Source organism: Emydura macquarii, unplaced genomic scaffold (genome assembly GCF_026122565.2).
Source record: "Emydura macquarii macquarii isolate MOO-44397 ecotype Brisbane River unplaced genomic scaffold, CSIRO-AGI_Emac_v2 contig_1644, whole genome shotgun sequence".
Taxonomy (NCBI): domain Eukaryota; kingdom Metazoa; phylum Chordata; order Testudines; family Chelidae; genus Emydura; species Emydura macquarii.
Genome location: NW_027131781.1, coordinates 14,082,426 through 14,226,604, shown reverse-complemented (window position 1 = coordinate 14,226,604; position 144,179 = coordinate 14,082,426). Strand labels below are relative to the sequence as shown.

The window sequence follows — 144,179 nt, the reverse complement described above, 5'->3', positions numbered from 1 at the left end:
AAAAATATAGTTTTTCCTTGGTAGGGGTTTTTATTCCTTCCCCCACTCTGCTTCAAGTTGCAAACTCAATTGATGAGAGGAATTCACTTGTGTATTTCCTCTTCATAGGGTGTGGGGGGAAAGCAAGCAACGAAGTGTTTTTTCCTCTGATGTTCCACCATAGTTCATCTGGTGTTGATGGACCTTCTTTGTTGGGCAGGACATAACACCTGCTGGAGACTAGTATGTCGCACGAGGTAATGCGTCTCTCCTGTCTGGTGATTTACACAGTTACAGAGGCTTACAAGGCAAATGCTCAAATATTATTGTACACAATGGGATACAGCTGTAATAAGTGAGATTAATGTATGCAGTAACTTACAAGCCTTCAATAAAATCTATACACGAAGCACATTTTTACAATTCTAATCCCTGTTTTAACAGTAAACCAGACCAATTCCAGCTATGTATCCAAGTGAGGCATGGGGGCCGTGGCATAAGCTGCCAACTGGTTTGCCAGCGTCACAGAGTCTCAGACATGTGACTGCACACTAGACACTCTAACATGTCTGCCTAGTGCGTTCCCCACACTCATGTACCTAATTCTCTTTTCCTGGTTGTGTGAGGGGTGTGCTACAGGGCTTCTCAGTGCAGTGCTCCCCATACTACGTGCTTGGCCCGTGTGCTCACAGACAGTTTGGCTGCAACGTTTGCCATCTCTCTTAGATGGCTGCATTTCCAACAGCTTCCCGGTTCCATCCCATGCGCTGGGGTAGTGGTCATCTCTCTGAAGGTGTCCAGTCTTCTAAATGCCTCTGGAGGTCAGCACTGTACTTAATGCAGCGCTTGACCTATCATCAGCACCTATGGCAGGTGCCACTGGGTGTCTTTCTTCAGGTAGCATCCTATCTTGGACTAGTTCTTGGTCCCTGGATTCCCTCTCCACATATCAGCTCTTATCCCTCTGGCATGTGGATCCTTAGAAACTGGAGAGAACAGAGCTGAAAGGGAAGAAGAGAGAATGGATAAGAGTCACTGTAATGAGAGGTCTACCTCCTCAGCGGCTGTAATTTGCCTCAGAGAGTCCACTTTGGATGGGAATGCCATCAGGACATGTTCCCCTTTGGAGCTCTCTGTATGCACACCCTCCCATCCAACAACAGAGAGGCAAACGGTGAATAGCCTAGTGCACAATCCACGCCACTATTAAAGTTCAATGTTCTGGGCCAGCCCTTTGTGTCAGACCCACGACCTCTGCCAGCTCTAATGTCTGATTCCTTGCCCTGGCGCTGAGCCCACGTTTCTAAAAGGTTATTGCCCGTGGCCCCATCTCCATTAGCATGGCTCTATCAGCCTGCAAGGGGTGGCGTGCCTCCTTCTCCCACCGGAGCGGGATGATCACTGAGGTCCAGTCCTGGGTACCTAGGCCCTGCAGACAGGATTGTTGCCCGTGTTCCTCACTCGAGCATTTCTGCTGCAGGTGAAGAATGAATTCAAAGTGCCTGAATCACTGCCAGACTGAGCCAGGGAGCCCTTCTCTGCTGACTCCCTCTCTCCAATGGTAGCCCCGTTTTCTGTTGCCTCAACAGATCATGGCATGGAGGCCTTGTGGTCTATTAGAGCTGAGGTGCAGCAACATGAAAGGAAGGTCGTGGCATTCCTTGTTGTTAGCAGCATGCTGTCCCCTGTTCATTTTGTGGGTTTTTTGTTGTGTTATTTATTTATCCGTTGCATTAAGGAGAGGCTCAGAAAAGGGATACAGCAAGCTCTGCATATTGCATCACAAGCCTGTACATCAGGCGCATTAAAATTCCAAGACAGCTCCTGACAAAGTCTCTCTGCGCTGTGAAAGGTGGCTTGGAAATGCTGGGGAGCTGTGACAGGCAGGCGCACGGGCAGACAAAGAACTCACTGTGTCAGTCTCTGTCTGCTCCAGGAGAAAGAAAAAAAACACACACACTCCCCCACACTGATGCACATCCCACTAACCGTCATGCACACACACGCAGTCCTTTGTACGTGCGCACCCGCACAACATCCTGAAAAGAGTTTGCTAACACAGCCTGCAAATGTAAGGCCCGAGGAGAAATGGAGAACAGACCCACACGGCGGTATACATTGTCATGCAAGCATGTGTGCACACCCACACAAACACAAAACTTGGCGCCCGGCCTGCTTTCTTTTCATGGGAAAGAAATGCCAGTGACCATTGAAAAACAAATTCATTTCCAACCACATGTAGGAGAGCAGTGTCTGTGCTCTAAGAATGATCCTCTGTTTGACTTTACCACTGGGAGTAAGTCAAAGCCCGCTGCACCCCTGTGGGCTAGGTAGTGTAATCACCATTTTCCCAATGGGGAAACTGAGGCCCAGGGGCCCATCGAAGGTCGACTAGTGAGTCCACTGCAGAATCGGGAATGGAAGGAACCCCGGAGTCCTCGTGTTAATCGATGGACGTCCTTCCTCCTGAGCCATTGTCTGATTCAGAGTTAGGGTCTGCGTGCGTGTGTCCGGAGGGATCTAAGGCCGGGAATAGGCCATCAGGCTAATGCAAAACCAAACGCTGATCCATTCCTACAGAGCCTTTCATCCCAGTCACCTACATCAGCAGGTACCGTGCAGGGATCTCTTGCCCTACTGCTCTGCGGGAGAGGAAGCCGCTAAATTGCCCCAGTGAGCCACAGACGGGCAGAGCTTTTTAGGAGGGAAGGGGAAGTCTCCAATCCAGACTCTGAGGGACTTTGAGGGTGGGGGTAGGAAAAAAGAGAGCTCCCGAGAACAGGAACTGGATCATTTTTCCATAGTTTTGCTGAGCGGGCGGGGATCAGCATTTGCCTGTCTCATGGGGCTACCTACTGTGCCTGTCCCTATAACGGGGCTGCAGACTGCACCCTCTCAGGGCTCTGTAGTCCTCAAGGGCCTTAATTTCCCCCTTCTGAAGCCTCAAGAAGCTGCAGTTATGTATTTCGTCACTAGGTGCCGCTGTGGCAGAGCTGTAAAAAGCAGGCCAGGCCTGTTCTGACCTGTTTGGCTGCTGCTAACATTGCAGGTGTCTCTTGTACGTTTTATTTCTTTGTATTTTTCTGATGTTGTCTGAAATCCTCCCAAAACTGCGAAAGCTGGTCGGAATCGTAAACCGTTCTCCGAGACTATCCTGTGCGCGCAGCGGGGTTGGCCCGTCACCTGAGATCAAGTGGTGACTTGAGCCTGCGAAGATGTGGGGAGGGAGGGAGAGGGTGGTGTGGGTGAATAGCACATGCTTCCCACATCCCTGCCAGCCCCAGGGCTCAGAGAATCCAAACTGGCTTCTTTCTCCACCCCTGCCCAGCCCCCTAGCCCCAGAGCAAATGGATTAGAGCGCTCTAGACTGGGGTCCGTGCCCCTGCAATTGAAAGGCGGGTAGATGCCCTTCAGCAAATGCTTCCCCTACCAGAGATCCCAGCCATCCAGTCACTGGTCCTGCCCCGCAGGAAGGGGCAAGGAGGAGAGGCTAACATGCTGATGATGCTTAACCCTGGGTTAACCTTTCCTTCGGTGCTTGCGCTGTTTCCTTGCTCCCCTAATGTCTGGCACAGAGTGGGTGGGTCCTGGTGAAGGCCTGCAGGTTTAAATGCCATCGAGAGACGACGGAGGTGGTTGCTGATTGCCCTGGGGAAGCATTCTGAGGGCCTGGCAAAGTCTGTACCTGCTCCCTTGGTCGAGTGTGGCTGTGGTTCAGGATCTCACACACAGCTGTGATGGCTAGACATTCCCCCATCCCCTGCCAAGAGACCCTCCCTTCCTCTGAAGCAGGAGTTAGTCCTGTCACTCACCCCTTGTGCTGCAGAGTGCTCCCTGTCCCACTTGGAAGCTTTGTGAGCAGAGAAGACTGGTGTGAGCGAAGGATCAGGCCTACGCTAATGTGCATGGGACTATAAACACCTGCAAAGGCATTAGCTGGGCTCCATTCTCTGCTCTAGCTGCCCTTTCAGTGCTAGGTGAATTTCCATGGTGAGGAGCTGTGGCTGACAATGCCCTTAAGTAGAAGTGTCCCCTCTGCCTTGCCTGCTGCGTTTTGCTGTGTGTCTGCTCTGAGGATAGTGTTCGTGGAAGATGAGGCTGGAGCCAACAGACCCCCAATACAGCCCTCAGTACCTGTGGACGGGGCTGGTTTTAGGGGCGGGCGACCCAGACGACCGTCTGCGGTGCTAGGCTTGGGGGTGCCGGGCTCAGGACGCTGGTTTTGTTGTTAGCGACAAAAGGGGAAATCGAATGTGCAAAGTAAAATGTTTCCGGTATTCCAGATGTGGATTCATTTGTCACTAAGAAAATGTAAAAGTTTCTATAAGCTTAGAGGAAATGAAATTTTTTTTTATTTGCTTATATATGGCATGAATAAATACAGTTTTACAGATTCTAACGTGCACATTTATCGGCTTTGATGCTCGATTGGCATGCCTGATTTATCCCTGTCATATAAGCCGTGAAATGGGCTACAAATGCCATAAAAATAAGGTATTCAAAAGTTTAACAAATGGGGGGGAGGCGCTAAAGACGCTCCTCGCCTGTGGGGCCATTTGGTCTAGGGCTGGCTAGATAGGACTCTAGGGGATCTGCTAGGGGCCAGGGCCATCCACAAAGAAGCTAATGGCGCTGCAGAAGGCACCTGTCTCATGGAGCCTTGGTGGGGTCCAGGGTAGGGTGGGATTCTGCTGCAGAGGTGAGCAATTGCCCTATCCACTAGGTAACATGGAGAATTAACCCCTCCTTCCTACCCTCCCCCAAGGAGTGACTTCAGGATTTAGCTCAGATGGCATTTTGCTTTCCCAATTTGTAAACTGGATGTCACTCTAATTGTTTGTTGGGAGAAACTGGCGATTCCTGATAATCGCAGAGTAAAACTGACCCCTTCGGAGTCTGCCTGTGTCCTCGTTTAAATGCCACCGAGGAGAGACTGTGGTCTGAAGATTAATGCTGTGGCCAGCCCAGATTCCATGAGTCAGACACATCCTAAATCAGTCTGACCCATCTCCAGCACTCCCTGGGTTAGCCCCATCGCGAGCAAACGGCGGGCTCTCTCTCCAGGCTGGATCCTGCCTGCTGTATGGTGTGTGCCGTGGGGGTGACATGCTTGTTGCAAAGAGCAGAATCTCTCCCCGCTCTCTGTGTCACTTTGTCTCTACATGCTGCTGGAGGGAGGACGCCAGTTCAGCCCACTCTTGCGTCCCTGAGACATTTTTTTCCTTCCGTGTGTCTCGTCTTGTCCCCTCAATCTCCTATTTACTTGCCAGACCCAGAGCACAGCTCTTGGGGACAAACGCCGAGAGAGGCCATCAGCTTCTAAAACAGCCCTTAGCCAAATCCTTGGAGCCTGGGCTCTCCAGCCCAGTAAGTTTGCACTTCTGCTCCCACTGCTGCCTTCTGCTCAGGGCCACACCAGGCAAGAGCGATCCTGCCTGGCTGAAGGGAAACCACCACATTTCCTCTCTTAGGCATGTCCCGGAGGCTGTTGCCCCCTACGGCAAACTGACGGACAGTCACACCACACCCAAATCATCCCCCCCACTTCACCTCTTCTGCAAAACCCAGGCCACTGGAAGCCCCATTCCAGAGAGGTGCTAGTTACGCCCCACGCCCAAGGCATTTGTCAGGTAGTACATGCAGTTGCACTCCCATGCCTCTGAGAGATGGTCTGACCTCCGGGTGTGGTTTGCACGGCAACTTAAGGGCCTGGTTCTGCACCCACAGCATGTGACATTACTCGTGTGAGTAGCCCTATTAAATTCAGATGAGGAAAACTACACATGCTTGAAAGATCAGGCCCTAAATCTGGGATCCTTTGGGAGATCCTTTGTAGGGGAATGGGATTATTTTAATTATTTTATTTTAAAACCCCTCAATTCTTGGAGGGCTGAGAAAGAGAAGGAAGAGTATCTCCTTCCCTTGTTAATAAAGTCTGGCTGGAATGACACGGTATAATCAGTGTTTACCTGGGAGTTTACATACAATTTATTGTAATTATAGTTTCAATTCCTGCTTTTGCTTTTGCTTTTTTTTTTTTTTTAAACATCTATTTTTCAATCAGTAAAAGTAAATACTATTTTCAGCCCAATGTAATTCTTCCACTCCCGTGGCCACACACACAGCAAGGAGAGAGATTCCATTTGTGCGCTGTGCAATTGAGCATACACAGGAGCCTGATGACTGGAGGGTGTTAGCAAAGTGAAAGCAGCCTCCGAAAGCTGAGGGCCTGATTCTCCCCTCGCTCACTCAGATGTAAATCAGGAGGGACTGCGTTGCAAACAGTGAGGCGATCGATGTAAGTGAAATCAGGAGCAGGCCCAGAAACTGCTTTCCCATCATGCCTGCTTCTTTTAAAAAACATTGGGCTTTTTAATCAGAGACATCGGGGAAGGGAGAAAAGCCTTTGACGTCTCACATAGACTATTTCCTGGATGGCAAAGGATTGTTTCTTACTGTATATTAACTTGGGATCAAAAAACAGGTTTGTGGTTCGAAAGACTGAATTTTGCCTTCTCCTAATGATGTATTTTATTTGAAATAAAAGGGTTTTGGCCTGCCATCCCTTCTCCCCACTGGAGCTCTGGTTCACACACATTTTGATTAAACCGTTACCTTCCTAAATGGAGTTACATACTCCATCAATCATTTTTATAGGACAGATTTTGAAAAACTATGCCAATTGACCCAGATGCCTACCCAAAATGTTGGGGTCACTTTTAAGCCAAACGTGGCTTCCAAACTGGCATGCTGAACTTCCTGTTTTATATCATATTATTAGTGCATTGATCCTTACAAGCGGGATGGGAACTCTGACCTGGGAATGAAACAGATCGGCATGCTATAGAGAGGTATAAAACACCTTACTGCCTGAAATGCTGCTATGGAGAGGCTCCGGTGAGCTGTCTAACTTTTACACAAACCAGTATGTTTTACAGTAGATATGAATATATCCAGCTAGTTCCCCACAAATAGGTGCAGTTTGAACTTGGTAGCACTAGTGTCTTGATGTGCAGGGGGAAACAATGTGTTCAACAGAAACACAAAGAATAACATTTGGAGGTTTTGTGTGTAGCCCAGGGCAAAGACGTTAGGTACAAAAAGCAAACATTTCTTCCTTCTGGGCCTTCCTCCACCTCCCAGAAATATTATCTATCTCAGGGATTTCTATACTGTTCATTACCCTAGTATCTCAGCACTAAGTGTTAACTACCCAGGCAAAGATTCAAGAAAACCTTCCCCATCCTCTGCTATATCTTGCCTGTTTCGGGTCCCATCTCCCAAACTTTGCTTCTGCGAGTTGGTCTTATATGCATGAGTAATCTGATTGACTTCAACGAGGCGACTCGTCCAAAACAGGGTTTGCAGAATCTGTCTGTAGGACGTACTGTAAGTTGTTCTCATACCTTTGATTGCTCACGGTCAGTGCTATAGAAATCATAAATCTATGGTTTTACCTCACCATTTTTGGCTGTTTTTCACTACACCAGAAGGAAAGCAACTTTCCCAGCAGATGAAAATTTTGCCAGAGAGAAAAATGTCTGAGAAATGAGATGATTTATTCCGAGTTTAAAAAAAATAATTCAAAAAACCCCAACCCCTGCCACTAAAAACGATGTGTGTGAGGGAGGAAAAAATTATATATCCATTGCCCAAACTTGCAAATTCTTGTGACAAATCTTAGAGCAAAACCAGCTTAGGCTGTTTTCAGTTTTAACCGGTGATGTCGTATCTCTCCAATGTCCCTCCTTTCAAAGGGCAGTGATTGTTTTAGTGCCAGGGTTTCCTGTGTTCCACACAGATTTGATGCCCCTGATTCTTATTGTTGAAAATGTATTCACATCAGAAATAAAGAGTCATGAAGTGAAGTGCATAGAGGGGAGTAACTAGCCCTAAAGGCTCTCCGAGCTTTTTAAGTTTGATGCATGAATAATGTTTTGTGTGTGCATCCCTTATGTGGGTCTTTTTCACGCATTGTGTCCCATATTTGGGCTTTTGCCAGGCTCAAAGGTATGGACAATATAGTCCTGTGATTTTCAGTACAGTAGAAAACCGGAATAGGCTATCAATGATAGATGGTCCTTTTCACAATGTCTTCTGACTCTGTACAGATTTCTGCCTATACCAAGGAAGAAGAAAACTGCAGCTCCTCTCTTTAAGCATTTTAAAAATATGCTATTTCCCCTTTTTTTCCCTTGGACAACAAATCTCTTCTTTTTGTCCTTGTGTAGCTATATTTCCTTACTTAACAGACTATCTCAAAAGAGCCTATTCAGCTCAGCTTTCCCCTCCTTTTTAAGAATTAGATGTTTTAAAACAACCACACACAATATTTATCATTTGGAACAAAGATATTAGATTTTCTTTTTCAGTTTGGTTTAAATTCTCTTTTCCAGGCTTTTATCTTTTCACTCCAAATTTCAGTGACAATAATCAGATTTTGATTGACATTAAAATTATTTATTGTCACGCTGTAGCTGTTTAATAAATCATGTCTGCTTTTTAGTTGTATAAATGCTCCATCTTTAGCTACCTTGTTGCTTATTTCAAGGAAATGAGTAATTTCTGAAGGCCAACTTCAGCATGCACAAAAGACAGTCCTGTCTTTTGATTTAGACAAATTGAAGAGATCTGGTTTGGTTTAAATGTTACCCTACCTTATTTGATGGCATGGAAAGTACTTGTGAGCTGCCTAAAAGACCAAGAGGATTAGCCTCTATGCAAACATCCAAGAGCAGCTTGCTTGCCAGAATTAGTATTTTATTTTTTAAATTAAGAAAGCAGTTTGGGCTAACGTTGTGATCCACATACGAGGCATTCTGGGGGAACCCTGCCCCACTCAAGGACTGGGTTTTGCCTGAATGATTAAACAAAGACTGGAGAGGTTAATTTGAGGGATTTTTTAAAAAATTTTGCTTGCATTATAAATGTCTCCCTATTTATCCCAGACTCCTGGGAAATGAAAGGAATATTGACCCATTTTACTGAGCTTTAAAAAACACCTTCCCCCTCAAAATACATGTTAACAAGCTGGCCAGAGCAGAGTTCCAAATCTTTTACAGCAGTGTGTGTGTAGGTGCTACGCATTTTCTGATTGGAATCAGGTTTCCCGGGGACCCTGGCTCCTCTGCGTGGCTTTGGAAGCCGTGCATCATTTGCAACATGGGGCTGTGGCCAAAATTCTGAAGAGCTCAGCACCCTCAACCAGGCCCAGATTTTCCGAAGCGCTCTGCTCCGATTTAGGCACCAAAATAACTGGCATGTTCTGAGTGGGTGCTGAGCCCTGTTGAAAAATGTGTCTCAATGGGACCTGCTGGGTGCTGAGCTTGTTTGAAAATATAGTGCATGGTGTCTCATTGCGGGCCTGAGCCAAAGCCTTTTCAAGTCAATAGACAGACTCCAATTGACCTCAGTGGACTTTCCATCAGGCCCCGTGAGCAAGAGTAGAAAGAATCCATGCAGAACCCAGAGCTGAGGCTGCTCCACTCATGGCACTGGGCGGTACACAGTCGCAGGCGGGCAGTGCTACTCATGCCAATCAAAGAAGGGCTGATCTTGCTCCCGTTGAAGACGATGGTTTAAGTGAGAGCAGAATTTGGCCTGTGCTGCTCTAACTAGGGGAAGAGGGATTTCCTTTGGGGAATCTGAATCCTCCAAATAATGTTCCGTTTCTTTCTCTGGCCTGTTTTGCTTGTGTTACAAATGCTAATGCCATAACCGTAGCTCTGGCATATTGACCCTAGAGAGCAAAACCCTCCACAGCATGGCTCTGCTGTCGCTTCACCTGGGCAGTGCTGAAGGGGATTGTATGCCACAGTTGGGAGTGGGATTTGATCCCTCAACTCCGCAATGCGCATGAGGTGTCTGGCACACACCGCGAGAGTGGAATAGTGGAGTGGATAATGGAGCTAGACAGCACAATGGGCCCTCTGTGAAGCCTGCCCTTTCTCTTCCTTCGAACAGAAAGGATGGAGGAAAGGACAAAAAGTAAAATAAAAACAACATACTGTACCTGCTCCGTGTTCTCTGAGGCAGGTAATTTAAGCTACCTCCCCTACTCTTACATCACAAGATCAGTCACGATTTTGTCTGGAAAGGTGGAATTTCACTATATTGGAGGCAAAGAAAATGCACTCACCCAGGGAAGAAATAAATTTACAAACCTACATTGGACTCGTGACTATTTGGTCTAATACTCATCAAGAGTTTGCTCTGCTCAAAATCTGCCATCAGTAGATCTCCAGATATGAGCTCTCTGTGCCAACACACCACTCCCAGCCTAGTCCTAGGTATAGGCATTTGGGCCAGGGCAAGAAAGCATCTTTGCCCCTCCCATAAGGTAGCTGTCTGATTCCCATGGTCTGGCTCTGATGCTCAATCCAAAGCGACAACTGACTTAGGGTGGACAGTATCCACTGGAGCTTAGATCACTATGTGCAGTAAATCATTTGTCTGAATTTAGCTCTTTTTTTTTTTTATTTACAAACTACCTGCAAACAGATGTCTTTGACTATCATTATATGTCCTCATTCAGCCTTGTTTCAGACCATGGGTTGTTCACAAGCTACTTGCTTGGTCCACCTGCTGCTATCTGATGCTTGTTATCTGGGGCATCAGATATTGTTTCATCTCCTGAACTGGAGATCTGGAACTTTATACGTTGGGCAAGCACTTCCAGCATGAAGAACCCACACTGTTCCCTTTGTTCGTGTTGCACAGACAGCAGCTGTTCCCCCACATTTGTGTGAACACAGATTAGTTTGCACGGATGTTCAGAGGAAAAAGTGCAAGATGCATGTGAAGGTGGATGAGATGGAAAAGCGACAGAGTTGATGCAATGTCTTTGAATAATTTCCCCTGCTATTCACCCAGCTCTAGTACCCCCCACCAGAGCTTCCTGTGCTAGAAATACCTACAATTCGCTCCTTGGAAAATCCATCCCTCGCCATCCTAGCTAACTTTATCTGCTGCTTCTCCGAGTGTCGGGCAGCAGCAAAGGCTCCGGCAGCAGGATTTGTTTACAGGCAGCACTTGTATTAAAATGGTTCATTATTTTCCTGACTGGCAGGTTTTCAGAGTCCATGCTGGTTAATAATTGCAGCCAATTAAAAGTTCCCAAAATATGCATCAGGAGGGGGGAAAATCAGAACCCTGTTAAAGAATTTCTTACAAGGCATCAACAGACTTGAGTCAGGTAGCTAATGACTCTGGGCCAAATCCTAACCTGGCTTATGCTGGGTCAGGGAAGAAGGAGCGGAAGCGGAGGGAGGGGTTCTGCCTCCTGCTTGAAGCCCTAGATGCCGTTCTGGCAGGGTATGCTATAGGAGGTGTAAACAGCCAGCAAGGGGCTGGGGGAGAATGCTCCCGAAGCAGGCCCTATATTGCCCCTCTCTCACACACCATGGCAAACGCTGGTGTCGAGTGCGTGCAGGAGATGGGGAGGGGTGGTACAATAGCACACACCATCGTGTGCATTCTGGCTTGTCCCTCAATTCATAGGCAGCACTAGGGATGCTGCTATAATCTCCCCAGGGCCTAAATTACAGCAGGGCCATTTCAGCCCTTGCAGCAATCCACAACTGGGAGACTGCGAAGGTGGCTTAAAGCGGCCTTAGCCCTGCGTAGCACCGAGGCTTGGGGCTTGTCTCTACTGGGGGCGTTTGCAGGGGGTAGCTTCCCTAGTGTGAACCCCTAGCGATATGCTGCACTGGTGTGAAAAGAATGACTTGCACTCCGGTGATTTACCCCGATCTCAAACCCCAGTGGGGGAAATCAGAGGCAGTAAGTACTGTGCTGAGCAGAGGGGCAGAAAGGCAGCTATGTGCTCTGGGTTTACCCTTTGAAAATAAGGGCCTATTGTATAAGTGGGTGGAGTCCTACGGGAATTCAGATCTGCAAGACTGACCCATTTGAAAGCGGTGGATAAATATTGGGGGGGGGAAAGCAGTAAGTAATCTTAACTCTTTCTTTCTGCTCCACTGAGATCTCCTCGGAAAATAATGGAGGCAAAGATGATGAGCAGTGATTTTTAGGAGTAAATTTTTGCTGACTAGCATTTTTATTCACTGTAGCATGGCTTGCCCTACAATACTCCAGGCCCGCGCAGCCCACACACAGCGCTAGCCAGCACCCCAAACCCAACCTGCAGCTGCCCTGCAATTCCAGTCCTGGGTTCTAACCAGAGTAGAAAACACTTCATTGTGCCCAAATTGAATCCGACGGCGTGCTGGGTCAATTCTTTATTTTTATGTTGTTTTATTTTTGGTAACGTGGACAAACATCCATTAGGCTGACATTCCTACCCCCGTCCCCAGGCTCATGTGGCCTCAGGTACTTTTTTCGGCCCTAAGTGCCATTTTATTTAAAATATATTGAAACCCAGCCAAAGGAAATGTGAACTAAATAATGATTCTTTGTTCATTTGTACAGTTCTTTGAAGATGTAAAGCTCCATCAGTGTGTTAATGCTTAGGAGTTGGCGACTGGAGAGGTTTCTTTTAGATATATGATGAAATCCCTGTAAGAAGAGAGGGTGTGTGGTGGGAGGATGGGGGTATCTTCCTCTGCTGCTGGGGAAATGCTGCCTTTTGGAAAGGCAAATAAGCGCAGTCTAGGTTAGGTCTTCTGTCGAGAGAATAATTGTGCTTCTAAAGGGCCTGATATTCAGAGCGGTGCTGCTTTGAAATAGAAATAAATACATAAATAAATCAGGGATCTTGCACTGATGAAGGCGAGTGCTTCCCCTGCTTTCTCATTCCCTGTTGGGTCCTGGTTCCCAAAGCCCATTACATATTTAAAAAGTTTCTCTCTGAAAAGGACTCCAACTCTCAAATAAAGTTTCTTTGTGGTTGCCTAATGAACTGTGAGGGCTGGGGCAATTTACAGCTTGCTAACTGGTTTTAAATTGTGCCGGCTCCCGCTCGTAACATCTTTATGGAGTGACCACAGTGACAGTGACCTCGCAGCCACTGAGCGTGGGTCGCAGCGTGACTGGGTGGCGGCTGGCCAACAGCTGCATTGTGTGAGGGCTGAGCTCCCTTCTTGTCTGCCCCTCCTAGTCCTGCCTGGCTGGTCAGCGCCTGAAAGAGACCCCTGCTGCTTTGTCAAACTGCTGCTAAGTGGACTCTCGTTCGGGCTGAGTCAGAGCCCTAACCCTAGAGTGTGTCTCCGTGAAGGGCCGAGAATTTCGCCAGGGAGGAAAGCACCCAGGAGAGAGAAGTGACCTTTTCCATCTTTCCCCACTCCTCCCCCCCCCCACACACAACCTCCAACCTGGGGCGAAGCTGAAGGAATTCTTAGCTCTCTTGCTGCTCTGTGGTGATGTTCATTGAGTCTCGGGCTACCTGCTTCTTGGGGGTCCAACTCCTTGTGAGTGAGAATCCTCCAGGCTGCAGGAGGTCTGGGCCACCACCCATGCTGCTCTCTTCCCACTGGGCTCACTGTCAAACGCCTCCCTGTGCACTGCTCCTAACCCTGACCTGGCTGTTGCAACTTCAGCATCGGGAAAACTGAGAGCTGCTACATCCAAGGCCCTGTCCGCACCACAGGCACAACCGTATGTTTGTAACTAGTGTGGGACACTCACCTGATCCACTGACAACACACACACAGCAGCTTCCCGCAGAACACAGCTGTGTTTTGTGTGTCTCTGCCGAGGGGTTCTGCCTGCCTGTGTGTGTCAGTGCAATCTGGGCAGCTCTCCCACATTTATAGAGTGGCACTGTACACACAAATAAAGGACACCACACCCTGCTCTAAAGACCTTATAACGGAAAGGTCTGATCAGGCAAGCAATGCCATCAAAATCAATGGGCAGCTCCAGCAAAAGAAATATTTGTTTGAGTAAAACATTGCAAGATCAGACCCAAAAGGTAGGACGTGTCTGGATCGATGACAGATAAACACAGGACAAAGAGTAACAATAATTAGAAGCCATGCTATCTTTAACTGATGGTGCCTGAATCAGAGCTATTCAGAGTATTTTTTCCCTTAAATAACCACAACATTTTACCACATTGATGTCTTACTGACAGATTTCCAAATGGAACTCACAACAAAGGAAAAAGGGTTCAGATGTAGAAGGCCATACTAGTAACTTAATGGTTAGAAAAACAGGCAGACATATCCTACACACGCATCATATCCACATTTATTTCATGTCCCCTCTCCAATAATCCAAAAATTTGAATTATTAACAATGCAAATTGTTTTGATTGGGTTTTGGGTGCAGGGAGAAATGGATGATTGTTGATGTTTATCAATTAAAATTGGATCCTTCCAAGCCCAAGACTCTTCTTAAGTTTAAAGAATGTGTAATCTATAGATGCGCACACAACATGGTAACAAGAGGAAAATAAGCAAGTAAACCTATATCCCAGGGCTAAATCTAAAGCTTATGGAAAACTAGAAATTGATGTCCAATCCACAGAAGACGCAAGCCATTATACGCGCCAATAAAATTTCAATCTCTGTTTCTATAACAAAGTGGAATGTTAAGAATTGTGCAGTCTGGATTAATGTTTACTGACTTCTACTTGCCTATATATAAATATGTCCAGAGGGATGAGTGCGCATGTGTTTATTTAGATATACATATAGATACACACACAGATCCAGTGTCAAACCTAATGTATTATTTTAAAAATCATATTAGTTTTACAGCTGGCTAATAACACAAATAATTTATTTGATGAAGGTTTGCTGTTTTTCATCTAATAAATTATTTGTGAAATTGTCATTGTTATTTGACCATCTCTACTGGTGTTACAGAGTACTAGGGAACAACAAAGGGAACAATCCTGCCCTGCCAGGAAGATGCACTTTATGTCCTAATGGGATCTTTCTCATCTATGAATATTTCAGTAGATTTTATATTTTATCCCAAATATCTGTACAACACAAAAACAAAGTAAAAATCTATAGGAAATTGAGGTGATTTGGCAGAGCTGTGTGGAGATCAAGGGCTGAAAAAGAGAGAGGTTGTGGGTTAGGATCGAGGGCCATTGGCAGAGCTCTGTTTGGCAAACCCGGTACTATAACAGCAGAGGATTCTGTGGTTTAGGACTGATGTGCATTGGCAGAGCTATAGGTGTGTGGGCGGGGTGGTGGTGCGATGGGACTCAGGACTGAAATAGCAGAGGTTTCTGCAGACCCAGACTGGAGTGCATTGCTATAGGAGAAGCTGCACATGCTCTGCTCTAGCCAGTACTATCAGTCTATCATTTTCTTGAGCACTAAAATTCCCCACAGGGGAAACAGCAGGAGTCCATGGACTGGAGCTAAACTCAGCAATGAGAGCTTTGACCCTCAGGGCTCTTCTGACCATGGCTTTGTTTTCTCATTGGAAACACAACTCAGGCATTGGATGGGGTTACAGATAGAGCTTAGAAGATTTCAGCCCTGCTTTCCACCCTCTGGGAATTGCCTGGCCTTTCTGTTACTACAGGAGTCTGGGTGGGATGGACACATGGGACTTCTGTTGTCCTGTGTGCCTCAAACTTCTCTATGTCTCTTAGCCCTGGGCACCTTAACTTCCTAGTTAAGTAAACCAGTGTGACAGCTCTGTGCCCCTGGGGAATAAAACTTCTCTGGGGGGCTGGAATAATTAACTCTGAGCCCCAGCATGCCTGCAGGATCCTTCCGGATATGGCTGGTAACTTCTGGGCAACATCGCCTCCCCATTACAGTGATGGTTCCACCATGAATTGATCAATCCCTGGATGACAACGTAGTAGAAAATACAGCTGCTCTGCCCAGCCTGGTGTTAGCAGGCCACGACGTTAGAATTTCTGGATAAAACAAAGAAAGAGCCGCCACTGTTGGGCTAAAATGGTGCCCTGCCTACCTACAGCCCCGCCTCAGAGCTCAGGGGCATAAGTGCCAAGTGCTGGAAAGGGATGAGCCCAGGCTGTAGTGGGCTTTTCTGGCGTGACGGCCTGAGGTAAATGCTGCCAGCGCACAGCCGCTGTAAGGGTGAGATGAGAGCCAAAGGGGCAGGGCTGATCCTCAGTGCTCACAGACGGGGGCCTGAGAGGAATGGAGCTACTTTTTCACTGCTAATTTGGGGTCTGTCCAATCTAGGAAGCCAAATTTGAGACAACTGAACAGAGCCTGGTTTTCAGAAAGTGCTGAGCACCTGCCCGCTGGAAATCAAGCCCGTTTATGGACTTTCAAGTTGGGCACAACAAAAAATGGTGGGACCCAGAGTCAGTAGTCACGTGTGCAGGGGCTTTGCTCAGCCACTCCATTCACTCAGTGCAGGGGGTTTGCATGCTCCCATGGGCATGCATTCACATGTGCACATGCATGCACACACACACACCTGTGCATGTTGCGCAAAGGCAGTTGCACATGCACACCAAATATCCACGTGTGCACTCCCGGAGATACTCGGGTGCATTCTTGTGGTCAAAGAAAGCATTTTCTAGTCATTAAGGCCCAGACTCTTGACTCGTCAGCCATATGTTCTACTAAGTCCAACTCTGCTATGAATGCATTGTGTGACCTCGAGCAAGTCCCTCTCCCTTTAGATGTCCCACGTGCCCCATTAGTACAATAGGGATAATGCTGACCTACCCTACAGGATTAATGCACGGGTGTTTGTAAAGGCTGGGAGCTCCTCAGGTGGAAAGGGCTAGATAAGGGCAAAGAGTGATGTTATTCATGACAGAGAACAGCTCTCCCCTGCGTATGCTCACTCATGTTGACAGATGATCCAGCACATCTGCTCCCAGCCAAACAGATATGTTCAGATGCTCTGGCTCACAGAAGCCATGACATGCTTTCCTACCTGCCCAAGTGGAGCCTCATCCTGCTCCCACTAGGAAGAAAATACACCAGGGATGAATTTGATCCTGAAAGAGCAGCAACCTGCCCCAGTCCGGTGGAAGTCAGGGATTCTGATGCCCATCCCCTAGCTCTGCCATACCACAAAGCTAAAAGGGAGCCTTGCCCCCGCCTCAGTGGAGCCGCTCAGAGATGTTGCTAAAATCTCAGCAGCAAATTACTCTCATGCCTCCCTATTGCAGCAATCTGCGTGGATCCAGAGGGAAACAAACCCCAGATTCAGGGGGGAGGTGGTGAGACACCATTTACTCCTATCACCGCACTGTGGGTTCCCAAGGGATCAGTGCTCTTCACTATGGGAGGCTGGCTGGCCCTCAGATACTAATGCTTGGCTTCCAAGGGGCAGCACAGAAGCACCAGGGGCAAAATCCTGTTTTCAGATCCGCATGGCAGATTTTCTGCTTTCCATACAAAAGGGGAAGGAAAGCATGGACCACTCCTTAATAGAGAGCTCATCTTCCGGACGTCTTCCCTCCCATTGACAGTCTCATAGCCACTCTGTGGCAGCTGCAGCAATTGCTCACTTGGGAAGGTATTTGTCCAGTTTTAGCTTCTTTAATGTGAGACGTGTTTTGTCCTATTGGAGGGGAGTGGGGGAGTGAATCCCACTGTCTGCTTTGCCTCTTCATGTCCTCTCCTCCCCCATTGGCTTTGTTTCTCATAACTGGAAACGGAGAGGGTGGTAAATCTCTAACCTTTGGGCTGCCCTGGTTAAGCAGGCTATAGCCTGCACCTTGCTGCTTCTCCGATGTTTGAGAATGTTGCTTCTGCATTGTCATGCCCTAGGAAAAGTACATGCTTCCCTGCCATGCATCCCATTCACAAGAGCCACTGTGCAGCAGCCTCAATGGCCCAGGCCCAGCCTGACGGACCCCAACCAAACCTGGCCTGAGCTGGATGGACCTGAAGAATGTTCTTTCCTTTCATTTCCACTTTCCCTCTTTCTATCAACATCCCCATGAAATGCTGGGATTTCAGGCTGGTGTGTTAACCATGGGGTGAAAACCCAGCTGAGGGGGAAAAAGAGAGAGAGGTTTAAAAAATGTGCCAGGAATTGTCTTGATTTAAAAAAAAAAAAAAAAATGTTTTTTGTTAACACTATTCCTAATGAGGCGTCCTTCTGATCCTTAAGCGTTGCCAAGGCGATGACCCCAGCCAGCCATCTTTAATTAACACAAAATAGAGCTCCTGAAATGAGTTCCTCTGCTAAATTGCTCCCCAAGCCTTCCGGGCACGAAGCAGTGTTTGCCAAGGCTACTCAGTCCAGCATTCGCTCACTGTTATTTTAAAAGGTGACCGGAGCTGGCTGGCTACCTCCCCTCCATCTTCTCCATCCTCTGTGCTCTCGCTGGTGCGCAGACCTTAGGCTTCTGGCCTGGGAAGTTGGTGAGCTTTGTGCAGTGATCTCCCTAGTGCAGCAGCACCTGAAAAATAGGCCATTTTTTGCTTTTCTTGTGGAGAGAGGATCAGGATAATTGGGGGGAGGGGGAAATGAGTGATAATCAAACATTCAAAGCCCTAGAGAAGACTGCGGGGATCAATCCTGCGTTAGCCCCAGGGAATGTGACCTAATAGGGCTTCCCCATCTCCACCTTCCATGTTTCACTTGAAGCATCTGTTTCATTGAATCATAGAAGATTAGGGTTGGAAGGGACCTCAGGAGGTCATCTAGTCAACCTCCTGCTCAAAGCAGGACTAACCCCAACTAAACCATCCTAACCAGGGTTTTGGCATGCCAGGCCTTAAAAACATCTAAGGATGGAGATTCCATCATCTCCCTAGGCAACCCATATCAGTGCTTCACCACCCTGCTAGTGAAAACGTTTTTCCGAATATCCAACCTAGACCTCCCCTACTGCAGCTTGAGACCATTGCTCCTTGTTCTGTCATCTGCCACCACTGAGAACAGCCTAGCTCCATCCTCCCTGGAACCCCTCCTTCAGGTAGTTGAAGGCTGCTATCAAATCTCCCCTCACTCTTCTCTTCTGCAGAATAAATAAGCCCAGTTCCCTCAGCATCTCCTGATAAGTCATGTGCCCCAGTCCCCTAATCTGTTTGTCCATAGTGGGGAAGGCTGGTTTTGCAGGAAGGTCCATTCTGGGTCCATTCTGCTCTGATGCGTGCACAGTGTAGCGTGAGGGTGACACCAGCCGATGTGGTAAGAGGCGCTCCACAGCTGGGCTATTCTCCAAATAAGCAGGGAGAAAATCACATTTCCTGTTTGATAGATAATGCCGGTCAAGAGAATGCCAGGACAATTCCTGAAAATGCCGTAATTGTCTTAATCTGATCGTGGATAAAAGACAAAGACGCTAACAATATTTAAACGTAATTATAGTTTCCTGCTGCTATTGGTCTCTCTGAATGCTCTCCATTCAAATGGCTTTGTTTATGAGAAGCCTCAATAATTCAGGGTGATCTGCGGCTGGTGCGTTTTGTATCTTTATTACAATTTCCACCTGCATCTTCAAATCAATAGGGATGTAAGCTCAGCAGTGAGGCCCTGTCCCCACAGGTTGGGGAATGCCAATGCTAATACCAGACAGGTAAACACTTTGATGCCTGAGATGGTACCTTTATGTTTTTTTGTTAAGATGAATGACCATGTGGTGCACTGCTCCCCTCCAGCGTTCCCACTTTTGGATTGCCTGATTTTTGCATTCTCCTTCTTGCAATTTGGTGCATGCTTTGAGAAACTTGCTGAGAATGCAAAGCTGAGGAGAGGAGAATAAAACTAATCCTGATTTGTATTGTTGTAACACCAAGACAGCAGGACTTCATTTCCCTAGGCACTGTACAAGCACATAGTCAGAGACAGTCCCTGCCATGAGGAGCTTACAGTCTAGGTAGAGAAGACAAGGGATAAGGAAAAAAGGATTATTATCCTCACTTTGCAGAGGCACAGAAAGATTAAGTGACTTGCCCAAGATCATATAGTTGGGCAGAGGCAGGAATAGACTTTACAGTCTCCTGAGTCCTAATCCAGTCCCCAAGGGCATGCTGCCTTCTCTAATAGAAGAGAAATGACTACTCAAGATGAGGACAGCTGCATGTATCCATAGAGGAATGAAGAAAAGACAGGAGGCAAGGGAGGAACTGGTCCATATGAGCAAGCTGTAAATATTGGGCTCAGTCTCCAGATATAAAGTCCTTACTCGGATGTCTGAATCCACAGCTGGAAGCTTGGGTCAGCCCTTCAGAACATACTGTGGTCCTATGTTGGACCAAATTCTCATGTTTAAACCACTGCCATAATATTCGTGTCAGTGAAGTAGCCTGGGTGCAAGTGAGGATAGGTTTTGAGTGGGTGGGTTATGCTTTTGGTCAGTGGACACTTACTCAGTAGATATCTTAAGTCTTACTGGCCTGGGCTATCTTGCAGGGTGGTTATATGCACATTGATAAATGGCTCTTGTACCATTTCGCCAATGACTTAGGCCCAAGCAGGAGAGTTTTTGCATCATCCCCAATCAGATCTTGTCTTCCCATTTTCTTACCCTCGTATACTCAGTTGCATATGATCTATGTGCAGTACCTCAGGGTGATAACATGGCCAGAAGATAATGCTATGTTTCCATCCCTTTGCGGCTTCACAGCTAAAGAAGAACTACTAGTAATTATTGATCTTCCTGACTAGTTTGGTACCTAGACCCATGGAATTTTCCATACTCCCTGACTGTATAGCAGGAATTGGGGCACGGTGGGCTCCGGTCACACTGAAATGGGGAATTCCAGTGTAATGGTAAGGATTAGCTGTTTGACCATAGAATTGGACAGTAGGCAACTCACTCCTCCGAGAGCCATTTGCCTGATATTCTGTCACAACCACAGCCTCCCTGCAGGTATTGCGCACTAGTGACCAGGGCGTAGGAGGGTGAAGCTGAGCCTTGTTCACACATCCCGTTGAGTAAACAGTAAGGAAGGATTTCAGGATTTTTGGCCCAGTCATAGAACAGGAGCAGGAAACACGCACACTTCCAGTGTGGCATCCCCTGATGCTGCCATTTCTAATAGCCCTTCATCCTCCCCCAAAAAATAACCCTCTACTCCCAATGCTGCTGCCCATGAATAGATGAGGCCAGGGTACCCCTCATGCCACAGATACCGAAGCCTGTAAGTGCTGCTCAGGGGAGGTGGCAGCTGAGCAGCCCAAGAAATGAAGTCCCTTTATTTATCAGTTGAGCAGGGGATGCAAACTCTGTCCCTTGTGGCTCCACCACCAGGGCCTAACCCCTAACATCCTAGAGGTGAGAGGGTTGAATCCATGGCCTTGATCCACTCTGCTTCTGCCTCAAACCCTTGCTCAGAGTGAATCCCTGCCTGCAGCTCCCACCTCCGTAGCTAGGAATGACAGGCTCACCCCCATCACCAGCACACCATGCCCCAGGATCAATGGGGAACGTGGTGACCTCCACTGAATTCCCTAGAGCCGTTCCTCCAGCTGGCCCTCCCCAGGGTCCATCACTCCCATTCTTCCGGGTGCCTCCTGCCAACCCACCTCCTGGCACTTCTATCCCCTGCAGGAGAAAGCATCAGCATGGTGCTAGCTCTGCCGGCCGAGATACCTGAGCACGTACAATGCTACTGGCCCTTCTCTAGGCCCTCCCAGCCGAAGATGGCAAAGTGCCCTGGGGACATTCAGACCAGGAGCCCCCCCCTGCCCCCACGGGACTGGAGAGTGTCACTCCGAAGTCGATGGACTGAGTGTTTGTAGAACAGAAAATAGTCCAAAGCCAACAAGAGAATGTCTTGCCTTCAGAGAAGGAAAGAAGGGGCAGCTCAGCCTTCTTCCATGCAGGACACACAGCTCAGGCTCTCGGGATGAAATTCAGAATCAGATCAAACGCGTGATGCCCACCAGAAGGTTGGTCGAGAGCTCAGGGGCGAGGCTATATTAGCAAATGTAGCCAGTGACACAACTGTCCTGGGGGCAAAATGATCTGTCTTCAACAAGGATAGGGTGTCAGGGTGAGTGTGTGTGTGTGTGGGGGGAGGGGGGACTGGGGGGAGACTCTCTCCTTGCACCACACCTAGTTAGTTTGCCACCGGGCTAATCACTAAAGCTGGAGGAGTCACAATGTTTCTCCTCTTCTATTTCCTGGTGGGCTATTTGAGCCTTTACACCCTGTCTGCTTTGCAGGACAAGCCCATGCTCCTTGTGCCCAGAGAGCTGACCAGATTCACACTCAGAGGGTCCTAGAACACATGGTTGTGGTGCCATCACTCCCTTTCCATTCAAAGTAAATCACACTTTAACCAGCTCGAGTGAGGCTTTAACCAAAGGCTCAGGTCTTTCCCTCGTTATCCAAAGCACAGCTGGACTATCCCTGGCTTTCCCCAGTGCAAACAGCTGCTCCAGCTCCTATATCTTCTTTCCGAGTCAGAGGTGTGCTAAACACGCGGGTACAAAGCAAGACCGGCATTGCTCTATTGCACCAGTTCGGTAGATCCGGCTGAGCCCCTTAGTTCTCCAGGGTTTTCTACCAAAGAGGTTAAAATGGAAACAAACCAAACCAAACAAAAAAGGCAGCGGCGCAGCCAGGTATTAAGAGGATCCTTAAGAGAAGCGAACAAGAATAAAGCATCTGCTCAGGTTCTTTCAATCTCTTTAAATGCCGAGAAAGTCTAGCCTTTCTCCCAACATACGGCTCAGATATTTCACCCGGCTTCCTCCCACCCGGAGTGCTGCTGACCAAGTTTTGAGCATATGAAATGAGGGTCTGGCAATTGACCTTACTTTTCTCATGGCCGGAGGAAAGAAATTCTCCTCTCCCGCATTTGGGTGCTGGTGTTTGGTTGCATTTCAGCACCGGATTTTAGGACAGCGACCTTCTCACCTGCAGGGGTGAGAACTAAAGTCACTGCGACGGACTTCCTAGCCAGTAAAAGCGTCGGTCGGGTGGGGTGGGGGGCTTCATTTTCTAACGTGTTTCCAAGGTAGATCGACGAACACATTCATATCGTATGTTTCTCAACAGACCTAGCTGACTGTACAGATATCCTGTGATTACCGTATGTAACACCCTGTCTTCCTAATCCCAAACCATTTACGGTACTTTTTAACAGCGGTAACATTTTTCTCTTAATCTGGGAGAATGTTTCAGTTCGTTTTGAACGAGTTATATTGTCCCGGTGCTACACGCAAGATTTAGTGACCATTCGATTTAATTTTAAACGCTCTTTCTGTGTGTTTGTTTGATTAAAAAAGCGTTAAAAGAATTCTTTTTGGTTAGTATATTTGATTTATTTTTAATTGAACGCCTGCATTTTTTTTAAAAAAAGACTATTTTTTCTGTGAATCGAAATCTCTGCCTTGCACATTAGTTAATTCCTTATGTTCCTTTTCTGGTTACTAAGTTATACTATCTCTTTTCAAACTATTTATTATGGCTGTGCTAATTTTCCGTTTGAAAGAAAGCAATCCGGTTATATTTGATGAGCTATTATTTTCCTGAATGTTCAGGACCGAATTCAAAACTTTTACAAATATTCCTCCCGCACTAGTTCATTGTTTTTTCTCACTTAGGAGTAGCTGTTTGAAACCCAATGTTGAAACACAAACGGAGGATGCGATTTGGTGCCCAATATAAAACGACTCGGGTGGTTAGAGACAATTGGAGCCGTCTCTTCTGCTACCCGTTTTCTTAGCCTGGCCGAGGAACTTTTGATGCGGATTTGGTTAAAATTCATCCGCCTTTGAAAAATATACTCCAGTCCCGATTAAACGGTCTCATTTTAGGGTTATAGAAATAACTCCACGGACTGGCCTGAAGATCTTTTTTCTCGGAGGAATGTGGCGATAATGAAGCGAGGATCACACGAAATAAATTAAAGTACAGCCCAGAAGTGTGCGTCCAGCTTTTAATTTGCAACAAATATGGAGACTCCTTTCGGTTCTTTTTGGAGTCAGGGTGTCCGGTTTTTATTTTTTATTTTATTTTTTTATTTTTTTGCAAAGGAATTAAACCGAGGCAAATGAACTGCTTTCAGGAAGCGACGTTTCGGAGTCTGGCATCCAGCTCTGTAGCCTAATTTCCCCCTGGAACGAATTTAACACCTTCTAGGAGACGGGGGAGTCGCGAACCTCTGTGCTGGGACGTGACAACCGAACCACGTCGCCTTCTGTGGGTTCTGCCCACAGCCGAGGAAGTGCTCGACTCTGGGGACAGTGCGTTGGTGTCACAAGAATAGTTCTGTAATACGGGTGCGTGCACGGCGCTGTCAGTAGGTAATGATATCTTTTGAAAAGGCTGACAGGTTCCCACTGGCGTTATTTATTGTGGCGTCTTTGCTACAGATCAGTCCAGCTGACCTCTGATAGCTTTTCTAACCCCGAAGAAAAGATATTGTGAAGCTCTTAAGAATGAATATTCTCTAGCTCTGATTTCTCCTTCCTCACTCCATATGATGCTCCCCAGTGCTTGTAGCTCACAGTCTCCCAGCTTCTCATAGGAAAGATGCGCTAGGGAGGAACAGCGGCGGAGACAGGCACAGTAAAACTAGCTCCAGGAGTCCCTTCTCCCATGCAAAGTCCTTTGCTACCCTTCGGTAGCTGGAAAGAAGAAAGAGCGAGGGGGGGAAGTGGAGGAGGAAGAAAGTGGTTCGTGAACTCTTTGGGTTTAGCTTTTCTCCGTCACTGGTGCCTCCCGCTTGTGACTAGCATCTGTGTGGCATACCTGGTACAGTGCAGCGTATCTGAATATCTTGCACGGGCTCTAGAATTGTGACTGGATAATTACGGTATTCATAGCGCCCTAAGCAATGCAATTCGCAACGGGCATTTTATTCCTGCGGCGTAAGTCTGCACCTTTCTAAAGAGGAAGGAGGCAGAAAATGCCAAAGCCGGCCCGAAGCACCCTTAGTTCAGCCCCCTCGTGTAGCGGGGAATGCCCTTCACTTCGGATCAGGAATCAGAACTCCCACCGATGTTCCACCTGGGCGAGGGGCGGCTGGTTCTTCCCCCAGTCTTTTGTGCAACCTTTAAAATTGCAGCACCGTGGGATAGAGAAGGCAGAAAGGGGCAGAAAAGACTCGCTGTGGCGCTGTGCGGTGACGGATTTGCACAGCTCAGCTGCTGGCTATCGCTGCATTGCATCTCCCCTCCGAAGTTTAAAGTGCACCACTCTGCAGAGGTGGCGGAGACTAAACCGGGTAATAATCCCCCTGTCGGGCGGGCAGGAAGGGGACTGATAACACCTGCTCGGAACGGTTTACTGGGGTGACGTTTTAAGGATGCCATTACTTAGGTCCCCCCCGCAACAAAGTGCTAGGGCCAATTCCTCCTCCAGAGGCAGCTCGGTTTGGCCCTGTTCGAGCCGCATACATTGGAGTGATCTGTGCCTCCGAGCGCCTTCCCTGGGTTTTCCTGCCTGTCTAACACAGTGAAATGAACTAGAAATTGAAGGGAATTTGCCGACACGGCCCGAAAGTGCACGTTCGGGGCCGGGGCCGAGCATGGAAAGTCTGGGCGCAAAGCAGGTGCAGGGTTGTGGGGGGAGTTCAAGAAGTTGATACCGGGGATGGAACTGAGGCAGCAGCTGTCATTTCTTTGGCGCTGCACGTTGCCATCCATCTGCGAAGCGTCCCTGGGCGCACGGCTGCATTAGCAGGACTCCTCTCCCTCTTGCTTTCTGTTGAAGTGCAGCTAGTCCCCACACTGCACCTCTTCCCCTCTTCAGGGAGATGCTGGCTGGGGTTGTCTGTGGACCCTCTACTTTTCTGGCATTTCCTGGGATCCTGCCGGCCAGTGTTCCTTGGAACAGCGTTTTGCACACACTGTGCCTCTCTCAGACTTCAAAGCGCCTTCCTCGCCCTGCCAGCTCCGATCTGCGCTACAGAGGCAGAGCCAGAGCGGAGGGAAGCATTTTCATACAGTGGGAGACTTACCAGCCCCTAAGAGATGGCGAAACGGGAGCTCCGGAGATCCCATGTCGTGCATTAGAGAGTGTGGAATAAGACGATGATGATTGTTTCTAAAACTATAGCAAGAGGCAGTCCCTGCAGCAAAGATCTAACAGCTAAGACCCGACCTTGCAAAGATTTACGCACGTGCTTAATTCTGACTGAATCTCTCCGCCCCCCCCCACCCCCCACACACACACACTCCGGGCACTGGACGGAACTACGCGTGGTAGTAAAATTGAGCACGTCTTTGCAGGATCGGGACCTCCGAGAAGGATTGCAGGCGCGGGAAATAAGGAATCGTTTACTTGTAGTCAGCATCTCCCTTCCTTGCCCTCGTCCCTGTTCCGAGCGATGGGTTGCAGGCATCAGGCTCGGAGCTGGGTCTGGGGGAGGGAGGAAGGACATGGAGGCAGGAGAAGCCAGAAGCCTCTGGCCAGGCGGAGGGATGATACTGTGGGCCCTGCTGATTACAGAGTGGCCGGGAACCAGAAAGAGGGGAGACATTGTTCATCATTAGGAGGCGCAAACTTTGTATGTGGCTCTGGCTGCGCTTAAAGCACGACCCCCTGCTGCGTGTCTCCCCGGGCCTGTAATTAGCCCGGGTCCTCGCTGGGAACAGGCCCCGGTTGCAGGGTGCCCAAGCGGCGCACCGGGCGGCCGTGGGAGCGCAGGTGCGGAACCAGGGCCTCCTTGCTTCCCCCGCCCCCCGCGCAGCACAGCGCAAAAGGCTCTTCGCTATTTTGAGAGCTCAAAAAGGGGGGGAAGGGCAGGGGCGGGGGTGCGAGCAGAGCAGGGGCAAGGCATGAACAAGGCAAACCCAAAACCCCTTGACCCGGGGAACACAGGGCAGGGGCGACTGGGAACGTGAGTCTCTCTCCAGCCCGGCCGCAGAGCTGCGCATTCCCGGAGCTGCCTGGGTGACCGGGATGGGCTCTGCTTCCCGGGGAGTCTGTGCAGAGCCGGCGGCCTGCAGTGCTGCCGAGCGCTGCAGTAAAGCGGAGCCGGGCCGGGCCGAGCCCAGGCAGGGGAAGGTCCTGACGCTTGAATCGGAGTCACTGGACGCCATCGAGCAGGCCCCGCGCCCCAGCAGGGTGATACACGGCTCGCGGATTTTGGCCTTCACACCGCGCAAGGGGGAGTCTCTGGAAGGCGGGCGGGCGGGATCGGCGTTAGCTTCTCCGCCTTGTAAACCCGGCTCCTTTGTGCCTCTTCCCCAGCCTCCCCGGGCCCTGCCCTCCCCGCATGCAGCTGCTCCTGTAGCTCACGCAGGGACACAGTCACTCCCCGGCGTGCCTGCCCCCTCCCACCCCAGCCTGCACGTGTAGACATCACACAGACGCACAGCGTCTGCACGCCCACGCCCGTCTGCACGCACACACTCGTGCACCAGGCGCACACCTGCAGGGACGAGCCATCGGACACTTCGGCGGGGCGAGCTTCCAGCTGCGCTCCTCCAGCCGTCTCTCGTAGGCCAACCTCTGCCGCCTCTTCCACGCAGGACTGGAGCCAGCGCGCCCTGCAGCGGGCCACCCGCGGGCCACCCACGGCCTCTCCCCGAGTGCGCTAGTCGCAGCTAAGCACTGGGGGGCTGGGGCGCGCTGCCCTTTGACGGGCGCCGCGGGGCTCTTTGCCCAGCTCCGAGGGGCAGTCTCTTTCGAGAGGGAAGGCGAGGAGATCCCTGGCTGCCGCTGGCTGTGTGTGTCTGGCCCGGTCTCTGTAGCCGGCTGGCGCTGGTGTTTTGGCACCGGCTTCTCGGCTCGCCCAGTGACCGGGCTGCTCTGTCCGCAGGGTTGCAGAGGATGGCGGAGTCTGTGTGCTCAGCTCAGAGCCTGAACCCCTCCTGCGCTGCTTTGATCCGTTTTAAAGCTCCCTCCCCCACACACCTGGCTTTCCACGTGGCCATTTACACTGACCCTGCGCAGCACCCAGGTCCTCTCACACCCCTTCGACCTTCCTGTCGAAGTAGCATTGCACCGTCAAGCCAAACCCGGCTCTCTGCAGAGCCCCCCCGGGCCTCTCTCAAAGGGGGACCTCTGCCGCAGGACTCCTGGCTCATTTCCCGGGATGAAACGGTGCTTTTCCCATCGACGCGCCGCGTGTGGCCACCAGCGCGTCCCAGCACCGCCCCGGCTCAGGGCCGGAGACTTCGCGGCCGGCCAGAACAGCAAAGCTGCCCGGCTGCCGTGTATACCGAGGCCATACGTTGTAAATAACCGCCCCGACCCCCAGAGAAGCGCCAGTCCATACGAAGCGCAATGACATATATAAACAAAATGCTAATTTCCATAAAGGCAGGGCGGCCCATCCATGCAGAAAATTAAAACTGACATGGAGTTTAATTAAACAAAACAACCAGCCTGAGAGCTGAGTCGGGAACCTTACAGCGGTTGGGAAAGCAGAATCAGCAACGCCGTGGATAGCATCGGCTGATAAACCTTCGGTGCCGATTCCCTTCACACCAGGAACCGAAAGCTGGAGCGGTGAAGCCTCTTGCCCAGCCTTTCCCTCTGTAGCAATCGCCACTGGCAACCAAGGGGTTCAGATCGCCTCAGTGCCTGTATGGCGACGTGGTTATGGGCACTCCAAACAGCAGCATCCTCTGACTACATCAAACACGAACGTGGGTGCGCAATGAACGCCCAGCAATCCCCCTGTCCCCAGTCCGCCTCTCCGGTCAGCAGTGCGCTAAGCACAACCAGATGCCCATGTCCACTCTCCCGCATCCGGTCGGGGGAGAGAATGGGGGCTGGGGCTCTGTGTCTACATAGAAGGCTGGTGAGGTGCGTCTGGCAAGGCATTCGGATTACAGGGAACAGGTGAATTACATGTGTTTGCATGCTGGGTTACAGAGAATTTACCCCAGTCACCGAGGGGGAAGTAAGCCACACATCTGTATGTGTTGGTGTTTGTGTGTACACTGTCATGCACGCGGACACATGCACGTGTGTGCGTCTGTGTATATTTTTGCATGATATGTTAACAAATAATTCGACTGAATATCTCATGGAAATAAAACTATAGATATCAGTATTTGCTATGGCGTTGTGTGTGTGTGTGTGTGTGTGTGTGTACACCGTTATATACGTATATATGATCGTGTACACGGACACACAACGCCCTCGCACATACACAATTGTGTGGCTCACTTCCCAAGGCATATACAGGTGAATTATTTTGAAGATATAATGCAAAAAAGGACACACACGCACACAAACATTGTACATCTCTCACACAAGCATTAACGAATAAAAAACCCCGGCCATTTCCATTCCAGATTCGGCTGAATTCTTTAAAATCTATCACGCAAAATAGATCTCTGCACTTATCCAGATTGTAAGACCATATTTTGCATGATAGATTTAAAAGAATCCAACTCGCCTGCATTTCCTGGGTACACCCACAAATGATGTCCGCACTGGAGCGATGGTGGAGAAGAAAATCTCATCCTTTCCCCTCTCTCTTTCCCTGTACACAAAGCGCTAAGGAACAAACAAACTATGGTGAAGAACCCGGCATTTCTCGACTATCTCTCTTCGCTGTGTATAAGGGAGGGTGACGGGTAGGGAGAGAGCAGCATAGGTTTTTCGCCTTGCTGGCTTATCAATAGTGGTGTGCGTTTTTCCCTCTCCTATTTTTGCTCGCAGAGCTGCGATCGCTAGGCAAACCTTTCAGCGTCACACCCCTCTAACACGAGGCAGCGGTTTTCTCACTACAGCTATTTTGTTATGCTATTTTTCAACGCTCTGCCCTCTTAGAAGGCCTGTAAAGGGAACCAGAGATCAAATCCGGCCGTAACAGCCGCCCTTTGGATTTCGTCCACCCTTCCTCAGAGAGAGATGGGGCAATCAACAGGCTCGGCTTGCGCTCTCCAAATGCCCCAGTGAATCCCAGGTGCAAGCTCTGACTCACTAGCAGAGCAACCTCACTGGCTGGAAGTGGGGCAGGTGAAATTAACAGGAGCCCCACCTGAGTTCAGTAGGAGCTTTGCCTGATGAAAGGAGGGCAGGGCTGAGTCCTTTAACCTGCAGGCACTTCCCAGCAGCGGCGATTTGCGTTTTAATGGGAACTTTTCCAAGGTGAGCCTCGAGTTTCCCTTCATTTTACCCCCTTTGGAAACTCCTCCGGGGCTGCCAAATTGCCCCGGTTGCGTATAAAGCGAATTCTGGGCATAGTCAGATTTCTAGGAGGTGTTTACGTACAGAGTGTGCTGTCTGTGCTCCAGTGTCGTCTACTTTACTGCACACAGTCAGACCCGTCTGCGGCACTGGAGGGTAAAATGCCTTTGGAGCATACAGCTCCCAAGTTCAGAAAGAAGGTGCAAACCCGCCCAGGAGGAAATGCCCCTTTTTTCTCAGTGTTCTCGCTCGCATGTGTTAGAGCGCGCCGCGCAGAGGGACGGTCGGCTGGATTGTTTGGCGTAGTTCAGTACAAGTGCCTCCCAGTTACCCCTTCAGAGCAACTCGATCGCTCCAACTGTCCTGAAAGAGCGATCCGGACTCACTCCCAATGCTCCTGTACTTTGGGTCAGATGTTAGTAGCCCCGGGATGCGGTTCCTGCCCGGAAAATCGGGGGAATTTCCACCCAATAGTTTAAACCAGCCGTCGAATACAATATTCACTATGCGGCTGCCAAAACAAAACTCTAAGATGATTTCCTGCCAACTTTTAAGGCTGTTGGGAACAAAATTCCCAGGAGACCCTAAAACAATAGGAATTCCATTCTAAAAAATCAAGTGCCAGGGATGTCCAGCTTCATGGTTTTATCCCAGCCATTTAAATAACCGAATCCTCAAGGTCTCATCAGCAGTGGGGTAGTTGAAGTTTCACTCCGGTCTGCACTTGGATGAAAATTAACATTTGGGTGGAAGTCACTGACTGAGGCATCCCAAAGCTACAGTCGCTCGGCGCTGCGAGCCCCTTCTCATCCCCTCCCAGTTCCTTTCTCGAAGGAATCAATAACCAGGAGTTGCCAAAATGTGCTGAAGTCAAAGCAGAGTCCCCCACACCCAGGACCTGGAATCCATAAGGGAAAATGGATTGGAGCGAGTATTTTCAGCTCCAATATAAGATGCCCCTTTCCCTCCAGGCAGTGGGAGCTAATCTCTTATTTTACCTGCTAAAGATTTGTTATATAGAAATGGATATAGCATCTGCCGAGAGGCTGCAATTTCTGAATCGGGAGTTTTACCCACCAGTTCGATTAACGTGTACTGATTGCTGTGTGTTTATTTTAGTGGTTAGGTCTTGTCAAACTTCTGGACGCGCCCTCTAAATATTATTCCTCGATATTCCACAAAAGCAGCATTATCACTCCCTGCTTTGAGATCAGAGAACAACTCTCCTAGAATGACGCAAAAACAATACCTCGCCAAAACCAAAAATAAACTAAAAACAGAGGAAAAACCAAATCAACACAAGAAGGTGTGAGAATGGCGAACGGGAGAGATTTTTGTCCAGTGACTTCAATGATTTGTCAAATGTCGGTAGACGGGGAAAAATCCTTACAAATATATTTTTTAAAGGAAGTATTATTCTGACCCTGCCATCCTCACTTGTATGAAGTAATCCTTGATTAGCCACATCGATGGAAAGCGAAATATTAGTGTGCGTAAAGACTGCACACACAAAAGATGCAAGTTCAAGTCTTAAATGGTTAACATGATGGCATTTGAATAGAGATTTGGGGCATAAAAGAGTATATTTCTGCATTGATCTGGCTTGAGTCCCCTGCACAAAGTTTTTGTGTGTGTGTGTGTGTTCATGTATTCTGCACCGCAGGTGTTCTATCTTATTATTTTAGAAAGTACAGATATATATATACACTTTTCTAAAATGATAACATGCATCAAGCTGTGAGAGATGAAATTCTTGAGATGATAAGAGTGCTTCCATTTGTACACTTTTGGGGCACACAGCATATTAGAATAGGATAAACTCAATGGTGACAATATTAGTACAAAAAAGATATTGACATGGCAGCCAAAAAAAATAATCCAAACTGTACCTTATTTCATGTTAAATCTTGGCTCACATTCATTTACCTTCCCCTCCCCGCAACGGCAGATCGCAAATAGGGACGTGGGTTTTTTTCTTCTTCTGAGTGTTTTAAAACATATATTAAGTGGCACTGAGATCTGACATGGCAGAGAATGCTTCTCACCCGGTTTTATCCCACTGCAACGGGCTATATTGCCTGTACGTCTCCGTGGGCCTGAGAATGGGAGAGGAAATGCTAACAGAACGGGGTTTCCCCCTTCGTGCTTTTCACTCGTTTGATTTCGGGCGCTGTCTTTTTGCTCAGCAGTCCGTGGAGGTGTGACTCCATCTTTCCCCACTGGCAGATAGCTAGGGTGTCGGCTGACTGGGGGGTGGCTTTTTTAAAACTAGGGAGAGGCAAGTGAGACGGTGAGCTCATTAAATGTCGTCTTTGAAGGATATTTGTAATAACATAACCAGCAAAATGAATGTCATATTTTTGCTCCAATGAATTGGATTTCCTGAAATATTGTCTCGGTAATGATGCCTCTAGGCTCCTCTGGATTAGATAGCTCTCCAACCACATCAAGAAGGCTAATTATCCCAAAACCACTTTCCCCACATTTTCGCATCTTTTTATTTTATTCATCTGAAATCTTTGCCCAGCGCGCTCGCTCTCTCTCTCCGTCCCCCACCCTCCCTTTTAGGTGATTTCCCTGCTTTTCACACTGTTTTTAGCAGCAGGTTCCCGCTGTTCTTTAAACCACAAGTGGCAGGTGTGAGGGTGCAGCAGGGAGATTGGGCTCCTGGCACCGGTCTCTAGGAGAACAGCTGAAGTGTTGGGACCGATGGATCGCAGAGAAAGGGGGTGCTACTGCCGTGCTGACAAGGGAGAAGTGGACGCCCGGGGATAATGATGACAATGGCTATGTTGTATAATGGCAGGGGTCACTCGCACAGAGCGTTGCACCTTGGGGCTTGTCCGATGTGGGTATCTGACGTGGGCTCCTTCTCAGCCTTCAGCCCCTCTGATCTGTGCTGAGGGGGAAAACCAGCAGATTGCCTTGGTGCTACGGCCAGAGATGCCCTGAACTCGCTGGCTAGCTGAGGTCACTCATCACCATGGGATCTGCGAGCCATCCCTACAACTGGACAGAACCCGGCTGGCAGAAACCCGAGCTGTCTCCGTCTGGTGGGCAGGAAGGAGAGCCAGGCAGTTACTCCGCAGTCCCGGAGCGTTCCCCCAGTTCGCGGAGAGCTGTTGGCTCAGGGATCTCCCTGCAGTTCTCCTGGTGTGAAAGGGTCTGGGAGAGGGGGGGCCTTCGCCGGAGACCTGGCATTGCCCCCCTGTTACTGGCAGCAGACTTGGGCTGCAGCTCCAGGCCTCTACCACCTTGCTAGCTCTGGGCTAGCTTTCAGGACAAGCATTGATGACTATTGAAGGATGAAGCGCTGAGTTCGGGGAGGAGCTACTGAACTCCAGGCCCAAGGGGATTTGGGGGACAACAAATGGAAAACAGGAGCAGGAGTGAGGTCACAGGGCCAGAAGCAGGGATCCAGAAGAGAACACCAAGCAGAGACTCGGGGACCGCGCCCACTGCTCCTCAGAGGTGTCTAGGGAGCCAGCAGACCTGGCCCACAGGAACTCTGCCCAGACCCTGAAGGGAGGAAAGGAAGTAGGCCCCACACTGGCAGAGCATCTCCCCGACCAATCTAGTGCTGGGGAAAGGAGGAAGGAGAGTCCTGGAGCCCCCAGTTCAGAGCAGGTGTTGTATGAGCTGTGGCCCCGCAAGCTCCCCCCACCGCTACCAATGTGCTACACTGCGCATTTGGGCCCCATCCTGCAAGCGCTGGTGCGGGTGCTTGGCTTTATTCTCACGAATAGTCCGTTTGACTTCAGTGGGAGTCTGGGACTGAACACGTCGGTAAGTGTTTGCAGGACTGGGACCTAGAACTGACCCCCTTCTAGGGCTCAGCGGAGTGGTCAGTTTCCATGGCCCACCCTTAACCCCTGGCTCCCAGGGGGCTGCCACTTGCGGGCTTGGTTTTGTAACATGAACACCTCTCTGGTTTATATCCCATGTTCCAGGCCGTCTGTGATGAACCTTCGGGTCTGTGGGTTACGCCTCAGACAGACAGCTCCTGTCCTAACGGTGGGGCTACTCCGACTATAAAGCTATTGCATTAGTGCCTTCCAAAGAGCCCTACAAATACATAATGCAACTCATGTAAGATCATTTCCCCTGGTAACCCACCCGTGGTTATTCACATCTCCCGGAAGCGCCTGTAAGAAACATCTTTTCCAAGCCTGGAAGAGTCTGAACTGCGAAGTAAGGGATAAGGAAGGTACAGACAGCCCTGTATGCGATCCTCCGCACAGAGGGAACAGTAGAGGATTGCATGGACTCCTGAAAGAGTGTAACTGTGCAGGCTAATACAAGGGATTCAGCCCTCGATGCCCTTCTTTGCAAACTACAGCCCCGCAAACCACCGATGAATCTGATGGCTGAGTTTGGCTCCCCGGCTGTGTTCTTTTGCCTGCTCGTTACCGCGCGTATGGGGCCGCCCTAGGGAACTATTTCACTGCCGTGAGGGGGGAATCTTCAGCTGGCGTCTGTGCTTTTGCCTTCGCCATCCCTCCAGCTACAACCTCCCACGACAGGAGGCCATGGAGGGGGCCCGGTCGGAGCCCTGGCTACGAACACTGCAGTGAGCCGCCCAGACAGAGGGTGCTAAGGTGGGCGCCTGGCTTCTCTCCAGTTGCATGGCGTGGTTTGGGTTTTGCTAGCCCGGGAGGTTCCTGCTGTGTAACCCCCGCTCCCTGGGCCTGGCATGCGCACGCCCGCCATCCCATGCTCCATAAAGCGGAGGGGCTGGAGCACCTGGGCCCTTGCAAATCGCACGCTGCCGGCCGCAGCTTTCTTGTAGGGCTGGGGCGGGCGGGCGCGGCTCTCTGGACGGGGATGTAAAGGGATCCTGGACGGGCGCTGCTTTCCCAGAATCAGGGCCTGGAGCCGGAGCCAAGTGGCCGGCGCAGCTCTCCTGCCGGGCTCCCAGCTGCGGCTTCCCCCGGCCCGTGGGACTCCCTGGGACGCAGCCATTCGGCTCCGCAACGCCACCGCAGCTCACCCGGCCGAGCGGCTCCAGGGCGGGCGCGCAGGGTCCCTCCTCCTGCCGGGCTTCTCTGGGCGGGCTAGCGCCAGCGCCCGGGTCGGCCCTGGGCTCGCTCTCGGCCGTGCGCTGGGCCCTGCAAGGCGGCCTGGACTCTGCAGGGCCCGCGCTGGGTGTGGGCGAAGGAGGCCCGCTCGCCCTCCCGGGTCAGCTCCCTTCGGGCCTCTAGAGGGCGACGTGTGGACAGCTATGGAGAAACACCGGCTTTTACGCCACCTCCCCCGGCAGCCCCCCCCCTGCCCCGGCAGAGCTCGGTCCTGCTGCTGCCTCCGAGCCCTGACAGCGCCCCCAGAGCGGAGCCACCTCCCGCTGGGGGGCTGAGTGCCCGGGCGAGGGGGGGGGGGCCGTGCAGGGACGTGGGGAGGGAGCTGCTCGGGCAGAGGTGCTGAGAGACCACGTGGCGTCTGAGCCAGCCTGTCCTCCGCCCCCTCGCCGGCCGGGCCTCCTCCGCTGCCCAGCGTGCTCTGAGCTCGGGGGGTTTGTCTTACCTTGGCGGGCGGGCAGGAACCCTGGCACGCTCCTTCAGTCATGAGATCCCCTCCCTCCTGCCCCAGAGCCCCTAGCAGGTTAGGAGAGGGTGGGGTGGATGGAGGGAGGGAATCTCCTTCTACCTAACTCCACGGAGGGGCAGGGCAACTTCCCAGCCACGGTGCGGCGGACGCAAGGCCCTGCATTGCTCCCCAGGCGATTTGAGTGGCACCGGCATTGCCCTGGAGCGGGAATGATTCTGTCCTCCTGGTGGTCAGGGCATAGCCCGGGGAGGAGGGAGGCCCAGGTGCAGTCCCCCGCCTCCCACCACTTTGTCGTTATTTAGCCCCAGCGGAAGGGCTTCACTAGGAGAGTGTGAGGGAGCCCCACATCCACAGGGGCTGGCACTAGGGGTGCTGTGTGCGCTGACACACCCCCTGGCTTGAAGTGGTTTCCATTTGATGCAGGGTTTACAAAGTGGTTCAATGGCTCTCAGCACCCCCACTATAAAAATTGTCCTAGTCCCCCGGTCACATCAGCACATCCCATCACTCCGGCCTTAGAGAACTCTCCTCAGGGGTGGGGGAACCCCCGTCAAATCCGCTCTTCCCCGCTGGCTGAAGGGGGAATTGAATCACCCTATCCTACATCACCTGGGCTGAGCAGGCTCCTGCTGCTGCTCCCTTGTGTGGAGTAAGGCAGCCCCCTTCCTAATCCCCTCAGGAAACGCCTTAGCCTCCTAAACTGCCTGACTTCAGGGAGCAGGCTGGGGTTGGAGACCGCCAGCAGGGATAGGTGCCTCCCCGCAGCTTGGCTTCAGGCGTTATCTCTGAGCGGGGTGGGGCTTAGCACACACCCCTCTACTCCACGTGCCCCATTGGCTAGCTTCGGTGGCGGCTGGACCACATTCTTAAGCACCTCTCTCCCCTTCCTTTGGCCAGAGATCCTAGGTGCTTAGCTCCCCGTGGATCGATCGCAGGGTTGCTCCTGGGATTTTTCCAGCTGCCAGAATGTTAGGCCTTGTGACTCTCAGCATTGCAATGCCTATGTGACTTCAGGGATCCCACCCAAGGGCTTGTGTCTTTCCGCTCCTGCGAGCCCCACACCTATAAAGTAAAGGAAGTAAAGGAGCATTGCCTTCTGAGAGACTGTGCGGCCTAATAGGCAGGGCACTAGACTAGGGCTGAGTTCCCCACCCCCAACACTGACCTGCTTCCTGACCTTGGACGAGTCCCTTCACCTCTGGATCACTACCCCCCTATAAGAAATGGGGACGCTTACCAGACGCTGTAAGGAGCTGCGAGATCTACTGGGGATAACAGCAATGGATTATTGTTGCCTGAGCAACTCCTGAAGGTGCTGAGCTCTCTCGACTTGAATGGGAACTAGGGTGCTCAGCACTGCTTAAAACATATGGTGGGGGTGGAAGACCTTTGGTACCTTTCTCCCTTATGCGTTGTACAGAACCAATGCATCTTTCTGACGGATTTGCAAGGCTTTATCTGCCGCGGGGGCCAGAGCCATTAGCATGTTGCTTATACAACCCAGAAGGACGAGGAGAGACCTTTCAGCTGAGGCTGGTTTTGTGACGGGGGCACAGGATCTCTCTTGGGAGGTAACCAAGCAGGGCGGCATCAGCGCGCCAGTCAACTGGCAGGGCAGGGAATCCGGATGTCTCCCGCCAGGGTCTGCTCCGAACCGGCAGCTGCTGCCCTGCTGCCAGCTGGAGACCAGAGAGACCCGCACCGTCCTGCAAAGGGGTGCCCGACAATCTGTGTAAGCCGAGGTGTGAACGGGAATCTTCCCAGCCGCCCTCAGCCCTTGCTGCTGTTCTACCTCCGCTGCCATCTTCCTAGGTGCCATGCCTGGGCAATCCAGGGGCCGAGCCAAACCTCATTGAAGTCAACGGGAGGCTTCCCTTTGCCTTCAGCGAACAGGCCCTTAGAAAAGGATGCAAGACGAGCCACTCACCGTGGCAGCCAGCCACGTCATTCACGGCGTCACAAATGGCTTCGGGGAGTGTTTTTAAAATGCTCTGGGCGTCGATCTTTGTATTTCGCCTGTCTCGAGAGAGGCTCTTCTTGTCCACATTGCAAACGTCGTGTGAGGCATGAGAACGCCGCTCGCTTTGTCTGCGGCTGGGCTTTGTGGATCTGGGGCGGCCTGCGCTCTTCTGTTTCCCTTTTGCAGGCTGCCGTGAAAGGTCCCTTTATGCAAATGCATTAAAAAGCAAAAAAGAGGGAAGAATCCGTCTCGGCCTGTCCTCGGGGATGCACGGCGCATACTAGTTCGCTGGCCAGTGGCTTTCACGTCCCAGCAGAACATAAATCACAGGATCCAAGCCGCTGCACCTGGCAACAGCATCCTTCCCCCGGCGAGTTTCAGCGGCAGCTTCCCACGTGCAAGGAAACTCCCCCTCCTCCTGCCCCCCACGGGGGCTCTATTAAACTCACAAAGTGAACGCCCTGCTTGGGGGTGCACATGGGGCTGAGGGGTGGGGAGTGCGCAGCCCAGTCTGCTCCCACAGTGTAAGTAATAATAGGGGAGCCCAAGGAAAGGGTCTGAGAATTCCCACATTATCCATCAGTCTCCGCGTGTAAACCTGAGGACCGTGCGGGATAACTGGAAGGACAGAGTCGAATGGGAAACTCTCCCTTTACGCTCTCTGTCGGCATCCCTGTTCCTACAGCCGCTGTACTAACGAGCGGGACGGTGGCGGGGTAGGGGCCAGGCTCTATTGCTGGAGCACAGTGTTGAAAGACAGTTCTCAGCTCTTATGCTATTGCTTGTGATTAATCAAATAGGACCGACTCCTCAGTGCTGCAGAGACAGTAACCGAGACACTCTCTGCTCCTCGGAGACACTTTCACTCCGTAGAACCTATCTCCGGGTAGCCAGTTCCTCCTTTCCCACGGACACTCAAGACCACTAACCCTCTTCTTTTCCTAAGAACATTAGAGGAACCGCAGTTCATTGGCTCTCTGGGCAGGGACTGTTTTATATTATGTCTGTACCGAGATTCGCAGGCAGGCCCCATTTTAGCTAAGCTATTTAGAACTCACTGTCATAGAAATTCGTATTGATAATAACAAATGAATAGTAACTAGCAAGAGTGTTTGTAGAAGACAGATTTTAAAAGGGTACAGCCAAGGGTGCTGTCATCCTCCTCCAACCCGGAGACTTACATCAATGTCCTCGGTGGGATCTAAGCAGCACAGCTCTAATCTGGAACACTGGAGTAAAAACATTGAAAAGTCATTTATCAAATAAACTCGAATAAGAATAAATCCAAGGGAACTGCTTCCTGGGAGCTGATATTTCATAAAGAGAATAGAGGAGACCTTAACTGAATCCGTCGTTTGCTGGGAATTATTCACTCAGCTATGCAAGCAACCAGATTTGGGGGGACACTTTATTTGGGCCTGTCCATGTAAACTAAACAGGAGGGGCAAAAGTCTGCCCTCGGCTGTGACTTTAATGGGGATGTAACTGGGGGCAGAATATGGTCTTAGAAATGATTAATGGAACTGAAAGTTTCCGTCCTAACCCTGCATGTTCTTCACAGAACAGAAATGTCCATTTGCTCTTTTAAAGATCATATTAAAGACGATAATCTTTGCATTAAGGTTAATAGAGACATATAAATATTAATGTTACTAATATATATCATATAAATCATGTGTGTATGTATACATGCATCCACGGACTCGCTTACTATTCATAAACGCTCTGACAGACAACATATAGACTCACCCGCACCTATACATATTTACACTTATATCCCATACACACACTGCCCTTCGTGCTCAAACACACACTGTCTGCCTTGTTGTGCTGTATGTACTTAGATTTTTGCAAACTCCATCTATCTAATCTATCTATCTAATCTATCAAATATATTTAACACTAGAGGTATAGAGAGAGATGGGAATGCACCTGTTAAATGCTAGTCTGCCAGTACACGTTTTAATTTTGTTCAGAGACTGCTGCCAGGTTTACAAATAGAGCTGAACAAATACTGGTGGCGGTGAAATCTGTGAATATTCGTTTGAACTCGAAAACAAGAATTTGAATCCAATAGTATTTATGATCGTTCTGCGTTCGCTTTCTGGAAATATCGGAGTGGTGGAGTTCAGTAGCAGGATTTCTCAAGGAAAGCAGGTTTTAAATTTGAATGTTCACATGATTGCAGAAGGCGAATTTTTAATTGTATATTCGATTGTAATATTTGAAATTCACACTCTGCTGGTTAATTACATGGTTCACCCAATCCCCGAACAGATTCAATACATTTGACATATGTAATTGACTAACACAGCCCCAATTTCAAAATCTGATTGCTGAATATACTCAGTGAATAAACTATTAATGCACTATTCACAGTGGAAAGCCTTTTATAGAAAGCGATGAATAAATCTGAGACTTTCACTGACATTTTGAAAACAGAAAAATAAAGAAAAGTCTACAAATTAATTATTTGCTCAGTTCTAGTTAAACTCATTACTCATCCCTCAGTGATTCTGTTAATTGGGACAGGATATTTTAGGGTGTTATTTTGGATTTTTTTGTCTCTGTCATAAATCCTTATATTCCTGGTCTAGTCAGTGCGGGAATTTGAAATCTCCACATGGTATGTTTTTCCAGCAAATGGCAATTCTCTCAGCAGTTTGGATTTCTAAACGAATAGGACGCCACTTACAAACAGAGAGGTAAAGAAAAGGGGATCTGGAAAAAAGAGGGGGAAAAAAACCACAGGTCGGAACAAACGGGCTAAGAGCTGGAGCAGACATGATAAGATAAAAGTGACTCAGAGCTAATTGCAAATCAGACAGAGTCCATTTCTTTACAGTATTTATACCTGGCTGGGTTTGTGCGTGTGTCTACTCCACTTTTAACAAATAGGAGCACAGCCCTGATTCAGCCACCAAATCTGTCTCTAACACACAGCGATGAGCAATATAGCCATGGAACCTTAAATCATATTACTACACAGCAGGAGAATGGTATAAATCAGAGGCAATGAAGGGGCTGCTAGAGACGGGTCCGTGTGCCTGGTTCAGCTGTTTCTGCCTATCTAATCTGCCTGTCAGAACTAAGACAGTCCTGCTGGATCACCCACTCCCTTGCAAATACTACGGGCGTATTCCCCGAAGCACGTTTCTTCTCCAGTCCCACAGCACCCGAGCGCTGCTTAGTCAACGTGAGAAGTGTGTACCACGTCCTTCGGCCATATAGAATTTACCTTCTTCGGTGTCTGCGCCTTTTTGTTGTTGTTTTGTTACGTGATTTTCTCTCTATTTTAAAAAATAAATTCCCTGCGATGGTGTGTGTGTGTGGGGGGAGGAATGTGTGCGCTTCACAAACAAAAAACAACCCCCCCCCCAAACCCAAACCAAAGCAAACCGGGCCGCTCAGAACTCCATCTCCGCAGGAGCGGGTGGAGGTGCTCACTTGATCGATGTAATTGTCCCATCTCCCAACTAGAACCATCTCCAGGGCCGCGCAAGCTCTTCATCGCAGTGTACATAGACGAGGGTCATTTGTAGTTTTTCAGTGTGTGTGTGTTGAATGGATGGACCTATAACGCTTTTAATCCGAATTAAGCAATCTGCCTTCTAAAATAGCCTCCTTCCTCCTTTTAGTCAAATATCGACGAGTATTTTTTTAAATGCGATACGATTCCCCGTCCTCGTCAAGATACAGCTTCGGGACGGGTTAGGTTTGAATGATAATCGTCTTTTTTTTCCCTCATAAACAATAGCACATATGTCTGGGATGGGACGTGTTCACGACAAAATAAACAACAATAAATCAAGTGTCCAAGGAATTATGGGAAGGCAGGAAAATGGGGGAAGTCACAGCTTTACTAGAGGTTAATGTGGTGGAGTTTTTAAAAAACACGTCTTGGAAGGATGCCTGTTAAACCCCCAGATCCCCGGGGGGAGGGGGAACCTCCCTTTCTTACCCGGGGTAGGGAGGCTCTTGCGGTCAGATACAGACTGAGCCGCGCGGGTAAGGGGCTTTACAGACCCTCGTTACAAGCTGGGGGCTGTGCAGTTACTGCATCGCCCCCTCAGGTGTGTGGCGAGAAGAAGAGGCCCGCCTGGGCCCTGTAACACGGACCTCGCCTAGCCTGCCTTGGAGACTCCAGATTCCTGGCTCCGCTCCACACCTTGTCAGGCGTGTGTCTCTTCTCGTGCCCGCCTGCATCTCCCTCTTTACCCAGCCCCCCTCTGTCTAGCCCAGAACAGGGCTCTCCTGAACCCGGGGCTGGCGCTTTAACGCAGCCCCTTCAAGCGGGGCTGGTGGCTCGCTCCGATCGAGCACGGCTGGCAGCAAACGACCCTTGCCAGCTCGGCGTCTTCGCGTAGCTAAGCGGGGAGGCGAGGAAGCGGGCGGCTGGCCTGGCCTGGCTTTTCTCACTCCGCCCCATTGACGCCTTCGAAAATAGGGCGCGCGCGGTGCGCAACTTTCCCCTCATTTGTAAAGCGCACGTGGAAGGCAGATTCTCTGAAGACGCGGCACCTGCTCAGTGCCTCCTAAGGGGAAATCGCTGATCGGTGGGGTACGGGCTCGGAGACCCGCTTCTCGACTGTGGGACGGGCTTAATGGCGTGCTGCCTACATGTCCTCCTTAGCTGCGAAGCCTCCTTCCCGCTGGGGCACCAGCCAGTGCGACAGGCCCAGGGTTTGCTGTACTCACCAGACTGCCGCCTCTCCCTGCCTCATCACAGCTGCAAACCCAGCTCTCTACTGCCAGCTTAGGCCGAGGTAAGCGGGGCCCAGTCCAGAGGCCAGGCCAGGGGCTGGGAAGTACTTTACCATTGGGATACTTGTGTGTGCTTGTAAATACAGTGCTAGGCCTTGGGGTGAAATGTTCCTTCCCTGTGAAAACAAACAAAGTACCCCACGCTCCACCGCCATCTATACCTTGCAAAAATTCCCCCCCGTGGTCTCTTCTCAGCATTAGGTATTTCAGCTAAAAACAATATTGGAATCTGCATCGTCCTGTTTCCCAATATTCCTCTGCTGTCTCGTTAGCAGCCATGTAACTCTCCCGCAATGTGTGAGTTATGTCCCCCTGTAATCCACTCAGGGCACTGGTCCATAGGGGGTAGCAGCCTACTAGGTTATTAATTATGCTTTCAGCTCACGTGGTAGAGGTCAGAGCTGTGGATCTAAAGGTCCCGCAGTCCATTGTATGTGTGTGTGCTCCAGTGTGTAAATGGATAGACCTATAATGCTGATCTCTGGGGTTAGAGGTCAATATGGTTGCACATGATGGAATTTAGTTTTTTTTTCTGTTTTCTTTTTAAAAATCCCAGGAAGTGACAACAAAAGAAAGTAAAAGTTGCAAAGTCATGCACTCAAAAGATAGGAAAGCAGGTCCATGACCGTAACTTTGTGCATATTTGCATCAAGATATGAATCTTTACATGATCATACACTATTTGTTCTACAGGACCCTGCTTCACTCAGTGCACGGGATGGCCTGTGCCTGAGGTAGAGCCCTGTAAGAAGAAAAAGGATGGTCTCTTGTGGCTAAAGCACTGGGATAGGACCTGGAAGGGAGGGGGGGTTTATTCCTGGTTTTGTCACAGTCTTTGTACATGATGTTGGTCAAAACTATATCCTAATGCTTCCAATCAAAGAGGATTAATTAAGGTTGCATGGACAACTTTAAGCCTGGCATTTCCTAACCTTTGTGCTTGATTTAGCAATGATTGTGTTCTTTTAAGGTAGTGTATTGGCTTTAATTATATTTAGTTTGAGAAAATGTGAGTTGCAGATTATCACAACTGTTATAAGGATAGGAGAAACTTAAAGAGACTCTATTGACCACATATAAGGCCATGGAGAGGGCACTCAGATACTAAGGAGGGCATTAACATATAGGTGACATCTCCTGCTTCTGCAGAATTGGTTGAACTCTGCTAAATATGAAAACGTTTCTGGTTTCTGTTTGATATGCACTAACTCATCCCCATAGGCACTCAGGGAAAACATACTAAGCAGTTGTTCCTATGTTTGTGTTTTATAGACAGATCCAAATGCTCACTAATTCTCACACATACACACTCGACTGTATGGGCCCTACTCTGACACACATAGCACTGTAGAGGCCTTGCACACAGCTAAAACTCTTGTCCAGGCTCTCATTATCTCACATCTTAATTACTAAAATATCTTTTTCTCTGGACTTGACAAATATAATCTTGTGTTTTTCATATCCATTCAGAATGCTGATGCAAAGACATTTTCCTAGCCCATTGCATTAACCATATCATCCATCTCTTTGCATCCCTGCACTGGCTCCCCCTTCTCTGTCATATCAAATACAAGCTACATGTTTTCACTTTCAAGGGACATTATGACTTATCCTCTCCCTTCCTATCATTTCTTATTCACTATCAAGAGGTCAGCTCCTGCCTCTGATTGCCGCTTGATGTCAGGCTCCATCATCCAGTTGTTAAATTTTCAGACAAGCATGTTTGTGCTTTCCCCAATCCTTCCTCTCAAGCTTGGGAGGCACTCGCTGTAAGCATCCACATGTCAACTGCCTCTTACTCCTCCAAATCCCTCCCTAAAACTCTCCTTTTCCATGATGCCTACAAAAATATATGACAGTGGTTAAGCTGCTGGTGTTCAGAAACCACGGCCTGTAATGCTGACAATATCATCTCGTTGTTTCCTTTACTCCCCTTTGGCCTGTCTATCTGCATCCATCTGTTGTCTCTTGTTTTATACTTTAAATTGTAAATTCTATGAGACAGCAACTGTCATTTTGTTCTGTTTGTACAGCACCGAGCACAATGGGGCCTGGTCCAAAACTAGGGCTCCTAGTGCTATAGTAATACCAATAATGAATGTAATAATGGTCAAGCTGTCCTGCAGTGACTCAAGAGTAGGAGTACCCACTTCAAAGCACACTGTTAAGAAGCAGGGTACAAATCCAAAATTGGTTGTGAGGTCTATCCTTAGATTTCACCAACCAATTATTAAATGTAAACTCCTCAGGCAGTATAACAGCTTAAGCATGGAATCACAGACACTCCCTTTAAGTACTCCAGTATGTCTTGCTACCCACATAAGTCTACCTTTGTGATAAACTGTCCCTTACATGACAAATCACAGCAAAGTTCAGGTAACCAGTAACTTACCCTAGGTCAATTGCACCTGATATCTCACACCAAAGACAATACTTGAAGCCAATCCTATAATAAACTACATACAGATTTATTAATAGGGAAAGGAAATATGAGTTATTTGCAAGGCTAAAGCAGGTACACATATATACACACAAATGAGTTCCAATTTTAAGTTTCAAAACTAACTGACATTTCTCTAATAGGCAAGCTCTATATGCCTTTTAAAGCTAACCCAGGCTAAGCATTGGGGATCTTTTGCTTATGCCTAGTAATCCTTGCCCCTCAGAGTCCAACAATGTAAAGATACCGTTCCTCCTTATTAGGGGTTTTTATTCCCTTCCCCCACTCTGCGTGGCACTGCAGACTCAGTTGATTGGAGCATTCACTTGCAAGATTTCTCTTCATGGTGGGGGGAGAGTAAACAACAAAATCTTTTGTCCTCTTTATTTTTCCACTCTAATCCATTTGGTGTCAATGGGCCTTCCTTGTTGGCCAGGACGTGACACCTTCTGTTGCAGAGCAGCACTTTATACTAGCTAATGTCCCTTTCCCGTCTGGTGATTTACACAGTTACAGAAGCTTATAATGCAAACACTTGTATATTACCTTATAAGGTGGGATACAGATGTTATAAGTGAGATTAATTTAAGCCAGCAACTTACAAGCCTTCCGTGAAGTCTAAACATTAAACGCATTCTTATCATTTCTAATACCTATTTTAACAACACTAACACACAGGAGAGCCAGTCTGATTGCAGCTGTGTCTTTGTCAGAGTCCCACTGAGGCCTGGGGACCGTCGCATGAGCTGGCACCTGGCATGCCAGTGTCACAATAATTGGACAAAGGACTATACAGTGGTTTCAATGACTGTTGTACATGGGGGCTTGCAGGATTGGCCCTCAATGTAAAGTCATTAGGAAATATGCTATTTTACCACTTCTACCCACTCTCATATAACCGTCATGTGGATGGGTTGCAAAATGAATGTGATTGAAGTGACTTCTGTTATCCAGAGGAAATAACTGGACTTCAGGTGCATTGGGGTGGGGTTAAAAGAGGGAGTGCTGCTTTGTATTACACCTATCTGTTCACTGATTTTCCTGGTAGACCCCCCTTTCACCCTCCTTTGGCTTAGTTTTTTCCTTCACTTCTACCCCATAGTCTAGGGATACACTGATGAACTTCAGAGGGACTTTAGTTATCCTGGAGGGGGAAATAGGGTTATTATTAACACATAAACTGCACTCATTGGGCCATATCTTAGTGCCATTAAAATCTATTGTGGTTTAATATTCCCACCACAGGATACCAATACCTCCATGAGAGTTCAATGGGAGTTATTCCCCCTCCGTAGGATAAAAACAGGGTCCTAGCCATTTTGCTTTTGACTTTAATAGCACAAATCTGACTGGCACACACCACCAGATCACTGCAAGATAGGAACATAGGAACTGCCAGATTGGATGAGACCCAAGGCCCACCTCATCCAGTACCCTGTCTTTGACAGTGGCTAGCACCAGATGCTGCATAGGAAGGTGTAAGAGCCCTGAAAGAAGCAGAAGTGGGAAAATCTGCCCCTCTCATCCTGGTGTCTAATAGTTAGACTTTGACTTTAGCCTGAAGCATGAGGTTTAACAGCCCTTCCAAATTTTCTGTCATCATTCATTATGACAAACTCTGGCTAGGCTTGACATCCATATAAATATCCAATTCCTTTTTGAATCTTGTTAAGTTATTGGCCTCAACAACTTCCTGTGGCAACGAGTTACACAGTTTAATCACATGTTGTTTAAAAAAGCATTTCTTTTCCTTTGATGGTTCTGAATTTCCCACCATTAGGTTCACTGATTGTCCCATTGTACTTGTGTTATGAGACAGGGAGAATGGAAGTTTTGATCAACCTTCTCTATACCAGTCATTATTTTATATATTTTTATCATGTTCCCTCTTATTCATTGGCTTTCTAAGTAAACAATCCCAATCTTTGCAATCTCTCTTCATATCAGAATTTTTCTAGGCCCTTGATCATTCTCATTGGCCTTATCTGAATCTCCTCTAGTCCTTCAATATGTTTGTGAGGTGTGGTGACCACTAGTGCACCAGTGTTCCAGAGAAGGCCGCACCATTGATTTATATAAAGGCATTATAATATTCTTTGTATTATTCACCATTCCATTCTTTATGCATGCAAGTTACTCTGCTACTGCTTACACCATTTCTTGACTAACTTACACTCATCCTACCACTTACATTGACACTGCTGCTGAATTTCTCCTGGAGAACTGCCATGAGGAGTTGCACCTGCTTTCTCCAGGCCTTGAGTCTGGGAGCTCTGCACATGCAGGGAGAGCCTGGGAGTACAAGGCTGATCTCTGTGTGCAGAAGAGCAGGTATAATTCAGAAGGTCCCTGTTTTTGCTGATTTGAGCCGAGCCAGTCCATTAGAATGAATACAGAGTTATAAAATGCAATATCTCTTCCCCCTGCTCCCCCCCAGTAATGTTTAGAGTGGAAAGAGGAAAACAAATCAAGATTTTTTTTAAAATGCAAAATGCCCGTTACTAACTCCAGTACATAAGGCCCATAGAAAAGGTCTCCTGGGTCATCTTATATCGTGCAGGACATTTCCTTAAATTCATCCCTTTAGTGATTTATCTGATCTCTTCTTCAACATCCTTATAGTGTTGGTACCTTGACTTCTTTCCTTGGGACCCTGTTCCAAGGCCTAATTGCTCTGGCTGTTAAGAAATATCCTTACTGTCTAGTCGGAACAGTTCCATTTTTAGCTTCAGGCCAATACCCTGTGTATTGTGATTGCCACACCACATGAACAATCCCCTTCCCTTCCTGAAAAGAATTCAAATGGTGCAGTGCTACCCTCTTCCAACCAGCCCCCTCGTCCCCATCTCCTTTATTTCAAACTCCTCTCTTCCTGCCTGCCCATTGGAGGACACCTATCTAATCATGCAGAAAAGGGTGGAGAGCAGGGGCTGCATAGACAGGGAATGTGGCATGTTCCCCTCCCCCTGTCTGTCTGCCTTGCCTGGTGCCCTCTGACTGCAAGCTCTTTGCTGCAGGGGCCTGCTATCTGGCACTGATCTGTCACTGTACAACACAGGGTACACTGAGTGCTATATACATCATTAATCAATATTCTCCTTTGCCCCATCTTCCATTGAAAGGGTCCCAGGGTGCAGCTGCAGCCAAGGAACCTACGCTAGCACTGCCGGAGTACACTGTGCTGCAGTGGTGGAAGGAGGTGAGTGCAGTGCAGTGTATTCCAGCCATTGCTGCTTTTTTAGCCATGGGCCTAGACCCTACACTGCAGCGGTGCCATGAAACAGGCCTGGAGGGGGAGAATACAGCCCACAGAGGCCTCTCTGATTAATTAGTCTTTCTTCCTGTTTGACACAGAGGGAGGGGTCATAGAGTCCCATATAATCAGGGCCCTATCTGACCAATCTCTGTAGTTATTGAGTGAGCCTTGGGTGGTTGGAGGGCAACTTTTTAGCTGGCATCTGCCATGTTGCCAGAATTCTCCTTCACCCTCCCTTGTTTTTTATGAGCTTGGGGCAGGTGCTTTTAAAGAAGTATATAAATGGAGAGCAAGGAAATAAATATGAATAATTAAAGGCAAAATCCCAGGAAACGGGAAATCTTTTGTTAGTGTACAAAATCCTGAGGGTCCCTGGGACTTAGAGACAGGGAGAGCACCTGCAGCCCTGTGAGAGGAGCTACTGAGATAGACCTGTCCATACTTTCACTCCCTGAAGTCGGTGGCGTTTAATGTCTATTCTGTACATTGCCTATAATGGACAGGTGGTTGTTGTTATAATGTATTAATCTGTTGAGCCCAGTGTGCTTGGCGCTGCACAGAACAAGGAGAAAGCTCTGGAATTTAAGCAGCACCTAACACTACGAGTCCCTGATCCTGACTGGGGCCTGTAGGCGCTGGTAGCGTCATAGGAACAATCAGAAAGACAAGGAGGGGCTGGTGCTTCTTTTTTGGCTGAGATTCGGGACCGGCGCTTGTACATGTCCTGGAAGAATTGTTTTGTCAGACGGCATTGGAAGGAGGCGAGGGGGGAGAGGCCGGACATCAGGCCAGGAAGGGAGCTGGAGGCAGAGGGGGCCAGGTACAGAGCCCGCAGCCAATGAACTTCGCCAGCCCCTGCTGTGAGGAGGGAACGCCGGCTCCCGGGCCCATCCATCGATGCTTGGCCACCTCCGGCCCTTCCGCACGTGTCGGGAGGGGCCTGGTCGGCGGGGCGGGGCGGGGCTCGGCTCTGCCGGGCACCGCTTTGGGGGCAGCTGCTCTGCGCGCCGCGCTGCGCCACCCTCGCCGCCAGGGGCGCGCTGCATGTTCGTGCAAAGGAGCTAAGTCCTGGTTAGAGGTGAATCATCATCGCCCGCTTTAAAAGGAGGGCGCGGAGGCTGCCCCTGACACAGATCAACCCGGCTAGGTCCGGCCCGGGGGAGCGCTCACAGTCTGCAGAAAGCAACGAATTCGGGAGCGGTCCAGGGTGGGCGGCCCCGCCTCCTCCAGGCAGGTATTACACGTGGGGTTAGCTGGGAGACACGGAGCCCTTTCAGGCTGCTAGCTCGAACCGGAGCCGCTCCGGAGCGAGATGTCGTGCGAAGGGCTGGGGTGCGGGGCCGGTGTGACCGCGATGTGTTGGGGGTGCGTGGGCAGGCGAGAGGAGAGGCAGCAAACGCACGCACACTCCCACGCCCTTCCGAGCCCTCACGTGCCCGTGTGACACGGAGAGTTGTTCAGACCTGTCCTCCAGCCTTCGGCCGTTCTCTGCACCGCAGACACGGGCTCCACGGGAGGCAGCCGGCGAAAGAGCTGACAGACTGGTGCGATGTGCCGTGCTTCACCCAGGAGGTGCTCGGCTCCTTATTTTAATGGTCGTTCATAGTCAAGTTATTCGACCCCCATTTTTGATCTCTCTTAAAAAGCTGTTATGGTCTAATGGAAAGAGCTCTCGGCTCTGAACCCCTGCATTCTGTCAGAACTGAGTTGCTAATATACCCCTCCTGGGATCTAGCAACAAGAAATAGAATAACTAAATATGCCAGAAGGTTTTGCCGGACCTACAAAAATGCAATGTTTTGTGCGCCCCCTGCTGGATGTTCGGCAGAAGCGCACGCCCAGACCCCATTTTCAAAGCCGCCGAGATGAAACCTCGCTGAAGCGGGCGGACAAACACACTGGCCGTGACAGGACAAGACCCATTGTAAAGTGAAGTTGTCTGACAAAGAATCCTTGTCATTTATGAGCAAGGGAGAGAAAAGGGCAGAACTTGCAAGGAAATAAATGGGATTCTCCAGCTTCCATTAAGTGTCACAAACAATAGATAGAGAGTGTGTTAGAGAGAGAGAAAGCGAGCTTGGTTGTGTATTGTGTGTGTATAATCCTTGAGCGCGGAGAGCTTGTGTGTGTTTATGTCTCAGTGTGTGTGGGTCTGCGTGTGTGTAATTTATGCGACTGTGTCAGAGGAGAAATCTGTGTGTGTGTGTGTGTGTGTGTGTGTGTGTGTGGAATATGTCTCTGATGTGTGAGTCTCTCCCACTCGCTTTGTATATTTTAAACAAGTCCAGTGCAAAGCCAGCTCCTTTTTAGCCCCTCAGTCTGGGTTTTGCAGCTTGCTAGCCCAGCGATGCCGAGGCGTCCTTTAAACTCCACGCTATTTGCTTTGGCCGTGGAGTTTATAGTGCGGGATTATTTCATCCCCTGCAAGTGTTTTGTTAGGCGGCGCTGAAAGACCTCAATGGCTGGGAATACCATTCTAATGACAGGGAAGCACAGCTTATTTAGAAGATAAAAAGAGACTTGTAGTCTCATAGCAGTTCCTTACATCCGTCAAATAAGGAGCTCTAATGATGGGGTGAGAGCCAGTGAATGCCTAAAACAAACGAGAAAAGGAGCGAAAATAAAGCAGCTAGGGGCTTAAAATATATTAAATTACCCTGGTTAGGAATGTAGGCATGGCTGAAGTCTGCTGGAGAAGCTGTGTGTGTGTGGGGGGGGGGACGACGGAAAGTACTGCATTCATTTCTGGGGAGAAGGGTCAGTAGGTCGGAGGAGTTCACAGGGCCTGGCTCTATTCTTATGCTAACAGAGGAGGCAAGCGCTGGCCTGGAAAATAGAAATGAATTTGCAATAATCCTAGCCCCTCTGTTTGCAAGGCGAGCGGCTCTATGGCTAATTGCCGTCCTGCCTCCCTACTCCTCAATAAGGGCATTATAACGATGCCTGGGAGATTAGAGCCGAAGTGTTCACCCCCCCCCCCTCCCAGCCCAGTGAAGTATCCTGAGTCAGACGCTGCTGTTTGGGTTGAGTTGCAGAGATCAGGCCAGCCACCTTCTTGAACTTTTCCAAAGTTAGCAGTGCTGCTCTGACACTTTTTGAGGCCCCCACTTGGCATGTCATTGCACGCAGGCCTCCACCCGACACAGACAGCAATACCATGCACCCAGAGGGGTGCACACACTGCACCAGTACACAGCAGAGCGCGTGTCCACCTCCAGCCCCCCCCCAGCCCAGGGAGGGCACACGCACACCTCAGAGAGCAGGCACAGCACGGAGACAGTGCACGCAGACAACAGCGGCCACAGCGACCCATGCACCAGCACACGCCACACATACAGCGCACACACCCAGCGAGCGAGCACACATGCACAGACAGCCCCGCCCCGTGTCTTGCTCTCGGCCTATTCTCAGCTGCGCCTCGGAGCTGGAATTAAGAAGCGGCCTAATGAGCGCGGCCCATTCACACTTCCGCAGGGCTGCACAAAGCTGCCCCTCCGCACGGAGCTCTTATCAAATACACCATCCGTTGACAGATATCTCCTGACACAGCTCCCTCCCCCACGCGACTCGATCTCAGCAATGACTGTTGTTGTTTTTTCTGGTGTGTGTGTGTGTGTGGGGGGGGGGATATGACTTCTCCCACACATCCCCTGTCATTTTCAAAACAAAACCGAGTCTCTCTGCCCCCCAGTCCCAGTGCTGCAAAGGGGGGCAGGATTCCCTCGAGATGAAGTCACACCTTGCTGAGAAAGCAGTTTTGCTGAGGCCTGTGGCGGGGGGGAGTGTGGGAGGGGGAGTGTTGCAGACACACAACAGCCTCTCTGTCCCTAGATGCTTGCCTGGAACAAGACGATGTTGTCTGGGGGCTCTGCAGAGCCGGGGCCGCCCTTCATGGGCCGCTGACAAGCAGCAAATCCGGGCAGAATACGCGAATTGAAACAAGTCATCAACTCGGCTCACGTGACCCTGCACCTGCAATCCGGGGCCGGCAGCCGCCTGTTTACACTGACTCCTCAAGGCCCCAAGTCCATCGCATCCCTGCGAACAAGGCAGGAAGGGCCGAGCTGCTGCCATGACCCAGTTCATGCTTTGCACCCTCTGTTGCAAACCGAGGGGCTGATCGGCTTGTCCAGCGATTCACTCGGACAGCGGGACGTTGGGGTGGAGGAGGGGGTGTTTGTAAACAGCCCTTTGACGCGTGTGCGGTTGTAGATTCGAGCTGGTCTGTTCTGGGAGGAGAGAAGGCCGCGGATTTTTCACCCCTATTCAGCGGCTTAGGTATCGATCTGACCTATGATATAATGCTCTGGGGTGGTTTCCCGCTCTGAGCATGCAACGGAGCTCTTATAACCGAGTTCTCCAGGCTATCCCGGGATAACACACAGTGTGATCTTTAAATGTCTGCCCTGCCGAGGGTTACAGACCCACACCCCATTCCCTTACGCTAGGACCCTGCAAAACACGCTTACGTCCCGTTGCAGGTCAGGGTAATCATCTCCCTTTCTCTCCAGTTACATGGTGTTTTCAGAGGAGCTTTGGGGCCGAAAGGATCCTGCTGCTCCCCTCTTTCTAAACATGCCAGTTGGGATGGACTGCGAGAAGCATCTCGTGCAGTTGAAGGGGGTGGGTTGGTTGGTTGAAGTGCAGGCCGACACAAAACCAGCACTAGCAGAAGAACGTGTGAAAGGCAGATACAGGTGAGGTTGGAAGGTCAGCCACTGAGCCTCCCGTGTACATAAAATAACGTGCAGTCTACGAGACTTAGCGACGGAGGCCGAAGGCGCAATATCTCCAGTGATGTTGTCTGTGTTGGGAAGCATGCGGGCACTTCTACATATCACGATCCCTAGCTTCTTACCCCATGTATTGCCTGAACTCTCAGTTCATTCATTACTTCTTTCTGCATGTGAGTCACCCCAGTCAGCAGAACTCGGGGCGTATGATTAAACATAGAAGGGTCACATTGTACGTGCTTGTGAATGCACGCTGTTGTGTCTCATAGGCCGGTCGTCCTCTTTTAAAATTCTTCCTACAGGCTCCATTTGGCGGAAAGATGAATGCTGACGTCCTGTTCTCTCAGCTAATTTTTGAGGGAATATTTGGTGCCCTTTTTGTAGTTGGAGGGTGAGGGAACGCGAGGTCTGTGCAGGGATCTGAAGGGCTCTGGCGCCTGTCTAAAGATTACAATTACAATTAGCTTTCCCACTTAGTAAGAACCCTGATCGATTGGAAATCGTGCAGATATATTTTGAAGCCATTTGAATGATCATGTTAATTTAGTGTGGATATACAGATTTGAGAATGATCTCTAATCCAGCAAGTCAGTCAGCAGATCCTGCGAATGCTTTGGACTATGCATTCAAGGACAATAAGGGGAAGAAAGGAAGAAAAAGATTCGCAGGGGTGGCCCTGATATCCAATAAACTCCTGTATAGTTGGTTTGCTCCTGAAACTTACAAGAGCAACATTTGAGTGTAACCTTGGTGCTGTTGGACTATGTGTCCATCTGCCCCTTACATCAGTGCTAGTCTGACATAGATAGGAAGCGATGGGACACAGGGGCTCGGGACAATCCTGGGATTTTCCCTGTTGCCCGTTGAAACGCTCTTTCCCCTTGTTTCGTCTCTGCTGGCGATGGTCCCGCTCACCCTTCGGTTTTGGAGAAGACACACACAATGTACACGGTGCCCCGTTCCCAGCAGTAATTCTACCTGCCCAAGAAGCCCCCACCTCAAACCTGCTCTCCCCCAGACCGCTGAAATACCCTGACGGTGCATCGCTTTTTTGGAAAACTGCCGCTCAGGTAACGCACCCAGAGGGTGTAGTCCTCTTGTTATCCGGGAAGGTGTGAAAGCAACTGGTTTATTGCAAGCAGGCTGCTGCAGAGCAGGGGGGGTGAGCCCCACCCCAGGAAATTGAGCTCTCTCCCCTGCCCTTAGCAGCTCGGTTATTCAGCACCTGCGCGTCACCTCGCCAAGCTGACCAGCCCTCCCGCGAAATCTAATACTGAATTCACCGGCAATCACATTTCTACATACAAATCGGTTTAAAAAACGCTGCCCGAACTGGGATCTCCTCTGCCGGCGGGCAGCCTCCCCACATTCCTGTGCACATCACAGCCATCAGCATCGCCAATAGTTTGGACTTCAGCAACTACAGTCTTTAAAACAAAAGCTACCCAACAGAGCCAGGCCCCGCTTCCCCGGGCCGTGGGAAGACAGGAAAGAGCTTTTATAAAGAAGCTCGAAGAAGGATTTTTTGGTGACGTTCCGGTGTCACTGCGAGTTGGTACCAGGCTGGCCTGGCAGGTCTTCATTAAATCAATATTCTTCTTGTACAGCCTTGTCACTCTGTTGTCTCCTTTCTGAAGGAGCAGGGGTGAATTCGGTGTCTCCAGGACACTGGACAAGGCCCCGAGCCGGCAGAGGGACATTTCGTGTGTGTGTGGGAGAAAGCCCTATAAACCAGTTTGCTGTTTCAGCACCCTGGACAGGAAGGGAAGAACCTTCTTCCTTTCCCCGGGGTTAGGCGGGGATCCGCTCCCCACGTCCCCTCGCTTTGCACCACACAGTGAGGGGGAAGAGCGGGGCTCGGATGGACTCATCTTCTACCCCGCTCCGGGGTATCACCCCCGCCCCGCGAGGGAAACGTGTCTTCCCAGCCGCGCGGTGAAGACGCTTGCGGCTGGTGGAGATTCAATGCAAAGATGCCGCCCGGGGTCTGTGCAGGGGCTGGTGCCGCTGCCCGGGAAAGGGGCGGGGGGGGCAGGTGTATCACACCCTCCTGTCGCCCCTCCAGACTTGTGTTCCTCAGCCGCAGAGAAGACAAAGAATCCCGGCCTCTGCGGGGATCTGCGGCCCCCGGGGCTGACGGTTCGGCGCAGTTGGTGTGGGTTTGGGACGGGAGTCTGGCGGGGCCCCGATATTGCCCCGTCCCCAGGACCCGTGGGCGGAGGGAGCTGGTGTCCAGGAGGGCAGAGAACACGTGGAGCAGCACGGAAACCGGAAGGCAAAGGCTGGAGCTTGGCCAGGCCGAGCTAAGTGTCTGGCAGCATTTCCCCGCACCCAGCCACGGGCCCGCGAGAGTCCGGCAAGGGAAAGAGCTGGTGGTACCCAGAGCTGGGGGGAGGCGGTGCTGTGGGGGCTGCCCGGGCAGCAAGGGGCAGGGGTCTGAGCTGAAGCGCCTAGCACCGCTCTCCTGGGGAGGTGTTTGTCCTTAGAAACACGCAGTTCGGACCATCAATTGTTTGTCTCTGTTCACTTCTCATACCTCGTAGCCTGGTCCTGAGCTCTCAGATACAGACTGACCTCCTTCCTCCCTTTCGTTCTTTCTTGTCTGTCTGTCTGTCTTTTTTCTGTCTTTCTTTCTTAACTCCTTGCAGTTTATCCTGCAACTCTCCTGCCCTGCTGTTTTCTTCTAGGTTACAAATGCTAAAACCTACCCTCGCCTTGCGTGCGGAGATCCTAGCCCTTCAACTACAAGCACACCCCAGCCCAGCGCGGTTGGCAGCCCATCCGCTTCCATCACACGCCTCCATTTTTTCTCTCTACCTACGGGGACTTGTAGAAGAGACAAAAACGTCCCAGCCTTGCAAATGACACGAGCAGCTGTTTTAATGGGCTATTTGGGAGACTCTCTGTCTTTGTCTTCATTACTTTCCCCCGCTACAAAACTCTCTGCTGATGAGCAAATCAAAATATTGTGTGTTGGCGAGGGGGGGAAGGGAAGAAAAGGCGCTTGTATTCGGCTCGGCTGAATGGCAGAGGCACGATGTGCTGTGTATCCCGGAGGAGGGGATCGCAAAGCGTATCCGCTCCTCACCTCCTCCATTTAGCAGACGAAGATAGGTAGCGGTTTTTTCCCTTTCAGCACGGCCAGGTACTCAGGCAGATGGCATAGGGAGGGGAATCATGTTCTGCCTTTACAACAGGTGGGAGGAACCTGATCTCTGGCCATTTAGCGCGGCGTAGTCTAGAGCAAGCTAAACCCACAGACTTTGAGAGAGAGAGACGTTATGTTTTCCAGCATTTTCAGTGGTCTGGAAGTCAAATACCTGTCTAGCATAAAGATTTGCAGAGACACGATTTTTTTTACTAGAGCCCTAAGGGAAGGAAGGAAGGAAGGAAGGAAAGAAAGAAAGAAAAAGAAAAAGAAACTTTTTAATTACATCTCAATCAGACTATATATTTCTGCGTCCCATTTGAGCCGGATCTGGTTGAGAAATAGTTACTAGTGCTGCGGCAATCTTCCTACCTGCCCTTTAGTCTGTAAGCTAAGGCAGGAACAAAACGTCAGTGTTTTACTGCCAAAGCATTTCGCTAGCCAATAGCTCCGGCAAGTTCCGACGGGTTATCTCCCTAAGACCTTTTTCGTTAAAATCCTAGGAGAGGCTTTTCGGACCAGATGTCCTTAGCAATGGCTCGAGAGATGTACTTCGGCGATTTCTGCAAGAGCACTTTCATTTTGCAGTTTCATGCAGTTAGATGGCCAGTGTGTATGGAAATAGGATGTCTGCAGGCATGCTATTTACTGGTAATAAAGGCAAACATCTTAAAACGCAGGTAGTAGGCAGTCAGTCCGAAGGAATTTTTCTCTATAAAAATCCGCCCACGCGTTATTTTAAGGGTGCATTTATAAATATTCTATAAAGGGTTAACAGGTTATTAGTAGATATTTTAATAAATGGTTAACAGCTTGCTGGAGAGTCCACTCGATCGGTTTAAACCCTCTATAACACAGTCCGTCTACCAAGCTGCATATAACCATCTGTAACACGTCTGTAACCTGCTCCTAACGTCTATTACTAGTGCATTCATGTAATTTGATCAGCTATTTGTAGATGTCCCCTTACTGTACCGTGGTACTAACCCCCAATATTCTACATAATGATGCGATTATATTTTATCAATCAGAGCTGGATTTTTTGGAAAGCCGGGTTGCTGCAGATAATCCAGAACAAACTGTTGTTCTATATCTTTTAGAGGGGAAAAAATCCCTGATTCATGTGAACTCTCAGCCATGGCAAAGTAGTAATATCCTGGGTCTGGGGAAATTGAAGCATCTTGGGAAGGGTCTGAGACGCTGTGAATTTGAATCTTCAAAGATATCCTGCTTTTCTTTCTCATCACTCTCTACTGTGTCCTGTCCCGAGCCGCCTACTAGAGAACTGTGTAATCACTGTGTCTTTATTGTTAACCTGATAAGAAAGTTTAGTGGGCGACAGGAACACTCTGCTGGGTTACAAAGACAAAGCGACCTGCTTTAGCAGACACCTTAGTGAAGACGGAGCTAAACAACCCTTACATCAATCTTTCATTTCAGTTAATAAAGAGTATTGCTTTATTAATCCTGCCGCGATGGTTTATCTGAACCTCACAATATTAGAAGGAAAACGCTTCAGATGGGAACTGGTGGTGGGAACGATGGAAAATCGATAGCACCGGATTGTGGGATCAGAATGGAACCAAAATCCCAAATAAACAGCTCTTTGAAAGAGACCGGGCACCAGCTTAATGAACCGAGTCTCCTGCCTATGAGTATACACCCCCTTCCCCGCCGCCTTCCCCCTACACCCTTCTTTGTCATATTTTACTAACAATTGTTTGAGAACTTTAAAATGTAGGTCCCCCTCCCAAATCCAGGGATGTTTTCCCTGTAGGTACTGGTCCCTGTCCTGATTTCATTGCCCCTGAATCAGTCAAATGCGGAAATCAATGGGAGTTTTGCATGAGGAAGGCGAGCAGTATTTGCCTTCTTGTGTGTCTGGAGGAAGGCTGCGCCTGTGCACACGTGTGTGTCTTTGCCGTGTGTTGTGTGTCTAACTCTCTACCCGTGTGTTACTGTGGACCTGTCTTCAGGTCGATGTGTCTAGATCCGTTTTGCTGCCTGTCTGGTATTTACCGAATTTTCTCGCAAGATTGAATTAAAAAAAAATCTTATTCCCATAAACCTGCATATCACTGAACGTTTTCATACTAAAACTCTGCATTGTTCTTTACTGAATGCTTCACCTGGAGGTTTAACCTAACATTTTGTCTGTTAAAAATACAGAAGCCCTAGCTATTACCCAGTTTGCTGTTCTGAAGGCTTTCTGGTCTTACGAAAATTATATTTCAAGTACATTTTAAAATGCACGTTTCTAATTTCCAGTTGTATATTGATTTGCTTAGAAGGAGGTAGTAGTATTAATAATAATAATAATAATAATTAATTAATTAATTAATCTATTCACTCTTTCTGGAAAGTATTTTCAGTAGGAAGAATTCATTATGGAAGTTGGTTGGTGGATTTCAGACACCTGGATAAAATATGTGAAAGGATATGGACAAAGCGATGGTTGGTTTTTTAAAATTTGCTTTTAAAAACAAATACATTGCCTATGGAATCCTCTCTTTTCTGGCATACACAGAAGGGCTTGTACAATCCTATTTATTAGTGGCAGACAAGACAGCTTGTATTTTCAGAGGAAATATGACACCAAACCTAAATGTATTTCTAAAGGAAAGCTGCAAAAGTCTAGGGAAAAGAAATGCAAGTGTAAATATATTTTCTGTATATTTACCGTATATTGTTTACACCTAATGTACTATATCTCCTGCTCACCTTACTCATGAGAGTAGATCCACTGATTACGTGAGTGTGTGTGTGTGTGTGTGTGTGTATATATATATATATACCGATATATATATACACCGTCCATAATATTCTATATATAATAACATAATATTGCAGCAGTCTTGCCATTTACATGGAGTGTGTAGTTGTCAATTGCAAATCCATCCTCATCAAAGTATAAAGTCCCCGATGTATAGTGACTGTCCCGCCAACCTCTACATCCGATGGTGCCTGGTTTAGAACGCCTGCTGTTCTGGCTGGATGGTACACTTTCACCCCACGGGACTCGTGTTAAAGCCCACTCTTTCGTGCAGAAAGCGATAGAAGTTGGGCATTAAAGGCTTCCTCTCTTTTTCAAAACAAAAGCCTCGGTGATTCAGAAACAGAAGCTGAGGCTGAAGGGGGCAGCCGAATTACGACTAGCGAGCGAGGCTGCCCAGTGTAACTGGGTCCGGTTAGCAGGACTGGCCCACTTGGTGTGGGGAGCCGTCGCTGCGAAGTTTTCAGTGCCACCAGCTAAAACGGCGGGTGAGTGTACTCGGCGTGTGTGTGCACGCACACGTGCTTCCGCAAGCCGGCGAGCAGGGACAGGTAGACGGGTGTGTAGGAAGGGACGCAGACGGGCAGGCAGTGAAAAGAGGAAGATCTTTTTGTTTGAGACCTTGTTCCATGCGGCGGCTGCTTTTCTCACATTCCGATAAATCCCCAGCGACTCCCGAACTCTGCCCTTGATCGCCCTCCCATCACAGCGGTGAAAGAAGTCACTTAAACGAAGAAAAGCGGGTTTATTTTACAACAAGCGTCTAGCAGTGTGTGTGTGTGTGTGTACACGAAGACCGGCTGCTTTTTTATATCTAACACGGGAATATTGTGGATTGGTTCGGAGGGACGTTGAGAAAAGGGCCGATTTCCCAGCACAATGAGCGCTAAGTACCGTCTAAATGGGGGCTAGTGTTTATTCATGAGCAGGTACTTCGGAGCGGGCTATTAAAATAGCCTGTGTACTCTGCCTGCGAAGGTACTTAAGCCCGAGCAGGTGCAGCGGCGAGGGAGCACAAAGAATGCAGCCGTGTAGAAGGGAGAGTGTTAATGGGAGGTTAGCGCCGGGAACACACATCTACATCAGCTCTTTGTTCTTCAGGAGAGGCCAATTCCACTTAACTGGAGGTCTTACACCAGCAAAGCGGGCCTGTTAATTGGGAAGAAATTCGAAACGCCCCACTCCCAATCTGCACCTATTCACAACGCTGCGGGGAAAGACCCGATTGGGCACCGGCGTTAAAGACTCTTGTCTGCGTTTTAGAGGAGAACTGGGATTGGGGAAGTTGACTCAAAACAAAACAAAACGCGGAGAAAGAAGAGTAGAGTAGATTTCCAGTGGGATGAGATGGATTTTCAGTGGGCTTTTGTCTCCGGACCCTTTAAAGAACTTTCTCTTGCCGCCCCCGGCCCGGTGTTCCGTTGTGGATGTGTGTGTGTGTGTCGGGAGGGGTCCCCCATTTAAGTAACATTTGAGGGGAATCCTCGAACCGCCCCAGCCCACTGCACTGGCATCCTCAGAGGAAAGAGTTCGTGCTATAAGGACTTGAGGAAAGGGACGCTTTCCCCTCCAGGTAGAAGTGTGTTTTCTCAGCTAGCTCCCCGCCTACTTGCGGGTTCCTCTGCACCGTGTCGTGCGGGCACCCGTCATTTCGCGGCTGCCGCGCTTGTGCCGCGATGAGGCAGTGTTTGTGTGTCTGTGCACAGGCTGTGAGGAGGGTTGGTGCCCTGGGATGGAGTGCTCTTGGGGTAGAACGCCTGGGTGTGTTTGTGTACTACTGACCGGGCGCTCGGGTTGTGTGTACAGCCTGGCAACGCGTGTGTACCTCCTGCCCGCCAACCCGGACTGAACGCTGCCCGGCGGGCTTCCAAGAAGAGTTTTCCCTCAATTGTTACTCGTGCCTCTGAACCAGACGGTGACTTTTAAACCCTCGGCAATGCTCTTTTCCTATCCGATTAGCAGGGCTGCTCGTCCTCCTGCTCCACACTGCCGCTTTCCCACCTTTCAATCCCTTTGACCTCCATGTCTGCGGTTATTGTCACCCCCAGAAGAGCCTGAACTCGGGGGTTTATAGGCGGACAAGCGAGATTACCAGTCGTGGAGAATGCTTCTCTCGGATAATTCACCGGCAAGGAGTTGTCAATTAGAAGCTTTCTCCCCCGTGATTGACATCAGAGCCACGGTTTTCAATGGCCTATCAAGCTAAATCTTTAGCTGTGCAATTAATGCACATTATGGCTTATTACTGAAAGACGCAGCACTTCAATCAATAACACAAATAAGGGTGAGAATGAAAGGAAACCCCCCGTTACGTTTCCCGAGGGCAGCTAGGTTCCTCCCAGAGCGCCCTGCCTGGGGAGAGCTACATCGACCCGTCAAAGGAAAAACAGGGCCACGCTCGGGGTCATGCTGGGTCAGAGCAATGGTGCATCTAGCCCAGTGTCCCGTCTTCCCACCGTGGCCAATGGCAGGTGCTTCAGAGGGAATGAACAGGACAATCCTCCAGTGAGCCACGCCCTGTCCTCCACTCCCAGCTCCTGGCCCGCTTTAAAAACCAGTGCCTGGCTAGCGGGTCTTTTGGAAGGCGCAGACCTCAGGGTGCTGTTGAATGCGGTGGCCTGGAGGTGTGGGGAGGGGCGAGTGGCTCAGTGAGAGGCGCCGGGCAATGAGCCCGCGTGCTCATGGCTCCTTAGGGAGGATTTAATCCTCTGCAGAGCCAGCTGCACGTGCGCGTGTGGCTGGACGATGATTTGAGCCGGTTTCTCCAGCCTGGCATTTCCCAGCCCGGGGCTCTCGCCTTCCCTGCTTGGCGCAGGACCTGCCGGCTAGGCTTCGGCGGTAATGTCATTCCAGTCACGTTTGCCGCCAACTAAGCTAGGAAAGGAAGGGATTCTCTTCTTTTGGTGCGGAGAGATGTATATACATACAGAGGGAAATAGGAGAGCGGAGCAGGACATTGCAGGCGCCGCTTGCAGCCTCCTGTAGCAATGGCTGGGGTTTGTGTTTTGCATTAACACATGCTGCACTGCGCACACGGGCAAGCCCCTCCCCCCTCCTCCGAATCTGCCTCTATGTTAATAGCATGCAAATCACCTCATTTGCATGTTTATCTCTGTCAGTGGGAAAGAGAAGCGGGCTAGGTAATATATTTCCCAACGTGGCACAGAAAGGCCCCCTCCCCCCCTCCCACTGTAAACGATGGTGAAGGAGGCAGGGCTGCAACGGCTGGAGGTGGGGGAGGAGGACAGAGCTGCATTGTGCATCTTCTGATTCGGCAGCCCCTCCTGAGCATCCCTTTGCCTGGCACGGCAGCAGGCACCTGCTACAAAATGGCTGCCTTGGAGGGGAAAGGGCTCTGCTCGCCCCTGTACAGGATGCGGTGAGGGGAGCATCAGGCAGCTGAAGGAGATGGGGGAAGCGTGCATCTCCCCACAGCAAGGGAGCATCCCATAGCCGAGCCTCTGCCTTCATCTTCTTAAGAGAAATCCCTGCTCTGACTGGAAGGAGCTGGTGGGTGCAGCTCCCTCCCACTCAAACCCAGCACGGGATTTTGTATTAAAGCAGCCAATCAGGATTTCCACCCCCCCAATCCTTGCCAGAGAAGGGATGAGTCCATGAGCAGGATGATTTGTGGTTTCTACTGGAGTCAGGAAAACCCTGGTTCTTCCTCCAAAGGAGCTCAGAGCTCTCCCATCCCCGCCCACCATTGTGCATGGGGGAGAGAGGGTAGCGCTGAGAACGGAGGAATTCGTGACCAGTGTGGGTCTTGTCCATTCTTTTATCCTTTTGCATCGTGGTCTCAATGTAGCATCAATAGTTTATTTTAGAAATAGGTTATTTTAACTGTTGGGCGACTCGAGCCTCTGTATTTTGATTATTGTTTTAAATGCATGTGTGCTAAGGAAATAAATACACTTGGCAATCTTCTAGCTCCTTTCTCCTGCGATGTTACCATGGAAAAGACCTGCGATCCCATAAATAAAATGACAGAGAAGTCGTTAACATCCCTGCATAAATAGGGCAGAAGTTTGGGAAAGCTTCTACCGGCGATGTTTGTTTTTAAACAGCAAAATAGATGTTGAACTTTTAGAAGGAAAGCCTTCGAAAATAGCCCAGTCACTTTGATCATTCAATACGTAAAAGGGTGTTTGAGGGGAAAGTAAAGAGCTCAGAAATGCCATGGATTTTGTTTTTCAGAATGAGGGTTTTATAAGCATAAATAACTGGGGAGGGGGGGAAGAGATTTCAAATGCTCTTTGCTGTGTTTAAGAAGCATGAACATTACATTGCCTTTCTGGTGAGATTTCAATCCTTAGTCACAGCTCAGAGTACAACAAAAGACGACTGCCGTTGGAATTTATAGAACACAACAGAAATGCATATGGGAATTACCGCGGCACAGATCTAGCTATCTATCCATGGGAAGGGCTAATCAGCTCCGTGGGTTCTAAACGGCATCTTGTCTAATCGATCGGGATGAGCCACTATCCTGAATCCCTGTCCCTCCAGTCCAGTGACCAGTCCGGATAGAAATGAACATGCTAAAGGACTTTTCAGGTGGAGAGGGGGAATATCCCAGGTTTTGGGACCTGGAGGATGGCTGCCTTGCTTACCTACCTGTGCCCCGCTAATTCATCGCTTTGGGAAATATGTTCTATTCCATAGCCTTTAGTTCAAAAGGAACGTTGTTAATAAGCTAAAATCTCCGTTAAAGACGAACGTGCCGACACGTGCCAAACTCCAGAAGTGTGGGAATACCGTACAGGATAATCCACACACCAGAAATGTGGGAATACCGTACAGGATAATCCACACACCAGAAGTGTGGGAATACCGTACAGGATAATCCACACACCAGAAGTGTGGGAATACCGTACAGGATAATCCACACACCAGAAATGTGGGAATACCGTACAGGATAATCCATACACCAGAAGTGTGGGAATACCGTACAGGATAATCCACACACCAGAAGTGTGGGAATACCGTACAGGATAATCCACACACCAGAAGTGTGGGAATACCGTACAGGATAATCCATACACCAGAAATGTGGGAATACCGTACAGGATAATCCATACACCAGAAGTGTGGGAATACCGTACAGGATAATCCACACACCAGAAGTGTGGGAATACCGTACAGGATAATCCACACACCAGAAGTGTGGGAATACCGTACAGGATAATCCCTACACCAGAAATGTGGCAAATCTGCATTTAGAAATCCCCAGAAATGTGGCTAGATGGCACGGAATAATCCACTCCAGAAATATGGGACTACTATATATACAACCGCCCAGAAATGTGGGACTATTATACAAGATAATCCCCCGAAATATGAATTTACTGTGCAGATGAATTCGCCCTGTACATTTCGCTATTACTCTATTTTTATCGCAGAAAGGTGGGTATATATGAAATATGGGAACACTGTTATATAATCCCACTAGAAATGTGGGCAAATTGTACAATATAATCCCGCAGATATGTGACTGTACTGTCCAGTACAATGCCTCCCATGAAATGTATCTATACCTTATGTATATTCCACCTAAAAAGGGGGCATATACTGTACACATAATGCCTTCGGAAATATGCAGATATCCGTTTAATCCTCCTAGAACTGGAGTTAAACTTGTATTAACAACATCCTGCACACCCAAATATTTCTAGGAAGACGGCCAGCGGCCATCTATACACCCCTGATGAGTGACTATGGTCATGTAAAGCTGTATCTCCTCTGGAAATGTGGCTGTAACCTCCTTCCATAGGTGTGGGTATATCTCCGGAAGGGTGAAATTACCCCACTTTTCTTACATTGTAAGGTTTGCTGTCACCGAATGCATGAAAATTACAACTTTTTCTTTTGCTAAAAGTTTAAATAAATATACCCATTTTAAAACAGATTACGATCGGTTTTTATTCCCAATCTGAAGTCATTTTGGAGTCTGTAATTCTCTTGAAGCCAGTAATTCAAATCTTGCCACTTCCCCAGGGTCTCTCTCCTCTTCCTCTGCTCCACAGAGTTCTTTTTTTCTTTATCTGCTAACATCTGGTCCTATTTACTGGTTCAACTTCATTTGCAGGGTTTTCGTGTCTTCCTTTACTGTTCTCTATTTGATGGCTGGGGCTCTGAGGAAGGACGATACACTTGCCTGGCCCTTTCCTTGAAGCTTCTCTATTTTGTTAAACTCCTAGAATATCAGGGAGGTGAATGGGAAACTCCAGCTGTATTGATCATTCTATAGGCTTTTCACGGATCAGGTTGTTTTAATGCTGACCAGCCATCATTTGTGCCAGCCAATCAAATGCCACCTCTCCTAAAACCCACCTTAGATTGTTTTTGCATTGAAGTGGCTCACGGGGATTTTAAAAACAAATACACGATATGAAGGAAGGGAACTAGAGACAAAATAGAAATCCAGAACCCAGGAATAAGGTTCGCGAGCTGTTGCAGAGGTAACCAGGCATTACAAAAGGCTGAGATCCAGTCTAATAGCTTTAGCCACCCACCAGCACCCCACCTTGTCTGTTAGCCCGGCCTGTTTGCTATTTCCTATGATATAAAGTGAGAATTAGTCGGTTTGGTATGCACCTGTTCTGTCCCCCATTCCATGTACCTTCCCGCCCCCGCCACCAAATCCATTTTAGTAGCAAATATTCTCCTCTCGACAGATAAACTCTTGGTTAGTGCAGACGAGTCTCTGCAAATCTGTGAGGCAGGGTTCGTCCATTGTACCCTAATAGCTGGAAAAGTGTCAGCTCTCGCTCTGTTTCAGTGTGTTGGTGTGAGCGTGTGTCTGGGTCTATGGAAGGGCAGTTGTGAGCCTGCATTTGTCTGGGAAGGTGTCCCTGAGGGAACGTGTTTGTGTCTATCTGTTTATGTATTCCCCGCACAGTTAATAGGGCCAGCCCATAATGCAGGGCGATCTTTATGTCAGCCCTGCCTTGCTGTGCCACCCAAGCCCCAACATCACCAACGCCACTGCCAGGTCCCGGTTTACTCTCCACTGGTCACTAGCCCGCTGATCTCACGTGCATCTCCCACAAGCACCAATGCAGAGCGAGCCAGGCCCAGGCGTTTCTTCTTGGCAGCAGGAAGGGCGGGGGAGGGAGGGAAGATATAAATATCGGGCTGATCAAGGGCCCCCCTCTGCTCCCCAGTTTTTGCAGGTGACAGTCACATGGCTACCGCGCACCCCTCACTGCGCTAGGCACAGCCGAGCTCCTGGTGCCCTGAGCCCCCTTTAGGTCAGAACTTCTGTCCGAGGCTGGTACCCGCTAAGCCAGCAGCGGACACCGCAACACCTTGCACGGAATCTCAGCAGCCCTGGCCTGTCAACGCCCTCCAGGACCGGGAGCAGCCCCTCTCACTTCAGTGGGACTGGCCGGAGGGAAGGGAGGGGGAGAGGGCGGGGAAAAGAGCTGCAGCCCAGCCGGGGGGTGGCCAAAAAGAGAAATCCTGCCTTTAGCTTCCAGTATTCGGCCTTGTGTCGGTCTGTTTAGGGTGTGCTGCGCGTGGTGTGCGGGGCAATGGTTTCATTGCAAGGATCTCGCCACGTTCAGCGTGCAAACCGTTTGCATTGCATGCACATCGGTGTAACATCCCGCCAGCTGTCTACCCTCAATCGCCACCTTCTCTCGCTCTGTCACCATGTCTGTCTGTCTGTCCATCCGGCCAAACAATTCTGTGCACATGTTTAAACTAACCAAGCAACCTCGGGCTGCAGAGACGCCGGTTTCATTCCCGATCACAGAAAATGCAAGTGCGCCTGGAAAGCAAGTGCGGCGCAGCGACCCCCCCCCCTCCACTCCGGCCCCCGCTGTCCGTCCTCGTTCGGGGTTCGGGGGGGGGGGGTCCCTGCTCCGCTGCAGTTGAAAGTTCAGCTCCGCTTATTTCGCGTCTCTGACTTTGACAAGGGTCTCCAAACCCAGCCGCTTGTCTGCGGTGGAGAAGGGGGACACCCAGAACCGCCTCAAATCGCCTCATTCCGGCTCCCCTTCCCCCCTCCGGTTTGTGTCGCCCAGCTGTGCCATGCCGGGGTCTGGCTAAGCAAAGGTGCTTTAGAAAATGTCACTCGCTAACCCGTCCGCCCCGGGGGAGGGGGCAACGGCGCTTGCCCAAGGCAGCGGGCGCGTCGTGGCTGCGCTCCGCTCCTTCCGACCGGCCCCGGGCTGTGCCGAAAGCAGCTACACGCTCCCGTTAGCCTCGCGCTGGCTGCGGGAATCTGTCCCAAGTCCAGTTCTGCTAGCCGCGGCTGGGCACCTCCTAACCAGGCGGCGTCGGATGGGGAGGCAGAAAGAGCCCAAAGGCTGTGTTTACTTTAACAGCTCGCAGGGGCAGAGAGCCAGCGAGCCCCCAGCGCGCTGAGACCCTAGATTCGCCTGCCACGTGGGCTTAGGAGTGCGCCCTCCGAATTGCAGCTCACCACAACCAGCCCCAGGGCGCCAGAGGCTCCCTAGCGTGTGTCCTGCCTGCTCGCTCCCTTCCCCCTCCAAGCAGGCAGACGACCTGGCGAGCTGCCCCCGGACCCATCAGCCTTGGCGTGGTGACACCAGCCTCTTGTAAGGTTACTGGGCTGAGCCCGCGGGGTGAGAACGTCTGTGGGGCAGCGGCCATGGGGGCACAAAGACACTTCATTATTAGCGCATCAGCTCGCGAGCCCGGCTCCGTCAGTTTGTCCCCGGGTCAAAGTGTGACACTGCCCCACAGAGCAACCGCCAGTGACTTTTGATTTATGCAAAATGGGTGGCTTGCCTGCAGCTACGGGGGGAGAGGGGGAAACCCGGCCCCCCTCCCCCCGAAATAGCCCCTGAGAGAGTCAAATGCAGACCTGTCCTCGCCGCTCAGAAAGTGTGGCAGCAACAAAAAGCCAAGGAAATGCAAAGTTCTTCTTACCTGGGTGCAGTCCCGGGTCTGCCTCGGCCCCGGAGAGAAGAGCGGCTGAAGCTGTCGTGTGTATTCTCGCCTCCTGCTAGCACAGTGTCTTAGAGACTTTAGCAGCAAGTTGGCGTTAGGTGCTTTGGAAGCGGAACTTGGAGAGCAAGCCCCTGAGTTGCCGTGGGAAGGGCCCCTGTGTCATGCACTGGGGACTCGAGCCATTGCAGCTGGGAGTGGGGGAGAGACGCGCACTAGCAGGGCAATACATATATGTAGAAAGAAGGGTAATTTGAGTGCTTATACCAAGAACCAGGGTTGTTAAGTTTGCAGTCAGGCTGCTGAAGGGTGCCAAGTACAGAAGGGAGGGCGGGCGGGGGGATAAAGAGCAATTGTCAGAGGCGAACAAAAGGCGGGGATGGAAAGGAGCGGAGGATCCCATGGCAAAGCCCGTCAGCGTGGACTTGAACTTGGAGTTGGGACTTTGTCTGAGACCCCGGGGAAGCGCTGTGAGCCTGAGACGCTCCCTGGGACCCGGGCACCTTGGGGCTGCTCTGTCTGCCTGGGCGGGGGATGGGAGGGGAGGGGAGGGGAGGGGGTGCCACGCTGGCTCACATCCCTGTAGCAGCGTGTAAACGCCACAGCAACGAGAAACACGCACCCCAAAGTCAGGTGCGGGGCACACTATCCCTTCCCCCCAAAACAGCTTCTATGGGGGGGGGGGGCCCGCCACCCACCCCGGGCCATTTCCACCCCGCCCTCCATCCCCGCTGATTCAGGGTCTCTGTCTGAGGTGCAACGTGGGGCTGAGCTCTGCTCTGCGCAGCGAGACCTATTGCCTCTTTCCAAGGCGCCACCCCTGGGGTGGGGGTGGGGTGCCCTGGAAACCCCTGCCACCCCCCCTCAGCTTGTTTGCCTGTTGGGGGGTGCCGCCTTTTGAACCTGGGCAGCAGAGCTTGTGTGGAGGTTTGTCCCCTGAGTACCAGGGCCCAGAATTGAGCCCTGAGGTTTGCTAAGGCAGCTAGGCACATGAGTGGCCTCCACGGGGCGAGGGGAAGGAAGCGGGTGGGGGGGGCTAAGGCCAGACGGGACTTGGTGCTGGGGCGGAGCTGAGGCCTGGAAGAAGCTGCCGGGGGCTGAGCCGGCCTCTGGTTCTCACAGTCTGCGCCCCCGGCTGGATTCTCTTCACGTCCCAGTCTGTCCCCCCAGTGCCGCTATTCAGCACTTAATTGAACGTTAATGGCAGCTGCGGATGAGGTCATTGGAGCCGGCTTTTCTCACACATTTTTCATGCAAATCCGCTAAACTCTAAACAAATTTGAATGAAACCCTCTTTGTGCTGGGCCTGTATGGCCGCGCCGCGTGTTTTTCCAGGGGCCAGGCCGCCTGGCTCAACACAGCGCGGCAAACTTTATTTGGGGGGCCGCAGAATGCAGCCGCGGGTTGTTGCGTCTCATCTTTTTTTCCCCCAGGAGAAAAGGAGTGTCTGGCGCGGGCTGGAAACCGCACCCGAGGCGGAGCCGCACAAAGGGGGGGGGGGGAACTGGGCCGCTTTGGCTATAAATAGCGGGACAGGCTTGAATGCGCTGCGCTGGGACGCGCTAGACTCCTTGCGAGGAAACCGGGCACTGAACAGGAAACACTCTTTGCAACAGCGGCGGTGTGTGTGTGTGTGTGTGTGTGTGTGTGTGGGCGGGCAGGCTCGGGGTTGTTGGGCAGGGTTTGCTTTGTTGTGTCGTTTGATGCACCATAGTCTAACGTGCCCCAGGGAAAAGCCAGCCAGGCCTCCTCCGCAAACCTTCAGCGCAGAAGCAGAAATATTAGCTAATAAATAAAGCCAACGCGGGCCAGATATTGCCCCCCCCCCCCCCCCGGCCACCCTGGCCGGCTCCACACTCATCTGCAGGCCTGCAATCTTGGAGACTATGTGCCACATCGGGCACTGGCTTTCCCGGCCCCCTGGCCTGCCCCCCCCACCCCGCCCTTGGGGGGACACACCGGCTCCCTGCTGACCCTGGCGCGCGCATTGAAACCCCCTTGGGGACCTGCTCCTGCAGCCACGCCTTTGATGGGGGTTTTGCCCCGGCATCCCTAGGCCCAGCAGGCCTGGGGCAGGGGGCGCGGCCCTGCTGTGGTTGGAGGCCGCCCGCCACAGCCCTGCCCGGGGACGCGGGCCCTAGTGGGAGCTGGCAGCGGGCACTGGGAGGTGAGGGCCGTTCCTCACGTTGCCAGGGCACGGGAGCAGGGGGACGCCGGAGCAGGGGGACGCCGGCGGTGAGAGGCTCCGTTCTGCCGAGCTTGGTTTTTCCATCCCCCCAGCGCTGGCCCCAGCAGCCGCTCCCCCGCCCCCCGTTGCACGTTGCGCGGGGCTGTCAGATTGGGGGTACGAAAGCGAATCCCAGACAAACTGACCCGGTGACACCTCTGGGCTGCTCCGGCCGGCCTGGGGAAAGGCCCGGTAAAGAGCAAGCCAAATCCAGCCGTGGGTCAGGTACAAAGGCGGGGGAGTCCCGCCCTTAGCCGGACCCCCTTGAACAGCTCCAGTGGGGCCGCATCATCTCCCTGAGCGCTGGCGGGGGGGCTCTGCACGGCTCGATCTCTAGGGCCTTGCAACCTAGGCTTTCGGTGTGGGGCAGTCACTGAAGGCAGATGGGGGGCAGGGTAGCAAGCCCGAAACCTCCCTCCTCCACACTTGGCTTGTTCTTTCGCTTTAACAGCCGAATTGAGCTTGTCCGGCCCCCAACCCCGGCTCGCCCCGGTGCATGTCTGCGGGGCACACCCTGGCGAAGGCCAGGCCGGATCCCCGAGTTGTTAACAAACACAGAGGAAGCTCGTTCGCTAGCGATCGACTGCTTTTTGTAAACGGGGATGGGGGAGGGAAAGCAGCCCCCTGGACGCAGGTCATCAGCCCCTCTTCCTCCCCACTGATCCCCTTCCAGGTACGGTTAGAGAAACACCGCGGAGGTGCCGGGCAATAGGTTGATGGGGTATAATCGCACGCCTGGTTTCCAGGCTTGGCGCTTTCGGCTGGCCCCAGCACAACAGAGATCAGCAGCTCTTCACAGACATCGCCCCCTCTCTCCCTGCCATCCTGGAACTTGGCCTGGCTGGGCTCTGCTCCCCTTTCATGTGCTGGCGGGTTACAAGGCGGGTTCTGGGCCCCGTGGTTTGGTTTAGGGCTTTATCTGGGAAATCAATCACCTCCCACCCGATGAAGAGACCCTCCAGGAGAAAGCCGCCTAGGTAGGCAGCAGGGCCGCCCGTCATTTTGAAGAGGTATGCATTATAGTCTTTGCTGGGGACTGTTCGCACTGGCTTTAACAGCTACGTCCCAGCCCACGGGCACGGGTTCAGCCCACCAAAGATCACTGCGCAGCGAGGGCTTTGCTCGGTTCTTGGGGCCAGAGTCACTTTCCTGTCTGGAATCGTGCAGAGCATCGGGGGGCGCTCTCGGCTCTTCGTCCGTGCACTGCGCGTCTGTGGCTAGATTTATTTGGGCCGCGGGGGGGGGAGCCCCAGTTATATTCATCCCATTGCTAGATTGACGAAAAGACACGAATCGTTTTGACCACTCAATTGTTTATTTTAACCATTGCTGTGTTTAAATAAGGGGGGGGGACGCGTCTGTTAGGAGAATAGCGACATCTGAAATGAACATCAGCCGGGATCGAGCCCGCCATGGGGCAGGTCTGTTTGCGCTGAAGACTAAATATCTAGTCCAACCAAACGCACACACCAGGCGGGCAGGCGCCCCCCAGCCCCTAGCGAGGATCCAGCGCTGCAGGTGCCTACACGGACTGCCCCGTTTATTTGTGAGGACAGGGGGTCCTGCCACTCGGGACAAACTTTGAAAACGATACAGAAGGTACCAGCGTCCCGGGCATTAACGTGCAGCACGGTGCCGTTCTCAGGCTAACAACGCAAAATACATCAGCCCGAACTGGTCCACATTGAGGCCCGGGGTGTGTTTTCTCAGCACCCCACAAACACCCACTAGCTCTTCCCAGTCGAGGCATTTACTTTCCGGTCTCTCTCCCTCGCTGGCGAAGCAGGGCCGGTGTAACCGGAGCGCGGGGAGGATTTTGACACGTCCTTGCGCGAGGCAGAGCAGCGACGCTGGGCACACAGTGGGCACCAGGGATGCAGTGTGCAATTTACACAAAAGCACAGTTTCCTCCTGCGCCGCACACCTCACCCACTTCAACTGTAATCCTGACACCGCGCGAGGGCCCGTGGCCAAAGCAGTCTCCGGTAAAGCCGGCTGGTAACTCGATTGCTGCGGAGCGCTGGGTGGAGGAAAATGTCCCCAGCCGTTTTCCTCTGTGGTGAAGTTTAAAGGGACCGACGCCGTCTAAGATCTTGCCGTTCTCCAGGCACAGGAATCTACAAAAAAGCAAACAACCCCCCCAGTCATTAGTCTCCACACCGATACAATAATCACACCTCGACTCACACCGGAAACCAAGTAACGCGCTGAGCCTGGAACAGCTCACGCCATGGATGGAGCCCAACGCCGGAGCGCAGGGGATGTTTCAACGACCCACGCCCCTAGTCCAAGGAACCCCTTTTACAACCAGCACACCCACGCTCCAGCAATGCTTGGCATGGCCAGAGTTTAAACTTTCAGCCCAGGTCAGCTGCTTCGTGCCTTTTGCTTTAGCGATAATCCCGCTGTGACTGACACGGCTCCTGTGCTATGGACATACTGGGATTCCCTCGCTCGCTATGGTGATCTCTTTCTCCCTTTTAGCACTTTCCTGGTAAATCTCCCCACCTCTCTGTGTGAGGAGCTGAGATCTGAGATCAGAGGTCCTGCTTGTGGCCAGTCAGTGGGAGGGGTCACTGTATGTCCTTCCTCCCAAGGCTTTGGGGCATGGGATTACTCTGCATGTCAGAGCCTCTAAAGAAACAGCCTTCTGATGTTTTAATCTGCATGTTAACTTTCCCTGGTCTCAAAGCCCTTGTCTGTGGCAGGCCCTTCTGTAGAAATGATATAGAACTATTTAGGCTGGATCAAAAGCCTTCATGGGCAGGAAAAGGGTAATTGGGTCTATTTTTTTCCTGTTCTGTCTTATTCTTTTCAGTACTTCTGTTCCCTTGTTTTCTCCTCGGTTGTTGTTATTTTCCTCCAGTGACAAGCCCCTATTTACTGGGTGCAAATCCAGGCCTTTTCCTTTGTTGCCCATTTCTCTTGTTAGGCCACATCCACTGTTGATGGTTGTAAACTCTAGGTTAGGAGAAGAGCTGGGTCACTAATTCATAAAGAACCATCATTAGTTTCATCTCATTTATTCACCAGGTCCCAATTTCCTAAAACATGTTCCTTATTCAGAATTACTCACAAACTCATTTTCCTGAATAATTCTTGCTATGTGTCTCTTTTGTGAATTGCCTCAGCCAATTCAATGTTTGATTGGACACCTAGTTCACGTGGTTACATTTTTGTTCCTTAATTAGATGAGTGAGTGTAACTGTTGGAATCATGTGAATACCCAACCCTTATGAATCCAAAGTCTGATTTCCAGGGACCTTCACTTAAAAATCTTTTCTCCAGGAATATCCCTCCTCCTAAACTCCTTTGCTAACCTATTCCTTAAGAACCCTATCGAAAGCCCACTGAAGTCAATGGACAGATTCCCCTTCAGTGTAATGGGCTTTGCATCAGGCCCCTGAAACAAAGAGGCAAGGGATAAATTTGGCTCTAGGTGAAGTCATTCTAAATTCAAACCTGAAGGCCTCCCTATTGGTGGAAAGTCTTCTTCATTGGCTTAGCTCTGCTCAGAGGTAGGTAGAGTGGTCATAAAACAGGTGTGAGCAATGCAGTGTAATGTGTAACCCAGACCCATCTGGCATGCAGACCCCCTTGAAGTCGCTGGGGAATACCCGCTTACTTTAATCTGCATTGGGCCCACTGTCTCTCACTATCAAGTGGTCCAAATAGGGGTTTGATTTTAAGCCTATTAAATCAATGGGAGCCTTTCTACTGACTACAAAGAACTATGGATGAGATCCTAGGTGTTCAGTTCAGCTGGTGTCCCCTGATCACCTTCCCTGATGCTCCCATGTTTGTGGGCATGTTTTCATACTGATTTAAGTTTGGATTGTGCTCCATTTCCCATCGAGTTACTTGCCTGGCATGCACCAGGTTGGAGCCCCTGTTCTGGCTCTTCCGGAACCTTCTTCTGAGGTTCTGGCTGCACTTCTCCCCACACCTGCTATTGTATGCACACCCTGTCCATGGCCCCATAAACTCACGGGACCTCCTCCTAGCATTAGCCAAGGTGACCCTTTACAAGACTAGGGAGAGGACGTTGGCTGAGGAGATGCTCTGCGACTGCGGGGCCTATTTCCGTTCCTCTGTCTGATCACGCATCTGGGCAGCGTTCCTCTGGGCCGTGTCCGCTGACTCCTTAGACACCTTTGAGGAGCAGTGGATGCTGTCTGGGGTTCTCTGCTCAGTGGCCCCTTCAGGTCCCCTCCGTTTAACTCTTTGACCTTCATGCCTGTTCCTGTTTTCTCATTTGTTGTCCTCCAAATTCAGTTGAGTCCTGGGCTCAGTAACTCCTCCCCTTAGGCTGGGGGAGGGGCTTTTAGCCATGGCTGGGCACAAGCCCGCTCACGTCCCGGTACCCAATAGGCTAGTTACTTGAAGCTCTTCCTAAGCAGAGAGAGCAGCTTCATTTACTGTCTCACCTGTTTAAAATGTCATGCTTGCAGCGCACCCAGGGCAGCTGGGGATTTGCACTGAAACTGAATAACTGACTAAAGAGGTCACTTTCAAAAGAAAAAGGGGAGGTGACGTCTGCACCTTAGTGGCCCGCCAAGAAGAATCCTCTAGGCAGGCTAGCTTGAAGATTGCACTCTCCGTCCCGGGGGGAGGCACCTCTCTGTTCCCCCTGCCATCGAAACAGGAGTGAGCAAACACAGGACTGCACTCTTGCCTCTCCGCACTGGCAGTCTGACTCAGGCTGCTGCAGCCTGAGGAGGGGCTCATATATTGTGCAAACAGAGGAGGCACTAACTGGTCGGAGATACAAGCCCACTCCTGAAAGCAGCAATGCCATCTGCTGCTATCCGCCAGCCCGAGAAGTTTGCATCTTTGTGCAGCTAATAAATATGTCGGTGGGTTGGTGGGGTGGCTGGACAGACTCCTCTGATTTCAAAACCTATCTCTTCCAAGGGGCTTTCAAAAAGCCAAGATCTATTGCAAAACCTGTCCCTGCACATTGCTCAGTGCCATGTGCCTTTGTCTGTCTGTATAAAGAAAACACACGGGAAAGAAACTCCATGATATATTTCCTGCACAGACTGGGAAGCCTCACTAACCAGTGTGGGGAAACACAAAAGCTCACTAGGGACCTGATCCCAAGCCAGTAAGAGTTTCCACTTGCTTCAGTGGGCCTTGGATCAGGCCCTAGGTGGGATTGAAAAATAGCTTTGTTTTTTCCCTCCCTTTTTTAAAATTGGGTATAAATAATTGCAATTAATGTTCCACTCGCTGCCTGAGCCTGTAGGAAAGAGCCAGGGAGCTTCTCCCTTTACTTTCCATTGTTGCTATAAAGTCAGCTGAATGCTCTGCTAAGGTTTGTGGTTCTTTAAAAAAGCACTTTCTCCATGGATGAGGCCCCTGCAGAAGCAGCACTGCTGGTAACATGGTTGTGGGCGGTGGGGGGGAGAACAGGGACACAAAACCAATAGCAAATAAAATGTAGGGCTTACCTGCCTAATCAGATTCTTTTCCTTTGCCAATTTCCTATTCATGCCCTTTGGAAGGACGGACTCTGCCCCTCCCCCTCGCCTCACCCCATCGACCATTTCATAGACTCATAGGGAGAAACTTTCTGGACAATTTAATCTCGCCGGGGTGTTACTTAGCAAAACCCTTTTCACTGTCAATTTTTTCCCCCTCCTCCCCCTTCCTCTTATTTTCCTTCCAGCCTCGATTGAATTTTGAAAGCCCCTGATATCTTTCTTTTTGTACAGACACATGCTGCTTATGCAAATAAGAATCTTTCATACTGGCTCCCTGGCTCAAGACCTCCAACTTGAATGTGACCAAAAGCTGTGTTCTCCCCTGCTAACTCCTTAGCACAATTACACCTCCATTCTGCTCCAGGGGCCTGGGGAGGGAGAAACCATTTTAAACTAATAACACGTGCTGTTTGCCTTGGATAATTACAAGGGAGCTTCAGCTTCTAAGAGCTATGAAATATTCCATTCAATGGGGGTGAGAAGGGAGGCTGGGAGTGTTATGCCTACACAGCTTGTTTCATCTTCTGCACTAGAGACGTGTGTGTGTGTGATTTATACACACTCACATATATAAAGACGTTCCCTGGCTTGCTCACTTGTCCTGTGTTCATGCATCTAAGCAATCATTTACATTTTAGAAGAAGGAACTTTTCTGTACTTTGGGCTGGTTGAGCCAGAGAAATGCAGCTACATTTTCTTCTCTCAAATTACAGTTTCCTGCAAATATCAAGATAATAAGAACATCAGTGATCTGAAATCAAGTCAAATGGGAGCAGAGTCTCTCGCTCTCTCACGCACACCCAGCAAGAGGAAGAAACCCAGGGAACAGAGTCTAGAAATGTTGGGGCGGAAGGACCCAGCAAGGGACCCAGACTGTGAACACCAAGTGATCCAGCCTGTCTGACTGGGCCTCTTGTTTGAATAGCCGTCCTGCAGTCATTGTTCCTCTCCCTGCCTTGTCTCCTGGGGAAGTTTATGCAGAGGGGTTTTGCAGAGGCGAGGAGGAGGAGGGGAGCTTTCACCAAAGGCACCCAGGAATGTGTCAAAAGAGGGATAGAAAAAAGCAGCAGAAGAAGGGAGACAGAGAGTGGGAACGTCAAGGACCCCTGACTAATGAATAGCAAGTTTGCCCTTGAACCTCACTGGGCTTTGCCATTCCCAGGCTCCAAACAAGGGCTGAGGCATGCCTGAGCCCAGCTGCAGGGGGACTGGGCTATGGTTCATCTCAGACACTTTGACAGGCCAGGCCTTTTCCCTGCATAGCTCAGACTTGCCTAACTGCTCCCCTGGCAACAGTTCAGTGCAGGAACCTAGGCTGAGGCCCTGTTTGCTGCATACAGAAGCAAAGAGGAGGAGGGGAGCTGGCTTGCAGAAATTAGCTGGAGACTGCGTTAACCCATCACCTGCTGGGCACCCTTCATCATCAACCAAAGCATCCTCCCTCTCACTAGGAGAGTGTGTTTATTTCCACCACATGAGGCTTAGTGGCTGAACTTTATTGGAATGGTGGCTGCGTTTTATTGGAATCAGGGCTGCCAGTTCATTAGGGTACTATGAAAGGACGGAGCTGGGCCAGATGATGCTCGGAGACCACGGCATTAACCTAGACCTGGAAGGAGAAGGATTGCCCCTGCCCCTTAATGGCTTGGTGCTAGCTGAAGGCTCATTATGTATCTGGGTGTCGAGTGGATGAGTCTAAAGTTGAATTTCCTCATACAGTTGCAGCCAGAGTTTTACAAAGCAGCTAGTGGCCACTCTCCCCTTAACTATGGATGTATGGACTGCAGCAATAGTAGATGCCACCACATGATGCTCCAACAGCCGGACCACTTAAGTCAAAATGGCACATGGCAACCTGAGTCTGGTCAGCTGGGCAGGCCACCCCTTCATATTAGAGACAGGAGCAGCTCAGGATTGCTTCCTGCTGTGCAGATGAGATGCAGCCCTCAGATATCTGGCCAAGCTCTGGCTTGGACAAAGTTTGCGTGCCTGTCCCTGTCTTACCCTAATTCAGATGCACAGCAGTTACTCGGCTGCGGCATCTGCCATGTGGCACTGAAGGAGGGAATGCTTTCACCCATGTAAAGGAAGAGTCAATCTGGCTAAGAGACATTTTGACTTGCCAAGGCCATAAATTCAGGAAATGAGAGAAGGACCTAGATCAAAGAAAGGGAAAGTGGGAGTTTCGGCCTTAGGGATCCTAACTAAAGCTCAATGCATTGGTGGCGAGAGCAGGCATTGCAAACAGTGGCAAATGTCCAAAGACTCTAAAATAGAACCTCAATGACCACCCTAGTAATGATCCCATTTAGGCCACTGGTAAGTCAATGGGCGGGGGGGGAAAGGCTCGATAATGTCCTGTATTTTATAGAATGTCTTTCCTACCCAGCTCCAGAGAGAAGAGCTTTGCAGAGTTAGTTACAGAGACTGATACAGGCAGAAAGGGAGAAGCACCGTGTGGGGAGGAGAAAAGGGGAAGAGAATGCTGAAAATGGAAAATTATGCAAATAAGCATCAAGCAGCATAGTTCCAGCAAGTGGGATGGGAGGAGACAGCAAGGGGGTGGGGGAGGGATAGGAAAAGGCAGTGATGGAAAGGTGAGCGTGGGCGTGTGTCACAGAGAGGAGGGATGCAAGGCGGCCTAGCACAATGGGATTGCAGTCTCAGCTGCGGCCTCTAGCACTACTCTGATATAAACAGCAAAGGAACAGGAAGGGTTTAAGATGAGAGGATTCAAACTTTAGCATCCAGGTGAATTAGATCCCTGGCTTCTCCCCTCAGTGACTCTCATTACTGCTTCTTCAGTTTTGTTAGGCAGGATCTCCCTTTCCTGCATCCACGTGAAGTTCTCCAGCTTTGCAGGCCTGCTTAGCGTTTCCTAAATAACCCCATTGCTAGAGCCGTGTTTGCCTCTGGCTACCAAAGGATGCGCCCTTTCCTCCCTGCTTAGCTCCTGCCCCAGTTGCTCCATTTTAGAAAGAATTGCAAGACACTGCTATTTGTCCAGGGTTTTTGTTAACTGCTATAGAATCTGCAGCAGCCAGCGTGTTGACAATGTTTCCTCCAGTTCAGTGGTGTATTTGAAAAGAAGGATGGTCTTGGGGGTAAGATGCTGGAGTGGGATTCAGGAGATGCATGTCATTTGTGTGGTCTCTGTGCCTGAGTCTCATTTCTGTGAAATGGGGACAATAGCACTTTCCTGCTTCACAGGGAACTCAGATGCTGTGGTGATACGGGTCAGACAAACAGGCATGTTTTTGGTTTTAATCAATGAAAAATGGACTCTCATGCTGTGGAGAAGGAGGGGGCCTTATAATAAATATCTGTAATAACAACTAGTCTCCTGAATGGTCTCTAAGTCCCTTCAGTATGAATGGTATATTGGCCTCCCTCTAGTCCATCAGTGCGGCTTCGGTCCACAGCCGTTTTACCTTGGGCTTGCCCCTCAAACTGAGCAGAATCAGCACTTGACTACCAGAGCAAAACTCAGGGTGCTGCAGGAAAGGGCAGTGGTGGTCCTGCTGAGGCAGGGCTGACCTGATGCCCGAGTACAGTGGGGGACGCTATGCTGGCTTTTGGCTATGGATCGTGAAGTCACTTGTGGTGATTCAGAGGGTGTTAATCCCAGTGCCCTGGCCACATTCCAGTTTGGAAGATTACTTTCTCCCTACTTAAACTCCACCCTGTCCTTTCAACTGCAGGAGCCCGTTCTCACTTCTCCTTCTGAAAAGCTGCTCTGTTAGGCTGCTGGTGGAGAATGGCTGCTGCTACCACGTCAGAGCTGGCTGCATTTCAGCACTGGGTGAGTCATCCCTGCACACCGAAATGTGTTGAACCCTGTATCCCTACACAGGCAGAGTTATTTTCCAAGAGGTTTTGAATACATCTTGTATAGGCTCTTCATATCTTTGCCTCTCCCTTCATAATCTTGGATAGACCTTAGCTGGACCTGCAGAGGATCTAATTTCCTGCTCTTTGCTTCTGCTGTGATCCTGGTGCCTTCATGATGACTTCTTCATCCCCTGAAAATATTGCATCAGTTCCTGACCTGTGGACTCTACTCACCTTTTGAAACTGAGCTAACCATTTCATTGATTTAGGCATTGCCTTTCCCCGCCATCTCTGAAAATCTTCCTCCCTTAATCATCTCTAGGAAGACAGCCACCAATTTCTTCCTTATGTATCAATAATACACATTGTTTATCTTCCTTGCTCATTCACCTTTCCTTTTCAGATCCCTTCTCTGTCTGATGGATTGGACCTCATATATAACTATCTATGCCCTGGAACCTTACTGGAGAGACATTTGTTCATCTCTGGATGTTTCCCATTTTCCCTCTCTATCCTCTCACTCAGTTGTTTTAACCAACTTGATTTCACCCAACCTTCTCTGCATTCTTCAAGAATACCCTTGACTGAAATGCAGCATCTTTATTTCATCTTTATTGGAAGTCATCCAAGTCCCAAGAACAAACATTATTCTGGTTGCCATCCCTGAGCAACTCCCCCGTTTTGGTGCTTTTGGTGAACATGTGTTCTTGGCACTCTTCAAGCTTAAGCGGCAAAGTCACCTTTCTAGCTCCCTCTTCCGTATGTCATGTCAAGAAACCATCTTCTACCAGGTCGCCAAACGGATCATTCACTTAATCCCTTCCCCTCTGTTTTCCTATCTTTACAATAGCCCAGGAAGGTGATAAAAAGCTTTCAATAAAGTTAGATTCTCATAGTCATTGCTTCACATGCTCATTCTGAGCGGGCAGGGCACAGTAAACAACCATCTACACACTGACTTTTAGTGATAATTTCAAACCATGAGCCTCTGTCTCTCCATTAACTCCACCAGTCTCCTTCCTCAGGTCAGGAGGACAATAAAATCCGTGGCACTGATGTAATGACTTTGATCAGAGGAGTTTAAGGCACTTTACAAAGGGCAGGTGTATTGTATACTTGGAGAAACTGCTACAAGGGATTTACCCAAGGTCACAGAGTGGGGCAAATGGGCCCAGTGCTAGTCACCTTAACAGAGTTGCAGCCACTTATATTGGGGCTAAATTTGGCCTGGTGAATCAGTGGAAGGGGTGAGACTAGAGCCTCTAACTCCTAGTCCCCTGCTCTAACCATGAGGATTTACTGACTTCCTCTTCATTTTAACTGGCCACACTAACTCCTGCTACATGCCCTGAAATTAATAGGAACAACCTGGAGGGAGAAGCTTTCATTTTTCTGTTGCAGCTCAAACTTTAATACTTTCTCTAGGAGCTCACATCAGTTTTAATAGATTCCTAAGAACAGACAATGACCTCCCCTATCTTCAAACCCCCCCCCCAATGTTCATACACAGATTCAGACATCCATACAAATGCATGAACACACACACTGATGTGTAATTATAGAGGCAAATACACTTACATGACCGGGCACATACAGGCAGATACACATGCACAAATACGCACATGGCTATGTCTGCATTCTCATGGCTGGATCTGGGACTACATAGGGTCTCCAAAGAAACAGGTCATTGTTCCCTGCTGCATTTTGTGGCGCAGTTCCTTCAGAACACGTAACATGGCTAGATCAGCCTTACTTGTAGATGACTAGTAGAGTTTAATGTTTTGCCAGGCACTTGCTAGGGTTCAAGGATATTCACAAATCTTTGCTCCAGACTTGGCTCAGGCAATCTAAATGAGGGAGGGATAGAAGCTTGGTTTAGCAATTTGGCTGACCTGGCAGCTAAAGAGCAGGTAGCATTTCATAGAAGAGGGATCACCAACAAATTTGAAAAGATTTGGTTGAACTTTTTAGTAACCGTTGATTCACTCTTCGTGGATGTAAATAGAGATGTTACTCTCCGCTCCGCTCTTTGCCCCCTTTCCTTCCTTCCCTTCACTGTTCTTTACTTTTTTGTTCTTTTGTCTTTTTTCTGTTCTCCCCTTTTGTTAACAAAAAATAATATCAATTATGATCATATTTAGACGCTCTTTATATATACAGAACATGCAACCTGGCAGCTGCACTGAATCTAGAACGTTTGTCCAGTATTTCAGAGAGACTAGGAGAAAACGTGCTTCTGTGTCCACCTCATTGTTTCCTCATGAATTGTCATACACAGGAGCAAGGCTGCACCTCACAGCCACATCCTCCCCAAAGCACTGTAGAGTGCTGTAGGCATTAAAGGGAGGGTTCAGGCAAGCATTTACCAATAAGGCTAGAAAGATAGAAGCACCTTGGGGTGCAATGGGGAAGACAGGTCTTTCATCCATATAAGGACTGGTTGCATGACACTCCATAAACATGCAAAGGTAGTGTGGGTAATAATTAAGAGCTGGCTTTTCAGAATTATGCATATGCAATTGCTTATCTAATTTGCATGCTTCATCACCTGGATTGTATACACCAACTGGATTCTTGTCCATGCAAATAATGTATGTGCCCAAACATGGTAGTTGCATGCAAAAATCAGGCATACAGTTGCACACACAAACATGCACATACAGTTGCAAGCGCACACAGTTTGAAAACAGTTCCTAGGAGTCTCTACTGGTGGGAGTCAGTTGAGCTGTCCCGACAGATTATGGGGCAAAACCCTTATGGGGGAGCCACATTCTAATTCTCCCACCTTTTCCCTGATAAATGATAAATGACATCTGATAAATGAATTGCCTCAGCTGTACAGTAGGTTGATTTAAGGATGTACAACAGCCTTGGAAGCCACACACCAACCTGCAGTGTTTCTGCAGTGCAGAAGGAAGGAAATGTCACAGGATCATCATCTTGGGAAACCAATGCAGCTCTACACGCCCAGCTGAGTTTTCACTGCAAATTCCCATCAGATAAAACTAGAGATAAGCCAAAAGAAGATCCTTGAAACCAACCTTCTTTGAATTTTGGCTGGGTTCAGGTTCAACTTCTCTGACTGGAAACTGCCCCAACAATTTTCATTCCAGGTTAAGTACAAAACTGAGAAAGGTTATTTCCCATTTCCAATGAGGATAAAAGTCAAAATTTCATGAGAACTGCTAACAAGATGGCAGCCATCAAAGCTGACCTCTAGTCCTGATCTGACTTGAACCCAAACTCCAGTCCCTGTCCTGAACCTAGTCCTGATCCAGATCCTTTCACCTTCTCCTTGGCCCATCTCTCTTAAAAGCCCTTTACTGTAAACACAAACAAAAGCAAAGGAATCCCCATCCTAGAGATAAACTTTTCAACTAGCGGCCCCTCTGTGTGTCAGGCTGACTTCGTGGGAGAGGATTTTCTATGACCACCCCCACATATTTAATGCAAATGCCTGGTTCCCCATCTACATAAGACACCAATATGATATTGGATTACCCATATTATATCAATGCTAAGTGTTACTACATTTCTTCCATGACTGCCTATTCCCACTTGCCCCACTTCCAGGAACCCATCCTCTGGACAGGGATGAATGGATGCGACTCCTTTTGAAGCCAGTCAGAGCTGCCCTGAGCATTAGAGAGTGATGTGCTTCCTTTCTCATAGGAGCTGCATGTGCTGCTCCTACAGTGCTTGCCCAGGGAGCAAGCTTGCAACTTGAACTTGTGTCACAAGAGTGCCTAGAACATTTTATTTATAATTGGTTCCACAGAGGCCAGCCATGTAATAGTCCCACCATCATGAACCATGGGAGGGGGAGTACAGAACAGGTCCAGAAAGCCCAGAAATGGAAATATACAACCTCAGTTTAATAGCTAAATGATCCTATTTTTAATGCAGCACCAGCACTAACTATAGTGCACAAGATGCCATCATTCTGGCCCCACCCGGAGTATGTTTGATAGCTCAGCAGCTCCCGGGGTCACCTTAACATGCAGCCTGTTTGACTCCTAAGAATGCCACGTGACTGGGTGTAGCCCAGGCTGGATAATTATTAAACTGAATCCACCTAGCCTCATCACTGATCAGAGGAGAGGATTAGAGATTTCAGGTCCTGATCTGGAGTGAGTGACTAGTGCTGGGGCAGAGAGAGGTGCTCAGTGGCATCGGCTGACAAAGAAAAATCTTTTTTAAATTTATATTTCACAGCCCCAGCCCTCTGAGACTTTAGTTCAGTCCTGGACTCTTCAAATTAAACCACATTCCCACTGGAGTTACCAGAGACTAGCATGAACTTGGCCTATTTTAACCAAATATTTCCCATGTGGGTGGGAGAGCTGGGATAAGATGGATAATTCTTTAGCTGCTCTTGAGAAGTCAGGCACAGAGAGCACCTAGTGCTGTGTCTGCAGCCCTTTATCATCATTACAATGTGCTAGAAGCTGTGCAAACATGAATGAAGGCCTGGCCCTGGCCTCTCCTGGCCCTTTTCCTTGCTCAGTGATCTGTACATCTCATCCACAATCATCGATCGAGTGAGACCTGGGTAGGCAGTACCACCATGAGAGGGGCAGGCAGGAAATGAATGAGTAAATTACAACAACTCAAGAGCTCTGCTTGAGATCTTGAGCCTCCGGGAGGGATTTGTTTGTTTCATACCCCAACACCCAGCCTGTACCGAGGCAGTAGGATATAAAAGCCTTCTCTATTGATACACAGCCACTCCCCTACTCCATCACATAGAGTTCCTTCCTCAAGTCTTCAGCTCCCACCCAACAACCACACCGCTTCCCTTACCCTGGCACTACACTGCAGCAGATAGCATTGTTTTATATTGGAAGTCCTCAGATCGACAGGCCACAAATACATCATAACACCTAGCTCATACATAGCACTTTTCATCAGTAGATCTCAAAGTGCTCCTCAAAGGGGCGGTCAGTATCATTACCCCCATTTTACAGCTGGGGAAACTGAAGCACTATGTGGGAAAGTGACTTGTCCAAGGCCACCCAGCAGGCCAGGACCAGGAATAGGCCTCCTGCCTCCAAGTCCAGTATTCTATTCACTACATTACATTGCTCTCCAATCTGGTGCATGGGAACCACGCCCACTGCACCAGCACTACCAATGCCAGGCAGGAGAAGTCAATTTAAATCCAGCAGGCACCATTTATAGCTGCCAGACTCTATCAAGGGCAGAATTTGGTGTGTAAATCAGTGCAAAAATGCTCCAGTGAAACAATATTACGTTCCCCAGTATTGTTGCAATACTCCATCTGTGCTCGGCTCCACATCAAACCACGGGAGCTAATCTGAGCAAATGGGTCCAAGTCACAAAGACCAGGCCCTTCAACTAAATTAATGTAAATAACATGCAAGTTGGGTGACGTTCCTGGCAGGTGTCAGATTGCCAGAGAGGAAGGGGCTGGGGTTATTATGAACTTGTGGGGAGCTTGAGATGGTTCGTGGAGGCCTTTGGTTTAAATTCTATCCTGTCCCAAGTCTGTCCTGTAAAGAACTGGTCAAAATGGGGTCACGTTTTTGCAATAGTTTTCGAGAAAATTTCTTCTCCCTCCCCCATTTTTGTCTTTGAAATGCCAGGAAAAAATGACAGCGAAATTGTGAATTTTGAAAATGTTCAGCCAGCCGTCAGGGAGACACATGGTACCCCATACACCTTGTGGGAGAACTGGCGCCTTGCTTAAAACACCTGTGTGCTATACCAGTGCTCAAACTGAAGAGAGGAGTGAAGAGGGTGGGGAGATGAGGACCACCCCATTTCGGGATGCTGCCCAATCAGGATGGCCACTGCCCAGACACCATGGTTAAAGTGCACACTCTGGACAGAGCCATCTCTGCCAGGGATGAAATCGACTTCCAGGGAACAGAACGATATTCCCGAAGAGCACTATTTTGGCTTTGTAATGGACCAGATGGCAGCAAAGGGTAGGTGCTTTCCAATTATTTTATTGGAGGAGTGGAACTTTGGCATTGGCCCATCAGCTCTTTGCTCAGCCACGCACTATGCTGCCCGAGCAATACACGCAGAATGAAATGCGGGCCTCACTGAAGCCAACAGCAAAACTCCCATTGACTTCAGTGGGACCGGCACGTCGCCCTCAAGCTTCTCATTCATGGACAAAGTACAAACATTTCCAGTGGGAGCGCTTCAGAGAAGTGTGTTGGTTCAGTGGTGTCACCGGCTTGCGTGGCTATGGGTATGGGAAAGGAGTGTTCTTTAAAAAGGGAAACAAGTGCCTAGCTTCCCCAGCTGCTCCCGGTTTCTCTCTCCAGCACCCCTGTCACAAGCACACTTCCTTGACCCCTGGGACACAGGGTTTAGGGGACACATTTTTTGTGGGAGCCTTTGGTGAAATTACTGGCATCGCTTCACTGCTTCCCCTCCCCCATCCAAAGACACCCTCCATTCCACCCCATCAAACCAGAAAACCAAGCTCACACGAAATGGACATAGAAGATCTGAGCCTTCACTCCATGTAGGCTCTGGTCTTTCAACAGGGGAGCAGCTATCATTTGATGGCCAGATCCTGCAGCCTCAGTGATGTCATTGCAACATCAGGCCTAAAAGGCAGCACTGGGATTATATGCCAATTCTCACAGAGGGGGAGCAGTGGGGCATTCAGGCTGACTGCATAAGTCCCAGAAGTGCAAGGAAAAGCCCCATTATCACCTGTGAAGACAGATCAAATGACCAGGAAGTGGGTCTCCATTTTAGCAACTGAAATCCCTTGAAACGCTGTCTGGATTAGGGTGACCATTTCTAATATCATTGATATCAATATTGCAAAATTACAATAATTCATACGAGATATGCCATGTCAGGTGCCAGTGGAAAGGTTACAGTTTGCTATATATGATAATATTGTGTGTGTGTTTGTGATGTAAGTTATGGATATGTTTGGTACACATCTGTATCCAAACTCTTGTGCTGTGGGACTGGGTTACACCCCGCAGGTAGATGAGTGTCAGAATTGATGACTCATCAAGGGCCATTACCTTTACAATGAGCTCAGGGAGAGAAGCCAGGTCAGCACCTATGAGTCACCATGAGTCAGGACATGTAGGGACATGCTTGTGATCGGGGGACTGCGACGGCCTTTCCCTGCCCATGTGCTGTGGGCTTGTGTTTGAAACAAGCCACATGGCAGACTGGAGACTATAAAATGCAGGTTCACTATCTCCATCTTGTCTTCCTTCCTGCTTCCTACCTCTGGATCAACTCATCTACAACTGAAGCTGTGAAACAAAGGACTGAGACCCATCCAGGTACTGGATGTACACCAGAGGAATTGTACAAGCCTGCAAACTCTCATTGCTGCCAGTGAAGAATGCTGGCTTCACCACCCTAGAGGCTGAAGGGCACTTTCCACAGAAGTAGGCCATGGGCAGCAGCAGTGCAAGCGTCCTGAACATACCACCCTCCTTCACTGTGCCACAGTCCCACACTGGCCGCAGACTGGCCTCTCTATTGAGTCTTTCAACAGGGTCAGTTAGTATGAGCGGTGGCAGGGGTGGGTTTTGCAATGTGGATACCTGGCCTGCTAAGAGACAGGGCAAGAGTCTGAGCACTGGATTCCTATATGCCAGCCAAACAGACATCGCCCAATCACAGCATCGAGTCACTACTGACTTGGGCTGCCTTCAAGCTAACGATCCAGAAGGGGAAAGGTTCAGATTTCCCTGCCAATCCCCTGAGCTGCCTCCATCACCTTCCAAAACAATTACTTTGACTAAGTGTCATTTCGGGGCTATGGGTTTAGTTTTGTTGGGTGGCAGAGAAACTGGGGCTGCTAAACAGCTCGTTTGCAAATCAGCAGAGTGGGCGAGACCCAAGGAACCAAATCAGCTGCGGTGTGAGCAAAGGCAATGGGAGTCATAGCCACTTACATCAAGGTTCACACTGGCACATCCTCTTTAATCAGTGTAGCTTTCTGCAACTCTGCTGTTGGTTGTGAAATGGGCTAGTGAATCTGGATTTTTTCCCCCCTCCTTTTCCGCACCATAAGCAAAAGCCTAATAAAGCTCCCATCCCCACTGCCATCCCTGCACCTTGCTCCCAGCAGAAAAGAGATGCAAAGCCACGCTTGGAATCTGATTCCCCGGCTTTAAACGCTGCTCTGCCAGCAAAGTGCGACTTGAAAGCTCCCCTGTCACAGTTACAAAGCTCAGAACAGCCCTTCTTCGGATAATCACGCTTATCTCCAGATTAAGAAAGAGAGAGCGGCAGCTGAGGCTGGTCACATGGCTGGGATGTGGGCAAATCTCTTTTAAACAATCCCCATATAGCTGTGACCTCCACCACAGCCAAAATATACAGCCCCCCCCCCCAATTCCCACTTGAATATCCAGCTCTGGAGACATGAAAGAGTGAGTGAGAGCAGGGCATGTGCAGGACAGTGTGGGTGTGGGGGCAACACAGAAGAGCAGGGGAGAGACAGACAATGAGAGAGGAAGAGGTAGAGAAAGAGATAGAGAACCAGACTAAGTAAGGGGAATATTGAGGGGAGGAGGAGGCAGAGAAAGGGAGAGAGGAAGATAAATGGGTAGAAGGAGATGAGGAAGATGAAAAAAGTGTGTGTGTGTGTGTGTGTGTCCGGGGGGGTGGGGGGGACTAGATGAGAATGAAGGGAGAGAGAGAGTTGTGTTATGCTTCGTGCACATGGATTAGTGGTCCCCAGTTTAACTCTTCCTGCTCTGTTCCTTGATGGCACACTAGTCCGATTACGTGACTCAAGCTGTGCCAAGCAGCCTTGGCAAGGAGAACACATTACCCACTTTGCTGCCATGGATTCGTTAAGAGGCTTTGCTCATATGGAAATATTTCTCCCCATAGGAAGACTCTTCTGCAGATCAACCTGGCAAGGAATTTTGACAATGCAAATTTGTGTTTCCCTGCGATGGGGCAAGGGACTTGACAGCAGAATTAAACAGAGCCTGAATGTTTGAGTGATGCAGCAAAAGAGAAAAGGTGGAGCAGGCGGGAGGCGAGGGAGTTGCTAGGACAGGTCTCCAGATGGGTATCTGCTCTGAGGCGAGGCACAGGCAGAGGGAAGAGGTCTCCAGTTCTTTGCAGGACATTTTTCCACTGTCAGTCCAAGTTCTTCCATGCAATTAGAACTGAATCGTTAATGGGTAAACTCAGAACTTGGCCATTCCAGAGGGCAAGACAAACTTTGTATCCACCATTTAAGTCAGATACAGCTTGGTCCTTAGCCCTAGCTGCACGCTAGCTCTTTGCACAATAGTGTGTCAGTTTTTCCTGCCCACTTCTCAATGTCACCAGACTCTACTGGAGCTTGAAATTAGGAGCCACTTTACCCCAGGAATTAAATACACCAAGAGCCAAGGCAGCCAAAGCCCATCAGCAAATGGTGTGGAGTTCCTGGGTTTAAGTGTGGCAGCAATTTGAGAGCCAGTTCCTCTGAAAATATTTGAGCTTTTCATTGTGAATGCTTATGTCTGCAACCCGCGAGGAAGAACTGAGCAGGCTGAATTGGTATTTCCCTGGGTTGGCTGGTGGAGCACAGCCTCCAGAGAGAGCCGGCCTGGCTTCCAAAGGTTCAGCATGCTGCTGCTCAGAAGTGGTCACAGCCAGTGAGAACTGAAGCCAGGCTGGGGCCAAGTGCATTTCTCTATGCCCCCGGATGAAATAGAAGTACAGAGACAGTCACAGTATCTTTCGCTGGACTCACGTAGCCCAGCACACTATCCCCTGCCCTGGCCTTAACGTCTTCTACCCAAGATAGCATAGACAGCTGAGCCAAATTCTACCTTCGCTCAGTCATGGCCCATGTTAATGGTGCCTTAGCATGGGCTGCTGATCATGATCATGCCTAAGAGACCGGTGGCTTTTTTGTGGCCCTGAGTTCCAGCTCTGACCGAAGAACCGGCCAAGATGAGGCAAGTCAAGGGCAAGCTAAGCAGTCCCTGCTAGGTGGGGTCAATGCTAGCTGGTTGCTGGAGAAGACGGAACCTGGGAATGGGGGCGCACTTTTCTGTTTGCTGAGACCATTCTATTGGTAGATTCTCTGGGGGAGCTACCTGCAGGTACTGGAGGAGCTTGTTTCTGCATGGCCCTCAGTAAAGTTCAGAAGCCATTTTCTTTGAGTTCTGCTCCCACATGTTGCCCTCAGTCTGCCAGGATGCTATGGCCTAGGCATGTGGGCTGGAGGATTGCCGGGTGGGGGGAAAGGAAAAAGATTCTGACCTAAAAGCAGAGACATACTTAACACACCAGCTTAAAATAAACTATGAGTCAGCCCTTTCAATCACATTGCCTGTCACCTCTGCTTCAGGATTCAACACTTCACAGCCCAATAATATATGGGAATAAAGAGTAATAATAACCTGTCCCTAGCCTAGCATCTGGCATCAGAGCAATTTACAAACACAGGGCCCAATCCAGAACCTTTCCTCAGGCAAAGCTCTCAGTGATTTTGCCTGGGAAAGGGAGGAGTAAAGACTGACAGCCTGATTCACCCCTCCTATGAGCCAAGTAAGCTAATCAAGGGTTAGTCAGGGCAGAATGGGGCCTGGGTGAGGACATCAAGATTTGTCTTGTGAGTGAATTAAGATTCACAATTTACTCTTGGTGAATTATTCACTTGGAATCATTTATCTGATTGATTTTAACTCTTTTGTTCCTTTTGCAAATTATCCCCAAACAGCTTGTAACACGCAAGATTGTTCAGTACTCCAATGTTACCATCACTCATGATTTTAACGTAAGGATTGTGATATTTGGTGTATTTCTTAAATCCCCAGATCCTGGATCCTGTGATTAAGGGAGAGGCTTAGCTTTCATTTTAAAAAGTGTACATTTATAGCCTTTGTGGCTGTGGATAAAAGCTTGAAAATGTGACCCGAGTGCATTTAGAGGTTCAGAAGACCAAAGACAAATATAAAGAATCCCACATTTATTTATTTCTTTTTAAATCTCATGATTTTTAGCCAATCTCATAACTTTTGGTGCCTGACATGATTTTTCAGCCCTTGACTGCAGTATGATATTCACCAAATAGTTTGTTTGAACACATACTGGCCTGTGCTGGTCCATTATTCATACCACATGGTTGGTCACCTACCCGTAAGTCACAGTAAGGTATGGCTTTTGTACTCTGATTGAATGACCTATGCTTTCTAAATGGGAGCACTCTCCTTTTCTGCTCACAAATTATGCGCAGACTTTCATAGTTGTCCAGTGAGTCTATTGAGCAAACAGCAGAGAAATTTTTGAAAAGAATTTTTCAAAATGGCCATGAGAGTGCACCCTTGCACACGCTCTATGCATTGACATGAAGAAATGCAGCTAGTGGCGCCTACACATCCCTTGCCACACTGCTCATGGCTCACAAACTCACAAAGACCTGCACTCACAATCATGCTCAATGACTCCTCTAAATGCACAATAAAGCTCCCAATCCCTGCAGTCATTGCCTGCATTGCTAGAAATATTCTCAGCTCTCCTTCTCCAGTCGCTTTGCAGTACAGATGACTGTGATGTCTGGAGAATTTCCCTGATTGTCTGGTTGCTCTATAGATGTGCCTCCCGTGAAATGGTGAGCAAAGCTCCAACCAAAACTCCCAGAGCTTTGTTACAATAGAAGGGGATAAGGAAAATCACAGGCTAAACACAAAAGCATTAATGTAAAGAAAAGGTTATTTGATTAGCCGAGGTGACTTAGAAATATATCCTAGGAAGTACAGCCCCACATTATGGAAAAGGCTGCCCTTCGATTCTTAGCCATCTAAATGCCTGGAGCCAGGGTATTACAAGGGTTAAACATAGCAGGAGAGGAGCTGCTATGCATAGATAGCCAATAAAGAATTCTAAGGAACTCCTAGAGAACTTTGCATGGAGCGCAGAGAAGAGGCTACCAAAAAACCCAAGGGGTGGACGGGGGGGTGTAGGTGGCTCTCTCTTTAACTCTGTTCTTGGCTGGTTGTCCAAGATGTCTGCCTGCTGCTGCTGAATAATCTATGAGTTTCCGAGAAGGAGGGGACAGGTGAGTGTCAGGGGAACCAGGTTCTGGCAAATACAGGACAAACTCTCTTTGCATGTCAGCATACACACTGCATACAGAGGCTCCTGCCACGCTCCAGCATCAAAAGAGAGATTCCTGCATGCCTTCTGTACAGGGGTGCTAGAACAATTTTTGTAGTGGGGGTGCTGAAAGCAGAAACCACGTATTTAGTTGTTTTCACTATTTTAAGCCAGCGGGTGCTGCTGCACCCCCAGCACCCTTAGCTCCAGCACCCCTGCTTCTGCACACATCCGTTGTTGGCAGCAGGGATACAGGAAACACCAGCCCGAGTGCAGCATACGTAGGGAGATAGTCAGCTTAGTCCTATCCTGCCAGCCTCCTCTGGACAAGCACACAATATCTCAATGGAAATTGACCTCAGTGAGCTTTGGATCAGACCCTCAGTCCTGCTCTGCCTCCTCTTCTGTATTACCAAAATCCACCTTTTCCTCTTTCCCCACTGCTGAAACTTTGGCCTTTTAAAAAACAAAAAAAAAAACAAAAAAAAAAAACAGCCATACTGAGTCAGACCAATGGTCCATCTAGCCCAGTATCCTGTCTTCCAGCAGTGGCCAATGCCAGGTGCTTGAGAAGGAATTAATAGAACAGGTAATCATCAAATGATCCATCCCATCAGCCATTTCAGCCTCTGGCAAACAGCAATCCCTGCCTGTCCTGGCTAATAGCCATTGATGGACCTATCCTCCATGAACTTATCTAGTTCTTTTTTGAACCCCGTTATAGTCTTAGCCTTCACAACATCCTCTGGCAAGGAGTTCCACAGGTTGACTGAGCATTGTGTGAAGAAATATTTCCTTTTGTTTGTTTTAAACCGCCTGCCTATTAATTTCATTTGGTAACTTCTAGTTTTTGTGTTATGGGAAGGAATAAATAACTTCCTTATTTACTTTCTCCGCACCAGTCACGATTTTATAGACCTCTATCATGTCCCTCCTTAGTCATCTCTTTTCCAAAATGAAAAGTCCCAGTTTTATTAATCTCTCCTCATATGGAAGCTTTTTCATACCCCTAATCATTTTAGTTGCCCTTTTCTGTACCTTTTCCAATTCCAATATATCTGGGGCGACCAGATCTGCATGCAGTATTCAAGATGTGGGCGTACCATGGATTTATAGAGACAATACAATATTTTCTGTCTTATTATCTATCCCTTTCCTAATGATTCCCACCATTCTGTTAGCTTTTTTTTTGACTGCTGCTGCACATTGAGCAGATGTTTTCAGAGAACTATCCACAATGACGTCAAGATCTCTTTCTTGAATGGTAACAGCTAATTTAGACCCCATCATCTTATATGTATAGTTGGGATTATGTTTCCCAATGTGCATTACGTTGCATTTATCATCATTGAATTTCAGCTGCTATTTTGTTGCTCAGTCACCAGTTTTGTGAGATCCCTTTGTAACTCTTTGCAGTCTGCTTTGGACTTAACTATCTTGAATAGTTTTGTATCATCTGCAGATTATGCCAGCTCAGTGTCTACCCCTTTTCCCAGATCATTTATGAATATGTTGAACAGCACTGGTCCTGGTACAAACCCCTGTGGGACACCACTATTTACTTCTCTCCATTCTGAAAACTGACCTTTCATTACTACCTTTGTTTCCTGTCTTTTAAAGAGTTACTGATCTATGAGAGACCTTTCCTCTTATCCCATGACCACTTACTTTGGTTAAGAGCCTTTGGGCCATCTTTTGCCTTGGTCACTGGAACCTTCTCCTGTCATCTACCTCAGACTGTTGAAAGGAGTCACCTCCCTCTCTTGCCACTGTAGTCACGTCACTCACCCATCTTTAATCCTATTGTTACCTTTCTATCCATCACTGCACCATGCTTCCCATCCTCACCCTAAAGGGCCTGCAGAATCTTTTTGCCCCTTTCCCGGCACTGCCTATACACCTCCCTGTCCTCTGCTATGCTGATCCATTCATCTCCTTCTGCAGCTCTCAGCTTAATTCTTCATAGCATGCTGCTCCCTTACCTAGAACAGTCTCTGAGTCAGAGTCAGGATTCAGTAAGTGCAAAGACATGAAAAGAGAAAGAGGCAAAATGCCCATGAACAAGGGGTGAAATCCTAGCCCCACTGAAGTCAATGACAAAACTCCCATCAACTTCCATAGGGTCAGGATTTCACCCCAGGAGTCTAAGCAGGACATCTCAGGAACATCTTCAGCTCCACACTTCCCATTTGGTCAGTCCCTTTCCAGCCATGTAAGTCCCTGCTCTCCAGATCATTAAAGAGGGTTTATTTTAAATTTACTCATTAAAGAATTGTGTACAGTTGGACTCAGGGTACCTGATGTTATAGCTGAACAGATGCAAAAATTAGCTTATAAGAAATCAATATATGTATATAACTCTCTAATGGTTCTTAAAATGCTAAATATTATTACGTCGGTGTCACATACAGCCTAAATGCTAGGGTGATAGAAAGGGCACTAGTGCTTAATGAATCTATGCCAAACAAATGCCAATAAAACCTTTAGACCACACCAAATATTCTCTCTATATATATTTTTCTGCTTCTCTGTTTGTCTGTCTATTTTCTTTTCTACCCTGTCCCCCAGCCATGTCTCATCTCCTTTAAAATATGCTCATTATTGCCCGTAGATTTTTCACACATATTTTCTGTGTAGTAGGCTGGGTGTTTGTTGCTATTAATGCTTCGTGTGTGTATAAAAGTGTGTTAAAAATCCACTGGAAATAAACATCTTTTAAAGGAGTTGTGGGATTCTATGTGGGGCAGAGAGGAAGAAAGACGGACAGACACGCAAGTGAGAAACAGAAGAGATGTATAGAGAAGAAGCTCTAGCAAACAAAAATGGCTTCAATTTTTTGTAATCTCTCCTGAATTAGCAAGTAATAGATCAGATCGCATTTCCACAAATCATTAATCCTAAAATGCAACCTACACGCCCCCTCTGAGAACTAAGGAGTCACTTTACACCTCACCCCTTCTTTTTGTGGCTGCTAATTATCCAAGTCTGCCAGGCTGCAGCCAGCTCACATACACACTCCACCTCCAAAAATTCCCCCCTTCCTCCCCCACCACTAAAACAGCTTTTGCCAGTGGAAGGAGGACAAACATATTCATTGGCACCTTATCAGACATGCATGCAAAACTAATTAACATGGGGAGACATGCAAGCTGCCATCCAGCCACACGCGCGCGCGCGCACACACATATACACACACACAAGGCAGCCCTTGTCTGCTGGGGACATTCAAAAGGCTTTGTCGCTAATTTAGGCATCTGTCTCAGTCTGGTCTGGTCCTCCTGGCTGGGCTAGGGTTGTGTTTTTTTTTCCCACCCCGTTTGACAATGCTGGGAACATGCCCGAGACCCCTCATTCAAATCACCCTTTGACAATGGTCTCATTGTGTGAGCATCTAGACAAGGGAGAGGATGGGGGAGAAGACAGGGAGGGGGAAGGGGGAATTAAAATGTGAACCCAAGAAAGTGTTTACTAACACAACCCCTGCAGCTGCCCAGTCTCCTCCCCCACACCCCCCCCCCCCCACTCGTCCCCTCTAGTTCCCTAGCCCTGACAGACACAGAGAATCAGAGAGGGACTGAAGTGGTGGGGTGATCAGAGGCTTGGGGGGGGGGGTCAAGACAGGGTGTTGATAAGCACAGAGGGGTTATAGGCTCCAGAAGGGAGGATGGAGGTTAGGGGTTCTTGGAGGAGGTTGTGGGGGCGGGGGGCTTGATGCTTCAGAGGAGAGAACTAGAGAGAGGTTATGGGCTCAGAAAGGATGGGCTGAGGATGATTACAGGTTCAGGGAGGGGAGCACAGGGAGGGAATGATAGGCTGAGCCATGCTGGTATTCTGCAGAGAAAATAACATTTACTTCAACCTGGCCTTGTGGAGCCATTCACAGCAACAAACCAGACACTTAGCACTGGGATTCTTTTTAATCATGGCTTCTGGTTAATGCGGAGTGGGAGCAGGAAGAAAGGAGCAATGTGGAAGGCCGCAGTGGCTCATGTAGGCTCGTGTAGGGCTTCCCAGGTTTGTTTTCTTCCTCTTTCCAGCTAATCAGTTACAGGAGAAATTGTTAGAAAAATGCCCCATTTCCATATGGAGAGCCACATCTGTGAATGGGAAGCAGGAAGATCTTAGCAAGGCAACCTTATTTTATCTGGCTGAAGGGGCAGTCTGTGCAGATACTGTTCACTGGGAAATACTCTGCAGAGCCAAGGCAAAACAGGAGTCTGAAGTTTTCCAAGTATGCAAATACATACAGAGGGAGCCAGACAAAGAGACCCCTGGAAGGAAGGTGCCAGATAGACAGACAGACGCAGAAACCCACATGGGCTGTGCATTCTAGTTCTCCTAGAACCCACACAAAGCCAAATATCTCACTACTTGTATTAATGTTTACACTTTTCATTGCTCCAGGAAACTACTTATGAGGTCCACAAGATTTGGACCATCTCATAGAATTTCCACCGTCCAGGACCTGAAATACCATCAGACCAGAGCTTGCATTGTATTAGCCCAATAGATGACACTTTGAGGTACTAAACAAATCCAGCAAAACCCATAAACACAAATATATCACACACAAATATACACACACCTACGCTCACATCAGAGGTGAGCAAGCTATTCTTGGTGATTAATTTTTCCGATTAATCAACCCCTTTTTCTGTTTGTGAATTCTCCATGAAGAGACTGATTGGTTATTCATGGCATGTGATTGGGCACTTGTACCACACATGGTATTATTTCTGCACCTGGATCAGATGTCAGATGACTGGAACTGTTGTAAAGAGGAGGTAAATCAAAGCGATTTCAAGATGGCTGCTTGAACAGGTCAGGACAAATCTTCACACAAACGTGTATGTGCATGAGCATTTGTGAGACTTGTTTTCCATGAACATTCTTGTGAACAAAAAAGAAAAAGAAAAAAAAAATTCACGTGTACAAATATTTGTGGAAAACAAATCAAAAGGGAAGAGAATGCCAAGCAAGCATGTGTGCTATATTCACATATGATTTTATTGCCATATTTCCTCAGTTCTAATACACAGAGCTAAACACACAGACCTACACTGACATGTGCACACACACAGGCACAGAGCTATATTTGTAAAGAATGCACCGCAGACGCTGCGTTAAACCTATAGAGATCAGCTCAGGATAACACCACAAGGAATCAAGAAAAAACAAAAAAAAATGAATAGTAAAGACCAACAGTTACAGCCATAATGATATAGGACCACATGCTGCTCCCCTTTCCAAGGGTGTACATTACAACGACTCTACTGAAGTCAACAGAGCTACAGTACACAGAATTGAAACTGGGGAAGATAAGAACAGAATTTGGTCTATGACTATAGATTGACGGACAGATACAGCCCAGCTCTACCAACAGTTTACACTTGTGCAGCTTCCACAGGGCCAGTGTTACTAAAATTATCTCACTCATAAGCAGACATCAAAGTCCTTTCAATTTGGATTCCTGTCATTCTCTCCTGAGCCAGAGGGCTCACTGCCCTGGTCTCCCCTTCCCACCAGCCCCTTGGTTACACAGGAAAGTAGGTGCCCATCTCTTTGTGAGCCAGGAATTGTTTAACATGCCTATTGCCAGCAGGGAGCAGGCGTGTCCATTTCTCCCAAACACCAAAAGAGTCCTGGGTCTAAAGTTGAGTTTTACGGACTCCTGACAAACTCTTTTTAAAAATGAATGAGTTATCGGTTTAAAAATACTGCTTAAGATCCCACCTTTGGAATATACTATTTAGACCATTTTAAATCTGCACCTGATTCTAAGGCAAAGTATTCAAAAGTCTCTTTTAACAACCCGCAAAGAACCAAGTTCAGCTTCTAGGTTTCCGTGGCAACACCTGGCAAAACACCTAACTTGTTTGCGCCATTTTAGGCAATGGTGAGGTCATCAGCTGCTGCAGGAAAGACATGTAGAATCCGGAATTCAGGACTAAGAAGCTCAAAACTTGTCTGTTCCCCTTAAAAAGTAAAATATAATTCTCTCCTTCGAAGGCCCTGCCACGTAGAAATCTCAACATCTATGTTATTCCAGCCCTTCAAATCACTTCAAATAAATGTATATTATAGAACAAAATTTCAAATGGCCTCTATAATTGAGCATATGATTTTGTTTGTGCATGACTTGCTTTTATTTGTAGAAAGTTAGATGTCTTGCTTCCTTACTGGAGCATGCAAATGTTGTTTAGCTGTACAAACGCAGGCAAAATTTTAAAGGATGGGTTGAGACTATTTGGAAAATGTGTCCCTAAATGTATATATGTACATGCTAATACATAGAATCTTTAGACTGTAAACTCTTCAGGGAGGGAACTAACTTTTGCTACGTGTTGGAACAGTGCTAAGCAGAATGTGTGTTAGCACATATTTGTGTATACACACACACTTGATAATAGGCTTCATTCACTACTCTGGGTACAGTTTTACACCATTCTAATTTAGCTGATTTTAGTGTAATTCTACTTGTGTATAACAGGAATAACACAGTAGTGAATCATGCCCAATATTCCTATAACAAAGTTGAAAACAGGCAAATTCTGTATGTCAGGGATTAATCAGGATGCAAAGCAGTCACAGAAACATCCCCAAATTTACCATGTGTGATTTTTTTAAGTAGTTGCCATCAGATTTAGTCAGATAGAAACAGGGGGGAAAAAAGTATATCTTAGAGAGACAGAGATAGGAATCCTGCAAAATTATAATGGCTATGCATAAAATTACCTATCATACTGTATGTGTTTGTGTGAATGGGGAAGTGTGTGTATGTTACAACTGGTATTTATATCATTCACAAAACATTGTGTCTAATACATTTGCAAATAAAAATCATAATATCCAGAAATAATGTAACAGCTATCTAATCTAGCTGTCTGTTCCTGGTGTTTCTGTATCTAGTCACCAGACAGACAGACTATATGGGTAGAGAGATGGAATTACAGAGAAATCAATAATCAGTTTTTTCCCATAGCTGCTGTGGGATTTGCTGTTTAAGAACTTGGAAGGGAATGAGCTTCCCATCCTCATAGATGAGCTATGGACTCTCCAGGAATGTGAAGCCCTGCGAAAAGTAAAGCCTCACAGCCATTCACTGTCCCATATCTGCCACGAGACTGGTGCCATTAATCTGATTGAAAAACCAATTAAATCCACAGCCAAAATAAGTGTCAGTCCAGCAGCAACATTTCCAGCAAGCCAAAACCAAAGGAAGCAGTTTTGTTGCCAGGCTCAGCCCTGGCTGTCAGGCCTGCAGGACCTGGGCTTTGTTTTAGGCATGTGGCGTAAACAGAATCCCACATTTACCAGGGAATTACCATTGCCAGGTCTTTCATTTACTCTAGTAATCAAGGCAGCTGCTTTCCTCACTGCCCACCGCTGGGTTTGGCATCTGATCACATATGACATGACTAGGAACCCGGGTGATTCTCCTTTCAGTTCATGACAGAAATGTGTCACCAACAGCAAAAGAAGAAAATAGTAAAGGCTACGGGCCAGCTCCTCGGGTGAGGTGAAAAGCAGAAAGCATAAGTCAGGCTGTCATGCAGCCTCTGTCTCATTACTAAAGGGGCAATGTGAATGTTCATCAATGGGGACTTCCCTTCTCCCTGTGCTGAGAGGCCTCGCAAATTATTGCCCAGGGTCTGACCTCCCTTTTCTAAGCAAAGCTGATGGAGAAATGGCAATAAATGGGCTCCAATGCCACCTGCCAGTATCCTGGATCCCTCCCACTCCAGTTTCAGGGTAGGGTGTGGGACAGTGACAGCCCTTGTTGCTCTGGTGAATGACCTGTTCCTGTCCATAGATGATGGGTGTATGTCCATCCTTATGCCTCAGGGCCTGTCTGTAGCATTTAATGCTGTTGATCTGGTCCCACTTCCTCAGGATGCTGGTGTTAACAATACCAGGAATTCTGGCAACAGCTCCGCTCCTTTTTCTCAGACCGAGCCGAGAGAGTTATCATAGGCAAGAGCACGTCTGCTTCCAAAATCCTACACCTTCCCAGTCCCACGAGGCTCTGTTCTTTCCCATCTCTATGAGAAACCTTTGGGAGAGCTACTGAAACAACACATGCTTAAATGCCAGCAGTACACAGACACCACACAACTCCACCTCTCCCATTCTTCTCCAGGAATTGCCAGACTCAGCAGCTGGGTGAAGAGCAACTGGCTAACACTGAGCCCAGGCAAGACTGGGCTGATGCTGGCAGGAAAAGCGTCACACTTTGAGGAATTTGCCTTCTCTCTAACACCCCCACCCCCGCCATCAAATAGTTAAGTTTGTCTAAAGCTTGGGGGTTCCTCCAGATTCCTCAGTACCTTTGGGAGCCCAAAAGACCGTGGCGGCAAAAAACTCACTTCCATCTATGATGGCCAGAAGATTTCACTCCATCCTATCAGACATGGATGTGGCCTGCTTGGGGATGGACTCTCATGTTCCATTCTGTCCAGGAATGAAACCTTCAACCCTTGAAAAAGCTCCGGCTGCTACAGAATGCATTAGTCTGTTTGCTTAGCCACACAAGACACACATCACCCCAGTGCTCCTCTCCCTGCACTCGCCCTCCCACTTAGTCAGAGCCTGGTTTGAGATTGCTGTCCTGATATTCAAAGCCCCCCCAAGGACCTGGCTCCTGTTAGGAGTAATCGCCTCTCCCTCCATGACCATGACCTCCCACAACTACGTTCCACTGGAGCAACGTGGGGGCGGCTTGTAAGTTTAGCGGAAGGAACTAGATCTTGGAACTCACTATATCAAGAGAGAAGAATGAGCACAAACCTCACCACGTTCAGAAGTGAAAGCAAAACTCCTTTCTTCATCTTGGCTCTAGCTCAATAAATCATTCACACACAGAGCCGGCTTTGCGGGCACATCAGATCCGTGACCACAGGTCTCTTTGGAGAGCCAAGGAACGTAAAGGAGAATCTCAGCTTTCATTCTTTTAAGAAAGCGAACGACCGGCCCTTTTTCTTGCAAACAGGGCCTTGAAAATGTCAGGCAATCCTGGAGGCCAAAAGCTTGTCCCTGATTTTCCTTAAATGCACAAGTTATTTGTAGCTCCATTACTACTGCTTCAAATTGACCTTTGAGAGCTCGCGCTAGCCATAGGCCTGTTGAGCTGGGATCTTCCCAAAACAGCAAGTTCATAGTTGTGGGGACAATGCCACCCCAGGGACTATTGGTAGGGCAATCCCTTCCCCACCCACTGCCTGTTGCCAAGTCTGCATCTCTGCTAAGCAGCTAGTGTGACCTTCGGCCACAAGGGTGGGTGGCTCAATAACAAGAGGCAGCACGGTCTAGTAGACACAGCAAGAGACCAATCCCAGTTCCAACCCTGACTCGCTTTGGTAGATCTCATAGACAAAACTTGACTACCGAAAGTTAGAGATCTAAATCCAGAGGTGCAGATTCAGGTAATTAACTTCACATACCCACATTTTTAAATGTTAGCCTCTGTGCAAGTTTCCACTTCTATAAACTGGGGATTCCAATGCTTTCCTACCTCTCCACGTCATTGTGACAACTAGGGAATTGATTTGTGTCAAATGTCTGGGTCGCAAAATTCATCTGAATGTCCATAAAGCCTTCCGGTGGCTGGGGACCCTAGCACCCCCAGCTCACATGGACAACTGTCCCTTGCACATTTTTTCTAAATGTTGACAGCTACGCACAGAGTCCAGCACAAGCAGTTGGACTGGGGGGCTCTTGGAGGAGCTTGGGAAGTGGGGGAGGGGCAAGACCTCAAGAACCCAGTACACCCAGAGTGCATCAGTTATAAATGATGATACAGAAATATTACCGTAGCACCTGCAATGTGCTAGGCACTGCCCGCGCATATACGAAAATACTGTCCCTTCCCTGAAGAGTCTACAGTCTAATAACAAGCATTAAACGGGGTTGGGGAGAGGGAGGAAACAAACGGTCAACACTTTTTGTTTCTGTTTGTCCCTATAACCATCAGCTATCTCCAACCTGGTTAATGTTTAGCAGGTAACAAGACAGACAGACATGGATCTTGAGGATGGGTTTGAAGAAGGGGAGGGCAGAGACTGTAGATCTGCTCAGGGAGGGTGTTCCACATGTGAAAGGTGGTATGGAAGAAAACCAGACAGTTGTGTGACAAGGGGTCAAGGCTGGCAGCGTAGGTGGAGAGGAAGGGAACGGGTGAGGATGCAACAAGATACAAGAATGGATAAGCAGGGAGGGTGGGGTTAAGTTTGGGGTGTTTGCCAGAGAATGATGGTGCAAAACTCTTCCGGCCAGCCCTGCCCAGAGCGGTGCAGTAATAATGGGCAGGTGTCCTTTACACGTGGAGGAGGATGGGGCAAAAAAAAAAAAAAAAATTGTTTCACAGGCTGACTTAAAAAATGCTAAGGCTGGCTCTGGTGTGGCTGGATCAAGAAATACTTACAGACAAAATAAATAGCCCTTCGGGATTTGAGGACTAGAAAAAACACCGCCTCAAACGTATACTTGGTTGTCTACGGTTCCAAAAGGCTGTTTTGGCAGCCAGAGCACAGAGATGCTCTAGTCACGTCCTTTCCTCTAGCCATGCCTCCTATACCGCGTGCTGTGTGGTGGGATAAAGTCCCTTCACCTGCTCTATTCCAGTTTCCCACGTGTGTCACAAATTGCAAAGGCCAGCCCTGTTCACACACCCATAAAGTAACACAAAAGCAAAAAGCCTTTTATGTTAATCAAGTTATTTCTCCCGCAGGCGAGGAGTGAAAGAGATTGTTCATTCTATTTTTAAATACTTGGGAGGTGCTCAGGTGCTGTGGTGATGGGGTTATAGAGGTACCTACATAGACAGAAAAGATTGCCAGTGCCTTTATTCCCCATTCCCCTCTCCCCTCTCCCCCCCGCAGAAGCCCAGTCACATTGTATGCTGCAGAACAGTGAACAGAGACCAGCCATTTCCTATCGTTTTCCAAGTCCAGGCAGCTAACCAAAGCTGAATGACTCTGCTTTGTAACATTTGAGAATGGAAGGAGGCTCTGGCAATCCACCTAGGTCTGAAAGCCAGAGTAACCTACAGATATACAGGGAAGGGTGTTGTACAGAAAGACTTATTTCCTTTTTCTTTTCTTTGCAAACGGATTGCAACCCCAACCACATGAAATATCAGTCTCCTCCCAATATATTTAGCTTTCTATGCACGGGCACCCAATTAACTTGATCACAAGTGAGATGAGTTTGATGGGTCTCATCCTAGCACCTAGTTGATAGCTGTCCATTTCATATGGCCTATCACCACAGCCTGGGGAAGGCATAGGACTGTACTAGCTGGGGTTGTGAGGAGTGAAGACAGAGTTCATTGGCAGAGCTGTGTGGGGTAGAGAAGTCCAGGACTGCAACAGCCAGGGGTGTAGCCAGTTGGGATAGGGATGCAATGGCAGAGATGGGAGGGGGTGAAGGTTGCACACAGCCTGACTCTAGTGTGTGCTATTAGCCCTTCATTTTCATGAGCTACAAATTCACTTCACTACCAATGATTTAAAAAACACATTAAAAGCAGTGGACAATAGGGGCCAGGGTAACTTATGCAATGGAGCACAGAGATGCAACCAAGGAACAGACAAAAGAACCCTCTGGCAGATGTACTAGGGATTTGGGGGTGAAAGAGCCCGATTAACGTGCCAGCCTGACACACGGCTGTATTAAGTGAGGAGAATTTCTCACCAGTCTCTTGAGGGTAACATTGTCTTTGTTCAGTGACGGCGTCTCCTCTCCTGTCTCTCACGCAGACCCCACTGCTGGCTCTGCACGCGCTCTCCTCACCCACTGCTCTAAGCAAAAAGACCTCACAGCCAACGTAGGGCCCATATAAAACAAGAAAGCAGAGGTCTGTCTTCCGGGTCCTGGCAGTAGGGAACCCAGCCCCATGCTCAGGCGCCATAACCTTGCAGAGCCTCTACTGCCCATGCGCAGGAGACTGTGAAGGAGACTATGGTGGCACAAGGTGATTCAAAAGCAGGCCTGCGCGATGCACGAGTGCACATGTGGAAGTACTCAGAGACACATGTGCTCTCATGCCTCCATGCATGCATGCGCGTGCCGTGCGCACACACTTCCCCTGCTTGCGCTCTTACAAAGGGTCATCCCAGCGACCAACAGCAAGAGCCACGCTGCTAAAAAAAAGAAAATGGACACAAAAGCCAGCCCACTCTCTTCAACCCTTTTCCGGCAAGTTTCACATTAATAACCCTGGAGAAGTTGAAACTTGCAAGCAAAGGATTGTGGAGGAGGGTGCCTTTTGTGTTGATCATTTAGAAAGTGGGGCGGGAGGTATAAAAAGCAGCACTGTTTGTGAGTAAATACAACAACTCCTTCCCTTAGGGGACTGTCCGTACCACTGGCCCCAAGCTCCTATTACCTAGAGAACTATCTGTGGTTCAGGCCTCTCTAAGAACACAGCCCTGGGCTTCTCCCCGACTGTGCTGGGAAGGGAGGAGCTGGAAGCGGCAGGTTCAGGTGCTAGCAAAAACACAAGCTGCAGCATTTTGGCATCAGTTTGCTGCCAAATTCTCCTTCCCTTCCCTCTCTGCCAGAGAAAAGGAAGGGAGCCCTGGCTTCTAGCTCTTATGTCCCCTCCTACTACCTCCTAACCCCTCAAAAACCTACAAAGACAGCTCCAAGGGGCATTTGCCACAGAGTACCTGGTGCTGGTGATTTCTTTTGCACCAAATCATGCAACTAGTAAAATCCCAGTCTCTTCCAAAACTTCCCCTGAGCCCAGGAAGCTGGACACATACACATAAATACACTGTAATCTGGAGAGGCCTCACACCCCACAGGAGCCAAGTTACCTAGTAACTGCCTTGCGATTGCGTCACGACAGTTATTCACAACCCTCCACTTCATCTCTGTGGGCAGCTGCATGAGATACTCATGGGAGTCATGAACACATCGGAGTGATAGGGAAAGGAAATGTGTGCCCCCCTCCTGCCCCACATATATTTGGGCACTAACTTGACTTAAACCTGTTCCACACATCCATTGTATAACAAAGACAATGCCGTCAGTTACCCGTCAGGAGCAAAGGGGCTGTATGAGGGGCTGGCACGGACTATTGTTAACTCCATTGTCCTGACCAAATTCTGAGTTGGATTAATTATATTCTACCTCCCTAAACAACCTGTGTGGTTTGATTCCCCTTTACTTCCTGTTCCAAACAGTTATGCAGCATTCAATATGGCCAACCTCAAGCTTTCAAAATCATGAGTCAGGCCACAAAAAAATTATGAGATTATTTTAAAATTATACGTTTTGGTTTTGGTTTTAAATTTGCCTCCTGGTTTCTGAGGCTTTAGTATACACTCACTTCATGTTTTCAAGCTTTTCTCTGCAACAATGATGGCTGGACCCTTAAAAAAAGGTGTGTGGCGGGGAGGGGAGAAGAAAGCTGAGATCTTCATGGAATTGCTTGCATCCAGGGGCTGGGGCTTTAAGAAATACACCAAAAATTATAGATTCATGATAAAAATAACAAAGGTTGCCCACACTGAGCATTGCCGGGTGCATGGGAGCTGCTGCATTCCATTCTAAAGGGGCCTGCATATCAGTGCCAGCTGGAGGAATGCCTCTTTGTGTATGTCCTGGCTACAGATGTATAGACACAGAATGGAAGGTGATCTGCATGTGTGGGTGTGAACAGAACAAAACGTTTCCAGAATTTACAAACAACCACCTTGCTGCAGGACAGCCAAAGAGTGGTGAGATGTCGTCTGAGCACATCTGTCTCTCTGCTGATCGGTCAAGTATTCCTCACTCATTCACCTAACGTGATTTGAGTATAATTAGCAACACAGCCTCTAAAAGAGAGAAATGGTATGTGCCTGCTGCATAAGATACGCCAAGCGGAGAGGACCAACAGTTTACATTAAATAGGGGTGGAAGGGAACTACCAGACTACGTGGTTCCCAATGGGAAGCACTTTGGCTTGGCCCTGAGTGGAGAAGTGATGGGGCTAGAGAAAAGGATGAGCTGCACCAGGCTTTGTCCTGACTGTCCCAAATCCCACTTCCATTCCCCTCCTTCCCCAAGGAAAGACTCTGGCAGGCCAGTCTCTCCACTAAGTAAGGTTAGATTTAGAGACAGGTGCTGACAGACAACTGTAGTGAGGAAAATCCTTAATTTAACCCAGAACTGACAAGCAGTGCAAGCTCCTTCTCACAAATACAAATCAATGTGCCTCAGCACAGGGGTATGAGGGCAGTTCTGTCGCTATGGTCCATTATTCAGTTCTGAAATTGCCCAGCCAGTTGTGATGGTGTGCGTCATGACCTGCCCACTAGAAATGGGATTTTGGACACCCTTCCCATTTGTGCAGCTTTGCTGTACAAACTCCATGGCTCTTTAAAAAGGCACCTTCGTTAGCAGAGCCCCAGGGAAGGTTCCCTCCATTCCACAGTCCCCATCAATGACAGCAAGCAGGAAATATTAGACACGGAGTAAAGCAGACACCAATGCATACAACGCGTGTGCAAACTCAGGTGGAGATGCACTGACACCTGTCATATGTAGGTTCTCACACACACACCCCTCACACATGAACCTGCTCAGCTGCGCACGCAACACTTATCACAGACCACGACGCACATGAATGTTCACAATGTTATGTGCATGCAAAAGAGCTCCGCACCAAGAAAAACTCACTCCTTTAAAACTGCAGCCTAAATCCTAAATAATGGATTTCTGGGCATGCATTAGAAACACAGACGATGACACTCTGAAGCTGGGCCTGGCAGCAGGTAGCTAGGCTCCTGCCCCTGGGAGTGTAGTATGTTTCCTATTTAGTTCATTTTCACCCTGCTAGATAGACAGCCAAACCCTTGGTAACCCAGAACCCAGGCACACATGCTCTCCCATGTGATTCGAGCTTCCGGGAACCACCATGACACAGAATGTGGATGTATAGGGAGGAATGAAGGGGATGATTATTATTCATCATAAACAGAGCCTCATTTCTCTCACAAGAGCATTATTCGGTCTTTAATTGGTTCCATTCATGGCAGCCCTTCTATGCCTTCCATAAGTGTAATTATGCCAGGCTCTCTCCATCTGTCTGGAGTCAGGAACAGCAGTTGTTTCTAGTGCTTATATTTTGAATCTATATTTTTGTAGCTAGATTTGTTAATAATAATAAATTAATAATTCATATCATTATTGCTGGACTGTTCTGAGCTCTCAGGGCATGAATTCTCCCCTCACTGACACCCTTTGCAACTCCCATTGACTTTAATGGGAGTTGAATTCACGTAATGAGAGCAGGATTTGGCCCTGGCTCTCTCCTGTCTGGGATCTCCATGGCATTGTTCACAGAAAGAGCCCAATATGTTTTCAATCAGTCACTCCTGACAGCTGCCTCCACCAAAGTCACTGACACACGTGCAGGCAGGTTTCCTCACAGGCACATGGGAGACATCTGAGAGGTTAGAAAATAGAGAGGTGCTTTTCCCCCTTCCCTCCCTCCACAAACTACAAAACCAAGGTAACATCAGTGTCATCTTTAAAAACACAGGCTCTTGAACTGCACCCAGCTGGAGTCCCTCTGATGGGGGGGGGTGTGAATGCCGGTTCCAATGGGTTGAGGCCCCGCTTCTTGTGGGGGCACAGCTTATACCTACAAAACCCATGTCCAAAGTTTTGTATCCTAAAACATGAACGGAGGGAACAAATCTAAGTTCATGTGCCATCAGATCTGCACCCGCCATCGGGCAAGCAGAGGCACAAACACTTATATCTGCATCTAGCATGGTCACAAGGAATCCCACCTTCTGAAAATGTTCCCCTTGTACAGCAGGTTATCTGAGTTCACTATGTTTTCCTTAGAGAGATGAGGCAGAGCTTGGTGGACCTTAACACTAAGGTGTTTGCTGGTTTTCAGAAAGGAGGAACCCACAAACAGGAACCCTGGGCAACTAGGCACCATCTGGTCAATGACGGCTCCTGACACAATGGCTCATGTTGGCATGTTTATGATACAGACCAGAGGCATATTCTCATTATCCCCATCAAATAATGTTATGTGGGATACAGAACAAGGCACCACAAGAAACAGATGGGAAGGCAGAGAAGAAAAGAAAATGGGTGAGACAGACCAACAGATTTATCTGAAGCTTAAGTCTATACCCATAAATATGAATAGATAGGTAAATAGCCATGTACACATGAAAATAAACAGTGGGAGCTCCAGGTACCCAATAATCATTCTTGTATCATTTTCAGTTCCTTTACAGCTTATCAGCAGCACTTTTAAATAAAACATTTCTACCAATAAGTTACACACATGTATGCTGTAATTCTAGCAATCCTAGTCAAGATCTGAATGACTTGACCAGACAAACAATTCGTTTTTACAGTTATCTTTTGGACTCCTAGTTTTTGTAGAGCACTGTCTCTTTGTGTTGGGTGGTATGCCCTGGAAATGTATTAACAATGCATGGCATTTGTATTCTGCATTACATACCTAAAGCATGGCTTTCAATTTTCCCCCATATTAAAAATATCACAATATTTGGAAGCCCCAAACTCTAGAACTCATAATAACATTATTGCTCCATTTTCAGAACATTACTGCAAAATACTGTAGTGTTTTTTAACATAAAGGACAGAAAAGGTATCATCGAGGATATATGGCCCCATTAAGTAGGAAGAGGGGGTGGAAATATGTACTTTGTATCACAGCAAATGAAAAAAACTGTTTTCTAAAATAATAAATACAAATATGATGTGGTTTAAACAAAGAGAGAAGATGAGGAGGGCGGTTCTCTTCCTCATTTTGATTGCTCTTTAGTAAATGGACAAATACTTTTAGAAATAAAAAGCATGGCATAGTTCCCGGCTCTTTAGATTTAATGATATGTATTTAAGTTCCTTTTAAGGGGAAAGCCTTCTGGAATCACTGAGGGAAAAAAATAAACAATAAATTGGTTTTAAAGGCTTTTGTTGTTGTTGCATGCGAGTCTAATGGAGGGGCTCTCTCTTTGTCACCGAGGGGCTGGCTGGGCTGTCGGAGACAACTTAGACAGTGAAAAATCACGTGTGGCCTGTGAAGAGGTAAAGCGAGGAGCACAAAACAGCAGAATATTGGTGGGTCTCACCTTCTCCCTCAGCACAAAAAATAAAGAAGTGAATACAAGGAAAATGGATATTTTAATCTGCCAACAGAACAGCAGCAGAAATGGTTTATCTCAGTATATTGCGAGATCTATGTGCCAAATCCCTGATGGGTTGTTGTTCCACCCACCCCACCCCTTTTATATGTCATTAAGGATTTTTCGCATGCAGCCGAATGGGCAAATGGAAATCAAGCATTTGTTCCTTTCCTACCAGCTGGATGAGCACAACACGGAGAATGGGAGCGGGCACACAAAAAACACAGGGCAAATTAGGAAGTATGTTAATTCAATTAATATCACATAGGGGCTGGAGGGAGGGTGTACGTGCAGATTTTCCGCCTGAGGAAGGAGGTGGCAGAGAAAGAACTGGGGCATGCCAGCTCCAGTTATTGTTCTGCCTTCATTGGTAATTAACAAGATAACAAGGAGACGGGCGTGAGGGAGGTAGCATGGTAAAGATTAGGCAGCTCTGCAACCTACCTCGTGCCAATGCGGCCATCTTACAAACAGCACTTGATTCCATCAAAATGGCTTCCTGGCACCTAGCAGCCTACAAACTGCAGCAAAAATGGCCCGGTGTGGCAGAGTTCGTCTTCGCAGGGGCTGCCCTTCTCCCTCTCTGCCTCTTTTTGTCCTCCTCCTCCAGCTCTTGCTCGTTGAGGGCCCCACGCTGCGTTGATGGTCTCAGGGAGAGGGAAGAATACCAGAGGGGACTGGGAAGGGGAGGTTAACCGGGGAGGAGCGACCCTCCACCTTTCTCTCCTGCGCTGCTTGTGCCGAATAGGAAGTTTCTTATCTTTGCTGCAGAACGTCACACAGGCTCTATGCAGGAGACAATAAGGCACAGCCATTACTCACCGAGAACTGTACATGGGCATAATGCCATGGTTACACACAGAAAGAAGAAAACAGATAATCCCTGTTAACTGATTGATCACTGTATTGCACCCCATGGCTGCAGCCCCTCAGCATACGGGATTTGGGCAAAACATACCCCTTTTGCAACAGGCTCATCCTCCCACCAATGCTCTCCTCTAAGACAGAAATGCAGTGTTTCCCTTGTTTTGCTCAGAGGATGATGAAACCCCCAAGCTGCCTGCTCATCCAGCTGTTTATTGCCGGGCACATGACTCCACCAAAGCCCTATCACTCAGGATATTTACAACTAGACTGGACAAAGCACTAGGAAACATTCCGTATGGAACAACCTTGCAGTGGCGATTAAGGAGGGAATACATAACCTGGGAGCGTCCCAATGCTAATGCCTAGGCTACAGCCTATTGAAGGTACAGAGATGCAGACATCTCTTGCAACATGCAGGACGTCCAACTCCTTGTTGAGCCTGAAGACCTGGCTGGATACACTTGGAACCATGCACTGCATGAGTTAGTGTTGGAATCTGTCCCTGTTACATAGGAAAAGAATGTTTCAAACAGAGACAGAGGGCCTGAATTTGCAGTTCTTGGGCAGTCAAAACTCCCACTAAAGTCCAGGCATAAAGACTACAGGATAGGGCGTATACTGCATGTGTGTGACACAAACACTATACCACAGATTCACACATACTTAATGTTATTCTGCACAGTACCATCTCCCAAAATATTTTTATATAGTAGAAAGTCCAGATATAGGGAAAAGTGGTAGAGCTGAGAGCTGTCCAGCAGGTCATTACAACATTTTCTGCGCAAGATTGTGGTCACAAGAAAGGGGAGTTCACATTTCTACTATTTATAGAACGTAAAACCCTGGCCCCTATGATTTCAAGACTAGGCTTATAGAAATGATGGCTGTTATGTCAACATAACTTTCTTCTAGGGTCAAATCCTATAGTGCTTTTTTCCCCCCACTCAGGGCTCATTTAGAACCTTCTCAACACACACCTTCACTCGGAGTAAAATTCACCCCACAGCCAGGGGTCCTCAAACACCATCTAAGTTCTTAGCATGTTATGTAGGTGTATGAAATGCCTTGCACAAACTCTTTGCTATGGGATGAACTTTACCATCTCCATGACATTTTTACTGTATCCGGAGTCACAATTCAGTGTAAGTGGGAGCAGGATCAGACCCCTATTTATGCAGATGGGTCAGTATTTTCAGCATGCTGCAGAATTTGTGAAGGCATTTGTCTGTACATGCAGAATGGGTAATGGCAAGTCCAACAGCCCATTTGCACATGCATTTACCAGTTTTGCATTCACAGACGTGGGATTTTGCACACATAAATGGATGCACCTACACATTTACAAATTTAGCTGATCCATGTTTAAAGACCTGGAAAGAATATGAGCTCTGCTGTGTGGATAGATTTAATATTATTAAGTACAGACATTCTCTCTCTCTCTTTTCCTTTAAAAACCAAGCCAGTTAAACACAACCCACCCCAGCCCTTTGGTAATGCAACATTAGTGTCAAAATAAAAGAAGTCAGAAAATGTAAACGTTAAGGTTACACCAGCCACCTTGCCCTTCCCAGAGATTTGATGATATAGTCAGGAGTTCCTAAACTTCAAGGGGGATGGGAGGGCAAGGTTTAAATAGCAGAGACTTCATCTTAAAGAGAGGTTGTCTCATAAACATTGCCCTTCCCATTCATCATTGAATACCATCCCTGAGACAACTACAGCAATTGCTTACGTGAAAGGCGACATTAGAGAAACGTTTAATGTATTTTTAGCTTCCGCAGGACAACTGACATGCTGAAAGTTAGGCACGTGCTTATATACCTTACTGAATCAGAGTCTTAACATGTGCACAGCTGGTAGTTCTGTAAGGGGCTGGTGATTATATATACACAGATATAGGGTGTTCTGTGCCCCGTGTACACCTTTGCTAGGCAAAGGGGCAGATGGCTAGCTCTTATACCCTGGGCTCATCTATATAGGAATTTAAACTGCTCTCATTACACAAATAGTTAAACGGCTAGAACTCTGTGTGGACACTCTGATTCCAGAATAAGAATGGCTTCTTCTGGTTTAGCTTAAACCACTTCCAAAAGTGATATGGAGTCCAAAAGACTCCACATGAGGAGTCCTACCAGTATAACTATAACATTTTAAATTCACATCCTGCCTTATACTGGTGGAACTTCCCATGCAGGCATGCATTTAGAGTCACCCTGTTGTACTTAATATAACTCTGGCTCTTTCACAATGCTGAGAAACACTGTTACCCCCTCCTTTCTCTTAGCACTAGTCAGAGCGGGTCTGCCAACCCATGGCTTGGCATTGTGATTACCCAGTGATCTGTTTGAGCCTTCTTTTTAAAACCGGTGTGATGTCTGTGCACATTTTGTGTGTGTGTGGGGGGGTGTGTGTGTGAAATCTTCATATTTCAGAATGAAAATGTAGGATAAAATATTGAAGGGCCTCAGTGTGTGTGTGTGTAATCATAGAATCATAGAATCATAGAGTTGGAAGGACCTGTGTGTCAAAGCAGGACTAACCTCTGCTATATCATCCCAACCAGGGCTTTGTCAAGAGCTTAAAAACCTGTAAAGTGGAGATGTGTGTGTAAAAAACTTTTTCCTAATGTCCAACCTAGACCTCCCTCCCTGCAACTTGAGAATCTTCCACCACCGAGAACAGCCTGTCCTCCCTAGAGGTAGTTAAAGGCCGCTATCAAATATTCTTCTCTTTTGCAGACTAAACAAGCCCAGTTCCCTCAGCCTCAGTATCATTTTTGTTGCCCTCCGCTGGACCCTCTCCAACTTGTCCACATCCTTTTTGTATTGGGGGGCCCAAAACTGGACACAATCTAAATGTCACCAATGCCGAATAGAGGGGAATAATCACTTCCCGTGACCTGCTGGCAATGCCCCTCCTAATGCAGCCCAATATGCCATTGGCCTTCTTGCCAGCCAGGGCACACTGCTGACTCATATCCAGCTTTTTATCCACTGTTACCCCCAGGTCCTTTTCTGCAGAGCTGCTGCCCAGCTCGTCGGTCCCCAGTCTATAGCTGTGCATGGGATTCTTTCTTCCTAATGTGCATTCTGAACTAAGGACAAGAATGTCACTGAACTGGGAATGCAATGGTGGCTGTATGTCTCTCCAAACGTGTGTTTGCATGTGTTCGCACATGTGTTTGTGTACAGGTATGTTCACATACATAGATGGCATATATCTAATATTTATACAAACATAGGTATTCATCTACAAATGAAAATACAGCCCTAGTCTGTTCCATGCTACGTCCCAGCCCTTGACATTCTGCAGTTTCTGAGTAGTACAACTAAACCTCAAATCAAACGGGGTTCCCTCCGGGGAAGGAGCAGTAGCATGACAGGTCTCTTTCCCCTGCTCCACCCAGGGTTTCCAAGCCCAGCCTCCCCCTGGTTCTGTGTTCCAAAAGACAAAGGACACACACAAACACAGGCACACACTAGGATCCTCTTTACAGGCTACTTTGGGAACGGAGCTCCATTTTTTTCCCATTCTAAATCAATTATCACAAAAGATATTTTATTTTGAACAAAGCAAGAGAAGACAACTCTGCTCACACCCCTTCTCTCTCCCATAGCCCCCTTCCTTTATCAACACCAAGCTGCCACATGCCTTCAGATGCTTATAGTAGGGGGGTGGAGGCAGCAGGGGCTGGAGAAGGGGATTTAAAGCAGATCCTGAGGATGTTACTTCCTAATGCTACTGCCCTTCTCCTATCTTTCTAGCATGAAAGCTTTTTATTAAGCTGTTCTTTTTTGGAGCAGAAATGCAATGTGATGGGTAGCATTGCTGGTTGGTGGGGAGTTCTAGACTCCAGCTGGCAGTTTTCCCCTTGCCATGGGCACCCCAGCCAAATTCCCCAGTTCCCCAGTCCCCCCAGAAACCACACCTCTCAACTGTCCCTCATAACACACACTCACATTTTGCCTCCAGCAACATCAACCTGGGCTTATCTCACTGTTCTAATCGAGATAGAGGGTATAGACATAGAGGATCTCGGAAATGCTGCACCAGGAATCTGAAGGCCAGTGTGACTCATGTTACAGATATTAACCCATGTTATTTTAAGCTGCGTCTGCTGCTGCTGACGTTGTGTTTGCTGATTTTGGGACAGACTACTAGGCATGTGCATGCCCTTCAGATGAAATGGTCTCTTCCCCTTTCTGGCCCACCTGCACAGTGACACTCAGTGATGCCACATTCGTCAAGGACTCAAGTGATCATGAGGAATTTATGGATAAAGCCCAAAAGTAGGTAACTGGAAGAAGGGCAGGTACAGAGTGAAACACTGGGTCAGACGGTGACCAAAGGAGGATGAGGAAGGTGGAGAAAACGTGCCTTCAGATTATTGCTCACAAAGGGCTGGTTTCATTAATAAAACATTCCCACTGTCTCCTTTTGATTTTGGTGACAGAATTAACCCTGTATGGGCAATACTGTCTAACCTACACAGCCCTCTCTTCTGCAAAGGGTAATTGTATCCATCTTTGCTCAGTTGTTGTGCATTGCTTATATCCTTTGATCAGGTCTCTAAAACCCAAGCTACTCCAAAGCATTCTCTCAACCCCCCAGTCTCTGCCTGAATTCTGCTCAGATGAGGAGAGCCACCTCCCCACCTGCCACAGGAAAGATCAGACTGAGTGAAAGTAGACTTAGAGAAAAGGCTGTTTCAATATAGATCACCCCTCCCCCCATACACACACCCTCAACGATTACAAAAAAAAACCCTGATAACCTCCAAGGCCCACTAATTCATGCCCTACACTTTCCATTCCAGGCCTCCCACTTAGAGAGAGATCATTCAGCTAGCAAGACGTATTTTTTACCCAATTCCTTATCAAAAGGTTTAAGAAAACCTAAATTCTGTGACCTATTTGAACCGACAACCCCTTACTTCTTCCAAAGGTGCATTTTATTGAGGGAAGCCTCTTCCAAAGAGGAGGAGAGGAAATACTACACACAAATGAAATACCTAGAGGGTTGCCATGGGCTGGAGTATTTGCTTGCACACATAAGGGGACATGACTCCAAAACACTCAAGGTTTTGCTTTCTGTGAGTTATAGCTCTACCCTTCAAGAGCAGAATAAATGCTTTATCCCATTGCTCCCTGCAATGTATTCTACGGAGATGGATTGCTTCCCCCTATTGTTCTTAATAAATCCTGATGCATGAAAAAACCTATTGCATGGCCATCTTTCCTTTCCTGTTTTACCTTGCAGAGGTAATAACAGTGATTAGAACTATGGTGGAAGGGCAATACAGAATGTGGTGCTTTCCTGGATTTACAGAGCATCAAGTAGGTTTGAGAGACGTGGGCTGACTGGATCCCAATCAATTTATCCTCTCAGGATATGTCTAACCTGGTAAAAATGGGACCCATCTTCCACTACCAAAACCACTATGTGCTTTCTCTCAGTAGCAGCAGTGGTATAGACAGGGCTCAGATATTTTAATTACCATGTTGCCTAACCCTGCTCTGAACAGGCGCAAAGAACATCTGAGTCCTGTCTACCCCTCAGCTTCCATCTTTGCTACCATATGTGGAGCTGCACCAAAAGAACCAGTGGTCCTTCTTTTGACAGGGCAGAAAGGCCTCACTCGCTACAAAATGCTTGTTCCCATCAGACATCTGCCCAGTGGTCTATGGGAAATGAGTTGGTGATCTGTGTCCCATGCCCAAATCTCAAACACTAGTTTTAAGCAGCCCCTTTGACTTCTCTGCTGAGCAGGTCCACAGAGATCAGCTAGACCATGGAGACTGCCTTTCCCTCTCCCTGCTGGGAATGCTGGCTCCAGGTCAGAGTCTGGGCACATTGGTGGGGAGATCTGAGAAAACTTGCTCTGCAGATGTCCATACCACACAATGCAGTCAATAAACAGAGCAATTCAGACTCCATGGCTTGGAACACCTCAATAAAAACAACATTTCAAATCTTCAGGTTTGGATAATCAAAATTTAAAAGGAGGCTCTGCCTCCCCAAGTGCATTTTCTTTCTGTGCCATTTACAATTATTTTCTTTTTTAAAATATAAAAATTCTATAAGGTGCTTGTCTTCCAGTTCACAAGACAATAAGAGATGCACTACTGTGCTTCAGAAAGCAGATGGCTGCATCCTGAGCTGCCTCCCATTCTATTTGGGGTAATCGGAATTATTGCTTCCTGTCTTCCATAGCAGCGGCAAACATCAGTTGGCCGGGTTTTAAAAAACTAGCTGGGCGGTTTGGCTAGGGAGGTGAGGGTCTGGCCCCCAGTGCCTAGTGTTCAACTTATTCCTCTAACAACTAGGTTCATTCACTCACCTCTCTTTGCTCAGACAGAGATGTCCTGTCTCTTCCCATTGCATCCCACTCCATGAACTTTCAGTCAAGTCTGATTAAAGAAGAGAGAATTCATCTCAATTAGAAAGATGCTCCCACACGTATGGACGGATGTCAAGTAATTACTGAATGTCACTTCCAGAGAAATGGCTGTAAAACAGACCCTAGATTTGGGACCACACACATGCTATATATGTGCACACATAATTTATATTATATACACCTCCATGTGCACACATATAACTGTGTGAATATTATATAAACGTACATGCATGCTTCATAGCACACCGCATGCAAAATGCTTTTGGATACCATTCCCTAGCTGAAACACATGCAGCCATGTAAAAGACACCAAGACGCTATCATTTTCACTACTAAGGAAATAAAGCGAAGTGGCTCTGTGTAGTCAGAGCTCAGAGAGCAACCCTGTCGCTTTAATTTTCTCTCTGGCTAGCTCATCCTTTGCACAAACCCTTTCCTCCCCATGGCTTCTTCCAGCCTGGTGGGCAAAGTGGGAAAACATCATTAGGGAGGAAAAATAATTTGGTTTGTTAATCAGCATCCAATGGTGGGAAACAAGAGGCAGAGAGCAGGGCTGGCCGTTGGAGCTCAGGAAGGGCCAGCACAAAGCCACCATTCATGACGTGCAGGGCTGGGATTCTCATTGAATTAAACAGACACAAAGAGCAGAGGCATTTCATGCTCTCTCCACAAGAATTATCATATCTTCCTGGCACTAAGGAACCTTCAGCGTGAGAGAGAGAGGGGGAAAAAGCAGGCAGGCTGGGTAGAAAGATGGTTCAAGGTACAGAAGACTTTGTTCTAGGGTTGGATTTATGGATGGGGTGCAGCATAGGGCTTTGCTGGGGGTGACTGGCCTTCGTGCACTAGATTTAATAAAGCTCAGCTAACATGCAACAGGGGCCCCTGTGTACCGCGTAGCAGGGAAACTCTGCTCTGAAAATAAACCGCAGAACTTTGCACTTTAAGGCTGCGGAAGGATTCTGAGGCCAGCACAAAATGTATCCACATGTGTATTTTGGAGGCAGAGGAGGGAAGGGTGCAGAAAAGAGACCAGTCAACATAGTTCAGTCATGAAAGTTAATTAGCTCATGTGCAAACCCCGACTGCCTCTCCCTGCTGCCCTGCCGGTGTCCACACCAAGCTACTCCATCTGCAGACTGTGACTACAAATGGCAGAGGGCAGATTAAGACAGGTTCCTTGGGCCCCGGGTCCGGCGGCATGAAGGGGGCCTGACCCAGCAGTGAGAAACCGAGAGTCTATACATAAGGGTTGAGAAGCAAAAATCAAGGAGAAGGGTCCAGGAGGAATCCAGGGTACAGGTTGGGAGGAAGTCTGTATACAGAAGCGTGCAGGGCAGGGGTGTATTTTTATTGCAAGCCCAGATATTTTGGTGGGTCACAGCCCTGTATAGTTTTAATCAGCTTCCAGGGGACAATGACAGATGTGCTGAGAACCAGCAAACCTATCCTCTTTGAGTCTTTAAGGTGCTGCAGGACTCTCGTTGATTTTGCTACGATCTCCTAGATGTTTGCACAGCACCTAGCAGGGTGGAGGCCGAAGCTAGTTGGCCTCTAGGTGCTATCACAATAAAAATGTTCAGTAATAACAATTCAGTAACTGAGAACCCTGAGCTGAGCAGATGTCCTCCTCGTGCCAGCACTGACTACTTGGCTGGTGACACCACATTGAGCCCCCGCACCCGGGCCCCTTTTATAAAACAATACCACAGCATCAGTGTGTGAAGCGTCACTGAAGTTGTGCGGGTCGTTACTGCAGGACACGGCCGTGTTTGATGTAAGAGGGTTATACCCTCTCCACTGCAGAGCCACACTGACCGTATGATTGCAAGAAGCGTCTGGGTCTCAAATAACCATGTCCCAGGGATAACCTCTCTCTGGAAGGCCCTCACATTCTATGATGCAGGGGGCCATATAAGTATCTAGAAAACAGATACATAGGGGAAAGAGGGAAAAGAGGAAACAAGCAGGTGTGTTGATGTCCCTGCACCATTCTGTTGACCAGAAGTGAATATTTGCTACACACTGATCATGGATAGGAGACTGTCTATGCCCTTATATGGTACCCACCACCCTGGTATCTGATCCTGCTATAGTACCAAACCTATTTCCCCCAGAAGAGAGAGGTCATCTTTGCTGTGAGTGGCCTCATGAGACATAGGATCAGTACAGAAATTACTGAGAGTGTGAGGATAGGGAGAAGAGAGAAGTGATACCCAAAGAATTCTTCATGAACCCAACAGGGAGAAAATAACTTGGGAAATACAGGATGCCTTCCCTTATTCATTAATGGATTTGTCTGCATGAAGAGAAACATACTGAAAACAAAGGGATCTAAGCTTAGGGGAAAGGCTGGGTTGGAGATTTCAGCACACATGTAGGTAAAAGTTGAAAAGGAAGCACTAATTAGCACTGGGTCCATCACGTTCCATTAATAGCTTGTCACCGTTTCCTTGATGTTGCTGAAGGCAGGAAAGTTGGTATGTGTGATGCTTACCTGTCTCTATCTCATTAACAGAAGGCCGGGTGAGAACAGATATTTATTGCCTGCATCAGAGATAGAGACAGGTCCCTTTTGCTCAGTCTAATTATTGAATTGACTTTTGTGAAGGTGGTGGTGGGGGGAATATTTAAAACACCCAACAACAACATTTATACACATACACAGTGGACACACACATACCCCTGTGAGATTGATGTTTAGAAATCCTTTGGGGAAAAATATGGTTTCAACAGACCACAGATATTTTATCAACAGCAAATACGCTGCAGGCCGTAGACAACTCTTTCGAATGAGAAAAGCACATGCAATAGGGGCCATAACTGTTTTGTCTTATGGTCTGATGATTAAAAGAAATATCAGCTACTTCCCTTCATATTAACAATAAATAAATAAAATAAAATTTGCTCAAACAAAGCCCAGTTTGTGGCAAGAGGGGGGATAATCTGATTATCTGTTCACGGACATCAGAACCCAAATTATGGAATTCCCCAGTAAAGAAAAGAAAGAAGAAAAAGGCCATTCAAAGCACAGATAAATCTGCATTGCATCTAATCATTTCCAAAGTAAAATATGGGCAATTCTTACAGCAGTTAAAAAAGATTAGATCTCCTGTTTAATATACAAAGGCCTCCCTTTGGCCTCTCAACACATGGAACAGCTCCCATTAGCGACAGTGGAAAGAACAAGCATGCAAATCAAGGAAAGAATGCAAGGGAAGCAAATATTTGTGAGTGTGCAGTGTGCGTTTGTATGGCAGGATTACAGGTGTGAGTGTGTGCGCACGCCTGTGCATGCGTGCAGTACATACATCCTCATTGGCATCTATTTCTTCATGAGTGTGTACATTCAATACAAGCTGAGATTTCTCATGATAAGGAGCGAAAATGACCAACTGAAACAAGAACTATGCAGAACTGAAGGCAAAGAAAACAATAAGGCTGTTTCATTGGGAACAAAGAAATTTCCCCTTCAGCATCTCTATGTCTTCTTGCTTTTTTGCTAAGATCAAGTGTAGTAGAGCTAGAGTGCCATTGAAAAGCGAAGTTGGGAAAGTAACTGAAATAGTTCTCTGATGGATTGTAATACTGAGGGACAACCTATCCTAAATTCTCAATTACTGAGGGACAGTCTACACTCACTGCTGTATTTGCTTTTCACAAGCTACTCTTAGTATAACTTTTTATGAGTGATGTATCCAAATATTTAGATGCTAATATTTAAATTGTATCATTCAATTTTATTAACCTTAATTTGGGATATTTGCAGATTATGTTCTATATGTATTTTATGATTTTTTAAACCAAATTTTGTACTTTTGAATAATGTAAGCATTATATCCAGATATATAGAACTCTTTCTTCAACCTGTGCATTAGATAATTTTAACATTAGCTTTAATAAAAATTTAAAATCAGTTTACTCTCCCCACCTGGGCAACTGTTGGTTTGTATTTTGTTTCTCTTCTTTTGTTATTCATGTTTACAATATCATTATTTGATATATATGAACCAACATGCCTCAGGTATTTGTAATATGTTTTCAACAATGGATGTCTTTTAAATATTTCCTAATAAAAAAGTTTTAATCAGTTTACTCGTCCCATATATTCAAAGCAACACATTCAATAATCTAGTAAATCTTTTTACCATCTCTAGTTTCTATGTTCCTATATTTGCTACTACTTAACAATGTAGATTATACTGCATACAAAAAAAAACTGCATTTTTTAGATTGCAAAGTCAAGCGCTCAAAAGCTAGGTAATGCAAGATTTAAGGCTGCCCATGCAATCTTAATTCAGCCTCCTTGTACATCCATCCTTGGCTCTGAACCAGGTTTCGAATATACGATCATGTAATTAAAGACTGGATCATTGTGCATATGCACAACAGGGCCGAATTAAGGTTGCATGGACAATATTAGACCTGGCATTTCCTAACTTTGAATGCTTGATTTTGTAACCTAAATAGTGTGTGTGTGTAAATAACATTTCCTATTTTTTTTTTTATTAAGAAAAAGGTTTAAAAAAATGATGTGCAATTGTAACAACCCTACTCCCTCTTACCCCCACCCTGCATTTTACATTGCGAGCAGAATTTCAAACCTGAAACTTCAGCATAGACTTCTACCACTTGAACTACGGGATTAGCATTAGCTGACATCAGGAGAAGGCTGATATCCTGGGGAATGTGCATGCAGTGGACAAGAGAAATTGGCCACAGGGTCCACATGCTGGGTTGGGTGGGTAGGGAGGTTAGGTAGCAGGAATTTGCCCTCGCTGTTCCCTTACATGCTACAACTCTTCCAGGAGCTTGTAGCTATTGCCAGTGCAGTGTCTGATACTGCTACTGCATTTTTGGTGATGTAAGCCCAGCTCTTTGGAACGTTTGTGGTTAGTTATTATTTTGGCAGGATGTCAGATTTTTCCTGAGGAATACAAACAACAGAAGGGTGATTTTTAATACTTTATAACTCAGCTAAATCGGAATGGAATTTCATGGGACAAAGGAAAGGCACTTCTCTAGTCCCAGAGCATCCCTCTACTGAATTTCAAGGGCCTGCAACAAACAATGGGAGTGTCAGAGTGTCTCCAGACGGGGAAAAAAAGGTTACAAGACTCTTATTATAAAAAGGTGTTCGGCCACTCAAATATAGTAGTCACTATAATAATAAGATAAATAAAAATAAATGACTATATTAGACATTTCATGCAGTATCTAGGCTCAGTGCTGACTATACTTCTCCACCATACTCTAAACCTAAGAAAAAATGTTAATCTGTTAATTATAACAGAGATTTGGATTGTAATAAAGTAATTCCTTTATTTCTCATATTCTACAGGCTGTGTTCATTTTCGTTAGGATGTCCAGAAATGTGTCCTAAAAGGGATAATATCAAGAAATTGTGCTCCCATAAGTTGTCCAGGCTTCCAGGTCATGGTTGCAGCTCCATAATGAAGCAACTCTTACTGATATAGGAGAGAAAAGGTCATAGGACTCTGGGACACAATTCCACCAAGATTCAACATGAAGAAAAAAGAAAAAAGATACATTCAGAGTTATCGGGCCCAGTTCTGCTCTCTCATCAGTTGTACATCAGTGTAATTCTGGTCACTCCTGATTTACACTCATTGTATCTTCAAGGTATCTTGTATGCAAAAAATAAATATATAAAAAATTACAGTTGTGCTAATTATATAAGGCCTTCGCTAACAGCCTGTGGGGCCAGCACATCTGGGAGTTAAGAAGCTTTTTAAGTCTGTGGTCAGACCCTGACTCAGCCCAAAGCAGGTGGGCTTCTGTGTTATTACATGGGTTCACCTACTAAGCCATCTTGTTCCACTCTTCCCCACCCTGTACCCCCCACTATTCCCTTGAAGAGCTGGGAGCTAGCGTGGGAAAGACATCTTTGGGCTTTTCACAAATCCAGTATCCCCTTGAACCAAAACCAATTAGCCCGGCCCAAGGTGCTGCCATTGAAGGACTGCCCCCGCTTTTCAAACCCCTGCAGTCTCAATTGCTCTAAGAAGCCTGGATGTGAATGAGCAGAGCCCACTTAAAGTGGTACTTAAGCCAGGACCAGGGTGAAGGGAAAGAGAAAATCTCTATAGGAACAGCAATCTGGGTTTCTGAGAAACAACTAACCAAGACTGTGTTCAAATCTTTCCCTTCCCCCCCCCCCAAGTTTTGAGAGACGCCCCTAACAAAACCTGAGCCAGTGAATAAACACAGCCAGCAACACCTGGAATTGTGATTCCTATTAAAGAGACCTAGAGCCAGATCCTCAGCTGTTGTAAACTGCTCTAACTTCATTGCAGTCAATGGTGCTATGCAGATTTACATCGGCACAGGATCTGGTCCATAATATTCAAATGAGGATCGAAGGCCCAGCTACCGCTAACATTGTGCTAAACAGTTTGAAATGAACATTTCTGCTGCCTAGATCCCTGAACAGCAAACACTCCCTAGGTAATTTGGCTCAGGAAAGTATATAAGAGAAGACAAGGTCAGGAAATACCCAAAGTCACAAACAAGCCTGAAAACAATGACTCCATTAAGCCACATGATGCAGAGAGAGCCAGCAAAGGCAGCCATCTTACAAACACAATACACAGCAACCACACATCTGCAGGGACCTCAAGGAGGTTCGAGGCAATAAAATGGACATTTTACAGGAATTTGTGAGGCTCCCAGAAGATGGAAAGAGGGTATTGGGACCCAGGCTCTACTCAGCTCCCGTTTATGCATGTGCTGAGCTGTGCGTACATACCTCCACCATCGCTTGGCACAAACCAACTGAGTGAACACTTCAATCATTCTCACGCCTGCATGTGTGCAAGGCTTGCAGCCCGCACCCACAGAGTCATTGTTCCCAGGGGATCTAGAGAGGCAAATTCTAACATTTGCACACATAAAGGCGCGTTTGCACTTGTGGAGGCCAGAGGTTAAAGACTTACCCCATTACGTTAAACAACGACCCATCGCTTGAGCATTTAAAACTAGATCGGATGAATTACTGGAAAATGCAAGTTAGAGAACACCGCTGCACTGGCCACCAACAGGTGGGCAGATGGGACCCAACAGACCTTTTTCCATCTCTAACTTCTAGGATTCTATTGACAAAGCTAGAGAAGAGAGGTAATTGTCTGGAGGGCAGACTAAGTCACTTAGCATCAAGAACCCTGGAAGGGGACAAATAAAAATAAAACAAATCACGGGCATTGCTAACAAGCTTGATTCCCATCAGCTTTTGGACCAAAATTTAAAGTGGTTTCACAGAAGTGCCCAGTGGTGGAATTTAATTTGTTCATAACAAAATGTTAGGGCTCAGGCAGCTTGTTTAAATATGTTTAGTTACATGTACAGACCGTTTGTTTAAACGGCAGGAGGCAAACAGTCTCAGATCTACCCTGGGGGGTAGGGGGGGCGCCTCTGTGTTTTGGCTAGTCCTACAGTCTGATGCAAGCCTTGATCTAGACTGAATGGAGGATTGAAAGGTTAGAAAATTAGGAAGAAAGAAAAGAGATTGAGGCGAGAGCGTGCCAGTGCAAGCTCTCCAACAAGGGTGAAGGTGTGAGTGATGGTTTGCTCTCCTTCCCCCAATGCACTTTTTTTCAGATCATCTTTTCCTCGTGTTTTCAGCTAGTGTACACTCTCCTTTGCCTGCCCACTGCAAGTGCTGCCTGAAGGACAAAGACCAAGACACCTTGGCTATAGCTTTATGGAAAATCTCATTTCCAAATTGCCTGTGCTGAATATTGAAGATCCACCAGGTGTGGAAAGGACCTAAAGCATCACACAGAGAAGAGAAAGCAAAGGGAAAATCTAATAAAATCTAATAAATCTAATAATATTTTTTTCTGTTCTATTCTTTTCAGGTTCTTATCTCACTTCCATCACTGTGGTATCTGATCACTATACCTGCATCTGACCCATATGGGATAAGGAGCTATCACAAACTTTAAAAGATCAGGATATGCCCTTACTTCTAGGTTTTAGCCCAGATGTCTCACAGAGGATCTTACTGAAGCCAACAAGAGTTTGGGAAAAATAAGGGCTGAGGTCTGGACCTTGAATGAATTTTTGTGGGTCCTGGTGCTTGTCCAATCACATTGCACCTTACCAAATTCCATGTCCTGATCAAGGACAGATCCTATGAGATGCTGACATCTCATTTTAGGAAAAGTTGCAAGAAGAGATACAGTTAATACAACTGACCCTATAGCTTTTGGATATGTTGGATGGTAATCCTGTGATGGGGATGTTGTTTATGTGAATTGTGCAAACCACCACCAATAGCTACAAAAGGTGAGAAGAGTGAGAGCTAGAAGGCTTTGAGCATTGTTTCTCCTCCAAATGGAGTATCATTCAATCTATGGACAGATCTTGGCATACAGCATTGCAGAAAAAAAGCGCCTCTAATTTTATTTGCTTCTGGGGAATGACAAATTAACAAAAGATTTGTCAAATTGGTCCCACAAGGCACGAAAATTGGGAGCTAAATGGTGAAGCGGTCAGCCCCTTTGTCCAGATTTGCACTGCCAGTTTTGCTGGTGAAACTGACCACATCTACCCACTTGGGCAGGCATCTGCTTTGGGCGTGCAAACAAACACTTGCATGAAAAAAAAAGCAGGTAGATGAGAATCCACCCCCTTGGTCCAAATGTGTGCAGAATACACCTATCCTCAATTTTCAACGTGCACATGCCAAACTGGGTGCACAAATCCAGAGGCTGACTGAAAACACGGCTCTAAATATTAGATTTGGACAAAAGCCTTATGAACTTCAAAATTTTAAAAACTGGTCAGATATCAATATTTGCATTAGATTCTTTGTAAGAATTTCAGATGTGGACACCGATTTCTGCACTCTGTTTTTTATTTAATAATGTTATAAATTTGATTTTGTGTGTGCGCGCACACATAAACAGAGTTCATCTCTTTATACTGCCACCTTCATCCAATTATAGAAGTTAGCGATGGAAGAGATCTTTTGGGTTATCTAACTTATCTCTTTGCCAGTGCAGAATTGTTCCCAACAGAATACATATTCTCCAGTTCAGCAGGTCGAATAATTCCTTGTGAATAATATTTGTTGTGAATTTTGGCATTTTCCATCAAATAAATAAAGTGTTCGTTATCAGTGCAGCTCTGTTCTCCCTTGCTTTGTTTAATATAGTTTTAAAGCATCTCAAGTTATGCAGTTTCCATCAGGATCAATATTTTTTTTAAGTGCCTTTGCACAATAGCATGGATGCAGCATTAGAAAATTATTTCTTAATAATAAAATAAAGAAAGGAGGGAAACTGCTAAATTCCATTCTCCCTACCTCCACTCTCCTACAAATTTTCTGGAATTCAAGAACACATATTTCAGATGGTTTGGAGAGAATGAAGTTGGACTCTTAATGACACGCTTTTTGCTGTGTTTGAAACGAATGACTTATCCTGATCTTGCCCAGACTTTGTGCCACAGTTGAGTTCCATTTCTAGAAAATCCGTTTCTTTAATTCTGGCACTGCGTGTGGGACCCAGCAAATCATGGAATTACTGCTGTAACTTCGGATTAGTAACGCTTTCTAAATGATAGTCTAATTCCAGCCCTTCATGCTTTTCAGCGTTCAAACTCACACAGCCTTTTCCCTGAGAGGCCTCCTGTGGAATTAGTGCAGGCGTCCTCTTCCTCTGTTCTTTTTAATTTCTCCAATGACTTCTCATTAGAATATGAAATAACTAGAACTCCTCAAAACTTTTTTCTTGCCTTATAGTCACAGATTTATGCTAGATCCACCTCCCTTTATATTAATTATTATTATGCATTTCAGTTGCTAGACTGACAAGCACATTGCTATAGCTTTGTGAAATGTGGAGTCTGACACAAATGCAAGGTGGAATGGAAGTTTGAAAAGGCCACAACAAAAGATCTCCAGGGTTTCCCAGCTCTCCCTATCCTTTTCAGCATGTTGATGTAAACTAAATGCTCACACCAAGCAAAGCCCTTCTCTCGTGGGACTAACCTATTTGGCATAGCATGAGTTTGCACACACACACACACACACACACACACACACCAGCATGCTATAAAGAAGATATGGGGTGGAAGAACTTTCAGTGGGGAGGCTGGCTCTGACTGAGAAATAAAGAAGAGCTCTTGCCCTCAGAGTGATCTACTTACTTAATATTCAGGACAAGAGTTTTAAACTCAATGGAGAGTTTCTAGGGCAGCCAGACTTACAAAACAATGCATCTCCTAGAGTTCAAGCCAACATTTCTCCACATTGAACTGCATGCAGTGGAGTCTGCTGAGCCCACAGTGCCCAGACAGGCAGAGCACTATATGATCAAGAAAGGAGTAGGAGATGGAGGCAAGGAAGGCAAGAAAAGGAAGTCAGAAGAGTAGGAAAGTTCCCACAAAAGTTAATGAACACCCTGGGCCATCTCCCCACAGTCCTTACTCAAGTCAAACTGCTATTGAAGGCAATGGGAGAGTTTGCACTGGGTAAAGAATAACTAAGGGCCACATGATGGGGCACCAAATCAAACACCCCAGAGAAAGAGAAGACAAGAATAGCCATTAAGGCTAAGCTGATTGCATGCTGAGCTCTAGTACCCTCCAGGAACCTGGTAAGCACTATGCCTCCCCCAAAACACACACACACAAATCAGGAAGGAAAAAAAAAAGTCAAAGATTGTAAATCCTATTGTAGTTTTCAGTGTCAGGTGCCTTCCGAGAATTCCCAGCAGCATGGGTAAAATCTCCACAGTAATAAAAGTAGTGATGGCAATAAGGCCTATCTGGAATGAGATACTGAGTCATAGAGTACCTGGGGTCTGCATACGATGGCTGGCTTAACTGTGCATGCTCGCACACAGCTACATTAAAAAATAGACTGGGCTGGACCAGTGAGTGACACAACAGAAATAGCCCCGTGTGTGCTCCTGTTTGCAGATACAGCCGGTACAGATACTCTCTCTTTCCAGTTCTCAAGCAAGCCCCAGACAGAGAGAGTGGGGTGCTCTAGCCTAGACTGTAAGGCAGCAAGAATGTTCCAAGCCCATCTGCTGCTCAGGAAAACAAATCCAGCTGAAGCCCTTCCAAGGAAATGCAATACAACCCCACCCACCCCTACCCCCAAGGAAACAGTCCCTCTCCCGGCCTTTGTGGCCTCAGCACCCAAAGGATCCGGGTGATAAGGGCAATTGGTTTTAATTTGTCAGCTAGGAGCTGGGCCCCTCAGATGGACAGCCTGGCCCCTGAATTCCTGCTCTCTGATCGGGGGTCGCTTCAGCCAAGTCAGGCAAAGAAGCTTGTTCGCCTCAAATTGGCTGCTAAAATGTGCCAGAAGAGACTAAGCAGAGTGCACGGTGCTTTGTGTTACCATGGGAACGGAATGCAGATTTCCCAATTGCTTTTTGATTTGCTAGACATTGTAATATATATTATGTTTCAACTTCTCGGGTTTGCTGGGGAGGCAAAGAATCCTGTCTGCATGTTAACCATTCAGGCAACCGGGGGAGAGAGGGCCCACAGTGAAAGCAGGTAGTTTGTATGCAAGCAGAGTCTCCGTGGGAAGGCCTGCCCCTCGGATCCAGCCCCCTTCCCATTGAGAACCTCCCCCCTTCCTTTCTGCTCCGGTTCACTCCGTACGGAGACCCCCAACTCCACACAAAAGCAGCTGCCAAGGCCCATGAAAAGTGATCAAATTATCAAGAACTTGACCTCTCGGAGGGGCAAAGCTTTGGGAGGCCTGAATCAAACCCAGACCAACACAAAAAAAAATCCGAATGCTAATGCGCGCCTCGGAGTTTGACTCGCAGAATAATTTGATCAAGGGCCATTGTTGGGAGTGGAGTCTAAGGCACCCCCGTCCCCTCCCCTCCCCTCCCTTTTAGACGGGCTCACGCTGAAGCTGGTTTACATCCCCTGCTCCGGGAGCGAATTCCAAGACAGACTGGGGCAAAACGATTTATTGGACAGTCAAAACATGGGCTTCGCAGCTCAGCTGGCCTGACCGCTACCTGCCCCCCTCGCATGCAGCGACCTGGCTCCCCGGTGCCCCCCAACCCCCCGCCTCGGGCAATTCCACCGGCCACGCGGCTGCCCGGCTGGGAAAGTGCAACGAAACATTCCCACGGGCCGTTCCTGAGAACACCCAAGCGAGGCGCTTCCACTGCACGCCGAAACAGAGCCTGCAGAAAGGTACCTGGGTCTGAAAGGAGCTGGCGAATCCTTGGCTGAAGGTCGGAGAGGATCTGGGGGAGGAGTGAGTCTTGCTCTGTTCCTGGCTCCGAGTCCCTCCTTGGCCATTCGCCTCCCAGCTCCAGGAGGGTTGGGAAGTCATTTCTACTTTCGGTTATCTAGCTTTATGATGGCTTCATAACACTCATACAGCTAGATAACCAAAGACAGAAACAGCCCTCCTTCTTCCAGACTCCCTGCAGGGCTGCCCCAGGCGGGGGCTGGACCGAGGGCTGGGGCGTTCTTCTGTCTGCCACCAGAGGAGAAGAAGGAGAGAGAAAGAGAGAGAGAGAGAAACCCATGAAGGCATTTCATTCAGCGCAAAGACAGGCTCTCGCGGAGATGGAGCTGCCGCTGCTGCTGCGGATCAGAACTTCTGGAGCCCCCCCGCCCCCTTCTCTTCACGAGGTGAGACGCCCTAGGCTGGGGGGAGTAGCTGTCTCGCCTGCCGGTCATGCACTGAGGGGCTGAGCCGCCGGACAAGGGGAGAGCTTCTCTCTCGCTCACTGCTGGCCAACTTCTGCTCCTTTCTAATGTTAATCACCCCTCTGGGAAGTGACATCACCGCGGGCAGAGCCAATGAGAAGCCTTGCATTCAAATCAGCGCGCCTTCCCGCTCTTTTTGCTCCCAGACTTAAAAAGACCCCAACAATTTAACCCCCCCTCCCCACCCCGTTTTCACACATCACTTTCTCAGCCTCGTCAAGAAATGTCCCCATCCTCCCCACAGAAGAGCGTCTCAGCGGCTGGACCAGCCCACCTGCCCCAGGCTGGGAGCCTGGGTCCCTCTAAAGGCAGGCAGGGGTGCCAGGGATGGGACAGACCACAAGTCACATCCCTACTACGGGCGGAGTTCAGGGCATCCCCCAGCTCACGAGCCAGGGTCTGGCTATGGCCAGCCTGGGCGGCTCATTTATTCCCGCCTATAGCCGTGATGGGGTGGGGCTGGGAGGCAATGGAGACTCAGGGCGAAGATCTCCACGTTGCATTTCAATGTGGCTTTGCTCCAGTCCTGGCAAAGCCCCGGGCAACAGGTAAAAGCAGCGGCTGGCTCATGCTCTGTTTCACGTTGAATGGGCTGGATTGTGACTACACCCCCCGCAGCCCTTAGCTGGGATCTAACCAAGTCATTATTTTCGAAGCTTACCATTTCACCCAACGCATCTTCCGATCGGGTTTAAAGGCGGGAGTTAGATTGGAAACGGGACATGTTCACGTAGGGGAAACAGGGGCCACAACACGCGCGTACAGCACATATACCCGGCACACTCCAACGTGCACACGCTTCCCTCCCTCCAAAAGAACTGGAGATCCCAGGAAGGAACTCCCGCTTCCCTGAGCTGAAAAGAAGCCGCCCCGCCGCCCGCTGTGAATCGTGTCCCAGTCCTGGGACGCCGCTAAACCACTTCTCATGTAAATACCACCCGACATCGAAAGTGAACCCAAAGCGATGACTTTACCAATATGCAATTCCCATTCTTCTCTGCTACTTCACATTATCTCTCTGTATTTTGAATACTTCTAGGACAGGCGTTTAACGCGATATATACGTAGCGACGTATAATACACATGTGAGCAACACACCAGGTAATAAATACAATTTATCTTGGGTCATCTGACCTAAACCCAACAACTACAACAAATACGCAAGCTCCCGCCATTGCTAAGCATTGCTCCCTTAGATCTGACGAAGAGGTAAAATGTGACCTTTTGCAAACCAGAGGATATGTAAAATGAGCAGATTAGAGAGATAAAAAGCCCTGGTTACGTACAAACATTCAGATGCCCAACAATTCTAGGCTGATAGAGCGGGGCGGAGGGGGCGGGAATGAAACCCTCTCTTCAGAAATAAACTGGAAGCTCAATCAGGTTAAAAGCTAAAAGATCAACTCGATCAGCCCACATCTAAAGACAACTGTGTAAAACGCTGCAAAATGGGAAAGCTCCGCGCTGGGTTTTAGCACTTCCCCCAATGAAATAATGTGGTGTCTTTAAGCACACGTTTTGCAATATGCCATTTCTTTCTCTCTTTCTTGGGCAATAGTCAATCAGATTTCCCCTCGTTCAAATTTCCAAAGGGAGCACATTTCTATTAGCTGCTAATTCAGTCCATATATATCTATATATTTTAAAGCCGTCTTTGTTTGCTCCTTCGCCCAGCCCCGAAGAGACCAAACGTTTTTAATCTTCCTGAGCAATGAAATCTGCATCAACCTAAACCCCTCACATGGTTTCTTTTTATATTCTAGCCCGAGATTTTTAGCTGCAAACCTGAGCGGCATTTGGTGACAGACAGCTTTGAAGAGTCTCTTCACCTGGCCGCATTTGGCAAAAGCTTGCACATTGGCGATGAAAGGATATAAATTCAGGGCTAGCCCCTCCCTTACTGTCTTTATATATTCTGTGCAGCCCAGCCACTCACCGACATAGCCATGTCAGAGGAAAACTCTACCAGTGTCTGTATTTGTGTACACGGGGATTGTGTGTGTCGTGGATTTAGTAGCACGCAAGCAGTTGTCTAGTTCACTACACACAGGACTAGACACCGCCTGAGGTCTAATTCCAGCTCTGCCACCGACTCATTGTGTAGCCTGGGGCAAATACCTTGACTCTCTTGCCTCAGTTTCCCCACCTGGAATTTTGGGGGTAACATTATTTACTTACCTTAATGGCCACACAGCACTCTGGAAATATCAGGTGCTATCGAAGGACCAGTAGCTAATAGCACCTGAACGAAATATACAATTCTTTCTTTCTTTTTTTCCCCTGTTTTTTTAAAATACGTTTTTTCGGTCTTATTGCACCGAGGGAGGAAAATTGGCTTCTAGCACACGGTAAAATACCCAAAACCCAAGAGCACAAGAGAGGCAGGACTAGAGAGTGGGAGGGCGCTTGGTCTACCTCTGACCATGTAACGGATAAAGCTCTTGGTTTATCCCTCTTAATGTAGGCGGCACGTAGAATAATAAGGATAGCGGGCCATGTCTAGCCTGGGTCGCTGTTCTGCATTAAAGAGAGGAATTTTTGTGGGGATGATAAAATAAATTGGGGAGGGAGGGGATCCTCACGGTCTCAGTTATTTCTCCTCCGCTGGACAAGAAAAGCAGATTATATTTCCAGGTGTTTGTTTTTGTTGGGTTTTTTAGTAAAATGCATGGTTCTTCTTGACAGGGGCAGGATGCGTATTACCAGGGCATACCCGCATCCTACTGCTATGGACAGGGGGAGGCTTAATACCTGAGAGAAACGGGCCCTTTTTGGTACAATTTAAGCAGGATGCACACAAAATGGCTTCTTGGTACACTGCAAAGAACTCACAAGCAGCCTGGGAACTGCATCCAGGCCAATGGCAGGGTGCGATTGCTCGATTTGCCAAGGATTTCATTGTGTTTTCACTGGGGGCAAAGGAAGAAAAAAAAATACCCAGTAGGAGTGTAACTCTGAAAGTCCCCTGCCTCCCCCAGGCCGGGGGGAAGGCAAGGCAAGGCAAAGCCTTTGCAGACCCGCTCACCTGGGCAGCTAAAAGGGGCATGCGAAGAAATTCGATCAAGTTGGAACACTGGACTCGAAGTCATTCCTGCCTTTACCTGACGTTACAAAACCAGGCCCGCCGGCGGCTCGCCTCCGGTTCGGCTCATCTCGGAGCTGGAGAAGCCAGGGACCAGGTTCGAGCCACGTAAAGACGCAGACTTTTCCCGACACACACGATGGAAATGTTGGGAAGCGGGATGGGATTTAGGAGGTTAATCCCTGTTGGCGGCTTTCTCCTGGATATTTAAATACTCATTAAATGAACCCAACGCTGATGTCCTAGAGTTGGAATGTCACAGAGAGACATTTGTACTTATCTGCGCCTTTGTTTCTCTTTCCCTCTTCTCGCTGAGACATTTCAGAGCCTCAGCTGGGCTTCTTTAAAAGCCCAAAACAATATTTTATTTATAGATAAATAGAGAGAGAGATAGACACAGATTTTAAACATGTGTATACACACATAGAGAGAGAATTACCGAGAGATAGATGGATACATAGATAGATAGATAGGTAGATAGATAATGCCGGGGGAGAATTTACTTTTAAAATCTGAATAGCTAAACCTCTACTATTGCAGCAACCCTCACCCAGCTCTCCTGACACCTCCTGCACCGCCACCGTGAGCCATTTGTCACATCAAAATAAAATGGACGCGCAAACAACACTTTTGCCGGGGTTTGAAAAGGAAAAGAGCCCAGATTTTAAAATGAGCCATATCCAGCTCAGCTGCCCCCTCAAGTTCCCAGACTGGGCATCGGGTGGTTCCTAAAGAGGCGGCAATGCTTCTGCCCACAGAAGAGGGCATCTCCCGCCGAGACCTTGTTACACGGTTGCAGTGTGTTTAATCCAGTTCGTCGCGGGCTGGAATTTGGAAGGCGACGTTCTATGATTCTCCGGCCCTGGCGTAGGGAAAGGCGCTCAGGCGCCGGTGAATGCAGCGATCAGGCGCGTCCCTTTTAATCTGTGTGCCAGCCGCCTCACTCCAGCCCTCCATTCCGCGAGGACGCCGAGCAAGCCGTACCGGCGCTGACAGAAACCGGGTGGCTGAGGCTCGGTTCTGTCCGGAGCCAGGAAACGAGCCCAGACTCCTTCGGCGAGCGCTGGGCACAGAGCTACAGCCGCCGAGCAGTGGCACTGACCATGGTGCTGCAGACGCGTTGCCATCCCCCCGGCGCTGCGCGGGGCGCCCTGGCCTGCTCCCCTAGCGGGGCTTCGAGCAGCCCCTGGATCACCAGCTCCATCCCGAGCCTGCAACAAAAACAGCCGCGGAATGGTCCCAAATCCAGAGATCCCAACCCAGCCTGTCCCCCCCCCCCTGCGCTTCGCCTGGCTCAAGCCAGGAAACCTGCGGCGCACGGGGGGATTCTCTTCTGGGGGTGGGCTGGGAAGTAACCAGAGAAGGGAGACGCCGCAGCCCGGCGAGCCTCAGGCAAGTAGGCCATGGGGGTTGGACCCACCTGATCTGGGGGGCTCCTGCTACCTAACTAATCCAACAGGCCTCAGTGAAATCCGGACCCGCGCAACAGAGCAGGATCGACCGAGCGGCTCGGCCCCTCTCTCTCTCCATTCCCGGCCCTGCTACAAGAGCACGCCTCTGTGCTTCCTCCGGGTTCAGACCAAGCAGACTCTCTGCTCTGGATAATGCACTTCACGGCCCCATTTCCCTCACGGCTGGTTCCGATCCAGAAAAGGATCGGCATTCCGTGGCTGTGTGTGCAAAGAAGCACTCGGGAATGAACGAGGAGCTTTCACTGGCAAACGCATAGCCATCTGCATGGCACTCTGTGTGTCTGTCTCTGTGTATCTATATTTGATATATATAGGGAGATATGGATATAGTGTGTGTGTGTGTGTGTGTGTGTTCCTGCCTGCATAATTACAGCGCCCTGCCTGCGTGTGCACGGGAGCATGTATACATTCCCGTGCGTGGCACATCTACACCGCCGCCTGAAATTAACGCATCTGTATGTAGATTGCGCGTCTGTGGGTGCAGAGAGCTGGCGAGAGATAAACATGCTAAATGTGCTCCACGGTGTGTGTTTAGCAGCCAGGAATCAGTGGAGAATCACATCCCCACGAATCCTAGCCTCTGAAATGTCCCCATGCCCGCCTAGTTCTGAAGCAGCCAGCATAAAGAAATGCTGCTTCTCCACTCCTTGAAATCCTCGTGTAATAATCAGGCCGCTCCTGAATTATTTAATTTGATCATCCCGTAAAGAGCCCCCTGCCTTTTCCCTTTCTACGTCCTGCACGTCTGACGTCACTTTTCTTTAATTAGGAGAAGTTATTTTTAGCCAACCTAGAGTAACCCCTTTTCCTTGCAGTCTCAAGTGCATCTCGTCTTAATTGTTTTTCTTTTCCTCTCTCAATCGAGGCTTTGCCAACTTTACACTGAACCTGCAGCTCCCGATGGGCATTTAGGAAACGTGTTGCTTTATTTAGTAATTAAGAGCTATAGCAATGTAAGCCAAGCACTTGAGAAACAGAGCAACCATGTCACAAGGACTGTATTGCTCTCCTTTTATAACGTCAGGGATTTGAAATTGATCCACAAACTATGACATTTTCCCTGGACGATCTGCTGTTTTTCGGGCCGTCTGATTATATAAAATCCATACAGTTGTTATAGATAATTTTAGGCCGCAGCCTTAAGAAAAAAATGGACTATATTGTATGCACACATACACACATACTGTTATATACAAATGTAGGTATGTGTACACACCACACACACACGCACGATTATTTTTTCTTAAGGTTGAGGCCTAAAATGATACTATTTGTTCCAATCATTTGAAACCCGAATTTAAGAATTTAAAACAAAACAAATGGAGAATGAGGCAATATTAAACATCCCGAAAAACTGTAGGAAGAAAAGAAAGAAAAGAAAGGGGGGAGGGAGAAAAAAGAGAAAGGAAAGCGAGAAAGGAAGGCCCGGAATCCTTTAGCAAAATAAACTGAAACCAAAGAGACCAGAGAATGCAAATATAACCGTTCACTGGCATTCAGTCCCTAAATGGAACAAATCTGTGACATATGTGGCATATGTGATAGTGAATATCTGGGGAGCTAACAAACATTGCCCCCAACATTTTTTCTAATGCAAAATTACACGGATCGGCTTGAATAAATTCTGAAATTCAGCAAATGTACTCGTTCGAGCAGAGTGCCTGTCACGGCAAACCCTCTCCTGTCTGACATCGAGTTTGCAAGGCCGGCCACTTCGCAGAAGGGACAATTTTTCCTTTTTGTTATTTTATTTAACTCCAGGCCCAGAAGATGGAATCACGGGCTCTTGGCACTGAAATATTTGCCCCTCTCCGTTTATTTGAAAGGTGCAGTAACATTTTAATTCACGTTAATATTAACAGCTCTCTCTGAAATCTCTGTTGAGATCTAATGATATTTCAGGGCAGCACGCAGTCCTTTTCTGTTCTGTGTTACACACACGCACACTCAGCTACGGGTTAGCACAAGCGTTAGAACCCGCTTTGTTTGTTATGAACATTGTGATAAAATGCTCGCTACATTACAGCTAGACAGACATCGGTACCAGGCCTTTGAAATCACAGCTGGCTTCGGCTAGAGTTCAATGGAGACACCTTCCGAAAGCCCCTGACAAAAGCGCTGATTATAAATTACCAACTTCTCCGGCGTCAGATCAGCTGAAACTCTTGGAAGCAGGGACCCCCGCGCACCCAATGGGTGTCAGAGTAACAAAAATGCCCGGGGGAATAGGCCGCTAATCTATTCCCCCAAATACACATTGGAAGGCCTGCCTAAAAGCGACCCCCTTCACAACAAAGGTCCCTTTTCTCACACTGAGCCAATCCTCATCAGTAGTTTCCTATGAACCTTTCCTGGGGGGGAAGAGATGCTCCCCGAATGGATACACATTCGCCTACTGGAGTCAGATTTTTTACCCTCGATTTCTGCTTCGTCTTTTCCCCATAAACGTGCACCGTTCCCACAGCCTCCCCATTCCGGTGTGGCCCCGATTCGTGCCTCTTCTCCCACCCTACCCGCCTTCTCCCTAAGCGTATGGACTTGGCCATGAGATTGCAGGAGGGGGAAGGAAGAGCTTTCGCTGACCGTGGCGTTGCCAGGCTCCGGGGTGTCCGTGGGTCAAGGCTCGGGAGAAGCGAGGATCCCTGGCGCTCCCCGTCGGCAAAGGCGCGCTCCGCCGGGCACGCAGAGCCGCGGCTTCGCTCCGCTGCCATTTGCTCGTTTCACTGGGAAGTCCAAGCGCAGGGAGGAGGAATCGCCCCTTCCCAGATGAATCCCCCACGAGCCCAGCTCCCGCCCGGCCTCGCCCCAGCCCCACTGCAAGCCGAGAGGGGTCGTTGCACCCGGGCCCCTCATTCTGCCCCTCCCCAAGCCGGTCTCCCTTCCTCCGCCGCCGGGCAGGCCAACAGCCCGTCAGGGCTGGGGAGGCGGAGAGGCAGCCGCCGCGGCCAGGAGCCAGCGCGCACTTACCCTCCGCGGCCAGGCGTGGACGAAGGAAGCCGGCACAGCAGCGATCCCTGGGAAGAGGAAAGGCAGGCGAAGGAGGCGCGGGCGGCGGCGGCAATCCCCAGCCAGGCAGGCGCTGATCCTCCCCCCCACCACCACCACCCCGCTCCTCCAGCGGCTTCTCCTGCCACGGCCCGGCCCTCTGGCCCCGGACCTCTCCAGCGGCCAGGCGCGGGGAAGGGATGAGGGAGCCCCGGCTGGGCTCCGTGCGTCTTCCCAGCTCGTGTTAGCTCCAGGCTCTGGTTCCTCTCCAGGCGCCTCCTCTGCTGGCAGGCTGAGCCCGCAGTGACGTCAGCCCCGCAGCATTTTACTCACTCCAACCATGGCGGAGGGGAGGGGGAGCGGCGGGAGGGGGGGGGAGGCAGGCGATGGGGGGGAGGCGGGGGCGCCTGCAGGTTCCACCGAACGGCAGCCCCCACGTCTTAGCCTTTAATTAAGACTCCGAAGGCGTCCCAGTTAAACCCCAGCGATGGCGGACCCGATAGGGTGCTCTGGAAGCCTTTTAAAAGTCCAGTGACGCCCCCCCTCCGCCCCCCCGCCAAACCTCCCTGTTTAGCGGCTAAACTGAAAGGCAGAGATCTGATTTCTGGGCAGGTAAATGCTTCGCTCTCATTTTCTTGGGGGGTGGGGTGGGGTGGGGGAAGGGAGGGCATTGCCAGCCCCAAACCCACCCGAGCTAACTGGGGCTTCGGGTTCTCATTGCATTTCTCGTGGGGTTCAGCGTATCTAGTGGCCAGGCTTGGGTCACGAACGCCTCTCTGAATAGCGAGCGGCGGGGGCATCTTATTGTCTGGGGGTTGCATTTTATTCTGCACTCGAATCCCGGTATCATTACTGGGATCCCAACAGCTCCAGCTCCAGGGAAGTGTGTACAGCCCCTTGGACGTGTGCATCTCTGCATATTCACAGCAATAGCCTCACCCACATCACACAGAGGTAGATGGGAGAAAGCGAGCAAGAAACAGATAGCAGCACACGCCTCCCTCGCTACTTCCCACCCGTGCCATAGGCACCGGGAAAACAATGCTCCTCTGTCTGCAGTTAGGGGCCAGACATTCTGACTACACCGCCTGCAACATCGCCTTCCCGGGTCCACAAGATCGCGGCCTCGCCCCTACCCCTTCCAGCAGATGAGGGTGTTTTATTATCTCCACTAATTCCGCTCAGCTGGGACAGCACAAGACCATTTCCCTGGGTCAGTGTCATTTCTTCCCTGGACATGCTGCGGGTCCCCCTGTTCACTTTCCCAGTCGCTGTCCAAATGCTGAAAATTAACTCAGGTTCGCAAAGTACAAAGCGGTAAGGCTGGCCCGGGGAGGGTGCCATTCTGCAGCGTGCACAGAGCCTGAGCCGGTGCTGGGTGTCAGGGCACGGGGCCGCGGTTCTCAGCCGCTTTCCCCGGCTCAGTCGGCTGGAGCAGCAGGGGAGGTCCCGCCGGCTGAACTTGTCAGCGGTCTCTACCCATCCATCAAAACCCAGACGGACAGACAGGCCAAGTTCATGAGCAATCAAGTTAACCCATTGCAGTCCGCCTCCCTGCCGTACAATGCCAGGCACCTATAATTAGAAGTCTTCAGGCTTCTACTAGCTTCTTATTCCTGGGGCATATAAAAGAAGCTTTAATTTCTCCTTCGCTGTTTCCCTCTTCATTTCATTTCATTTCATTTCTCCTCTCCTCTTTTCCTTTTCGTCTCTTCCGTCTCTCCTATTTTTCTTTCTTCCATTCTCTTCCTCCTTTAATTTTTTTTCATGCAACTTTAAAAAAAAAAACACCCACTATCCTTAAAAAACCTTTCCCACTATCCATTTTCTTTCGTTCTTTCCCTGTATTTCCTGCATTACAGTTTGCTTTGATTTTTATTTAAAAATCTTTCCAGCCCAGTTACCCATTCCCTATTTGTGTTGCCGCCTAGCTCTTTCCTAGCACTGAAACAATTATTTTAAACCCAATGGAGATACCATACACTGTACTATTTTATTTAATACTATATTAAATAAACAGGCTATGTAAAACAACATAACGTCTCACCTTGATTGCCTTTAGATTTTTGCATCTGAAGGTTGCCAAGAGAAATCACACAAATGACAATGCAATAGAGATCAAAGCTCTCTGACTTTTGCTGTATTTTATTCTAAATCAGTTGTTAGATAATTTATCCGCACATCTTCCCTGGAATTGCCAGAAACCCCTTTGCTCAGCCTAGGTGGAAATCGCATTGCATTGTCAGAAAATAATAATAAATCGCACCCCTCCATGCTAAAGCCCCCCTTCCGCCAAAGTTTATTTGCCCTAATAATTAATTCACAGGAGCTTAACTTTGTTGTAACCCTGGCGGTCTTTTCATTAAAAAATCCCCGCGTTTCCTATTGAATTAGCTCTGCTCCATTGCCGCTGAAATGAAGACGCCAAACCAACTTTTACCCTGAGCATTTTCTCACCAGCCCAAAGAAAAGTCTCTCTCCTTTCCTTTTCTCCTTTTTTTTAAAAAAAAAAAATCAAGCACCCAGGCAGTGGACGTGTCCTGAAATTTAACTACTTTCAAAGTCTTTGTTCAGGTCACACTGGGGCTCCATTGTCACCCTATTGAGAGAGTTTATTGCCAAGCCAACCTTGAATGAATTTAGGCAGGCGCACACCGAAATGAGTGCTAGGCTGGGGAGCAGGGTTTATTTGCTGTGTATCCCTCGTCTTTCCGGAGGGAATGAACTACCCATAGCGAATATAACATAGATAGGCGCACACAGAGCATCGATTTACAAGTCCACCGAGAGAATCAGCTCTCTGCTCGAAACAAACACGGACAAAGGTGTCTCCATAGGGCGAACGCCTTTGTAACGGGCGATCGGGAATAACCCGAGCTCCATCACCGGGGGAAAGACAATCAGCAGCCTTAACAGACTTCAAACACACACGCGAGCGCGTGCTTTTGTTGTTTTTAGCGAGCAAACAAACCCACCCTCAGCCCGGGACCCGCAGCTCCACGGGCGACATCAGCGGAAGGAGGCGTTCCAGGGGGACTGCGGCAGCTACTCGGTTTCAGGAGGTGGAGGAGCAAGTTGGGCTGTTGGCATTTTCCCTCCCTTTCCCCCTTGTAATCAAACCCCGTGAAACAGCCTTGCACCGGGTGCCACAGAATGCGCTCGGGCTGCAGGGCAGCAAGGAATGTAACAGCGGCCGCCCGCGCGGTAAGAACGTGCGGGGTGACTTACCTTGGAGAGTCCACCTGCGGTCCAGCCTCTACCCTCGCTGTCTGTCTTCCTCCGCTAGCCCGGAGCCCCAAAAGGGAGGGTCTTCCCCCTCCCCCCCCACACACACATCTAGTCCCAGCTCCCTCCTCTCACACTCTCTCTTCACTTCTGGAACTCGGGGGCTTGTCTCCGGAGCAGAAAAAGGAGGGTGCTTTTCAGATTGAAGGGGGGGGGGGGATGAGAACTGCAGGGAGATGTCATTTCAGCGGAAAAGGCCTATAAGATGTGGCACTCGGGCACGGGCTCCCCACGTAGGCCCATACGTCACCTATAAAATGCGTGGGCAGCTCCTGCTCTCCTATGCCTCCTGTCCTGGGGAAAAAAAAGAGAAAGAAAAGAAAATCTGTAAAACTCTTCCCCTGGCTCCTCGTGTGCTGGGGAGAGACAGGCAGAGGCCGGTGGGTGCGGGCTGTGTGTGGGGGGGAGGGGGGGATGCAATGATTTTAAAAGGGGGAGGGAAAGAAAGGGATGGCTGCGGTGCCCACCTGGTTTAAAGTTTGCTCCTGACGAGAGAGGCCGATGAGGCGCCGTTCGCAGAGCTGCGCACCGGCCAGAGACTCCGACAGCCGGGGCAGAGCGGTCCAGCTGCCTGGCGCCTGGGCTCTCTCTCGCTTAGGAAACTTTCCCCGAGTCCAGTTGTTATTTTCGGCGGCGCGTTGGGTGAACGGGAGAGAACAGGGAGGGAGGGGGCAAAAACTTGTATCCGGGAGCACCAAGCTCTGGTGAGATCGAGGTGACACAAGCTGGTTTTAAGCCTATCCTTAAATCTCCCTGTGTTGTTAGCAGCCCGGCCTACGGCTCTGGAGTCGGACGGGAACTGGTGCTGATGCACGGGCGATGGGAAGGGGACGAGGACGCACCCGGACCAGCTGCGCGTGCAGGACCTAGAAGGACCGATCGCCAGGCGGAATGGACTCCAGGGTTTGTTTACAAACCAGCTGCCGGCCCTTCACCCAGGGCGTGGTGGGGGAACCTCCCCGGCCATCAGCCCGGCTAAGCAATGGACCGGCCCGGGCTGACTGCCCGGCCACGCAGCCCCTGGAGCAGGCGGGGCGCTCCGGGCCGAGCGTTCGGACACTTGATCGCTCCGACTTGGATGCTTCCTTCTCCCTCCCCGAGCTCCGCTTCCCGGAGCACTTTCGCCTGCAGAGGCGACGGCTGTTCTCCAGGCACCTACCCCGGGAAAGCCTCTCTTGGCCCGGCGTTTGTTTCCTTTTGTTCGGCAGCTTTTGCTGGGCAGCCGGCCCTGGGCGCACAGACTTTTACCCCTCGTGCGCTCGTTGCATCTCACCTTCCAAGGCTGGGGACCAGAGGATAGCTGGGAAGGATCCCGAGGTTTCTATCGCCACGGTCCGAGTTTTCCGGCCGTGCCGAGAATCTTTCTATAAACACGTATATATTTCCAGTGTGTGTGTGTGTCAGACACACACACACACACTGCATTGCCAGATTCGCTGTATATACATATAGTTACACACACGGTAAGATGCATGCACACGCTTAATATATTTAGCCTTTCCGTGTGTAACTATATTACCGAGCAGTCCATCCATTGTGCACCTGCCCCTATTGTGTTTATTTAATAAAGTGTTTGCTCAGTCAAAACGTAAGGGAGCTCTCCAATATTCAGAAACGGGATTTTGGAGGACAGCTGGTCGCCTGCCGGGCAGATTTCCCTCTTAAAATAGCAAACAAATAAACCAACCGACAGACCCACATTATGCGGTGACAACAGCCCCATAAAAAGTACATTTTAAAATGTCTCTCCCCACGCTTATTTTACAGGGAAGGTCTCCTATGGAGAGATTCGTTTGTCTATAGCTATCCCCAATCCAGCTGGCTATTTTTGCTTACTGTTAAATGTCTATTGGAAGGATACACGTTGAAATTAAAACCTTGCCCACCACTGATAAGATGACCGTGGCCATATTCATGCTTTTTCATTTGTTTTTAAAGGCTCCATGGCATATGAAGTTGCCCCTTGCCCTGCAAGCACGCTGATATTCGTGCACTTGTATTCAAAGAGCAAATGCCCCCTGTTCACACTACATATATACTATCCCCTAGGTGCCCGCTGTGTGCGGGTCTATCGAGCTCTGGCCAGACATAGGTAACCGGCTTCAGATTCAGCTACAGATCGGACGCGTTTGCTCGCAGGCCCCCTTATTTCAAGTAAAGGAATCCACAGAAGCCCGCCTGTGCCACCAGGCGACCTCTTTATGATCCCCTGAGTGAAAAGGGCAGCGAAATACACGAGAGAAGAATGGGCAAGTCCTTGACCCCTGCCCTTTAGATTTTGTTCTTTTCCCTCTGAAGCAGGGTGATAACAATGCGGGTCCGGTCTCTCTGAATGGAGAAGGACATGCGAGGTTAAGCAAAGTCCCCGTGTCCCCATTGTCTGGCCTGTTTGTTGCGATCATGTTAAGGTAACAGGCTTGTTTACGTCTTCGCAGGAGATTGTAGGAAAGGAAGCGCTTGGACCGTTACCGACAGCACGCCGGGGGGGTTCTGGTTTCAGTTGGCGGCTGCTGTGGAGATACACAAACCCGCTACGCCCCCCCCCCTTTAAAATATGTTTAGATTTCAAACGGGCACGTAATTTGGGGAATCAACGTTATGTTTTTCGATCCCGGTGTGACCCTGATTGTGATGCTCCGGAAAGGTTGGCTTGAGAATGGCTTGAATGTTTCCTTTAAACACAAAAAGAGCCCGGCGCTGCTTTTCGCAAGGAGTTGTGTCTGAGCCCGGGTTTTCAGAAAAAGGAAATGCTGCTGCCGCGTGCAATAAAGCCCGATTTTAGTCCACCGCGGTGAGTACTGATCTCGGGCGAGACGTGTTAGTTTTAGTGGCAGAGCTCGGTCCGACAGAACGGCTCGCGTTTTGCGACGTTCAGAGGGATTTTGCAATGAAAAAAAAAAAAAAGCTGTCCCCGTTTCGTTCCACGCACGAGAGTTTTCATTAACAAACAAAATGAAGGGGGGGGGGGGGAGAATAAATTGACCCCCCTGCAAAAAAAAAATTAGAAGAGAAGATAAAAGAGGTCAATACCATTTTTGCGGACTATGAAAACAAAAGAGCACCTTATTAAAGCTAAAAGGAAATAAACCAGCAGCGATCAAAATAAAGTTATTTTCTTTAACACAGGGCTCAGGATTTGACACTTTGGGACTGTGCTGAAGGTGCCGAAGAAATAAAACGTCTTTTTTGTTTGCCTAATCTCTCAAATTAGATTGTATATAAGAAACGAAGAGCTATTACACCCGTCACAGAAAAACACGTGTAAAACATCACACACTCCATCTTTGTGTGTGTTTGTAGCATACACAATGCCCGCTACACATGGACATATACCATGTGTGTGGTATTATGTACACTATTGTGTGTGTGTGTGTGTTACACCCGCAAACACGTGCCAGATAGAGGAGACGTTCCCGCTGCCACAATTTATGGCACAAAATTCATCTCTTCCCCTTCTCTTCTCTCCTGTGAGAGGCTGCTGCCATTGCAAAATGAAAACATGAAGCTCTGATCAAAAGAGCAAACGCGCACAAATATCACCGGCTGTGTGTAAATGTGTCTGTTGCAACTCGAAGTAAAAAGATGGATAATTTGACGGTCATTTTTGTATTTTTCCTTTAAAAAGTCTTGTGAGCCAGGCTGCATTTGAAGTCGAATTGAAGCCTGTTTTGTTTCGAGGTGGAACTGTCAGGGCTGCTGTGGACAACAGCGACACTTAGTGGCTGGTTTGGGAGCTGACCCGTATGTGTGTCCAAGGGCAGAACTACAATGGATAGAACTGTTTAAGTCCAGTCTTATTTTCCAGACCTAGCGGGTTAACATTCCCTCTTAGGGTCGTTCGAGCTCGTTGCATTCAAACTTCTCCTCATAACAACATGTTTTACTGTTACTGAAAACACTGGTTTCGAGTCCGGGCTTGTTTGCTGGTTCGCATTTGCTGATTTGGGTTTAAACCGCAGACAGCTTGTCAATGAATTATATTCCCCCCTCCCCGTGAATTAAGACGTACATTAAATGCTGTCGCTCTCCTATCAGAGCGATGATTTTATTTGGTGCCATAGGTATGGACTGAAGGAATGGTCCTTTGACTGAGGTTGGGGGAGGTTTCCCCCAATTTAATGACACCGACACACACATATTGTATATATTTCAACGTGCTGGTATTTTATAGTTGTGAATTTGGTTTTTCCTTTAATCCGAGCACTAAACGTAGGACCAATTTCATTCTCAGATGGACAGAGAAGAGAAATCTCCTGAAAACATCTTACAAATTCACTTAAGCTGAAAATGGGCATCGCTTCTCCTTACTGCAAATTTTTACATTTTTATCTGCTTAATTTGTTCGGTTTTAATTTAGGAGACAAGATATTGGACACAATTATTTCCATCTCCCTGACACAACTTTCCCAAATTCTCAAATTAATCGAAACCTTGGAGTCTATAAGAAGGTTTATACCAGGCGAGAAGTAATTTATACGAGAGGCGCATTTATGGGAAGGCCTCCAATTCGTACCTCAAATACAGAGTAGAAAATATTGCCAAGTATGTTTATTATAATGTATCGTTTTTAATTAAACAGAAATGGCAGACAGCTGGGTGATTTAAGGGGCTATATGGAGTGGTAAGTATAAAGCAAACCGTGACTGCTGCTTGCTGTTAAAATGTAATTTAAAATCAAATATTATCCACCAAAATCGATATTTGTCAGTTTGCTGGTAACAAAAAAGTAAACGAAATTAAAAAAAAAAGATTACAGAAAAGTTTCTGATCAAACTAACCACTGAAAATGATCTGCATTGTTTCTCTCTAATCCTCAGTGATAGAATCAGCTAGACCTCAAGAGTGCCCTTCGCCTGCATGAAGAAAACGCGGTCCCAATACATGTCGTAGCACCAGGGAGGTAGAAAATCTGTATTTTCTCAGGCACCGTGCAAACCCACGGCAGGCTTCGCATCTTCATCTTGCACCTGCTAAATGGAACCTAGTATAAACTACATGGCAAAGGGAGGGTGGGGTGGGGCGGGAGGGGAAACCTCAGCAAAGCCCTGTTGCTCTGGGATTTTATTTCAAGAGCTTTGGGAGCATAAGGAAAATAAAAACAAGAAATAAATCAAATTCCACAGATGCACGGTCCCAGCCTCCGTATTGTGCCTGAGAGGGGACTAGGTGAGGGGGTGTCACTTGCTCAGGTCACTTTTACTGGGA

At 48.4% G+C, this 144,179-nt stretch overlaps 1 long non-coding RNA gene across 1 annotated transcript; it reads right to left on the bottom strand.

Moving 5' to 3' along the window:
* Positions 1-70,949: 70,949 nt before the first annotated feature.
* LOC137158330 (uncharacterized) lies at positions 70,950-139,040 on the bottom strand. Its single transcript, XR_010921373.1, has 5 exons — positions 138,918-139,040; positions 127,630-127,914; positions 115,368-115,437; positions 108,605-108,946; positions 70,950-71,723 (listed from the first exon to the last, which is right to left on the bottom strand). It is a non-coding gene; the product is annotated as an uncharacterized lncRNA (long non-coding RNA).
* Positions 139,041-144,179: the final 5,139 nt, after the last annotated feature.